This window comes from Manis javanica, chromosome 3, assembly GCF_040802235.1.
Source record: "Manis javanica isolate MJ-LG chromosome 3, MJ_LKY, whole genome shotgun sequence".
NCBI classification, from domain to species: domain Eukaryota; kingdom Metazoa; phylum Chordata; class Mammalia; order Pholidota; family Manidae; genus Manis; species Manis javanica.
Genome location: NC_133158.1, coordinates 177,787,157 through 177,931,335, shown reverse-complemented (window position 1 = coordinate 177,931,335; position 144,179 = coordinate 177,787,157). Strand labels below are relative to the sequence as shown.

Genomic DNA, 144,179 nt, shown 5'->3' with positions numbered 1-144,179 from the left:
CTCAAAGGGGCAGCCTTGGCAAAATTATTTGGTATAGGCAAGATGATGAATTCCTTCAGAACAGAGCTTTTCTCTTACTCAAACAGGTTTGTGCAAATAGATCTATTGTAGTCTTAATCCATTGAGTTATAAATGTGAAAAACATGTTTTATTTTTTCCAATCATGCATTGACCATTCTATACAGAATCTTCCTTAACTGACCCTTAATATTGGGGGCAGGTGCAATTTTGTCCCAATCCCTTTCAGTGATCCTGTTTAGTTCAAAACTTAATGTCGTATCTGATTCAAAGCACTTTTTACCTCCAACAGCACAGCCTAGAGATGGCTGCTGTAAAATTGCTTCATATTTCTCTTCTGATTCTATTCCTTGAATTGGAAAGGAGCCAGGAGTGATAAGGAACCAGACATCCTTTTTAAAGAAGGTTTGAATTAATGGAAAGACATTCTATGTTCTTGGGTCAGAAGATGTAATATTTTTAAGAAGGCAATATTCCCAAATTGATCTATACATTAAATGTAACCTCTGTCAGATTCCCAACTGACTTCTTTTCAAGAAACTGTTAAACTTATTCTAAAATTAAAATGAAAATGCAAGGGATCCATAATAGTCCCTATCCTGAAGAACAAAAGTCGGAGGGCTGACACGTCCTTATTTCTAAACTTCCTGCAAACATACAATAATCAGTAGGGCATGGTACTGACATAAATATAGACATACAGGTTAATGGAATAGAACTGCAAGTCCAGAAATAAACTATTCTATTTATAGCTAATTGATTTTCAACAAGAATACCAAGACAATTCAATGGGGAAAGAATAGTCTTTTCATTAAATGGTTCTCAGACAACTGTATATTCACAAGTAAAAGAATGAACTTGGGCACCTACCTAATACCATATATAAAAACTAACCCAAAATGAATCATAGATTTAAATATAATAAAGTTTTGGGAGTGATGAAAATGCTCTAAAAGTAGATAGTGGTTATTGATGGTTGTACAACTTCATGAATATACTAAAAACCAATGGATACTACACTTTAAGTGGGTGGATTTTATGGTTTCTAAATTATCTCTCAATAAAAATACTTTAAACATATTTAAATGAGTAACTAGAAGAAAGTATAGTTGTATATTTATATAACCTAGAGTCAAAGAAGGCCTTTGTAAGCATATTGCCAAGGTAAAAAAATAACAAAAAATGATTTGATTGTTGAATATAAATTCTTTTTATAATTTCTCTATCAAAAATACCATTAACAGGGAGGACGGGTCAAGTTGACGGCATGAGTAGGGCGGTGGAAATCTCCTCTGAAAACCATATATATTTAGGAAAATACAACAAATACAACTATTCCTAAAAGAGAGACCAGAAGATACAGTACAAAAGCCAGGCTACATCTACATCTGTGAGAACTCAGCATCTCACAAAAAGGCTAAGATACAAAGCCATGACTTGGTGGGACCTGAGCACTCCCCCTACCCTAGCTCAATGGCAGGAGGAAAAGAATAAGAGTGGGGAGGGGGTGGAAGCACAGGACTGCTAAATAACCAGCCCTAGTAATCTGCACTGGGAGCACAGACACACATTGCATGGTGGACTGGATTTTAGAGAAACAGAAAAGTAAAATCCGAGATGGAGACTGCAAGCAGGTCCCCACAGCTTACTCCCCTGGGACAAAAGAAAAGTGGGCTCTTCTAAGAGTCTTAAAGAGACAAGGGCTTAACAGGTGGACAAAATCTTCCTGGCACACTCAGCCCAGCAGGCTGGGAGTCTTAAGGAACTTCAGGCACCCTAACCCCCTGGGAGGCAATACAGCTCTGAAGCCCCACATGGAGGTAAGCATCCTGCTGTTCCTTCCCCTCTCTGCCAGTGCTGCAAGCAAACCAGCCAACCTGCCACTGCTGCGGAGCAGCCAGGGAGCAGCCCCATCCACAGCAACCACATAGAGTCTCCTCCCAGCACAGAGCTAATTGGGCCAGACCCAGAGGCTGCCGCCAGCATGCAGATGCCCAGAACAGACAGAGGAAGCCAGAGTTAAGGACTGGAAGGCAAGAAGGGGTGCCATTCTCACAGGAGAAATCACCCGGGGCATCTGCAGCCCCCACAGTGCCCTAGGCTATCCTGAGGGCTGCCCTGCCCAAGGCAGCACAGGAGATTAACCCAGAGACTGCACCCAGTGTGCAGGTAACCAGCACAGGCAGTGGAGAAGGGCAAGGTGACCAGCAAGCAGGAAGGGACTTTGTTCTCCCAGCTGATATATCTGGTTCAGTCAAAAATCACTCAGACTGCCCCGGCCGGCGGGGAGTTCAACAAGGGCTTGAGGGGAAGTTAACCTGGATGTGAGACAAACCAGACACAAAGAAGGAGACCAAATCGAAAGTCCGATCAAGGTCTCAAGGTTTATTCTTACAAGGTAGATTATATAGGAGCTAGGAGGAGGAAACAGCCCCAGCTGAAGTGGCAAGGGTTATCTAGGTTGCTAGGATACCTAACTGAAGAATGTTCTCTGGAAAAGATCATGGGTGGGGGATTACTGAGAAAAGACAGAATGTTTTACTAAGGAGGAGATGTTATCACGGCAGCTGCTTAATCTCTATCCCAGCAGTCTAATCGCAAACTGGGTCAATTGATCTTTCATAAATGGGGCAGGCTTGAGAAACTAGAGACCTAGGCAAAAAGGGCGAGACCATTGTTTCTATGGCCTAAGGCTCCTGACATCTCCTCCCTTCTTTTAAACAAAAGAGGGAGAGGCCCGCTATTTAGCGGTGGGCATTAACCAATTGGAGGAGTAGTGACCTGGCTCCTCCGAGACTCCCCATTGATGGGGGTCAACGTTGGCCCTTGGTATGTTTTGTGGAGGGGAGGAAGGGCATATTTATTTTAGATACCAACCTCCATGCAAGCCAGGTTTTTCTCTCAGGGAATTCAGAGGTGGTTCATGGACCTTCCCTTGCGATGCTTAGCTTTGCACCCACATTGGTGCCCATATCCCACTCACTTTATTGTGAGCCGATATGCGTAGGTCTGAATCCTATGCAGCTTCTAAAGGAGGGGAGTCATCTGGCACATCATAGCCTTGGTCCACTAGGTCAAGCCGGTGATAGTGGACTTGTATCTGTCTGCTGAGGGCAGTATTGATCTGTTCTCTAATGAAGGTGGTATTCTCCAGAATGCCCAAGGGCCAAGGGAGAGCACAAGCATGAGACCAAGGAAGGGTCCTAGTATAGGGAGAAGATAAGGAAGAAACCCACTCATCCCAGTCCATAGGGGATTTTTAAACAGTTTTTTCTTTCTTTGCACGAGATCTTCTTGGAGTCTTTATTTTGTCATGAACTACTCCAGACTTGTTTGTGTAGAAGCAGCATTTCTCTTCTAAGGCTAAGCAGATGCCACCTTGTTCTGCGGTGAGAAGGTCTAGGCCATGCCTGTTCTGTAAGACTACTTCTGCAAGGGAATCTATTTGGTCTTGAAGATCTTGTAAGGTTTCTGGAACAGCCTCAATATCATTAATTAATTGATGGGATAGTTGATTATATTTGTGTATGGCAACGCCCATTCTTGCGGTACTGGTTGCCAGACTGCCTGTGACTCCAAGAGCGATTAACAGAGGAAGGACAGTAACTGCTCTTTTAAGCCTTATGGGGTAATAATCAAAGGTTGGCAAAGGGACTGGTTCTTTTCCATCAACTAAGGACATATCAGGTAAAGGGCTAGCAGTGGTGCACTGCCCTGTCCAGTTGGTGGGTAGAGAGGTGTATGCCATGTTAGTCCCACAAACAAAGATTTGGTCTTTGGGTGGGCATAGGACACTGTTTGTAACATTAATGACAAGAATTTCTGAGCAGTGGCCAAAAGAAATGTTCCCTAGGTCAATATCATAGGAATTATTTTGAAATCTTTGGTACAAGCAGGTTATGTTGTCTAATGATACTGGTTGCACTTTAAAAGGAGAGGAAAGTCAGCAATTGTTATTATTTTGGAGATTTTGTGTGATATTTGGTGTGGGAATAGCTAGAGGCATGGGTGTTCCTCAAGGCAGACAAAGCCAACAATCGGACGCAAGGTCAGGGTTGGTAAGATTAAGGAGTTTGTGAGTTTCTTTAAGCAGGCTGCTCATGGGTGAATTAAGATCAATTCCTCTGGGTTTTGGGAGAGCCAGGAGGTGATATTTTAAGGAAGGATACATATACTCTATGAGTTGCTCTATACGCTGTTGCACGAGTTGTTCACGAGCCTTATCCGATGGACCTCCTCCATCGGACACATGAATAGGTGACAAGACCTTCCAACAAACAGGTTTTCCTGGCGTCCCTGCACAACTAGCTGAAAGTGGTGAGTTATGGGAATGGGTCTATACAGCGCCTCGGCGGGTTGTCTTTAGAATGGCTGTCAGATAAGTCTGGTTTTTATGATGACAGCTCTGGACAGAGTCATAGCAACTACTATGCATTTGATCTTGGACTGTAAAGGTGCCGGTGGCATTGCAATTACAGGGTATTGATTTCTTGTTAGCAGTTGGTGTTATGGAAGGCTTTTTAATGCATTTCCAAGAGAGTTGTTTCCATACTCTGCTAGAGGAATATCCTCCTGCAGAGATATCTGCTGTGAGATATGCTGTCTTATCCTGACAATCTATGGGTCCTCGGGTGGTCAATTGGGGTCCAGCTAAGTATTTTGTCCCTCGAGATGTTACTTGTTTATGTCCCTCTATATTGGGTTCCAAATCCTGTATTCCTCCTTTACAATCACATCGTTGTCCAAATAACTGCATATAGATCTGTTCTTTGTTAGGGGGTGATTGAAACCCCCCCACTGACAATAGAGAGGGAATAGTATACTTACCGCGAAGGTGAAAACGCGAGAGTTGATGGGCTTCATCTTTTTATAAGGTGCAGTTAAGAAGTGCGAAGACACCAACAAGGATCCAGTAAGTGGTAACAAGAATAGTCTGCTGTACAAGGGTCCACTGGGGAGGGGTGGAGGCGGCGAGTCCTATGCCTAACATAAAGGCAAGGACTAAACTGGTGGCCAGAATCTATGGAGAGAAGAAGAAAAAGGATGTCTCAGGGGGTGTCACCACCCTGAACAATTGGATAAGATTTTTAAAAATCTTCTGGTAAATCTATTGGTTTAATCAAATGCTCTGACAGCCAGCAAGCAACTCCTTCTTTGGTGTCAAAAACACAGGCAGATCCCTGGCCCCATATGAGTATGAGTCAGGGCCATTCCAATGGGAAGTGAGGGGGTCTCTCCACATGACAGTGGCATAATTTTTATCAGTTTGTGGGTGCCAAAGGCGATCAGCTGCAGATTTGCCATGAGCGTCCAAAGTTAGAAAATTAAAAACAAACAAGGCATGATGAAGAATATTTCTTGGAGAGCCTTTCATGGGATATAAATCCCCCATTTTTAATTTGTGGAAGGTATGTTTAATAGTTAGATGGGCTCGTTCGACAATCCCTTGACCCTGGGGATTGTATGGTATGCCTGTAACATGCTTAATTTGTAATTGGCGACAAAATTCTTGGAATTTTTTTCCAGTATATCCAGGACCATTGTCAGTCTTGATAATCTCGGGTTTTCCCATGACACTAAGACAATTGAGTACATGAGCAATAACATTTTTTGAAGCTTCTCCAACATGGAGGCTGGCAAAAATAAATCCACTAAAGGTATCTACAGTAACATGAAGATATTTAAGATTTCCGAATGAGGGGACGTGTGTTACATCCATTTGCCAGATCTCATTGGGAACTAGGCCCCTAGGGTTCACACCCAAGGAGAGTGACACAATTTGCACATTGTTTAACAATCTGACCGGCTTGTTCTCTAGTAATTTTAAAAAGAAGACATAAGATTTGAGCGTTAAGGTGGTGTAAAGAGTGAGCTTCTTGGCTTGAGCCACAGGATCGAGCTCGGTGAGAAGGGCAAGTTGGGTAGCTTTATCAGTCACAGCGTTGCCTGTGGCTAGAGGTCCAGGAAGACCAGAATGGGCATGAATATGGCTTATATAAAGGGGATGTTGCCTGGAATGTTTGCACTGCTGGATGGAAAAAAAAACAGAGGGGTGGCGTTTGTAGTGGGTTTTATATAGGGCATGGTCTCTAAAAGGGGAATGGATTGAGCAATATAAGCACTGTCAGTGTATAGGTTAAATGGAGTATTTGGGAGTTGTTGAAAAACTTGTAAAACAGCAAAGAGTTTAACCAATTGAGCGGAGTGGAATGGGAATTGTAGGGAAGTGGTTTGATTTTCTATGGTGAAGGCTGCCACTGCATTGGAGGAGCCATCGGTGAAAACTAGGGGGGCATGAGGAAGGGGTTGGGAGGAGGTCAATGTAGGGAAAACAAATGGTTGGGTCCTTAGAAAATGGAGAAGCTTGTTAGCAGGGTAATGATTGTCAAGGGCTCCCTGGAAAGAGGTGCAGGATGTTGTCCATTCATCGTCATTCTCTATCAACCACTGGATTTGTGTAGGGGATAGGGTAGGACAATTTTGTCGGAGTCTTTACCGAATATTTTCCTGCTGTGGTCGCATCGATTTTTATCAGCTCAGCCACCCAGGAGGTGTAGGGGATAAGGACTTTGGGTGGCAAGGCAGGTAAATGGACCCAAAAAAGGGGCCCCTCTTGCCAGAACACTCCGGTGGGTGTAAAATCAGTAGTACAAATGACTAGGAGAAGAGGCTTCTCATAAGAGAGAAAGGCGACCCTTTGGTTTAGAATTGTGGCTTCCACTGCCTTTAGGGCTTCTAGGGCGGGGGCTGTTAATGAGTGACTCGAAGTAGGATCTGGGTCCCCTTTAAGAATATCAAACAAGGGTTTAAGCTTGGGATAAGGCCTGACCCAATTGATATCTCCTAGAAGTTTTTGAAAATCATTTAAAGTTTTTAAGCAATCAGTTCTAAGTTGAACCTTTTGTGAAAGAATCTTATTATGAAAGAGTTCAAAGCCTAAAAACAAGTAAGGGGGTTTTAATTGAATTTTATCAGGGGCTATCTGAAGACCTGCTCTGGTAAGGGCCCTAGAAAGCTCTTGGGAATAAGCAAGGAGTTCAGTGGGGTTAGGACCAGCCATGAGGATGTCGTCCATGTAATGAATTAAATATGTAGAAGGCCGTCTTTGCCTAAATGGATCTATAATTTGAGCTACAAATTTTTGGCACAGCGTAGGGCTGTTTGCCATTCCTTGGGGCAGAACTTTCCATTGGAATCTTGGCATAGGGCCTTTAAAATTAATCACCGGCAAACTAAATGCAAAATGCTTGCGGTCTTTAGGATGTAGGGGGATTGTGAAAAAGCAATCTTTTAGGTCAATAATGATTTTACAATATCCCGCAGGAATCGCCACAGGAGTGGGGAGGCCTGATTGAAGGGCCCCCATAGGTATCATAGCTTTATTAATTTCTCTAAGATCTTGAAGTGACCTCCATTTTCCTGATTTTTTCTTTATGACAAAAATAGGAGTATTCCAGGGGGAGGTGGTGGGCTCGATATGGCCTGCAGCAAGTTGTTCCTGTACTAACATTGTAGCTGCAGCCAGTTTTTCAGAAGGTAAGGGCCATTGATCAACCCATACAGGCTCTGTTGTTTTCCAGGATATTTTATCTGCATGGGGTACAGGTATGTCAATGGCCGTTAGGGTAAATTTTCATAGCCAATTCCAGCACAATCAGTTTTTATGGTGACCGGACCGGCTCTTTTGAGCCCTGAGAGTGTTTGCCCAACCCTTGCCCAGGGCGAAAGCCTTGATTGAGCATCTGGTGAGTGACTAGTTCATTAGGGCTGCACATAATGAGCTTCACTTGAGAGAGAATATCTCTTCCCCAGAGGTTGATAGGTAGGCCTGCAACCACGTAGGGCTGGACAGTACTGTGATTGCCTTCTTCATCTTCCCATTGAATAACTTCAGAGCTTTGTAGGGGGTTGGAGGTCTGTCCAATACCTCTAAGGTGAGTCATGGAAGCGGTGAGAGGCCAAGATGAAGGCGAATCCTTACTGGAAATAATTGTGGCATCCGCGCCAGTATCTATAAGGCCTTCAAAGGTTTTTCCTTTTAATTTTAACTTAAGAAGGGGTCTTTTTTGAGTGATCTCTTGTGCCCAATAAACATCTGATGATCCAAACTCATGGGGGCCTCTCCTTTGCTTATAGCAAGGATTTTTATCATCGAGGGGGAGTAATATTAATTGAGCTATCCGTTGGCCAGGGGAAATGGTAATTGGGCCCTGAAAGGCTGTAGCCATAAGTTTAATTTCTCCAGTATAATCATTGTCAATTACTCCTGGAGAAATAGTGAGGCCCTGAATAGTAGAGCTGGCATGACCCAGAATAAGACCAAAGGTGCCCTGCAGCAAAGGGCCAAAAATCCCCGTAGAAAGAATTTGAGTTCCCATTTCTGGGGTCAATATTGACTGGGAGGTGGAACAGAGGTCCAGTCCTGCGCTACCTGCAGTTGCTCGGGAGAGGATAGTGATGCCGAATTTTGGACTGACTGGGGGACAAACCTGACGACCCCAGGGTTCTGTCCTGGGAAGGTTTTGGGGCCCTGGGGTGGGCCCCGTATCGTTTCCCTGCTTCAGAGACAGAGGATTACCCTGTATGTCAGCCTTGGAGCGGCATTCGGAGGCCTAATGCTTACCCCGTTTGCACTGTGGGCACAGGGATGATGGGAGCGATCGTTCAGTCCTAGGGGCTGTGTACTCTCTTGAAAAATGACCTGGTTGCTTGCAATTAAAGCAAGTCTTGGGCCTGGCTCCCTGAGTAAAATCTTTAAGAGCTGCTCCTATGGCTATTCCGATATTGCAAGAGGTTGGGTCGACATCGGCACAAAGTTTTATAAAATCAGAGACATTTTTGCCGCGGCGATGGGGACGCATAGCTGCTTGACAAGCTGAGTTAGCATTTTCAAAAGCAAGATGTTTAATGAATTCATTATCTGTTTCCTCCCTTCCCATGAGGTGTTCAGCGGCTTCTGTAAGGAGGCCTATGAATCCACTGTAAGGTTCTTGTGGCCCCTGTCTAACCTTGGCAAGAGAGGTGATGGCCGACCCTTTAGAAGGGAGGCTCTTCCAGGCCTTAAGAGCTGCATGTTGGATTTGTGTGAGTAAGCCTGGAGAAAACTTAGCCTGTTTTTCATTTGTGTCATAGGGGCGATTGCCCAGAAGTTTGTCTAATGTCCAGGATTTGGAAGAACCGCTGGCAGCCATATTGTGGCAGGCAGTATCCTGGCATCTTTCAGTGTAATCAGCTTTCCATAAGAGAAAGTCACCCCTTGTTAAGATGGCTTAAGTTAACATGCCCCAATAATTAACTGTAAGCCAGTCTTCGCTTAGAGACTCTAACAATGAAATAGTAAAGGGGACAACAGGGCCATATGAGGACACAGCATTCTTTAAGTCTTTTATATTTTTAAATTTAAGGTGGCCGTACCGCTGAGTCCTAATGGTTGAAGTTGCATTCTTGTCCTCTCCCTCAGTGTTTTCTGACTCAAGCTGGGCTATAGGCTCTTCTGGGTCCATATCTCCCCCTTCTGATTCTCATGGTTCAGCCTCATTTGACTCTCCCTCGGTCGGCTCTCCCTCGGTCGGTCTAGTTTGGGATCGGGTCACCGGGAAGACATGAAGGGTTTTATTTTTGGTTTTAACTTTCTAAATGGGGGGAGCAGAGGAGGAACTTATTTTTATTTTCTGAACAGGAGGGACGGGGGGAGCTTATTTCTAAGTCAAGGTCACGTAATTGCCTAAGCAATTGGGATCTCTCCCTTTTGATCTGAAGCAGTGCCTTAAGGGACTGCGCCTCCCAAGAGAGTTTAACAGTGGCTTGTCTAGTTATTTCTTCTAGATTGGGTTGAGTACAGAAAGGGGGTGGTATGTTATAGGGCGGTGGACATGCACCTAAAGGTGCTTGAGGGGGCCAATCAAGATTATGGTGCTTAGTGGCGGCATCTTTTAGTTTGGCCTCCTCTTCAGGGGAGAGGGGATCATCATCAGGGCTGTTGTACTGGAGACCAGACAGGACTGGGTAAATAGATTTTGGAGGGGGCCGCTAGACGGTGGATCATTATTAACCTCGGGCATGGGAATGGAGACAGAGGGACAATTAGAGGATGGGGAGTAGGGACGAAGTTCCTTGGGGACCTCCTTTTTGTGGAGAGAAGTCTGACTGGTTTTAAACTTTCCCTTCAGATAATTTTCGCTATCATCAACAATCTTTGAAACATCTGGGTGACAGTGGCGGACCTGCAACACATGGTTTATGAGATTCCAATAAGAAAATGCCTGTTCTGGGACCTTCTCAGGGCCAATGGAACAATAATAATCATTCAGGCAGTCGCCAACTTGGTGCCACCGTTTTTCATCTATAGTTCCTTCCTGGGGGAACCATGGGCAGACATCCTCTAGCAAGATAAAGAATTTAACTAAATCTTTTTTCTTAACCCATATTCCTCATGTCTTGAGAGAAGCCTTAAGTCCCTTAACAAATAACTCATGCTTATTTAGTGTTTGCCCCATGATTGCGTCGCTTTCCTTACCTTTACAGATCTGTGTCACAGGCGGGTACTCCTCTGGTGATCTTTGTGTGGATCTTCACTCACCGGTGGGGTGGCAATCCAAAGAAAGAAGGACAGCCATCCATATGAGCGATATCCAGATCAGGCTTCATACCTCGAGCACCATGTTGGGCGCCACTTGCCCCGGCCGGCAGGGAGTTCAACAAGGGCTTGAGGGGAAGTTAACCTGGATGAGAGACAAACTAGGCACAAAGAAGGAGACCAAGTCGAAAGTCTGATCAAGGTCTCAAGGTTTATTCTTACAAGGTAGATTATATAGGAGCTAGGAGGGGGAAACAGCCCCAGCTGAAGTGGCAAGGGTTATCTAGGTTGCTAGGATACCTAACTGAAGAATGTTCCCTGGAAAAGATCACGGGTGAGAAAAGACAGAATGTTTTACTAAGGAGGAGATGTTATCACAGCAGCTGCTTAATCTCTATCCCAGTGGTCTAATCGCAAGCTGGGTCAATTGATCTTTCATAAACGGGGCAGGCTTGAGAAACTAGAGACTAGGCGAAAAGGGCGAGACCATTGTTTCTATGGCCTATGGCTCCTGACATCAGACAACCCCAGTAAGAGGGCCTGGTGAGATATATATAACCAGTCTTCCTGAAAAAGAATTCAAAATAAAAGTCATAACCACGCTGATGGACCTGCAGAGCTACATGCAAGAGCTAAGGGATGAAGTCCTGAAGGAGATAACAGAAATGAAACAATCAATAGAGGACTGAAGAGCAGACTGGATGAGGTCTGTGAATGGAAAGAGACTGTGAATGGAAAGGAAATCAGAGAACAGGAATACAGAGAAGCTGAGGCAGAGAGAGATATAAGGATCTCTAGTAATGAAAGAATATTAAGAGAACTGTATGACCAATCCAAATGGAACAATATTTGCATTATAGGGGTACCAGAAGAAGAAGAGGGAGAAAAAGGGATAGAAAGTGTCTTTGAAGAAATACTTGCTGAACACTTCCCCAAGTTGGGGAAGGAAATAGTCTCTCAGATCATGGAAGCTCACAGATCTCTCAACACAAGGGACCCAAGGAAGACATCACCAAGACATACAATAATTAAAATGGCAAAGATCAAAGACAAGGACAGGGTATTAAAAGCAGCCAGAGACAGAAAAAGGATCACTTATAAAGGAAAACACATTAGGCTATCATCAAACTTCTTAACAGAAACCTTACAGGCCAGAAGAGAATGGCATGATATATTTAATGCAATGAAACAGAAGGGCCTTGAACCAAGAATACTGTATCCAGCACAATTATCATTTAAATTTGAAGGAGGGATTAAACAGTTTCTAGATAAGCAAAAGTTGAGGGAATTTGCCTCCCACAAATCACCTCTACAGGATATTTTAAAGGAACTGCTCTAGATGGAAGTACTCCTAAAGCAAAATAGTCACCAGAGAAAATAAAATCACAGCAAAGAAAGCAGATCACTTCAATACTAACTAAAGGCAAAAAATAAAATCAACTATCCACAAAAGCAGTCAAAGGAAACACAAAAGAGTACAGAATAAAACACTTAACATATAAAGAATGGAGGAGGAAGAATAAGAAGGGAGAGAAATAAAGAGTCATCAGACTATGTTTATAATAGCTTAATAAGAGAGGTAAGTTAGACAGTTAGATAGTAAAGAAGCTACCACTGAACTTTTGGTAACCACAAATCCATAGCCTGTAATGGCAATAACTACATAACTATTGATGATCATCCTAACTGTAAATGGACTGAATGCATCAGTCAAAAAACACACAGTAATGGAATGGATAAAAAGCAAGACCCATCTATATGCTGCTTACAAGAGACTCACCTCAAACCCAAAGACATGCACAGACTAAAACTGAAGATATGGAAAAAGATATTTCATGCAAACAGTAGGGAGAAAGAAGCAGGTGTTGCAGTACTTGTATCAGACAAAATAGACTTCAAAACAAAGAAAGTAACAAGAGATAAAGAAGCACACTACATAATGATAAAGGGGGCAGTCCAAAAAGATGATATAAATATTATAAATATCTATGCACCCAACACAGGAACACCAACATATGTGAAACAAATACTAACAGAATTAAAGGAGGAAATAGAATGATGCATTCATTTTAGGAGACTTCAACACACCACTCACTCCCAAGGATAGATCGACCAGACAGCAAATAAGTAAGGACACAGAGGCACTGAATAACACACTAGAACAGATGGACCTAACAGACATCTCCAGAACTCTATACCCAAAAGCAGCATGATACACATTCTTCCAAGGTGTACATGGAACATTTTCCAGAATAGACCACATACTAGGCCACAAAAAGAGCCTCAGTAAATTCCAAGATTGAAATTCTACCAACCAACTTCTCAGGTTACAAAGATACAAAACTAAACATAAATTGTGCAAAGAAAATAAGGCTCAGAAACACATGGAGGCTTAACAACATACTCCTAAATAAACAATGGATCAATGACCAAATTAAAACAGAGATCAAGCAATATACGGAAACAGATGACAACAACGCACAAGGCCCCCACTTCTGAGGGACACAATGAAGGCAGTTCTAAGAGGAATGTATATAGCAATCCAGGCCTACTTAAAGATGGAAGAACAATTCCAAATGAATAGTCTAAAGTCACAATTATTGAAACTGGAAAAAGAAGAACAAATGAGGCCCAAAGTAAGCAGAAGGAAGGATATAATAAAGATCAGAGAAGAAATAAATAAAACTGAGAAGAATAAAACAATAGAAAAAGTCGATGAAACCAACAGCTGGTTCTTTGAGAAAATAAACAAAATAGATAAACCTGTAGCCAGACTTATTAAGAGAAAAAGAGAATCTACACACATTAACAGAATCAGAAATGAGAAAGGAAAAATCATGATGGACCCCACAGAAATACAAAGAATTATTAGAGAATACTATGAAAATCTATATGCTAACAAGCTGGATAACCTAGAAGAAATGAACACCTTTCGAGAAAAATACAACCTTCCAAGACTGACCAAGGAAGAAACAGAAAATCTAAACAGACCAATTACCAGCAGTGAAATTGAATCAGTAATCAAAAAACTACCCAAGAACAAAAATCCTGGGGCCAGATGGATTCACCACTGAATTTTATCCTACATATAGAGAAGACATAATACCCATCCTTGTTAAAGTTTTCCAAAAAATAGAAGAGGAGGGAATACTCCCAAACTCATTCTATGAAGCCAGCATCACTCTAATACCCAAACCAGGCAAAGACCCCACCTAAAAAGAAAATTACAGACCAATATCCCTGATGAACATAGATTCAAAAATACTCAACAAAATATTAGCAAACTGAATTCAAAAATACATCAAGAGGATCATACACCATGACCAAGTGGGATTCATCTCAGGAATGCAAGGATGGTACAACATTAGAAAATCTGTCAACATCATACACCACATCTACAAAATGAAGGACAAAAACCACATGATCATCTCCATAGATGCTGAAAAAGCATTTGACAAAATTCAACATCCATTCATGATAAAAACTCTCAAAAAAATGGGTATAGAGGGCAGATACCTCAACATAATAAAGGCCATATATGACAAACATATATGTTGGCTATGGAGCCAACATAATACTTAACAGTGAGGAGCTGAAAGTTTTTAACCTAAGATTGGGAACAAGACAGGGATGTTCACTCTCCTCACTTTTATTTAACATAGAACTGGAGGTCTTATCCACAGCAATCAGAAAAAACAAAGAAATACAAGGCATCCAGAGAGGTAAGGAAGAATTCAAACTGTCCCTGTTTGCAGATGACATGATATTGTACATAAAAAACCCTAAAGACTCCACTCCAAAACTACTAGAACTAATATCTGAATTCAACAGAGTTGCAGGATACAAAATTAATACACAGAAATCTGTTGCTTTTCTATACCCTAACAATGAACTAGCAGAGAGAGAAATCAGGAAAACAATTCCATTCACAATGGCATCAAAAAGAATAAAATACCTAGGAATAAACCTAACCAAGGAAGTGAAAGACCTATATATTCCCTGAAAACTGAAAGACACTCTTAAGAGAAATTAAAGAGAACACTAACAAATGGATACTCATCCCATGCTCTTGGCTAAGAATAATTAATATTGTCAAAATGGCCATCCTGCCCAAAGCAATCTAAAGATTCAATGCATTCCCTATAAAAATACCAACAGCATTCTTCAACAATCTGGAACAAATAGTTCTAAAATTCATATGGAACCCCAAAGACCCCAAATAGCCAAAGCAATCCTGAGAAGGAAGAATAAAGCAGGAAGGATCTCGCTTCCCACCTTCAAGCTCTACTACAAAGCCACAGTAATCAAGACAATTTGGTACTGGCACAAGAACAGACCCACAGACCAGTGGAACAGAATAGAGAGTCCAGATATTAACCCAAACATATATGTTCAATTAATATATGATAAAGGAGCCATGGATATTCAATGGGGGAAATGACAGCCTCTTCAACAGCTGGTGTTGGCAAAACTGGACACCTACATGGAAGAGAATAAAACTGGATCATTGTATGACCCCATACACAAAAGTAAACTGAAAATGTATCAAAGCCCTGAATGTAAGTCATGAAACCATAAAACTCTTAGAAAAAAATGTATGCAGAAATCTCTTGGACATAAACACAGCAACTTCTTCATGAACATATATCCCCAGGCAAGGGAAACAAAAGAAAAAATGAACAAGTGGGACTATATCAAGTTGAAAAGCTTCTGTACAGCAAAGGACACCAACAGCAGAACAAAAAGGCATCCTACAGCATGGGAGAATATATTCATAAATGATATATCCGATAAAGGGTTGACATCCATAATATGTAAAGAGCTCATGCACTTCAGCAAGCAAAAAGCAAATAAGCCAATTTAAAAAATGGGCAGAGGACCTAAACAGACACTTCTCCAAAGAAGAAATTCAGATGGACAACAGGCACAGGAAAAGATGCTCCACATCACTCATCGTCAGAGAAATGCAAATTAAAACCACAATGAGATAGCACCTCACACCAGTCAGGATGGCCACCATCCAAAAGACAAACAACAACAAATGTTGGCAGCATGTGGAGAAAAGGGAATCCTCCTACACTGCTTGTGGGAATGTAAATCAGTTCAACCACTGTGGAAAGCAATATGGAGGTTCCTCAAAAAATTCAAAATAGAAATACCATCTGAGCCAGGAATTCCATTTCTAGGAATTTACCCTATGGATGCAGCACTCCAGTTTGAAAAAGACAGATGCACCCCTGTGTTTATTGCAGCACTATTTACAATAGCCAAGAAATGGAAGCAACCTAAGTGTCCATCAGTAGATGAATGGATAAAGAAGATGTGGTACATATACACAAAGGAATATTATTCAGCCATAAGAAGAAAACAAATCCTACCATTTGCAGCAACATGGATGGAGCTAGAGGGTATTATGCTCAGTGAAATAAGCCAGGTGGAGAAAGACAAGCACCAAATGATTTCACTCATCTGTGGAGTATAAGAACAAAGAAAAAAATTTTAGGAGCAAAACAGCAGCAGACTCACAGAACCCAAGAATGGACTAACAGCTACCAAAGGGAAAGGGACTGAGGAGGATAGTGGGAAGGGAGGGATAGCGGTGGGGAAAGAAAGGGGGCCTTACAATTAGCATATATAATGTGTGGCGGGGCACGGGGAGAGCTGTACAACACAGAGAAGACAAGTAGCGATTTTACAGCATCTTACTACACTGATAGACAGTGACTGTAATGGGGTTTGTGAGGTGGCAGTTGGTGATCGGGGGAGTCTAGTAACCATAATGTTGCTCATGTGATTGTAGATTAAATATACCAAAAGAATAAAGAAAAAAATACCATTAACAAAATTTTGTAACATACAAAAAGCACTGTTAATCTGTAAAGAGTAGTTAATTGCATTGAGAAAATTATCAACACCCTGATGAAGAAATAAAGGACATGAAAAGACAGCTCAGAAAATTACCTAACTGACCAATACATAAAATATTTATATTCTTTGATAGAGAAAACTAATTAAAGCACAAAGAAAGGCCTTTCCTACCCATTAGATTGGGTAAGATTTAAAATAAGTATAATGCCCATGGTTAGTTGAATGCATGGGAAAATAGGGCTCTCATACACTTCTGGTAGGTGTATAACTATATAAATCAAGTGCTTAAAAATACCTAAATACTGTGAGCAATTCCCTTTATAGAATATTCCAAGAAGCAATGCAAGAGGTATTCAAAAGACTATGTACAAGGTTACATAATCCTATGAAAAATTAGAAACAACCTAAATGCCTAAGTAGGAAATTAGATTTAGGTTTTAAAATTGTTTGGAGCATCTTTAAGTTGACATTGCTGGTTGCCTACCCAACATCTATCCTCTTTTCATTCCTGGAATCTCAGGCAATCCCAGGACTCAGAATAAACTGATCCAACATCCCCTCAGATGAAAGTTGGCTGAACCTGTAAGTAGTTCATGTGTTAGCACCACACCTAATATAGTCAATTAAATACAAAGACACTTTGCTTTGGGGTTTTGTGCATATTCTAGATTATCACCTCTTTTCTCTGGCCTTTGTCATGCCTGGACAGGAGGCCCAGACCTCCCCATCCATCTCCAATGTGACAGAAGATGAAGTCCACACAGAGAAGAACAGAGAAGAGAGAATTACGGGAAATGGAGCCACAGCTACCAGATTTAAGCAGCTCTGAAGCTGCTCCTTTTCTGGACTGAAGGCTATGAGCCTTATTAATTTCTTTATCACTTAATCTGATGAGAGGGGTTGGATGGAATTTGCCACCGTAGGCCGCATGTATGTTTACTCCATCTGCCCCTCCTCCCCACCAGAAAAGGAAAGTACAAATAGGAAATGGCTTTAGTTTTGTTCCTCTGTCTTTAAAATGCTCTGTTGGGTCTCCCTTCCCCACTCCTGGACAACATCTTAGGCAGACACTGTAGTTTTATGGATGGGGATAGAATTCAGAAGTGTGTGAGCTTGAATGGGAAAAGTCGCATTTTTATTTTAACTGACCTCTAACTGAAAGTCAGCATTGCCTATATCAGGAATATTGAAGCCCACTGGGTCTTGTGGGTTGATGCCTCCAATAAACTGCAAACGCTTCTCATGAAAGAGCCAGCATCAGATGCTTGCCCGGATGGAAAGCATGATAGCTAGCCAGTATCAGTCGTGTGAGAAGTAGTGAGACAAATGGTACCAGCTAGGTGAAAAGCTCCTCGTTCTCTTCCTTATACTCTTACCTTCCCCTACTGTTTGGAAGAGCCAGAAGAAGGGCTGGGGAGGAGAGAGGTTCATGCTCACTGGATTCCCACTGCTAGGCCACGCTAGTCCGACTGGGTGGAGGCATGACTAGTGCACTGGGCTGGTGGAAGAACTGGCCTTACCTCTGACTTCATTTCATGGGCCACAGCCCCTGGATCTTCTTCCTTATGTTTACATGTTCACAAATACCAATTTTCTCTAAGCAAATGAAGTGAGTTACAGCCTAAAGCACCAGAGATGAAGGATGTTACTTTGGTCACTGACTTTTGTATCTTTTTCAGGGAGGAAAATACAGGCTTGATTAATTCCATGAGGCATAGTGATCACAGACTCTGTAATGCTCTATTCAAATTAGAAAATTTTCTAACAATCATTTTCCATTGAACTGTACATATAGTGAGATCAGAGAGAGGTGTTTTTTTAATGTTATACAATGATTCCAGTAAAAGGAAGGGGCTTTCACTCTTTACAGGTAACAGTTAAAACCTAAAATGCAAAGAATTCCTTTCCATTTTTTTACCTGTATTTCTGGAAACAAAACCTTAGAAGAGAATATACTCTTCATCCAAAAATAATGAATCTTTCTACTTGAAGGATGATTGGATGCAACTCACAGAAGTGTGACTGTAACCATTATGGGTTAAGCTGCTCTTCTCCAAAGATCTCCACTGGTGTTTTGCAACTTTTGGTTTTATTTCTTTCTTGCTGTTGCTGCTGTTGTTTGTATCAGAATAGTCTGGGAATAGCAATAATCCCAGAATAGTAGTGGGATAGTATGCAGGCCTGAGGAAGGCAGGGGCAATAATGACATAAATTGGGTATATCCCAAACTCCACCCATAAAGTAGGGACTTTGGTTTCCATTGACCCATGTGAGATCCCACATGGAAGTGTGTTGTGGGAGGATGTGGTAGATACTTTTGGTTTGGGGCTTCCTTGCATTCACTTCCCTTTCCTCTCTTCCCCTCAGTTTCCTTTAGTAGGACTACCTTTAATCAGTGCACGACGCCTTGTGGGACTGCTACTGACATTCTCCCCTTCCCACCACCCCCTCTGCTCAGCTAAAGGTAAGGTATTTGACCCAAGGCAAAGCAATTTTTTTGCTTTCTCTTTGGAATATGGATCCTTTGCTGAGGCATAAAGAGACTGAAAACTAGTTTAATTCCACCTGACTGGTAGCACTTGCCCATATTCTTGCTATGAGATGGCTACACAGGATCTGTCTTTCTAGGATCCAGGATAGCCTTTATTCTCAGGTCATCATCCAGCCTCTTACACATTGTATCACCCCTGGTATCCTTCACATACCTTTCTTCTTGCTTAAGGTGGCCCAAGGGGGTCACTATAATTCAAAGAACCAAACTGATACAGTAGGTGTCAGTGCTTCTCACTCTCAAATTGTATCTGAGAGAGCAGCTGCTTTATTTTTTTGTGTGGGAAAATTCGAAGTTCTCAAAAAATTACACAGCCCTTAGTTCTTTCCTGTCAGATGTATATTCAATCTTGATAGCTTGATGTTTCTTCTTGGGTTTATAAATACTATTTAGTATTTCTATTTTGGGTTTCGTCTTTCTCTTTTGCCTATTAATCCCTCTTCTACCCAGGTAAAACACACTATAAGAACACACAACTGCTGTCATTTAAACAGTGCTTAGAAATAATATGCAATAATTATAATAGTACAGGTTATATTGGAAGTATTAGCTTTAAAAATGGCCTTTTTATAGAAATTGAACAATCAAAATTAACATATCTTAAATACAGGCATATTTTTAAGAACGGAATGGATAGGTCATTGAAACACAAGAATGGTAATAAACTAATATAAAAAACCATTCAAAGAGATCTAAGGTCACAAAACAAATCATTGAAGAAAGAGCATTAGCATGGATCAATACATTATGGTGTCTTTGGACAAAGGACACAGATGTCTACAGGAAATTGCAATCACGTGGATGATTGTGTGTAAGATACCAGGCACCAGAGCTCACATTCTTTATGATTCTGTTTATGCAACGTTCAAGATGAGGCAAAACTAAACTATGGTATTAGAAATTAAGAGAGGAGTTACCTTTAGAGAGGACAAGTGGAGATTGAGTGGCATTAAGGAGAAAGTTTCTGGAATGTTGGAATGTGCCATTTCTTGACCAGAGTGGTGGTTACATGAATGTTCACTTTATAATAAAGCATTGGGGTGGATATTTCTTTTGTGTACTTTTCTGTATATGTACTTAAATGGGAAAAATAGTTTTAAAATGAAAAGCAATTTTTAAATTTGTTTTAAAGAAAAATCTTGGCCTTCTAGCATGGTGATGCTTAAGGCAACTTATTACAGAAAAGTCAGTTAAATTTCCTTTTATTTAATGTTCTATCTCCCTTTCATTTACCTACCCCTCTATCAATAACTCTTCTAAACATGTACATGCTCAAGGATAGAGTGTGAATAACTAGTGAAATCCTCAAGATTTACTATTTGGCCATAGCTCCAACTCTGAGAATTAAACTAGTTTAAAGGTGAATAATTAAATCATTATGATAAAGTTGGTTAATGTGCTATTAGCAACATAGGTAGGGAACTGATTGCTAAATGAAGAATTACCCTTCTTGTGCTTTGACAACCTATCCATTCCATTTTATATTTCCCAACTTGGGGATCATTAATTATAAAATTATAAAGAGTTTCTAGCATGTAATTTTAGTGTTAGATTTTTACTTTTTTTTGTTTCAATACATTTTTTATTCTAATAACACCAAGAAAGAGCAACAAAGGTGACAAAAAATTATATTAATGTAATTTTAAGTAATTTACATGTTGAAAATATTTTAATTCAAAACAATATTGTCATAAAAACTTCAGGGTTTCTAATTCAAATACTGATTTGTATGCTATTCGAAATGAAAACATTGGTTTTGGAATTAAACTTATATTCCAAGTGATAAAGAATAATTCAAAAGGAAGTATTTAATGTCTCTGTCTTCTTTCTCTCAAGAGAAAACAACATCTTCCACTTGAGTAAAGGATAAATTACTGTGAAAGAAACAACTGGAAAAGAAAAGATTAAGAATTGCAGTTAAATGGAGAATGAAACATCTCTTCCTGGATTGGGGGATTGAATTGTTAACTAAACTTCACAATAACTTCTCTGTAAATTGTTAAAATGGTTAAAAATTCATAGGAAGGACCTCCATTCTCTCTTGCTTTGGAATTCAACCAGGATTCTATATATTTTACCTAGAATGATCATTGCTTTCTTTTCATTTTTTTCAACCAAATGAAGATAATTTCTCATTTCCTAGTTATACTGACAAGATACTTAAGAGGAGAAAAAAAGAAAAGCTATAACTATATATCTCTTTATCTGTCATATTAACATATCATCTAGCATAATCAAGGCAAATTTTTAGTTCATTTTTAAATGAAATTCTGGGGCCTAAATCTGGAGATCATTCCTAATCTCCCAATAGATTGGGAGATTTATGGTTAAGAGCCTAACTTTTTTTTTTCTTTCTCTTTAATTTTTTTTTTTGAGAGGGCACCTCTCATATTTATTGATCAAATGGTTGTTAACAACAATAAAATTCAGTATAGGGGGGTCAATGCTCAATGTACAATCATTAATCCATCTCAAGTCTAATTCTCGTCAGTCTCCAATCTTCTGAAGCATAACGAACAAGTTCTTACATGGTGAACGAATTCTTACATGGTGAATAAATTCTTACATGGTGAACACTACAAGGGCATTCATCACAGAAACTTTCTGTTTTGATCACGCATTATGACCTATAAACAATCAGGTCAAATATGAATATTCGTTTGATTTTTGTACTTGATTTATATGTTGATCCCACATTTCTCCCTTTATTATTATTATTATTTTTATTTTTAATAAAATGTTGAAGTGGTAGGTAGATGCAAGATAAAGGTAGAAAACACAGTTTAGTGCTGTAAGAGGGCAAATGTAGATGATCAGATGATCAGGTGTGTGCCTATGGACTAAGTATTAATCCAGGCTAGACAAGGGCAGCAAAACATCCACGGATGCAGAAGATTTCTCTCAAAGCAGGGGGGGTGAGGTTCTGAGCCTCACCTCTGTTGATCCCCAAATTCTCACCTGATGGCCCCCCTGCGACTGTGCCTGTCTTAGGTTGTTCCTCCCTTGAGGAATCTTACCCGTCTCTGGCTAACCAGTCCTCTTCCGGGGCCATACAGGGAAATGTAAAGTTGGTAAGTGAGAGAGAAGCCATATTGTTTGAAAAGGTTAGCTTTTTACTTCTTTGCAGATTTATGCCCTGTGGCTTCTATGCCCAGCACTTGTCTCGAGGTACCTTTACCACCTGGAGGAATTATGATACTCAGTAAATTCGATATGAGGCACGAATTCTATTTAAGGGTTGTAATTAGGAAGAAAGAAGAAAAGCTACAGATGTAGCATATGGAAGGAAACATGGGAGGATTGATTATTTCTTTGACATATCTTCTTGTAGAGTACCTTAAGTATGTATAGGTTTTAAACTACTAACTAATTTGCACACACATATTAACATAATAGGAATACGGTGACATAAACAAAGCAAATCTATAATTATCATCCATCTCCAGTGAAGCCAAGAAAACCATTTAGGCAGCCTAGGCATTTGTGAAAATTTGTCTATGATATGATGGATATTGTCCAACTGTACTTGAACCGTCTGAGAGAAATCAGACAAATTAAAGCAGCCCATTTCTGGGATCTGTTCACATCCCATATGTTCTTTTAACCGTATATAGTCTATAGTCATAAGATTTTGGAGTGCTACACCTTCCACCCCTCCCAACTCCTGGTTGAGTTCCAACAGTATAGATCCGGTCAAATTCGTTGTCTCACTGTATGCACATGTCAGCCTTGACATCTCCCTCCTCATTCCTATGGCAAGTCCAGGAGACGGTGGGCTGGATGCAGCCACAACCGCAGCATCGTCTGGATCCATGTGGAGGCTTTTTGATGATCATCCCCCTGGCACAAGTCCTCCAGAGAGTGCTGATGCCGGAAGCTCCTCCTCATATCGTATCTTAGTTCATTTTCTGGGTATCCAAGCTAGGCCTTGATCTTCTGCATAGAAACAAACAGACCCTTTGCCCACACTTTGACATGCCCTCTATACCACTGTGCAGAACTCATTCGAGGTCAGCACACAGTAACTGCTTTTTTTTTTTTTTTAAGAGAAAGGAATATTATCAGAAAAGAGTACCTCCATAGCTGATCATCTGACACCCTTTAAGTGATCAACATTAAGGATATTTAAAGCATGTGTTGATCTTTGATTTACTATAGTTTTATCCTATCAAGGAGTAATCCCCCTTTTCTTTCTTTCTTCTTTCTTTTTTAAAAAAAAATTTTTAATCTATACTTACATGAAGAATACTATGTTTACTATGCTCTCCCCTATATCAGGTCCCCCCTAACAACCACATTACGATTACTGTCCATCAGCTTAGCAAAATGTTCTAGAGTCACTACTCGTCCTCTCTGTGTTGTGTAGCCCACCCTCCCCTTTCTCCCTCCCCCCCATGCATGCTAATCTTAATACCCCCCTTCTTTTTCTCCCCCCCTTATCCCTCCCTGCCCACCCATCCTCCCCAGTTCCTTTCCCTTTGCTACCTGTTACTCCATTTTTGGGTTCTGTAATTCCGCTGCTGTTTTGTTCCTTCAGTTTTTCCTTTGTTCCTATACTCCTCAGATGAGTGAAATCATTTGGTATTTCTCTTTCTCTGCTTGGCTTATTTCACTGAGGATAATACTCTCCAGCTCCATCCATGTTGCTGCAAATGGTTGGATTTTTCCACTTCTTATGGCTGAGTAGTATTCCATTGTGTATATGTACCACATCTTCTTTATCCATTCATCTACCGATGGACATTTAGGTTGCTTCCAATTCTTGGCTATTGTAAATAGTGCTGCGATAAACATAGGGGTGCATCTGTCTTTCTCAAACTTGATTGCTGCGTTCTTAGGGTAAATTCCTAGGAGTGGAATTCCTGGGTCAAATGGTAGGTCTGTTTTGTGCATTTTGATGAACCTCCAAACTGCTTTCCACAATGGTTGAACTGATTTACATTCCCACCAGCAGTGTAGGAGGGTTCCCCTTTCTCCACAGCCTCGCCAACATTTGTTGTTGTTTGACTTTTGGATGGCAGCTATCCTTACTGGTGTGAGGTGATACCTCATTGTAGTTTTAATTTGCATTTCTCTGATAATTAGCGATGTGGAGCATCTTTTCATGTGTCTCTTGGCCATCTGTATTTCTTTTTTGGAGAACTGTCTGTTCAGTTCCTCTGCCCATTTTTTAATTGGGTTATTTGTTTTTTGTTTGTTGAGGCGTGTGAGCTCTTTATATATTCTGGACGTCAAGCCTTTATCGGATCTGTCATTTTCAAATATATTCTCCCATACTGTAGCGTTCCTTTTTGTTCTATTGATGGTGTCTTTCGCTGTACAGAACCTTTACAGCTTAATGTAGTCCCACTTGTTCATTTTTGCTGTTGTTTTCTTTGCCGGGGGAGAAATGTTCAAGAAGAGGTCACTCATATTTATGTCTAAGAGGTTTTTGCCTATGTTCTTTTCCAAGAGTTTAATGGTTTCATGACTTACATTTAGGTCTTTGATCCATTTTGAGTTTACCTTTGTATATGGGGTTAGACAATGTTCCAGTTTCATTCTCCTACATGTAGCTGTCCAGTTTTGCCAGCACCATCTGTTGAAGAGACTGTCATTTCCCCATTGTATGTCCATGGCTCCTTTATCAAATATTAATTGACCATATATGTTTGGGTTAATGTCTGGAGTCTCTAATCTGTTCCACTGGTCTGTGGCTCTGTTCTTGTGCCAGTACCAAATTGTCTTGATTACTATGGCTTTGTAGTAGAGCTTGAAGTTGGGGAGTGAGATCCCCCCTACTTTATTCTTCTTTCTCAGGATTGCTTTGGCTATTCGGGGTCTTTGGTGTTTCCATATGAATTTTTGAATTATTTGTTCCAATTCATTGAAGAATGTTGCTGGTAATTTGATAGGGATTGCATCAAATCTGTATATTGCTTTGGGCAGGATGGCCATTTTGACGATATTAATTCTTCCTAGCCATGAGCATGGGATGAGTTTCCATTTATTAGTGTCCCCTTTAATTTCTCTTAAGAGTGACTTGTAGTTTTCAGAGTATAAGTCTTTCACTTCTTTGGTTAGGTTTATTCCTAGGTATTTTATTCTTTTTGATGCAATGGTGAATGGAATTGTTTTCCTGATTTCTCTTTCTATTGATTCATTGTTAGTGTATAGGAAAGCTACAGATTTCTGTGTGTTAATTTTGTATCCTGCAACTTTGCTGTATTCTGATATCAGTTCTAGTAGTTTTGGAGTGGAGTCTTTAGGGTTTTTTATGTACAGTATCATATCATCTGCAAATAGTGACAGTTTAACTTCTTCTTTACCAATCTGGATTCCTTGTATTTCTTTGTTTTGTCTGATTGCCATGGCTAGGACCTCCAGTACTATGTTAAATAACAGTGGGGAGAGTGGGCATCCCTGTCTGGTTCCCGATCTCAGAGGAAATGCTTTCAGCTTCTCGCTGTTCAGTATAATGATGGCTGTGGGTTTATCATCTATGGCCTTTATTATGTTGAGGTACTTGCCCTCTATTCCCATTTTGCTGAGAGTTTTTATCATGAATGGATGTTGAATTTTGTCAAATGCTTTTTCAGCATCTATGGAGATGATCATGTGGTTTTTGTCTTTCTTTTTGTTGATGTGGTGGATGATGTTGATGGATTTTCGAATGTTGTACCATCCTTGCATCCCTGGGATGAACCCCACTTGGTCATGGTGTATGATCCTTTTGATATACTGTTGAATTCTGTTTGGTAATATTTTATTGAGTATTTTTGCATCTACATTCATCAGGGATATTGGTCTGTAATTTTCTTTTTTGGTGGGGTCTTTGCCTGGTTTTGGTATTAGGGTGATGTTGGCTTCATAGAATGAGTTTGGGAGTATTCCCTCTTCTTCTATTTTGTGGAACACTTTAAGGAGAATGGGTATTATGTCTTCTCTGTGTGTCTGATAAAATTCTGAGGTAAATCTGTCCGGGCCGGGGGTTTTGTTCTTGGGTAGTTTTTTTATTACCATTTCAATTTCTTTGCTCATAATTGGTTTGTTTAACTTTTGTGTTTCTTCCTTGGTCAGTCTTTGGAGGTTGTATTTTTCTAGGAAGTTGTCCATTTCTTCTAGGTTTTCCAGCTTGTTGGCATATAGGTTTTCATAGTACTCTTTAATAATTCTTTGTATTTCTGTGGAGTCTGTCGTGATTTTTCCATTCTCATTTCTGATTATGTTGATTTGTGTTGATTCTCTTTTTCTCTTAATAAGTTGGGATAGAGGCTTATCTATTTTGTTTATTTTCTCAAAGAACCATCTCTTGGTTTCGTTGATTTTTGCTATTGTTTTATTCTTCTCAATTTTGTTTATTTCTTCTCTGATCTTTATTATGTCCCTCCTTCTGCTGACTTTAGGCCTCATTTGTTCTTCTTTTTCCAGTTTCGATAATTGTGATGTTAGACTATTCATTTGGGATTGTTCTTCCTTCTTCAAGTGTGCCTGGATTGCTATATACTTTCCTCTTAAGACTGCTTTGCTGCGTCCCACAGAAGTTGGGGCTTTCTGTTGTTGTTGTCATTTGTTTCTATATATTCCTTGATCTCTATTTTGATTTGTTCATTGATCCATTGATTATTTAGTAGCATGTTGTTAAGCCTCCATGTGTTTGTGAGCCTTTTTGTTTTCTTTGTAGAATTTATTTCTAGTTTTATACCTTTGTGGTCTGAAAAATTGGTTGGTAGAATTTCAATATTTTGGAATTTACTGAGGCTCTTTTTGTGAGCTAGCATGTGGTCTATTCTGGAGAATGTTCCATGTGCACTTGAGAAGAATGTATATCCTGTTGCTTTTGGATGTAGAGTTCTATAGATGTCTATTCGGTCCATCTGTTCTAGTGTGTTCTTCAGTGCCTGTGTGTCCTTACTTATTTTCTGCCTGGTGGATCTATCCTTTGGGGTGAGTGGTGTGTTGACGTCTCCTAGAATGAATGCATTGCAGTCTATTTCCCTCTTTAGTTCTGTTAGTATTTGCTTCAAATATGCTGGTGCTCCTGTATGGGGTGCATATATATTTAGAATGGTTATATCCTCTTGTTGGACTGAGCCCTTTATCATTATGTGGTATCCTTCTTTATCTCTTGTTACTTTGTTTGTTTTGAAGTCTATTTTGTCTGATATTAGTACTGCAACCCCTGCTTTCTTCTCATTGTTGTTTGCCTGAAATATGTTTTTCCATCCCTTGGCTTTTAGTCTATGCTTGTCTTTGGGTTTCAGGTGAGTTTCTTGTAAGCAGCATATAGATGGGTCTTGCTTTTTTATCCATTCTATTACTGTGTGTGCTTTTGATTGGTGCATTAAGTCCATTTACATTTAGGGTGACTATTGAGAGATATGTACTTATTGCCATTGCAGGCTTTAGATTCGTGGTTACCAAAGGTTCAAGGTTAGCTTCTTTAGTATCTTACTGCCTAACTTAGCTCGCTTATTGAGCTGTTATATACACTGTCTGGAGATTCTTTTCTTCTCTCCCTTCTTATTCCTCCTCCTCCATTCTTCATATGTTGTGTGTTATGTTCTGTGCTCTTTTTAAGGGTGCTCCCATTTAGAGCAGTCCCTGTAGGATGCCCTGTAGAGGTGGTTTGTGGGAAGCAAATTCCCTCAGCTTTTGCTTGTCTGGGAATTGTTTAATCCCGCCATCATATTTAAATGATAGTCGTGCTGGATACAGTATCCCTGGTTCAAGGCCCTTCTGTTTCATTGCGTTAAGTATATCATGCCATTCTTTTCTGGCCTGTAGGGTTTCTGTCGAGAAGTCTGATGTTAGCCTGATGGGTTTTCCTTTATAGGTGACCTTTGTCTCTCTAGCTGCCTTTAAAACTCTTTCCTTGTCCTTGATCCTTGCCATTTTAATTACTATGTGTCTTGGTGTAGTTCTCCTTCGATCCTTTCTGTTGGGGGTCCTGTGTAATTCCATGGTCTGTTCGATTATTTCCTCCCCCAGTTTTGGGAAGTTTTCAGCCATTATTTCTTCAAAGAGACTTTGTATCCCTTTTCCTCTTTCTTCTTCTTCTGGTATCCCTATAATACGAATATTATTCCTTCTGGCTTGGTCACATAGTTCTCTTAGTGTTGTTTCATTCCTGGAGATACTTTTATCTCTCTCTATGTCAGCTTCTATACGTTCCTGTTCTCTGGCTTCTATTCCTTCAATGGCCTCTTGCATTTTATCCATTCTGCTTATAAATCCTTCCAGGGATTGTTTCACTTCTGTGATCTCCTTCCTGATATCTGTGATCTCCCTCCGGGCTTCATCCCACTGCTCTTGCATTTTTCTCTGCATCTGTGTCAGCATGTTCATGATTTTTATTTTGAATTCTTTTTCAGGAGGACTGGTTAGGTCTGTCTCCTTCTCAGGTGTTGTCTCTGTGATCTTTGTCTGCCTGTAGTTTTGTCTTTTCATGGTGATAGAGATAGTGTGCAGAGCTGGTACAAGTTACTGCTGGAAGAGCTTCCCTTCTTGTTGGTTTGTGGCCTTCCTCACCTGGGATAATAGTGACCTCTAGTGGCTTGTGCTGGGCAGGTGTGTGCAGACACGGCTTCTGCTTCCTGTCTGGTTGCTATGGGGTTTATCTCCGCTGTTGCTGTGGGTGTGGCCTGGCTGGGGCTGCTCCTCCAAAATGGTGGAGCCCTGTTGGAGGGGGAGCTGCTGGGAGGCTATTTATCTCCGTAAGGGGCCTCTGTGCTTCCTGCTGCCCAGGGGGTTAGAGTGCCCAGAGATCCCCAGATTCCCTGCCTCTGGTCTAAGCGACCTGTCCTACCCCTTTAAGACTTCCAAAAAGCACTCTCCAAACCAGAACAACAACAGCAACAATTAGAGAGGGAACAGAGAAAAAAAAAAAAAGGAAAAAACACTTTTGTCCTCAGGCGCCGGTCCCAGGCACCCGCTCACTGTGGTCCTGCTGCCCTGCCTCCCTTGCACCAGGGTCCCTGTCCCTTCAAAGGCTTCCAAAAAGCACCCGCCCACTGGTCCCGCAGGGAAAAACGTGCGATATTCTTTGTCCTCAGGCGCCGGTCCCAGGCACCTGCTCACCAGTCCGCCGCCCTGCCTCCCTAGCACCAGGGTCCCTGTCCCTTTAAGGCTTCCAAAAAGCACTCACCAAAAAGAGGAAAAAAAAGGGGGGAAACGCGCGATTTCCTCTGTCCTCAGGTGCTGGTCTCAGGCACCTGTCTACCGGTCCCGCAGGGAAAAACACGGGATATTCTTTGTCCTCAGGCGCTGGTTCCAGGCACCCGCTCACTGTGGTCCTGCTGCCCTGCCTCCCTTGCACCAGGGTCCCTGTCCCTTCAAGGCTTCCAAAAAGCACCTGCCCACTGGTCCTGCAGGGAAAAACGCGCGATATTCTTTGTCCTCAGGCGCCGGTCCCAGGCACCCGCTCACCAGTCCACCGCCCTGCCTCCCTAGCACCAGGGTCCCTGTCCCTTTAAGGCTTCCAAAAAGCACTCACCAAAAAGAGGAAAAAAAAGGGGAAAAACACGCGATTTCCTCTGTCCTCAGGTGCCGGTCTCAGGCACCTGCCTACCGGTCCCATAGGGAAAAACACAGGATATTCTTTGTCCTCAGGCGCCGGTCCCAGGCACCCGCTCACCAGTCCCGCCACCCTGCCTCCCTAGCACCGGGGTCCCTGTCCCTTTAAGGCTTCCAAAAAGCACTCGCCAAAAAGAGGGGAAAAATGCGCGGTTTCCTCCGTCCTCAAGTGCCGGTCCCAGGCACCCGCTCACTGGTCCCGCCACCCTGCCTCCCTAGCAACGGGGTCCCTGTCCCTTTAAGGCTTCCAAAAAGCACTCACCAAAAAAAAAAAAAAACCGCTCCGGTTTCTTTCCACCCGCCTGGAGCTGGGGGGAGGGGCGCTTGGGTCCCACCGGGCCGGGGCTTGTATCTTACCCCCTTCACAAGGTGCTGGGTTCTTGCAGGTGTGGATGTGTTCTGGATGTTGTCCTGTGTCTTGTGGGCTCTATTTTAGGAATATTTTTCTTTGTTATATTTTCATAGCTCTATGTGTTTTTGGGAGGAGATTTCCACTGCTCTGTTCACGCCGCCATCTTGGCTCCGCCTCCGCTACTATGTAATTTTTGTTTGAAAGATTTTATTGTACTGAAAATACATTTTTATGTTAAAAAATGATATTCAATCCAGTATAACTACATTTATTAATTACCACATTTGTTTACATATAATGACATCCAAGAAAAGAATGCACATATGTACATAAATGATGGTTTAAGTGTCTAGTTTTGGGAGACTGGTAAATTACTAATACAGAAGTAGCATAGAGCAATATACATACTGCACCTGCTACTGAACTTGAATGATATTTAGTAACACTGCATTTCCTCCACTGCAGTTGAAGAAATTAACATGAAATCAGAGACTACTGTAAGAAAGAGGAGGATAGCTAAACCATACCTTAAAATCTCAAAAAAAAAAGTTACCAAAAAAAAGCCTAAGTTAAGCTATTAAGTGTATATTCATCAGCACAGCTAAAGTAGCCTTCATATTGACTTGCAGTATCTGTTTTTTTTAAATTGTGTAGCAGTGAAATTCTTGAGGCTCAACTCTCTGTTAAGGAGCTGCAAGTCATCTTTACTGTTGCATGCCTGCTCAAATTGCCTGCTGCATTACTTTCTCCCATGTCCCTTGTTCTCCTAACAAAATTTGCTTAATAATCTGGATTGCACTTATGAGGGTGTGTTCAATTTGTGGTGGTCATTATGGTTTGTGTGGTATAATTCCACTTAAAAGAAAACAAACCTTGATTAAGACTCACTTTCATGAATCATTACCACACTTGCTTGATCTAATAAACAGATTTCTTTTTTTTAAATGCTTAAATATGCTTATCTATACCTTTGTACCTTTATAGAAAGCTGTTATACCTTTGTCATCTGTTGCATTATGTATTTTTAGTACACTAGGGTTTATACACATTCCCTGTGAAACCTTAATCTCTTTGACTGCCATCCCCTTTGTAACTCCCCTAAATTGTGGTAGAGTAGGCAATGCTGTGTTGGTAAACCAGCTCTCAAAAAGAAAAAGGCTCTGATTTAAAGTGATTGCCAATTTCTGTGGTGTAAATACCCCCAATTTTAAATTTCTAAGGTGTGACATCCAGCTCACAAAATTTTTGATTATTTAACAATAGACTCTGGTGAACTGACAAACCATGTAGGTAAGTAATATGATCATTTTTAATTCCTTGAAGGTGCTAGTTTTGCAACTGATGTAGAACAGCATTTTTCACTAACTGCTCATTCACTCATACCACCACAAAGTTCCTCCAGCTGCAGGAATAGACAATCATAACATATTTCAGTGTGGAATCAATGATGGATGAAAATTGTACCCTCCGTGCATCCCTGCAGAGCTAAAGCTAAATAAACCAATTTGCTGAATTACTTAGAGCCACGAATTTACTGCATCACAAACAGATATTTCCCACTTGTCAGAAAATGTAATAGAGCCAAGACACCAACTGCTGTTTGTTTTAGCCACCAGTGCAGACTAAATGGAATGGACATTCAATAAGCTGTATTAAACTGAAGGGTGCATTTTCAAAATAGTGAAGGGATGATTAAGGAGGCAACATTAATGTCAGAGGGAATTATGGGTATGAACACTTTCTGTTACTGTATAAACCTAGCCCTGCTATAAATGTTCAGTGGCATAAATAATGACCACACAGATGTATTTTGCTCTTGGAAGTTCAAACACTGAAAGGCAACTGACATTTTCAATGTTAACACTTTGGAGGGCAACATTTTTCCTGATTTACAAGGATGTCTATTATTTCAACACAGACTGATGAGAAAAAAAAAAACAGAAGAAAAATAAAAGTTAAAAGACCTGAAACACAATGGTAAAAAAAACCTTTTTAAAAAACATTGATTATAGTGAAAATAAAAATCCAGGCCTCTTCATTGTACTCAAATGAAATGGAAGGTGGAGGAAAGGAACAGTTAAAATTCTCTCCCCAAATCATGACTTTAAATTTCCTGGGTCCCGGGGACATGACTGGAGGCTGAATGCTAGCTCCTCTGGTGTTTTTCTTTCTTTTCTCTTTCCTGCCCCCACCTTCAATGGCACTAGAGCTTGAAACTGGGCACTCACCACTACGACTTCCTTCTCTATCTACCTCTGGGTTTCCTAAGGAGTCATGAAAAGTACTACAAGGACATCAGAAGGGAAGCTGGTACAGTCTGGGGATGATTTCAAGGTTCATGACTGCTGATTTTTGATCAAATGTTGACGGGGAGATTTGGCATCACCCACACATCTCCCTTCCTAGGATCTGAGCCACCACGGACCATGGTGAGGAGGAGCAGGCAGCACCATGCAACTCTCACTCTGTCTCACTTGTGATTCTTCTCTTTCTGTTACCTGCATGCCTGTGCTGATCCTACTGCTCACATCTATCCTTTCCCTACCTTTCAGCTTTCTTCCCCCTTTTGCAGTGCTGTGTTGTGAGAGCAGATGTACTGAAGAAAGTTTTCCTGTGATGACTGATTCCAATGATAGTATAAGACCCATCAAGTTATTATGTTTGCACAGTTCTCAGTATCTAAGTCAAAAGTCATGTTTATCATTAAATAAAAATGAAAACAAGGGTCACAGTTTGGATCCTGCAGAAGGCAGTCTCTGGGTCAGAGATCAATGCTCAGGGAGTGCCCTTGAGAACACAGCAGGATGTGACAGGAGTTGAGCTGAGGCAAGCTGGAAGGCTTCAGCTGCAGGGAGTTCCAGAGCTGGAATGGCTCACCAGAATCGTCCCAGTTTGGGTGGAAATTGTTGGTCCTTTATATCTCTACCTCCATCCGTCATTATATGGGAGCCTTCCTCAGAAGGACATGACTTTGTTAGGTGGCTCCTTATAGCTGAGATGTTCCCTGCAGGGACTGAAAGCTGGAAGCTGTTCCACTGAAACATCCACAGCAACTGGGGTAGTTAAGTCCTTTCCTGGAAGAGGGACTGAGCACCACATCTCCATGTCCACCTGCACCAGTCTCCTTACCCTGGAAAACATCTGTCATTCACAATTCATACATTCTTTATAACAGCAAAGAGGCTATCTAGTATTATGTTAAAAACTATTTGTGAATTCAACAGATGGTGCTGCTACAATTAGATATCCATAGGCAATAAACACCCTTGACCAAAATCTCTCACTTTATACAAATATTAACTCACAATGGATCATAGACTTAAATGTAACATGTAAAACCATGTAACTTTTAGAAAAAGACAAAGGAGGAAATGTTTGGGACCTCAGGTCAGGCAAAGAGTTCTTAGACAACATCAAAATAATAAGCCATTAAAAAAATCAATACACTGGACTTTATTAAATTAAAAACTTTGTTCTGCAAAAACTCATGTGAAGAGGATAAGACAAGCTGCAGATGGAGAAAATATTTGCAAACCACATATCTGACAAAGGACTAATATTTAGGTAACATAAAAAGTTCTCAAAATCAAAAGTTAGAAAATGGTCAAAAGATATGAAAAGACATTTCACTGAAAAGGATATACAGAGAGCAAATAAGCACATGAAGGGATGCTCAACATCATTAGTCATCAGAGAAATGCAAATCAAACCACAATAGTACATCACTATACACCTATCCAAATAACTAAAACAAAAAAATAGAAACATCACCAAATGCTGGCGAAGATGTGGAGAAACCAGATCAATTACACTTTGCTGGTGAGAAGAAAAACTGGTACAGCCATTCTGGAAAACTGCCTGGCAATTTCTTTAAAAACTAAATATGCAACTACCATGTGACTCAGCAATTGCACTGCTTGTCATTTATTTCAGAAAACTTAAAACTTAGATTCACACAAAAACCTGTACATGAATGTTTATGGCAGCTTTATTTGTAACATCCCTAACCTGACAGCAACCTAGGTGTCATTCGACAGTTGAATGGTTACACAAACTGTGGTACATCCAACCATGGGTATTACTCAGCTGTAAAAAGAAATGAACTATTGATAAATACCATAAGAACTCTCCAGGGAATTATGCTCAGAGAAAAAAGCCATTTTGTATGATTCCATTTATATAATTTCCTTAAAATGACAAAATTTGGAGCAGATTAGTGCTTGCCAGATGTTATGGATGGAGGAGTTATATGTCCCAGAGAAAAGTGGCTGTGGCTGTAAAAGGGCAACACCAGGGACTCTTTTGGTGACAGAAATATTCTGTATCTTTATTACATCAATGTTAGTATTCTGGTTGTGACCCTGCACTGTAATTTTGCATAGTGTTACTGCATGTTACTAACTGGTAAAGGATACCTGGGATTGCTCCTGATTATTCTTAGAACTGCATGTGGATCTGCAATTAACTCAAAATAAAAAGTTAAAATTTTGTGAAAAGATTTCAAACTCAGTAAACCAACTACATAATTTACTGTATGAAATAGCAACCTTACACATTGGTGGGTTTACTATTTGAGTTACCACTATTTGATGTGATGGTGATTCAATTATCTATTGCTACATAACAATCTACCTCAGAATATAGTGGCTTAACCAATAACCACTTTATTTTTTTCACAATTCTGTGGGTCAGGAATTTTAGCTCATCTGGGCAGGTAATTTAATTCATGTGGTGTCAGTTGGTGTCATTCACTCAGCTGCATTCAGGTGTAGGGTGGGCTAGAAATTCTAAGGCTTCACTCCCAAGCCTGGTGCCTTGGTGCTCTCCACAGGACTGGCTGAGCTTCCTCACATCATGGTGGTCTCAGGAAAGTCGGACTTTGGTTATAATGACTGACTTCCAAGAGGAAGTATATGAATTGGTAAACACTGAAGCTCTAGATCTTTTAATTTCTAACCTTGGAAATTACATAGCTTCGCTTCTGTCACATTCTATTGGTCAAAGCAAATCACAGCTCAAACTGAAGAGGAGGGGGAAAAGACTCCAATTCTTAATATTAGAAGAGGCAAAGGGTTTGTGGCCACCTTAACATAGGGGGAAATTAATTAACTATTTGGAAAAATTCTCTCCTTTGAGGGTTTAAAAAAATTACATATTCAATTATAAAGATATTGAGCTGTTCAGGTTTTCTATTTTATCTAGTCAGTTTTGGCAAGTTATGGTCTCTAAACAGGTTGTCTATTTCATCTAAGTTGCCAAATTTATTGGCCTAAAGCCGTTTGTAATACTCATTATCATTACCATTGTAATGCTGGTATATCTATAGTGATACCCACTTTTCCAAACCTTATATTGTTCATTTGTGCTTCCTTTTCTTTTCCTTGATCAGTTAGCTTCGAGTTTATCAGTTTTATTCATCTCAACCAACTTTTGGCTTATTTCTCATGGATTTTGCTTTTTCTATGTATCAGTGTCTGGAGAGCTTTCCATATTAGTACATATAGACTTATTTTTATTAATTGATGCCATAGTATTTCATATTATGAAGGTACCAGAATTTATTTAGTTATGGACATTCTTACTAATTTTTCTTTTTTCCTATTAGAGTACTGAAGGAAATATCCTTTTATATGTCTTTAAGTACACAGGAGAAAGGCAAGACTCCCAGAAGTTAAGTTGCTGGACAAGATGGTATATTGCTTGTACATTTTTAAACACATCACTCCCTAACTTTTCCAAATGGCTGTATCAATTGGCAAATCCATCAACTGAGTGGAATCACTCTCTGTTGATCCAGGTTCTTGCCAATAGTTAGTATTATGAATATTTTTCATTTATGTTTGGTTTGAATTTGCATGCCTTTAATCACAGAAGAGTGTGAGCATCTTGTGGCTGTTTGTGGCTTGAGAGTTTTCTCTTCTGATTAGGATTCTTTTTATCTATTTTTTTGTTATTCAACTTTTTCTTAATATAGTGATGATATTAAACCTTGGTGTGTTCCATATTTTCACGTATTTTAAATTTTGATGTGGTTAAACTAGTCACTTTTTTCTTTTGTGGCTTAGCATTTCTATCTTGCCAAAGAAAGTCCTTTATCTGGTTCTGAAAGTTCAATTGACACTCATTGGCTAGTCATTCTCTTGACTCTGGATGGCAGCTTTTCCACTGAATTCTAGCTTCCAGCCCCTAGGGGACCATGCTCCTTTCCCCCCACCCCACCATTGTGAAACTCTCAATTCCTCACACTTTACTCCAGACTTTAACATCTGTCCCCTCATCAATCCTCCATCCCCACCCCCCATATACCTTGAAAACAACTTGGAACCACAGAACATCAGAAGGAATGTTGGGAGTCATCTGGTTTCAAACTCTAATTTTCATAGATGAGGAGTATAAGATACAGACTTTGCTGTCCAATATGGCAGCCATTAGCCACATGTGAGTTTTAAATTTAAGTTTTAAAATGAAAAACTTCTGTTATATTAGCTAAATTTCAAATGCTCTATAGTTATATATGGTTCCTATACTGCAAGTGGGGACTTAGAACATTTCCATTATTGCAAAAAGTTCTAGTGGACAAGCATGCTGTAGAGCTTCATTACCTAAAGGGTGGCAGCAGGAGCTCAGGCATCACTGGGAGAAGGTTAGAAACAGAATCTCAATGAATAGAGAATCAGGCCTCAAACTAGAACTACAGGGCTGGAATATGTGATTTAGCAAGATCCACAGGAAGTCTGCATGCAGATTACAGTTGGAGAAGCCCTAATCTAATCCAATTTTTCCCTCCAAGGTCATACAGCTGATTGGTGACCAGGCCCTTCTCTTTACCCAACTACCAATTTCCTGAAGTCCTTGCCACACTTGTCTTCTCACTTTGTTGAATTATAGCACTTTAAATGCATTTATAGAGCAGGCAGGCCATTGAAACCCTCAGAAAATCCTCCATGCTCTCACCTCATTCTGGTTTGAAGTATGTGCTTGAACAGACTGGTGATTAATTGACGGACTTATGATAAAATCTCAGCTCTGTGATGGCTGTGTTGTTGTTCAGCATTTCTCCTGTGGAATCACTATTGGGGAACTAGAAATTAAAGCCAACTTTGAAAGCAGTGAGGTGCTAGTCATCAGCCTGTCTAGTATGTAAGGCTGGAGGCACCAGAGGGAGGAGTGAGCACGTCGGACGGACGCCGGCCTGATGATGTGCCAAAATCCCCAGCTGTGCCCCCTCCCAACCTGGAAAAGTTGCCTTAGGCTAGCCAATCCTCGCGCCGCTATAAATCTATGCTCTATCCCCACCCCTACCTTCTTTAAAAACTCGCTCTCTGCCCTGCTGGGTGAGACTTCTCCAGCCTGTGACTAACCAGACCGGCGAACATCACCTACGATTGCGCCCTATTAAACTTTTGGCTTCTTTGTAGCCTCCTTGCCTGGTTATTTCGGCTCGATTTTACCTTACATAGTACCCCTGGTATGGTGATATAATCTCAGCCTTCAGTTCTCTGGACTCCACAGCCCTTGGGTAGAGCTTGCAGAGCAGTCATATTTGTCTTGCAAAATGTCACCACTGACATTTGGTCACTCAAAGTAATAGGTTAGCAGGTCCAAAAGGAAGTGCATTTGGAAATAGGGCACCAGATTGTCCTGGAACCCTGGGAAATCTGCTTTCAAGGCACCACTAAAATCCAAAAAGGGCAATGATGGAACAAAAGTCTGGCTCAAGCAGTAGTTGAGGCTGGTGTAGGTGGTGCCCTTGAGGAACAGTTGCAGTAACAGAGCATGGCCTCACTGTCCCCCAGTGAGATGCAATGTCCAAGGGCTCTAGGGTGTGCAGCATTTAGGATGGAGCTGCAGGGTTTCTTCAATGCTGGCAGCATCCTGGGGCTGGCTGGCTGGCTGGCTGATTCCAGCTTTGACTTCTTGCCATAATCAAGAATAGCTCCTCTGCCAGCAGCAGGGTGATGCATGGGCCAGAGCAACCTCCAGCTGTGGGGATGATCATTAAGTCATATAGGCCTAATCACTGCTCTGTCAGCTTCTGGAAAAACTGCAGCCTTGAATCAATGATCCGTCTCTCTTTCTCTCTCTCTTTTTTTTAAAACTGTGCAGCAGCCTTAGGCATCTATGAGAGCAGGTTCCAGGTCCACAAAGACCTGTGAGGGTACATGCATGCCAGTCCAACTTTCCAAAGGTCCCACAGGAGTTGTTGCCACATACTTGGGCTTTGTGACTGGACTCAGTACCACTGGGCTGGGACCGTACTCCAGACAGTACAGTCCCTCACAACCAGCCTGGCCCATGAAGAAACAGGTGCCCAATACAGATACGGTCTGAGAGGTGATTGTGCCTTCATAGTGACGAAGAAGTAGTCAGAAACTTCTCAAGTCCCTCCCCCTCTCCAGGATTGGTAGGAAGCCAAGGAAGCTAAGGAGACAAAGTTTCTGTTAAGGCTTCAAGAATATAAAGGAATCACAAGGTGATTGGGTGCTTGAGATTAAAACAATATAACAATGTATTCTCTGCCCCCACCCGGACTCAGTGGTATCAAACAGCTTGTTAATCATAGTCATGGAAGCTTTATAATAAGGTATCCGGGTAACCTTTACAGAAATAGATTAAAATATAACTAGCATCCTGAATACACCTATAGTGACCTAATAGCTCCTACTGCAACAGTTTCCAGGTGCCAACTCCCCCCTTAGCTTTGTAGTAAATGTATAAAAGGCATGGACCTGCTGTACTCAGGGCTCACTCAGCCTTTGGAAATCACTCTCCTCTGAGCCCGCTGGCGTAAAATAAATCTCTGTCTTCCAAGTGCCGCTTGGTTCTTCTATCAATGATGCAGTCCAGGTTTCCGGTTTTCTGTAACAAGAGAGGGTCAGTTTTTGCAGACATAGTATGAGTATCTGGAAACACCATGAATTCCTCAAAGCGTTTTTATATGTCCGAGTCTTCCTAAAGATATTTCTGATCTGGATCAAATACAACAAAAATATTTATTATTACTATGCTCAAAGGAGTATGAATGGCTTTTTCCCCCTACATCATAGAAGACACCATTTCTACCCTCAAGGAACTTCCAGTGTAGTTGGAAGGATATTTAATTATGTCCATTAAAAAGCTGTCACAATTATACAAGGCTGAGAATCTGAGTGCCAGATGGGTTATGGAGGCTCATGAACTGCAAGGAGCTACGAAATGCGTTTAAAATAAAGGGTAGTGTATTTAGCATAGCCTCCCTAAAGGTACTAGCTCTCTTTCAATCTATTGTTTCTCAGCTTTTAGGACAGAGTAGGCACATCATAGGCACACAGTAAATACGAATGAATGAATGGTAATTGTATAATTACACAATAACGGAAGTGTTACAATTACAAAAACAGGCAGTATCTGAGGGCTAGCAAAACTTGCAAAACAGGTCGAGATGTTAATTATTTGAATTAGTTCTTCCCTATCAAGAACTAATACTTCCACAGTGACACTTTACCCGTCTCCCGTGCATACTAAACGCAGGGTGAATGGGAGTTGCTGGTTTGGGCCACTACCGTAACCGCAGCGCATACAGCAGTGAATACTGATCGGCTGAAGGGTCCTGTGAGTCGCCGTCTCCCCTAGGATACCCACCTAAAGGGAAGGGCTGGCGGGAGGTCCTATATCACCTGCATCACAACATTTCCTTCGTCATTGCAGCACCTATCGGACATTCTCTTGTCTCTGCCAGGGCAAGGTTCCCAGCGTTCTACCAAGGTACCAGCTCAGTGCCCGGCACCTGACAGTCAACACCAGCGATGATGCATTAACACAGACATTGAAATTAGATATCACCTGACTCTACTGGTGAGTCTCAACAACCTCTCCAGGTTGGCTGCCCCGCCCAGCGCCCAACCCCGAGCGATTCCGGTTGGATGACGCATGCGTGGGTGGGTGGGGCAATGACCCGGCACGCGCAGGCGCGCATTCGCACCGCCCGGTCGTGCGACTGGGCGGGCAACGCATGCGCGGGCGGTGGCAGCCTTAAGGGCGGCGGCGGCTGGGGTGGTGCAGTCGGCCTGTTAGCCGGCTTAGAAGCAGGGCCGGTATCTCCCGCGGCGGCGTCGGTCATGGCCGCGGAGGAGGAGGAGGTGGACTCGGCGGACACCTGCGAGAGGTGAGTCCGGCTCGGTCTGCGTGGGGATCCGGCGCGCGCTCCCCACGAAGGCCAGAGCCGGCCCGGCGGGCAGGAGGGCGGCGCCGAGGACCCGTAACCAGCCCAGCCGGTCCCTCGCCCAGCCCCGGCCGGAGTCCGCGCGGCGCCCAGGGAAGGAGCCCCGGGCCCGCTCTGCCACGGGCGGGCACCGGCGGTGGAGGGAGCCTGAGTCTGACTTCCGCGCGGAGGGGCGGCCGCATTGCTGTGTAAGCTGGTCCGCGGGGCTGGTGGAGAGGGTGGCCGGGCCCCCAGACGGGCCTCGTCGCCAGCCAAGGGTGTCCTTCGGGACGTCGGCGGCCTCGGACCCTCGCCCTGCCCCCGCGCCCCGGGCGTTGACCGCCGTACCAGCACCAGCCTCCAGGCAGGGGAAACGGCCAAGTCGCCGACCCCTTCCGACCGCTTCTGCTTTCAGGTCCGCGCTGTGCACTGTGCAGCCTGGGACCAGAACGAAAGTGCCGCCTGGGCCAAGCCTCTCCACAGCCCGGAGGAAGGGGCGGCGCTGCCTCGAGGCCGTCTGAGACCGAGAGTCCAAATTCACCCCCAGAAGACGTGGGAGAGAGGGGGTGTCGGGGGCAGGAGGAGCCCAGCGTGAGGGAGACGGGGTTGGCGGAGCGGATGTAAGGCTTTGGGTCCCAGAAAAAGTGTAATTTCAGATACTTATGGCAAGTTAACACTATATGGATAGCAAGTTCAGAATTAATGATCTTTCAAAAGGAGAGCTTCCTTTGCTTTCAAGTGTTCTGGTGTTACTGGAGAAGTGTATGTATGTTTATGCTTCAGAAACTATGGAAGTTGAGACTTCTTGATATACAAATATACACCAAGTTTAAATTATTTTCTATCTGTAACTACATGAACTTGTCAGTAGACAGATAGTAGAAAAATGAAATTGCCATAAACATTATTGCCTTATTTTTCAAGGCTAGTCATTTATATTGGAAAGTAAATAAGTTCTCTGCTTCCTTATGTATATTTAGTATTTGATAACTGTCCTACTTAAGATGTCTGGAGAAATTTGCATATGAAACAGCCTAAAGGAAAGAAGATAATAGGGAGTACCATGAAGAACAGCGTATTTGGAAAGATGTCGGGGTAAAAGTTGCAAAATATTAGAAACCAGGTTCTTCTACTGAATTTTGTTTGTGACAATAATGGGTCCATTGTTTTGCTGATGAACTTCCTTGTTGAGGTGAGATGCTCAGTGTCACGTGGACACAAATAGGAATCTGACTGGTAGCTTTTACCCATTTAGTTTGTGGCAACATGTTTGGCTCTTTCTGACACTGTTTTTAGGTGAACTCTTTGGTCTACATGTTGTTTTGGGGCTTGGGAGTCCAGGGCACAGTGGCAAAAGGAATTTGTGGCTTTAGATGATAGCTGGAGGTCACTGGGGGCAGACTAAAAAATCCTTAGCAGCTGACCAGCCATAGTCCCATGACAGAGGTAGGCCTCCTTGGTACTCTTGGCAGTACACTTGAGCAATGTCCAGTGTCTACATTAGTGTGGCCTTCAGAACTGTACCAAGCAGGTGAACAAGCATGTGTTTCTGTTGGGTGTTGCCTAAATGTGCTCATAGTAAACCTGAGGTCAACCCTGTGGTTTGGTATTACTGTTCCCATGTTTCAGTTGAAACTGCAACTGGAAGGGCTTCGAACACCCCCCTAACAAGTAGCAGGGTTGGATTGGAGCCCCCTCAAATGTCTGGGATTAATCTAAGGCTCTTTCCCTATCTCAGCTACCTCTCACTGGGATTGAGATGATGCATGTGGGATGTTTCATTCTTGTTTCTTTTGCTTACTCTACTGACACTTTATTTTACCATTGCCTTTACACAGAGCTCACTTTTTAAAAAAATATGGTAAAACAGTGTAACTATTCTAAGATCCAAGTGGATTGTGAGAAAACTGAAGTCTTGACACAAGTTCCCTATCCTTAAAACATTTCAGGTTTGGATGGGGAGATGACATTAACAAAGGAAACAATTATAAACTGGTCCTAGGAGGGCTTTTGGAGGCCTAGTGATTCTTGTGTTTTCTTTTGTGACTCTTTTAGTGAAGATAGGCATGCCTGGAGGCAATTTGGCTTTCAACCCTTTTCAGTTGCAATACAGTTGAGAAAGCTAAATGTGACAAGAGTGGGTTACTGTGTGAATTGCTACAAGGTTGTTGCAGAGAATAATTAAGTATCAGTTCCAAGAAAAGTTCCAAGGAGTACTGTGTGAATTGCTGCAAGGTTGTCTCAGAGAATGATTAAGTATCAGTTCCAAGGAAAGCTGTCATAGAATTGTTCAGTTGCAGAGTAGACGGTAAAATAATAGGTGGTTTGCAGTGTTGTACTGGAGTTAGCTTGTACTGGCAGCCATTACTAAATTTTTCAGGAATTTTGCCAACCATTGGCAACATGGTAGTATTTACACTATGGAAATCAAGCTATAAAGAAGGGGCTTATTTTTTTTTCTCCCTTTCCTGTTCCAGTCCCCTACTGGATTTACATTAGAATTTGTCTGTAGTTCTTTGCTTTGGAGAGAGGAGAGGTGGATATTTCTCTTTCAAAAAACTGCTAAGATCAATGACTCCTCCCTATCACCATCTTCCCTTTCCAACCCCCTGCCACTTGAAAAACCACAAAACTCTTCAGTGTTACATCCCCGTAGGCTTTTATTTCTCTCAGTACATATCTTTCTCGGCTCCACTTCAGTGTTTGATACTGTAAAGTTAGCTGCACCTTTTTTAAAACTCTTATCAGACATTCTAGATCTTAGGATATTTTGCTTGTCTTCCCTCAGACCATTCCCTAAATGTGGTTATTCTCCAAGATTCTATCTTCATCTTTGTTTTCATTTTTTTCCTTGTTTACTCACACTCCTTCAACTGTCTTGTCTGTGGAGAGGACTGAAATCTCATCCTCATTTTGGAGCTTCTTGAGGACTAGTGATGTTTGTAATTGTGTGCCAAACGTTTGCACCAGATTCTTCAGATGTAACATCCAAGCCAGGGTCTTATGTGCACCTTCCTTCCCCTGAACTCAATACAAAAAGCTCAGTTCTTCCTCTGGACTTCCCTATTTTTATTAGAGCACTTTATATTCTTCTGGTCATCCAGATTCAGAACAGTGGCTTGATCTTTCAGTTCTCTTCTCCCCTCTTCATTGCCCTGAATACCAAATCTGTTACCAACTCCAGTAGATTTTAGGAACATCTACTTTCCCACTGTCACCTGGTTCAGACCCTCCTTATGCCCTTTTCCGGATTATTATAGGCTTTAGTAACACATTCCGTTTCTATGCTCTCATCATGGCTTATTTCATTAATTATGTTTATATCTCCAAAAGGTGTGGCTTTTTGTTTGTAGCACAGCCACACACAGTGGCCTTATTATATGTCCTTAGCCTGACTTCAAAGCCCTTTGCAAGGCAGTGTGGCTCCTATCTATCTTTGGAGTCTTATTTCCACCCCTGTGCACTGGGTTCTGGCCAAGCTATATCTCTCATTGTTTTCTAAACACCTTACTTGCTCATCATCTCCATTTCCTATAGCTTGGTTCACATTGTTTACTCTGACCCAAAACAGATTGTGATCTCCCTTTTCTAAAGGTCTACAGTATTTTCCTAAACTTTCTTTTGGCACTTACACCATGTTTTGTATAGTTCTTTGTGTATTTGTTTTATCAGTTCCTTGAGGACAAAGCTTTTATCTTACTCAAATGCCTGGTAGAGACTAAAGGGGCCTTATAAATAGTAACTTCAATATATGTTTATTGAATTAAACACTTTAATATTGTATATTTATCCTGACACAAACATTAAGATCAAAACCTCATAGTTGATTATTTTGCAGCTGTGTGACCTAAGTATTTTCATGTTAAGATAAGGAACATCAAAAGATGTTTCTTTAATCCTTTGAAAAATGAAAGTTTGAATTAGACTAGGACAACAGTTTGAATCTTGAACTTAAATTACATTGGGTAGGGAGTTACGTTTCTATTTCTTGACCTTGGATGAATCAACCATGCTTCGCTGTTTTGCCTGTTCTCCAAAATGCCAATCATAAATAGATCAGCAAATGCAGATTTCAGTCCTGTGATAAAGAACTTAACAAAAGATTGTAAAGTCCTGGGGATCCCAGAAACAACACTGGATAATACGTTAAAGAATTACAGTCTCTGAGCTATTCCCTGAAGATTTTATTTATATTATTTGTAATAGAAGCAGTATATTGTTAGGTTTTTAATCTAACCTCATGCATGGTTCTGTAATTCCCCACTGTTGATTATGAATCATAAAATATTATGTGTAAAGATGATTTTATTAAAAATTACTAAGTTTGAGACCTGGGATTTTCTTCTTTTTCTTTTATCTAGTGGATGAACTTACTTTAGAACTAACATGAAGTGTCACTTGGATATGTTAAGAAATGTAAATGTAGAAGTACACATGTAGCTTTCTTTAAGTATGTTTGATGCTGTGTCTGATTTCGGAGTAGTTTGTTTACTGTGTGAAAGAAAGTAGGAAACAAATGGGGCAACAATATTACTAGGACATGGCTATGTCTAGAACACTGATTCTCCATCTCTGGGTGTTTAAAACTTACAGGTTAAAAATGAAATGAAAAAAAAAAAAAACAGAGAGAAGGCAAACAAGCCTATTTCTTAGAAGCAAGTTAAAATATATTAGAGACCTGTGTTGTCATTGATCTAATGGTTAGTGATAATCTAAATCATTTAAATTGTTTATTTAAAATAAAGTGGTGTGTTAGTACTTAAATTATAGTTTTATGAGTCATATTCTTTTTTTTTTCTCTCTCTCTTTTCCAACGATAGGATTTAGGAAGTCACTTCCCGGGAAAGCAGGCTTTATTTGCCCAAGTGTTATAATTTCCAGTTTGGAAGTTTTCATTCACTCATTGGTTAAGGAATTATTTCAGATGAATGTATATATTCATACCTCTAATTAATTATTTAATGTAAAAATCAAAACCTCATAGTTTTGCTAAGTGGGACAGAGTATTGTGCTTAAAGTAGCTTATTGAGAGCAGTAATAACTTTTCTTTCTTAACAGTAGCAGTATAGGGATGGAGGCCATTTTAAACAAAATTGTAGAATAATGAAATCCTCTTTACTTATAACCTAATTAGAAATATTATTCAAGTGGCCAAGAGTATGTGGAAATTGTCCAAACGTCTGTATATTTCCTTCAGAGTACTTTGAAACCTCTTTCACTGTTTCACAATATTATAGATTGTGCAATTCAGGTTTAGCAATACTATATATAGTCAAATGTCTTAGAGAACAAAACAGAGATTACAGGAAACTTAAATGTTGATGGCATAAGGCATGATGGCATACAATGTTAATGATATTTTCAAAAAACTAGGTGGAAAGGTAAGGGAAAAATTTCAGTGTTTTCTCTCTCAAACTCAGGATATTTAAAATCAGGTTATTAAGTTAGTAAGCTCTATTAATATGTTAAGCATGTCTTATTTGGCTTTCTTAGAATTGCCACCTCTAGTGTAGTCTTTTAAAGCTTTCTTACTCAGAAGTCTGCTCACTGAAAAGATTCTTTCTATTAATTACAGAAATTATAAAGCAGAATTCCTTTTGTTGTTGTTAGATGCTTTAGAATTTGGATTATCAGCCTTGCTAATAATGTCAGTGCTCAGCTGATGGGGTGGTTTAGAAAACCTTTAGGTGCATATTGGTAAGCCTTCTGTGTGGCACATAGGTATAGTCCCTGTGGTGAATGGCTTCTCTTTATTATTGCTGTTGATACTTGGGTCACTTCTGAAGTTACTCACTGGATGATGTTTATTGATTATCTGCTTAAAACAACTTAAATTTTGCTTTTCTATTTATTTTCCAAAACTTTGAGGAGACAGCTGTGCATCTTTTTTACTGTTTTATATCAGGGCCACATGAATTTAATTTTTACTTTAGATTTTGTGAACTTGGAAGAATGGCTGGATATCTGACAAGCTTCAGTCTTGTGTCCTTAGTTCCCATCTCATGTCCTTAGTTCCAGTTCCAGTCTTCCACATACTAAGCTTAGAAACGCACAGCAACACTCTTGACATAGGAGATTTTGTGGAAAATGTAGAAGATCTCTTTGAAAAAGAGGTTAATTTACCCTACCGATAGGAGGTGAGGTTGGATGAATGTTTTAGAGCATTGAAGCATTAGATGGGGAAGGGTAAGACATGGTAATTTGTGAACAAAGGGTGATTAACTAAAGGATGGAGAAGATAGACCCCTGCTTTTGACTCTTCTTTTTTTTTGGTATCACTAATGTAGAATTACATGAGCAATATTATGGTTACTAGACTCCCCCTATTATCAAGTCCCCACCACATACCCCATTACAGTCACTGTCCATCAGCGTAGTAAGGTGCTGTAGAATCACTACTTGTCTTCTCCGTGTTATACTGCCTTCCCCATGTCCCCCCTCCCCCACATTATGTGTGCTAATCGTAATGCCCCTTTCCCCCCCTTATCCCTTCCTTTCCACGCATCCTCCCCAGTCCCTTTTCCCTTTGGTAACTGTTAGTCCATTCATGGCTTCTGTGCGTCTGCTGCTGTTTTGTTCCTTCAGTTTTTTTCTTTGTTATACTTCACAGATGAGTGAAATCATTTGATGCTTGTCTTTTTCCGCCTGGCTTGTTTCACTGAGCATAATACCCTCTAGCTCCATCCATGTTGCTGCAAATGGTAGGATTTGTTTTCTTCTTATGGCTGAATAATATTCCATTGTGTATATGTACCACATCTTCTTTATCCATTCATCCACTGATGGACACTTAGGTTGCTTCCATTTCTTGGCTACTGTAAATAGTGCTGTGATAAACATAGGGGTGCATATGTCTTTTTCAAACTGGGCTCCTGCATTCTTAGGGTTAATTCCTAGGAGTGGAATTCCTGAGTCAAATGGTATTTCTATATTTTGTTTTTTGAGGAACCTCCATACTGCTTTCCACAATGGTGGAACTAATTTACATTCCCACCAGGAGTGTAGGAGGTTCCCCTTTCTCCACATGCTTGCCAACATTTGTTGTTGTTTGTCTTTTGGATGTTGGCCATCCCAACTAGTGTGAGGTGATATCTTATTGTGGTTTTAATTTGCATTTCTCTCATGCTTAGGGATGTGGAGCATCTTTTCATGTGCCTGCTGGTCATCTGAATTTCTTCTTTGAGAAGTGTCTGTTCAGCTCCTCTGCCCATTTTTTAATCGGTTTGTTTTTTGTTGAGGTGCGTGAGCTCTTTACATATTTTGGATGTCAACCTCTTATCAGATATGTCATTTATAAATATATTCTCCCATACTGTAGGATGTCTTTTTGTTCTACTGATGGTGTCCTTTGCTGTACAGAAGCTTTTTAGTTTGATATAGTCCCACTTGTCCATTTTTGCTTTTGTTTCCCTTGAACGGGGAGATATGTTCATGAAGAAGTTGCTCATGTTTATGTCCACGAGATTTTTGCCTATGTTTTTTTCCAAGAGTTTTATGGTTTCATGATTTACATTCAGGTCTTTGATCCATTTTGCGTTTACTTTTGTGTATGAGTTAGACAATAATCCAGTTTCATTCTCTTACATGTAGCTGTCCAGTTTCCTGCTTTTGACTCTTTAGGATTGTTCCTTTGAGCCTATTATGTGCGTAGCACTCAATCCTGTAGCATATCTCTAAGAAAGAAGTAGAAAAGTTTCTAAAGAATAGTTTATCATCTGTCTAAAGCAAAACTGATTGGACAAAAACATTATTAGGGTTAGGGAAAAAGAGCTGTTCTTCACAGTTGCATTAAAAATGAAAAAATCTTTTACTATTTTAAATACAGATTTTCCAGTTAAATATATTTTAGAAAAACTCCACTTAAAAGAAATCATTTGCTTTGATGTAAAGGTTGCTGTGAAAACCTGAAGTTGTTAGCAACTCTTGGGGTTGAAGAGCCCTAATTTGTAATGTAATGCACTAGACTTGGAAATATAAAAACATTATTTTGCCTCCTCTTGGAGTTAAGTCCATTAGGAGGCAAACTGCATGGACAAGACATCTTGTCCTTTGCAAGTTGGTTTTGTGATGAGAAGTAGGCATAATTTTTATATTACAGGCTGGTGTATAACATTTTAAATTCTAGTGCTTTGCATGGTGTGGGGGGTCACGGAGAGAACAATGTAGCACAGAGAAGGCACATAGTGAATCTGGCATCTTGCTGCACTGATGGACAGTGACTGCATTGGGGCATGGGTGGGGACTTGATAATATGGGTAAATGTAGTAACCACATGGTTTTTTCATGTGAAACCTTCATAAGAGTGTATATCAATCATACCTTAATAAAAAAAATTCTAGTGCTTTGTACATAGTAGGTATTCAGAGAATGTAATTCTTTAGAGACTGGAACACAAAGATTGCATTTGTGTTTTCCTTCCTTCAACATGTCTATGATGTCAGTTGGAGTAAGAGTAGATTATAGTTCATTTCACTTTAATTTTATTTTTTATTTTGTACTGACCTCTGATTCTCTCTGGCAAAGAACTGCTATGATTTGAGGGATTTTAAGAAATTGATGATTGAGTTATAAGGAACTTCCTATTGGTACTAGCTCCCATTTTTATTGCCAGAAATAGACTTTGATGACCATTCCTGGTCAAGGACAAAAGAGCATCAGCTTAATAATGTTTTACTTTTTAAATTTTAACCTCTAGAGATCATAAGATTCTTTTAATTAGCAACTGAAAAATTGTTGAATGAATTGAAAAATTAATTGCAGAATCTCTGAATTGTTTTTCTTTAATAATTTGTAAATAGGTTTATATAGTCACAAATAGATTCATATTAATAATGTTTTCTGTTATGTTACACCTTGATAACAAGTTAAATGTAACATTTGGGATGCCTAGAAGTCTTATCATCCTATCTTGTTAAAGTAGAAGGCTTGAAACTGGCAGAAGAGTACATAAGAGTAGAACCTCATTATAATGCAGGCCATTATATATCTTCTCTTCTTCTGTAACTTTATCCTGCAGGTAATAACAACTCATACATTTTAAGGAAAGTAGTCACCTGAGAAAAAAGGGCTTTGGAGTTGCTAGGTATTGAACTTAAGTCTCTGAATCCATTTTCTCATTCATCAGAAAGTCCTCATTTTAGATAGTACTGGTCATGTGCTGAGCCCTTGCTCACTGTCCGATGACTGCCGAAGCTCTGCCTTACCTCAGATTGTTACAATAAGGGTCTGCTGCTGCCAGGCCAGAAGGTGAAGGCTCACTCTTTCCTTGATCAGCTAATAGCAAGGATGTCAGTGCCAGCCACCCCTTGCCTTTCCTTACCTGTTAGTGCAGGCCTGCTTCCTTGTTCTCTTTGTTCCGCTGTCTTCTGCCAGATGCCTGGGTCATTCTTTTGTCTAGTTTGTTGGAACCTGAAGCTTTTCCATTAACGGTTAACCAGTTCACCCTAGGCAGATTGTACGCAGACCAGCCCCCTGCTTTTGTATTAGGGGTGTGTTACGACTCTTAACCATGAGAGTTGAAGTCTTTTTCAAATAACAATCTCATATTTTAAAAATATTTTTTTCGACCCTCATAGCAGGTGCACTTTGTACTTGTTGTGAACCTGTCATTCAGCTGAACCTACTCATGGGTCTTCAACTTATTTCATGTCCACCTTCCTAAGAGGCTGTCTTGCTATGGGGTTGAGGGAACGCCTTTTTTGTCTTTTCTTGTTCTGCACATTTTTAATCTCTGCTTGATTATTTGGAATCTGACTACCCATGAAGATAGGATAGATTTTGATATCTGCTTGTAAACTCACAGGCTGAAGTTGAATATCTGTATCCCAGTACCTTACCACAATGCTTTGTATTCTTAGGTGAATTTTGTCATACATAGATAGCTCCACCGTCACAGAGACATTAAGTTTCCTATTCTGCTTTTCTTCTCTGTGTATAACAGTAGTTGAGAAGAGTGCTAACTCACATATTTGTATTTTGTTTTGATGTTCTAGGTCAGGATGGCTAACTAGTTGGCTTCCCACATGGTGTCCTACATCTACATCACACCTTAAAGAAGCTGAAGAGAAAATATTAAAATGTAAGATATTCTTCTTATAAGTTAACTGAACTATTCGCTAAAGTAGGTCCAATATATTGCATTGCTCTGAAACTGGAGATAGGATTCTGTGGTGTGTTAATTGTTAGCAAAGAATTTTTTTCCTTTTCCGCATCATCAGCAAGTACATAAATGTGGGAACACAGGGTTCTCAAACTTCTTGGGTCTCTGTTGTACTCTTAAATTATTAAGGACCCAAAGGAACTTTGTTTATAGGTTATAGCTATCAATATTTACCATATTAGAAACTAAAACTGCATACTTTAAAATACATTAATTTATTTAAAATAATAGTAATAAACCCATTACAGGTTAAAGTAAATAACATGCTTTCTAAAAATAACTACTTTTCAAACAGAAATGTAGTGAGAAGAGTAGCATTTTTTTACATTTGCATATCTCTTTAATATCTGGCCTAATATAAGGCAGTTGGATTCTCTTGATTCTGTATCAGACTGTTGCTAGTCACATATGTGATATCCAGAAAAAACTGCTGTATACTCATCAAATAATCAGATTAAAAAGGCAAATAAAGACTTAGTGTTATTAAGAAAATAGTATTGGCCTCATAGATCTCCTAAAAATGTCTCAGGGACTCCCCAGGGGTCCTCAGGCTACACTTTGAGAACAGGCTCTAGGTGTTCCAGAATAGGTAGTCTTATATGGTGGAATAAGTATTGTACTAGAGCAGGGTGGCCTGATCTAGGCCCAGATCTGCAATTAGGTGGTTACAGGATCTTGGGCAAGGCACTTTTCTTAGCTTCCCATTTCTTTCCTGTAAAATAAGGGGTGGGCTGATCTTGAGAATTCCTAGTTCTGTATTTATAGTGGTGTGGAAACCTTTTCCTGTTTCCTATGAGCACTGAAATTTACCCAAACTTGTTCTGTAAGGGTATTCCCAGATGTCTGTGGGTACACTTTTAAGCAATAGTGTTTATTATGCAATTTTGTTCTGCTGATAACATTTAGAGGAGTGAATTATGGGATGCACTTCCCATACATGGTTACTGTGCATATGTGTGAACATGTTCTGCCTATGCCTGTTTTTAATCTCTTTACCACCAATGAATTTTCTTGCCTGTGCATTTCAGTGATTCAGGAGTAAGTGACCATAACTGGATATATCCATAGAAAGGGACAGTTAGCTATCTAAAGTGGATTTTTAGCAGAAAAATAAATTTCTACTCACTCTATACTTGGGTCATTTTCTTCTCTAAAATTCTGGGAAAGTTACTGTAATTTGCTAAAATTAAAAAAAAATTTGTTAGGAGATAAAAATGGGTGCTAGATACTCAATTTATGAATTTAACAAACATAATGAATCCTTACTTCTAGGTTCTAGAGATTCAAATAGGAGTGAGAATTGGCCTCTGGTCCAATATCAGATATGAAAGCAAGTGACTGATTCAGTAGGGTGACCTCTAATAGAGGTTACAGATAGTTTTTATGGGAATACGCAAACATGTATTCAAAATGCTGATGTGGGGATTAAAGATGGTGGCACTGAGAGGTGAGACACAGGCTTCTTCCTAAAAAGGCATATAATACGAAAATATAATTAATACAACTAACTCTGAGAGAGCAACAGGAAAGAGGACTGCGTCAGACTGCATACACCTGGAGATAAGAGCAGACCTCACGGAACAGGGTAACATACCAAAGTGGTGGCCCTGCGGGACCCAAGCCCCTCCCCCACCCCAGCTCACCGGCGGGAGGAAGAGAAACTGAGCAGGGAGGGAGTGGAAGCCTGGGACTGCTGAATACCTAGCTCCAGAGATCTGTTCCAGGAGCACAAATCTACATTTCATCATGCTTTCATCATACTCGTGATTACAGAGCTTGGAAGCTGGGACAGGTGGAGTTCCTGGGGAGACTGGGATTCTGGCTGCTTGTGGAAAGCAGGGATCCATATCTGGCTGCTCTGGGACAGAAGCTTATACTTGTCTGCTTGGCCCACTGGTTCAGGCAGTGGAGGCAGGCATAGCAGCGGGAAGCAGGACTCTTTCCTTCCCCCAGGCACCAATACCGCTCCCCTGCAACCTCTGACATTGCTTCAGGGGCTGAGCAGCTCCAGAGAGTAGAGTTTCTGGACACTAGAGGGTGCCGTATACAAATATGAAATGCCAAAGAAACCTGGTCCAGAGTAAAATTATTAATACAACTCCTAAGAAAGATTTAAATGACACGGACCTTGTCACTCTTCCTGAAAGGGAGTTCAAAATAAAAATCATTAACATGCTAATGGAGGTACGGAAAGATATGCAAGAACTCAGGAATGAATTCCGGTCAGAGATCCAATTGTTGAAGAGCACAGTGGAGGGTATTAAAAGCAGGTTGGATGTGGTGGAGGAGACGATAAATGAAATAGAAACCAGAGAAGAGGAATACAAAGAAGCTGAGGCACAGAGAGAAAAAAGGATCTCTAAGAATGAAAGAATACTGAGAGAACTGTGTGACCAATCCAAACGGAACAATATTTGCATTATAGGGATGCCAGAAGAAGAAGAGAGAGAGAAAGGGATAGCAAGTGTCTTTGAGGAGGCAATTGCTGAAAAATTCCCCAGTCTCAAGAAGGAGATAGTCTCAGACCATGGAGGTGCACAGATCTCCCAACACAAGGGACCCAAGGAGGACAACACCAAGACATATAGTAACTAAAATGGCAAAGATCAAGGATAAAGACAGACTATTAAAAGCAGCCAGAGAGAGAAATAAGATCACATACAAAGGAAAGCCCATCAGGCTAACATCAGACTTCTCAGCAGAAACCTTACATGCCAGAAGGGAGTGGCATGATGTATTTAATGCCATGAAGCAGAAGGGCCTGGAACCAAGATTACTTTATCCGGCAAGATTATCATTTAAATTTGAAGGAGGGATTAAACATTTCCAGATAAGCAAAAGCTGAGAGAATTTACCTCCCACAAACCATCTCTGCAGTCTATTTTGGAGGGACTGCTATAGATGGAAGTGTTCCTAAGGATTAATAGCTGTCACCAGAGGTAATAAAACCATAGTAAAGAAAGTAGAAAAAGGAGGAGAAAAAGAAAAGAACCTTTACATCAAAATGCTGATGTGGTTTGGTTTGGCACTAATGTGGAGTTATCTCCCTTCCTAAACTGGTGGCATTTCCCTGGACCTGGAAGCACAGGCTCTTTGCTGTTACTATCTGTAAGTACAAAATCTGAGATACTTATTCAGTTAAAGGGCAGAAACCTCTGGTACTCTGGTGTTTGCCCACTGCAGATGAATATGTGCAAATAATTAAGGAGTATATCTAAAATGTAACCATTCAGTTGATAATTTAATGTAAGTGGATTTCAAATCAGCTTCATCGTTAGTCAATTTTTGGGGTTTAAAGTACTTAGTTCCACATAACTGAAGGCAAGTAAGAGTTTTTATCTACAAAATTGTGATTATTTGCATTTTTTAGGGAGATTATTGGACTTTAATTCACATTATCTGATGCCTCTTGCTGAGGAGTTCCTCCTATAACCTGTCACCTTTTTTCTAACTGATTTGAAATTTCAGTTATATGTTTAATATATACTGTAACTCCTTCCCTAAATTCATAATTACTTTTAAGGGAAAATGTTTCTTTTGAGTCTTCAATCTTCAATGCTTAATCTTCAAGTATTAGACAAATTCAAGGTATTCTTTTATTATTGTCTGCAAAGTTGAAGACCTCCAATGAACTCCGTGAATAAGCTCCTCTGCAGCTCTAGGAGTGTAAGCCCTCATTTAATAGATATAGAAAGAAGTCCAAAGAGCTAACAGGACTTGCCACAAAACCATGGTCACAGATACTTAAGGCTTGTCTGGGATAGATCTTCCTCTTAGATGTAAAAGATGGTAATTAAGAATTAATTGCTTCAATAAAATATATACTTTTTTTAGGGATGACATAATAAAGGCTAAAATCATATGAATGGATATCAGATGGTTTTTGGATTATTAATTTCTAATTGCTCTGAGAATATTCCCCTTTTCGGAAGCAGTGAAGCCAAGTGGATTTTCTCTTTTATGTTTTCATTAGGTGTCCCCTGCACATACAAAAAAGAACCTGTTCGTATATCTAATGGAAATAAAATATGGACACTGAAGTTCTCTCATAATATTGCAAATAAGACTCCTCTTGTTCTCCTCCATGGCTTTGGAGGAGGTCTTGGACTTTGGGCACTGAATTTTGGAGATCTTTGCACCAATAGACCTGTCTATGCTTTTGACCTGTTGGGCTTTGGGCGAAGTAGTAGACCGAGATTTGACAGTGATGCAGAGGAAGTGGAGAATCAGTTTGTGGAATCCATTGAAGAGTGGAGATATGCCCTAGGATTGGACAAAATGATCTTCCTTGGCCACAACCTAGGTGGGTTTTTGGCTGCTGCATACTCACTGAAATACCCATCAAGGTAAGTGAGGTGACAGAGAGAGGTACTCAAGTGCTAATCTCTAGTCCCATTGTTGGTGGTGGTTGGTGTCTGAACCTTACAAGATAGATTCCCTTAAAGGACCCTATAGATCAAAAAACCACAACTGGTGGCCAATTTAGTAGCTGAAGTAATGATGTCAGATTATCCTATTACACATGATAAACATTGGTAGAAGGCTTGAGGAAAGACTTTGTATTTGTTAAAATTAGAATGTATACAATTTAAGTCACAAGTAAAGAGTGTTGTGGTAGTGTTTATTGTTGTTAGTATTGTAAGACCTGTGGCTCTGGCAGGCTTTTCCTAGTCTTTTCCAGGCTGTAATGAGAAACCAGAAGGTTAGAAAGTAGAAGACCTAGGTGCTAGTACTGTCTTTATCTTTGACTTAGAGCAAATCAACTGAACCTCTAAGCTTTAGTTTCCTTATTTCAGACTACAGAAAATATATCTGCATAGTGCAGTTTACAGGGTTTTTGATTATACTGTGTGCTAACCTTTATGTTGTAGAATTATTTTTCAGTCGTTGATTAATGAGTGTTTACTTCAGAATCTTTGTAGTATCTCCTCCTTACTTTATTTTCTTGTGTTGTTTCCTATTATTTATGTTTCTACTCTGAGGGGGATCACATTTGAGTGCTAAGAAAACAGAAGGCTCATACCTGTTTTGTTTATCTTTTGGAGAGAAAAAACATCAGCGTGTTTGTGTCACCAGTGTATTTTTCCACTGGACTAATTTTTAAATTAAAAATTGCATCCAGCTTTGACCTTGTGGTCTGTGAATGAGATCTAGGATGATGTTCGTTTTCAGAGTGCATGCATGCACCTGTGAAGCTGCCCATTGCATAACTCCAGGTGTGCTATCGGCACTGGATGTGCAGAACCCAGCCCTGGGTACCTGAGGTTTTCTTCCTCTGGAGCAGCCAACTTTTTCTCTATAGATTCTTTAAACTTTGCCATTTATACTTGTTTCTTCTGGTGCCTTCATAGTTGTATGTGTGCTAGTTGTATTTGTGGGGAAAGTAAGAGAAAGAAGTGGATACTTTTTAGCATGAGACAGCAGGGCTATTAATGGGGTTGGGCTTCCTTTGTTTCTTATCAGGTGTTATTAGGTCTGTCTGTGGTGTTTATCCCTTGGAGATGTGACATGGAACTCTGTGGGTTAGACTCTGGTCATGAAACCCCTGAATCTTAGAACCTGGACCCTTCATGGCCATCTGCTCCAACAGTTGAGTTGTTGAGATTTTCCTTTGCAGGTGTGAAGTACTCTCAAGAATAAGGGCTTCAGTAATTTAGAAGGGAATGGCCACTTTAAAACCATCTACAAAAGAGAATAGCAACATATTTTGAATGACATGGTAGGCAGAACAACTATCTAAAACAAAGCCAGTGATCCCTGCATTGGACTGAATAAATTTTAGAAAATGATTTTTGAATGTTTGTGCCTAATGTTAGAAATAAAACTAAAGTACTATGTCAGGACCAAGAACCACTAAGTAGCAGATGAGTATAAGAACACGTGAAATAATTATCATGTTTAAATTGGCTGATCACTACCAGATATTGAGTAGAACTCTACAGAATGTATTAGATTATTCAAGCCTATGTTCTTCTGTGTAACTTAAGTTACTGAGCTCAAGTTAATTTACAAATGATGAAGTTCTTTGGATATTCAGATATCTCAAATCATGAATGAAATTCAGTTGAAACACTGTGCTTGGCACATATTAGGTGCCCAGTGTTAAATGAATGAAACAAGCAGGCCAGTAGACTGATACGGCAGCCTACATAAGCAAACCAGAATCTAAGCCTGTAAATGCCTCATAGTTATGAAATCAAAACCTATGGACAACCGGTCACAAATGGCCAGCTAGGCTTTAAGCTATAGCCAGTGTAATAATTTTCTTTCTTTGTTCCCACACCTCCTCTGTATGTCTTCCCCTGACTCCTGTTGGTGGAGTGCTCCTAGCCACTTGCCATTCATTGGATGGTGCCAGTTTCAAATCAGTTTCTGCTCAACTAAACGTTTTAAATGTTTAAAATATGTTTTAGTTCATCTTTCAACAGTATCAACTGTGCAAGTATGGAACTGCCTACTCTAAATGTCTCTTACCCAACTTGCACTTAATCTGATGACCTGTTTTTTATGGCTATTTTTTAGAACAGTTTTAGGTTTACAACAAAATTGAGAGGAAACTACATTTGCCGTATAATCTCTGCCCCTTCACTTTCATAGCCTCCCCCACAAATACCATTTTTATTTTACTGTCATGAAATTAAACCTTTGCATTTGATTTTGCAGGGAGAGGGGTGAGAGGAGGGAAAATGGGCCAGTAGAGACCAGGTGGGATTCAGTTCATCTCCTTCCCTCACTCTGTATCTGTTCTTCTCTCATTTTTTCTCCTGATGGACTTTGAGGATGTTACTTTTTTCTTTACCTCCTCAGGCATAACAAATACAGTCTTTCTTTTTTTCTCTCTTAAGTAAAATAATAGTTCCTTAATTTCTGTTGTTTCTATGCATGGAGGGAAAAAACAAAATGGCATTTTTTTACTTGTTGGGGGACTTAGCGTCCCAGTCCATAGCCATGTCTGTCCTTACCCTTAGTGGGCAGCCCCATTCCTTCTATTCTTTGTTTATTCTTATAGGACACTTTGAATCTAGTTTAGGAAGGATTCTTATAATAGAGAAAAAAGAAAAACTGATCGATTTTTTTCATATTTTAGATATGTTAAGTCAGCCTGGGTTCTTCATCTCTATGTGCAGCAGAATGCCCCTGTCCGTACAAGTCGCTTTATGACCTAACTGGTGGCAATAATCCCATGTTTTCCCCAGATTCTTGATACTGATTAAAAACTGAGCATTCAGCAATTGTGTTACATTATATGAAAGTACCTGGATGATTCCTCCATTGAAATATTGGTGATAAATGGAATACTCTAACATGTTCCAGCAGGTTGTGTAAATAATGTTGAGTGACTTTGTGTGACTGTAAGGTTTACAGTGTATTCAGAGAAGAGACACAAATTAAATTACTATACAAGTAGCATGACAGCTGTGATGAGGGCTGTGAAGGGGAGATGGACAGTTCTGTGCCAATGCTTGATGAGAACCGGACTCAGTCTTGGGGCCCAATATAGTACCCTAAAGTAGTACAATTTGACCTGAGATTGAGGTCTCAAAGGGAAGTAGCGGAAGAGGATTCTAGGCAGTGGGGACAGAAATTGCTATGTGGAAACCTGAGCCATTCTGGAAAGGCCATGTGGTTGGTGTGCAGAGAAGTTGTAATCGTACATTTCATCAAGTGGGAACACAACCCCTTTATTCCTTCCTCCAAAATGACCTTAGTTCATCTCACTTCTCATACTACAATGTATAATAATAGAGATGCTATCTGTAATTTCACTTGTTGATTAATGTGCTGTGTCACAAACAGTAAGGCCACCCACTCTGTGAGGTGTCTAGGGCTGCCATTCTGTGAAACCTTCATTGGGCAGTATCTGATCTCCTTAAGGTGGGAATGCAGGGCAAGTAGAGTAAACCAGCACTGACCGCCAAAGATGCCATCCCTCTTCTGTCATCTCTGTGTATGTTTTGCTTTCTCTCTTAATTTTTCTTTCCTTCTGGCCCTTGCTGCTCAGGACCCTATGCTAAGACTATCTGTGTTTTATAGGTTTTTGCTGTCAAGTAAGGAAAAAGACACTATGGAAACTTTTATTAACTCAGAAAGTTTTTTAGCAGAGATCCTTTCCAAGTTACAATAGAATAGGTCACTAAAAGATTTTCAGATCATCTGACCTTTCGGCCTTGCCTGGCTCTGGTTCCTGACCATACACAGCTGGGCTGAGTGTTTTTATCAGTCCCTCTTGAAAGGAAAGACTGTTGTACTTGCCATGAAGTTAGAGGTATTTATTTTGTTGTTTCTTGGACCTGCCCTATTTTCCCACAGTGGCTTGGAGCCAGGGAGAAATACCTGGGGCTAACTTTATCTAGAGAATGCCTTATTTGTGCACTGACTAGAGTTCTTCCTGTTCCTTTTCCTTGCTCCTCCTTTGTTCCATAAGCAGGTCTTGTAGATTCCTTTGTGCATTTTTGTTCTGGGTCTAATCATTTTCTATTATTTCTGGCACGTAGCTGACTTTAAAACTTGTGAAAGTCAGGTTTATATACCCTTGTTAGCACTGAGACTCAGCTATTCCAATGTGTTGGAGCAGGTGTCACCCACTGCTTTGCTCTTTACTCTGTACCCTCCTCAACATCTTCAAACTCAGGACCTACTCAGGTGACTATCATGGAGAAGAATGCTTCATCATGTTTCATTCTTCATGGGGGTGGGTGTTCCTGCTCTACTGGTTCTTTGTTTTTCCTTTAGTTTGAGTCAGTTTCTGATTCATGACAAAAGAAGTCTGATAGGATGGCTCACATGTGCTGTCTGGCTACACCCACTCCTTAATCCTAGATGTGAGTTAACAGTCCTATCATGCCAGCCGCTGTAGAATGTTAGAGATGGGGTCTGGATTGCTGTAATAGTTTAGATAGGCATTAAAACCAAATAACTGCTATCAAATGAGGAAATAATGTTTTCTCTAAAAAGGGAGGTGAGAAGATAGCCTGGGAACTTAGTCTGGTGCAAGGTTATAATCTGTGATCAGGCTTTCCTGAAGAATAGAAGTTAAATTACTGCTCACGTGATTCTAGCCACTGTCTTCCCATGCTCCCTGTAGTAAATTCTTCTCTAGTAGTCGTCTTATTTTTGCTACTATAATTAGCTAATATTTGCTGGATGTTTATTATTTGATAGCCACTAGCCTAAGTGCTTTGCTCCATCCATTTCATTTACAATTTTGACATCCAAAAATAGCAACAGTTATCTTATAAGGTCTTTTACATCTAGTGGAAGCAGATGATATATAACTCCAGTTTAGACATTGTTGCATAGCTTTTAAAAAATTGTTTTCAAACATTTTTGACTATAACCCTCAGTAAGAATTATATATGTGTGTGTTCAAAACAAAAGTTGTGTGGAATGATAATGTGTCATATAGTTTTCTATTCCAAATTAACAATTTTATTAAAAATAAGGATGGCTGACCCTCTAAATGGATTTTACTACCCACTAATGAGTAATGACTTACAAGATTCAAATGTCATATAGGAGACCAGAAATAGTCCAGACTGGACTAACACTTGTGCTTATTCTATTATCATACTTTGTAAGATTTGTATATCCTTATAAAGAAGTACCAAAAGGAAATGTGGGGCAACATAACACTCCAAACATTTACTGAGCATCTACCACATGCTAAGTACCATGGTAGGCTGAAGACATGATTGAACAACTGTTGGGGCACTTCACTCCCTTAAGAAAAGTCATCTGCTCTAGTGTGTATATTTGCCATAATTTGTTAAACTGACACTTTTACCTGGGTGTGATATTTTAAAGACAGATGTTGAACAAGGCAAGCCAAAACTAAGGCAAAACCTAGAGTCTCTTGGCTAGAGATAGATAAGAATCTCTCCCTCAAGCTTTCCCTTGTCCTGCCCCTTTTGGGTTGGTTGGTCAGCAAGAGCCTCTAGCAACCTGGGCAAGATCCTGTAACAAATTTGTACCAAAAATTTAATAATCTTTTAGGGTAGAGTATGTTTTAATAAAGACTTCATTTTTTTCTCTTTAGGAGGTAAGTCAGTAGTGAATCCTACTAGCTATTTCCAAACGTGAATCTTTGCTGTTTTCAACTAGGTGACTGTTCCGTTACTCGTACCCTGGCACTCTTCTGGCACTCCCCACCTCCCTCCAATCTCACGGCTGGGATAGGAGGAATTCAGGAGGAAGTCAGAATGTCAGCGATAGTCTCTGCCATTAAAAAACAAAACAACATGAACTCATTTCTACCTCTCTTCTCATACATTTCTTAGAAAATATCTCAAAACTTTTAAGCAGTGAAGGCACTCTAGTATATGGAAACCTCACATATTATATCCTTATACAAAGTTACAGTCTACATATCTTTTCAGTGCTATGAAATTTAGCATATAGAGTTGACAGGCCTAGTATTGATAAAAGGTAAGCTTAACCTTTTCTAACATGTTTATCTTATGTTGCTTGGCCTGTTCTTAGAGAGACTGCCAAATGGCCTGTTGGCATCTGTTAGTGTACTGGAGTCAGGAAATAGGGGTTTAGCCCTAGTTCTACATTCTCTAGCTTTATTTCCTGGAGCAGGTCACATACTGCATCTCAGCTTCCTTCTCATCTGTGAGTATTCTCTAAGGACCCTTGGTGCTCTGTGCTCTGAAGCTTTCTGTTTGAGAAAATGCAGTCAAAGCAAAGGATTCATTACTAACTCATCCTTATTTGTGCTGGCAAAAATAATAAAACTTTTTATACCAGGAATAATAGCTTTCTGTGCCTATGTTTCTTTACCTTTCTCTTTCACTAGTGACTTAGAAAAGGGACTTCAGAATCATTGTCAGTTCATCTTTGGGAGATTTTTGCTGGCACTTGTTTGCTCTTCTGGTTACAGATGAGTATTTTCTAGTCTCAGGAGGCTCTTTATGCTTTGTTTAGGAACTTTATGATATATAATGCTGCAGCGCAGCCTCGTGGGACCACTGCTGAGAGTTGTGTTTTTCTTCAGCAGGAAGAGGTTTCATGAGATGGAAAAATTACAACTGTTAGTGATAGGAAATAATTTTATATGAGGTTGTACTGAAGATTTCCTGTCTCCTTTGCAAGGAAGAAAACTAGGAAAAGAACTAGAAGCAGAATCTAATGCCTGTATATCATGTTATGGGTAGGGTAGATGTGTTCCTGTTCACCAGACTAGAATCCCAAACTAGCAGGTATATTTTCAGCCCATATTATTACGTTATCCTTATGTGTGTGAAAAGTTCATTTAAAGTCCTTTTGAACCCACCTAATGTCCTAATGATAACTTTTAGAATGAATGGATTGTAGGAGATAAGTGTCGTCGGTGCCTGAGTGCATTTTATGAATGTAATATTAATCTTCAGTCATTTGTCAGCCTCGAGATACAGGGAACTATTGGACTTTTCTGTGTGGTCAGTGATCTGTGTCATCTGCCAGAGTGTAGCTTTACCACCAACAACAAATGCTATTTCTTAAGAACAGTCACACAAAGAGGGCAGGGGAGTGTGTGTGGGGAAACCCCATAGGTGGAGGTTGGTCAGTGGGGTCCCTGTGTGAGTACTGTGTGGCCAAGAGGATCCCAGCACATCAGCTCTCCACCCAGGAGGCCAAGGCGCAGCTGTTATGTAGCTGGAGGTTGGTGAAGAGCTGTGTCTTCAAAGCAGCTCCATCCAGGAACTTCTAGCAGGTAATTGAAATAAGAGCAAAACTTCCACGGAGCACCTGTCATGAGGCTGGACAGTGGTTCCTGCCCCATAAGTCACTTCCAAGCTGCAGGGTCTAGTTAGAGTAATAAGGTGATTTTTTCTTTGTAAAAGGAGACTTAAGGAGTATGAAACTTGACTGTGAAAATCAATCTCAAGTGAACCTTGACTGTAGAGTGGTCACATGAATCTGCACAGATGATTTAAATTACAAAGAGCTAAATACACACACACACACACACACACACACACACAAGTGCATGTAAAGTGGGGAAATCTGAACTTGGTGGATTACATAGAAAAAGTAGTCACGCAGTTATAAACACTTTCACACATCTTTATTTTTCTAATTATTTAAAATTTTAAATTATTTATTTAACAATTTCCTTTTTTATTAAGGTATCATTGATATATACTCTTACAAAGGTTTCACAAGAAAAACAATGTGGTTACTACACTTACCCATATTATCGAGTCCCCACCATACCCCATTACAGTCACTGTCCATCAGTGTAGTTAGATGCCACAGATTCACTACTTGTCTTCTCTGTGCAACACCCCATAACCCCCCCCAACACCATGTGAACTAATCATAATGCCCCTCAATCCCCTCTCCCTCCCTCCCCATCCACCCTCTCCCACCCCTCCCCTTTGGTAATAACCACTTGTCCCTTCTTGGGTTCTGTGAGTCCGCTGCTATTTTGTTCCTTCACTTTTGCTTCATTGTTATACTCCACAAATGAGGAAAATCATTTGGTATTTGTCTTTCTCTGCCTGACTTATTTCACTGAGCATAATACCCTCTAGCTCCATCCATGTTGCTGCAAATGATAGGATTTGTTTCTTTCTTATGGCTGAATAGTATTCCATTGTGTGTATGTACCACATCTTCTTTATCCATTCATTTACTGATGGACACCTAGGTTGTTTCTGTATCTTTGCTATTGTAAATGGTGCTGCAATAAACATAGGGGTACATATTTCTTTTTGAATCTGAGATCTTGCTTTCTTTGGGTAAATTCCTAGGAGTGGAATTCCTGGGTCAAATGGTATTTCTATTTTTAGTTTTTGGAGGAACCTCCATATTGCTTTCCACAATAGTTGAACTAGTTTACATTCCCTCCAGCAGTGTAGGGATTCCCCTTTCTTCACATCCTCACCACCATTTGTTGTTGCTTGTCTTTTGGATGTTGGCCATCCTAACTGGTGTGAGGTGATATCTCATTGTGGTTTTAATTTGCATTTCCCTGATAATTAACGATGTGGAGCATCTTTTCATATGCCTGTTGGCCCTCTGAATTTCTTCTTTGGAGAATTGTCTCTTCATATCCTCCACCCATTTTTTAATCAGGTTGTTTGCTTTTTGGATGTTGAGGCATGTGAGTTCTTTATATATTTGGATGTTAACACCTTGTCGGATATGTCATTTACAAATATATTCTCTCATACTGTAGGATGCCTTTTTGTTCTACTGATGGTGTCCTTTGCCGTACAGAAGCTTTTTAGCTTGATGTAGTCCCATGTGTTCATTTTTGCTGTTGTTTTCCTTGCCCGAGGAGATGCTTTCAGGAAAGAGTTGCTCATGTTTATATTCAAGAGATTTTTGCCTGTGTTTTCTTCTGAGTTTTATGGTTTCATGACTTACATTCAGGTCTTTGATCCATTTTGAGTTTACTTTTGTGTATATGGGGTTAGACAATAATTCAGTTTCATTCTCCTGCATGTAGATGTCCAGTTTTGCCAACACCAGCTGTTGAAGAGGCTGTCATTTCCCCATTATATGTCCATGGCTCCTTTATCATAGTAATTGAACATATATGCTTGGGTTTATATCTGGGCTCTCTAGTCTGTTCCATTGGTCTGTGGGTCTGTTCTTGTGCCAGTACCAAATTGTCTTGATTACTGTGGCTTTGTAGTAGAGCTTGAAGTCAGGGATCATAATCCCCCCAGATTTATTCTTCCTTCTCAGGATTGCTTTGGCTATTTGGGGTCTTTTGTGGTTCCATATGAATTTTAGAACTATTTGTTCTAGTTCTTTAAGAATGCTGTTAGTAGTTTGGTAGGGATTGCATTGAATCTGTTGATTGCTTTAGGCAGGATGGCCGTTTTGACAATATTAATTCTTCCTATCCATGAGCATGGGATGTGTTTCCATTTATTGGTATCTTCTTTAATTTCTCTCTTGGGCATCTTGTAGTTTTCAGGGTATAGGTCTTTCACTTCCTTGGTTAGGTTTATTCCTAGTTATTTTATTCTTTTTGATGCAGTTGTTTCACACATCTTTATTATCCACATTTAGATATAAAATGAAGCCCTCTTTTTATGATAAACCTCTCAAACCCTACTAAATCTCAGAAGTTTACACATAGTAAAAGCCTGGTATAAGCTGTTCAGCCATTAGTCTTTTAGTATTCTCTTTAATGGGAAGGTTTTTGAAGGTGGTTTATTCTACCTTTGTTTTGTAAGTTGTGTTAATTATTTAGAGTTCTTGGTTGAATTCGCCAAAAGAGCTTAAATATGTTCTTTCCTCAACAGGGTTAATCATCTTATTTTAGTGGAGCCTTGGGGTTTTCCTGAGCGACCAGACCTTGCTGATCAAGAAAGACCGATTCCAGTCTGGATCAGAGTCTTGGGAGCAGCACTGACTCCCTTTAACCCTCTAGCTGGCCTCAGGATTGCAGGGCCCTTTGGTGAGTGCTTGTGTCTGTATTCTAGGAGAGCACAGTGCTTATAGATTTGCAGTAGAGAAGTATTTACTGATCACCATTGTTAATCAAAATCTTAAAAACAACAACAAAAAACTAAATCTTGCCTTTTCTCCTCTTTCTCTGTAAAGTACCAGTCTGTACATAAGGAAGAATGAGAGCAGTCTCTTCTCAAAGAAGGGTTTTTATATTGTAAACATTACCTGTATTAGCAGAGCCAAGAAGGCACAAGTTCTGAGGATGAGGTTAGTCAGCCCACAACGTGGGCAGAAGTGTAGCATGTTGCCTTGTCGGTGAGCACTAGAGGTATTTGGCTGGTTGATGATAACCAGTTTGCAGATCACAAAGCTGATATGATCGGCCATGGGGATAACAGGTACCATCACACTTTCAGATAACTTTCTTGCCCCATAATGTCACAAAGGTCTGGGGATGCCTGTTTTCTCTTTCCAGTCATATTTTGGAAAACCAGAATATTAGTCTCTGATTTAAGTTCATTCGACTCTTATTAGCTCTGTTGTAGCACCAAATCCAGAGCACTTCCTTCCCTCATTGTCCCTAATAGTGATGGATCTGGACCTCTTTCTTTCCTTCTTGTAACTTGTATCATTTAGGAATGCTTTTAGCTGCTAGTAACTGAATACCTAAGTGGTTTAAACAGTAAGGCTTTTATTACTGCCTTAACAAGAAGTCTGGAAGAAGGTGCTTCTGGCATTTGTTCTGATAGCTAGCTCATTGGTGAAAGGGTTTGGGCCTGTGACTGTGACTCTCTGGACCCTTTTCTTCCTGGTTGTTTAAAGGCTGCTATGATATGAAGCAGCATCTCACAAAGCAGCACTCTAAGCAAGAATAGCACGGAAAGTGGTCTTCTTTCCACAATGCTCTTTGTTGGAGAAGAAAGCCTTCCTTGGAAGAGCCCAATAGTCCTTCCTTATGTCTCTGCCTACCCTAGTTCTTTTACCAAAAAAAGAGTAAGTTTCTGTGACTGATCAATCCTGATTTGTTCCCAGGAGCTGGCATAAGGGGCTTGTTTTCCTGCACACATTACTGCTTAGTGGATGTACCAAAGTCAGGTTCTGTTAGGAAGAAATGAAGAAACATGGGAGTGGGAGTAACTGCTGTGTAGGTGACATATTCTGCATCCCTCCATGCAGGCCTGGCCCCTCCTACCCCAGTGCCATTCCTTTGGGGTAAGGAGAGCAGAGGTACTGCAAGAGTCAGAAGAGGGCACAGGAATGGAATCGGTGACCACACACTACTCCATAGTGCTTTGTTAGATAGCCCTTCTCCCTGTTCCCAGTCTTTTCACCCCTCCCTTGTGGAGTCACTCCTTAGGTGCCTGGTCCCCTTTTGATGAACTCTTTAAGAGCATTTTTTTAGTCTGTATAGCCCTAAAATATAAATGGATTTTGCTCGATCAGTTATGCAAGTGGCCATTATGGGAAAAGTGAAGTATGCAAAGAAATTAGGAGACAATGATGGAGGAAGAAGGAAGCCTAGCAGGGAACCTGTCAAGCCATGCTCTCTGCCTCCATAATTGCCTGCATGTGGTGATGGTGGTCGTGGTGGTGATGGTGGTGGTAGAGGGGGATGGAGAGTATCAACTGCATCACAGAAATTCTTAACAGAGCTGTATAATTCCTTCTGGAGTAGGAAGGAGGGCAGGTGAAGAACTAAGACCATGTTAGGATAAAGGACAGTGATATCAGAAAGGAAAATTGGCTGGTCCCTGGGGCCGCAGAAGGGAAAACAGTGACCAGACAAAGGTTCCTGCTCCTCCTCCTCCTCCTCCTGTGGCCCTGCTCTGCCTCAGGGAGGGGCTGTGGGAGCCACCCTGGGTGGTGGTAACAGGGAGTAGTGCTAGTATCCCAAGCAGAAACTCTGGATTTATTTCCCACACAAATATAGTTCATTTGTATATATCCCAATATACTTCATTTGAATGCCAGTGTATTGTAATTGTGGGAGAAATACAAGTTAGTAAGTTAATTTTATGTATGAGTTGCTCTGTGTACCTGCCATGTTTATTAGAATTATTTTCCCACAAAAACAAGTCTTAGAGGTTTTTGAACTCTTAGGGGTCAGTATATGACATTCTTTAATTCTTACTTTGATCTTCCTTTAGGGATCTTGAGGAGAGCACTTCCAGAATTTGCTTTTTTTCATCTAAAATATATATTTGAATAATGTATATATGTATGCACATAACACTCATTGTAGAAGCAAACACTAAAACTTTCTAATAGTGGTCTATAAGTTAATTATAATTAAAACATATGTATAATTTAAAACATTCTTTTCCTATTAAATAGGTTTAAGTCTAGTGCAGCGTTTAAGGCCAGACTTCAAACGGAAGTATTCTTCAATGTTTGAGGATGATACTGTGACAGAATACATCTACCACTGTAATGTACAGACTCCGAGGTAAGGATTATTACTCTAAATCTACAGTGTTTATGTTGTAGACTTTTTTGAAAATATGTGAATAGTCTAGTAAATTTTTATCAATAAGTAAATGACTCAAAAGGACAAGTAGTCAAATGACCAACATTTCTTAATTTACTCATCTTTTCATGGAGTAAGTACCATGTAAAACATTGTACTGGATTCTGAGGAGAGATTAAAAACAAGACATTCTTCCTTCCCCTAAAATGCTTGTGGATAAGTTAAGGAAGTCTTAATCTTACATATCTCTAGGAGGTAGCTGGAGTTGAGAGATAAAGAAGAATTTCAAATAAAGCACCATTCCCAAACTGAGTGTGCATGGTTTTATAAAAGAAAAAGGGGTTCTGGATTAAGCAAAAGTAAATGGTTTTCTGTACCATGGATCTTAGAATCTTTTACTATGCCAAAGGGTATTAAATCTCCCCAGTCCATGGGAGATACTGCATAGCATTTTTTAGTTCCATTAATGATTGCTCCCCCCTTTTACGGAGCAATTTAATGTCTGTGGACCAGCCTGAGAAACACTGCACAGTGAGAAAGGAATAAGTGAGGGTCGGGAGGAGGGGAGAGAGGTTCTGCATGTATTCTGACAGTGATTAGGAGAGAGAGAGAGAGAGAGAGAGAGAGAGAGAGAGAGAGAGCACTCGCATGAGCGAGTAGCCAGGGGTTGCAAGAGGCCAAAACATGGGTGTCTTTATTTTTAAAAAATATAATTTATGGATGTTGGGTGCAGGGTGCTAATGGAGAAAACAACCTGAAGATAATGGGGAGCTGAGGGGGCCTGACAGTAAGAGCATGGAGTTGCCAGGGAGAGCGTCAGGAGCGGAGTAGGAGTGCGAGCTCTGGGTCTCATGCCTCTTCGTGTACCAGTCCTTGGGGGGGCTCGTGGAAACTTGATTCCTGAATATGTCTCTTAGACTCTGATGCAGCAGTTCTGGGCTGCATCTTGAACAGATGCCTCTGACCGTTCCAGTACAGGTGGGCCATGGACCACTTTAAAACCTAGAAGTGGTACCTTATCCTTTTTAAGATTGAGACTTGGGCAAAAGGCTGAGAGGCCAGTTGTAGAAACAACTCACTCACTTTGTTTTTTATCCTTCACTTTTGGCAGAAAATTTGTACACTTACTGAGGCCTGAAAGCTGGTGAGGTATAGCTGTAGCTTCAGTCTTTTTAAAGCAGGTTAAAGGAGAGGGAGGCAGGAGAGGTTTGACACCCTCCAGAGATTGATATTTTGTGTCTCACTAGGCAATGGACCTAGTGAGATTAGGTCTGCAGATCAGGTCTGGCATATTAGGTCAGCAAACTTTATTGATGTGTTCCAACATCGTTTAGTGGCTGATCCCAGGTACACATCTGTTTTCCTGCATAGTCTTAGTGTTTTATTTGTCACATATTCAGTTGCATGATTACATTTGTCCTAGTTTGTTGTCTTTCTTGTGGTGGAACTTGACTTTCTTACAAAAGGCATTTGGAATTACACTGCAAGGAAAGGAGAAATGACAGCAAAATGGGCCTATCTGGGAGTTTTCATAGTTCTTTGTTCTTTTATTTGAGGCATTGAGGCAGTCAGGTGTGGCCCCAAGAGAAGACACAAAAGAGGCTCAAGGAAACAGTTTATTCTACTCACAGGACCTAAAGAGAGGGTCAGTAAATGCCACAAAGGGTCACAGGGGTAGCTACAGACAACGGAAGACAGGCGTCTAGGCCAGAACCTTTGTTGGGTTCTTCGGGAAAAGCAGGGCAGGCAGGGCGAGCCGTTCAGGATCCACGAGGTGCCTGATTTCAGTGGGCTCTGAACAGCGGAGTGGTGTCTGGTTTCCCCGTGCCTGGCCATGGGTGATGAAGGCAGAGAACTGCAACCTGCTGAGTTTTGTGGACCAGACAGAAGTGGCTTGGCTCCTGATTGGTTAGTTTGCGTATCAAAGGCCTGTTCCTGGTTCAGTCCTTTGTTACCTCTATGAATTTAACTCTGTGCCTCCTGGAGCACAGTCTCTCCCCAGCCGAAAGGTTTTTTAAGATGTCAAACATCATAATACACAGAAAATAAAAAGTATAAATAACACATAAAATATACATAATCTTTATTTCTTCCTCTCTTGGTATCACTTTTGCCATTGCAAGTTAAAAGCTGGCACCATGAACATGCTGAAAAGCTGCCTTCTGCATTTGAAATAAGAGTGAAAAAACATTTCAGCTATCCCCACAGGAAATTTAATAATTTAATAATAGGGAGTGAAGGTTACATATTTTGATTTAGAAGAGGATATCTTTTTAAATATGAACTAGAGTTTAGAGCATCCTTGTTTAACAAGAGTATGTACCTTTGTAGGATATATAAAGAAGTATGTCTTCTGTGGGGTTTGTTCTTTATACTTGCTAGTAAACTATTTCAGTTTCAGCTGAGTTTTTTTTCTGAAATGAAGGAGAAAACTAAATATGAATGTGTTTTGATAGCAGTGGGAGGGCGAGGTACATATTCATCCCCGGAAGTTATACGTGTGACTCTCTCCTCTTTCTTTAAGTGGTGAGACAGCATTCAAAAATATGACTATTCCTTATGGATGGGCAAAAAGGCCAATGCTGCAGCGAATTGGTAAAATGCAGCCTGACATTCCAGTTTCAGTGATCTATGGTGCCCGATCCTGCATAGATGGCAGTTCTGGCACCAGCATCCAGTCATTGCGACCACATTCATATGTGAAGACGATAGTAAGTGTGTGGTTTATTTTTGGTTTTCAGTTGTAGGTGAAGCCTGTCCTATTATCTTTGCCTTTGATGAGATGTCAGGTCATCTTTGTGCTTTCCTGTCTGAGCTATAAGGTATACTGCAGACTCCATTAGAGACCTGATACCACTTGTGCCGGGAACAGAGTTTGACCCATACAAATCTTCATGTCCAGACAGAGAATTGCTTCTCTGAGGGAACTTGTTGTCCCTAAAGCCACAGTATCTCTGAGGTGGAAGAGGCTGAAAGAGAGGGTCCGGTATAGTACCAACTCCCATTGCAAAAGGCAGCACATTCTTATTTTGTACAGTTTATCTCCTGGCCCCATCATTAGTGGTGCATTGAAAATGTTTTTTTCATATACAATTTTAGTAAAGGTCAATAGATATTTCTCTTTATTCTCAGATCCTTTGATAGAAAGATATAATTATTACTACAGATCAGTGTTGCATATTCCTTATGTTTTGTTTATATATAGCTGTTTTCCTTTTCATTGCTAAGTGCCTCTGCTTATGTCATTGTGTTTTATTTTTACTCCCCTACCATCTCACTGCTTTCCCTTTCCCAGGCCATTCTTGGGGCAGGGCATTATGTATATGCAGATCAACCAGACGACTTCAACCAGAAAGTAAAGGAGATCTGTGACAGTGTGGACTGAGCACACGGAAGGTGATAACATGCTAACTGATAAATGTCCTCAGTAGTGGTGCTCAGCCTATGGTGAAGAATGAGGAATGGTCTTCTTGCCTGTATGTTGCACATGTTTTTTTATGAAGCACATTCAAACCAGTTAGTGCCTTCTAGAAGAAAGGCTTTCCTTTCTTCTATACAAAATAGAAACACACAAGAGGCTCCGAATCTGACAGCTCTAATAAAATGTTGATTGTCCTGCTACTGTACTGAAATATTTTAATTTTTCAACTGAAAGTATCTTCATTTCTATCTAATTCTGTTACGTCAAGCACTTTTTATATTACAGTGTATATTGCCAATTTTAAAAGGTGATTTCTGGGTCTATTATTTTATGTACTATAAAATTGCACTTTATTTTCTTTGCTTAAATATTTGCCATGTCTAATAACTGATATAGTTAATCAAACTTCAATGTGTTTTTGTGTAAAAAATTTGTCATTTGTTTAGAATACTTCATTTTTTAAATGGAGCAATGCAACAACATTTTGGTTGAAAAGATGGGAGTCAATCACTAAAATAATTTTCCTCAGTTCTCTATTGAATGCTGCAGAGCCACATTCAGTATCTGAAATGTGATTCATCCTGATGTATCTTCAGCAACATCATGCCTTGGAATCCTCTCTGTGTGATGTGACTCTGCACTTCCCCTCCACCCCCCCACCAATTAATACTGTTATTCTCTATGAGCCGGCAAAAGGAACAGATTTCCTCACTGAGAGGATATTATGACTGTTACCTTCTAGTAAGCCAAATCATGTGTCTTCATTAACATCTAACTCTTGTAGCTGGGTGCTAAAACTAGATTACATTTTTGTCACTAAAATATAAAAATAGGCAGTGCTACTATGTCTCAGGGCACCAGAAATGAGCTAGCACTAGGGTTTGTTGTTTTTTTTTCTGAAGGGTTCGTGTTCATTAAATAACTTACATACTTGAAGATATATTATAAAAATTTTGTAAGGTTGATTGAACTATTTGATAGTAACTACCATCAAGTGTAGCACTTGCTGTTTTAAAACTAGGAAGCCTTTTTTGAAACTGAAAAAGCTCCATATGGTAACTGGCTGCTGAGAAGACCCTCTGAAAAGAAAATTGAATAGAATCGTCACTATCAAGGCATCCTTGCCTGTTTTGCTAACATTGCTTGTCTAGGAGAAAGGTGGTTATATAAATAAAAAGTGAACTTAGAACAGATAATGGTTTAATGGTTTTGACTGTTACATTTTTTTAGATGGTTTATTAGGACATTTGTAGTTGTTAGGAAATGTAAGGTTCTATCACTATTGATTAACTGCCAGAAAGACTGAATGCTCTATTTTTAACTTTTTTTTCCCTACAAAGGAATAGGCAAATTATGCTAAAGCACAACAAATAGCTTCCCAAGAATTTGTCTCAATTGTCAGATCAACTAGGTCAGCGCAAAAGGCGACATGAAAGTCAAGACCTGTCATCAGGTTTCTCTGCCTCAGGGACAGAAGCGGCCTTTACTTCTGAGTTAGTGTCTTGGGTGTCCGCATTCAAACTTATGCATCACAGATGATTTGTTAATATTTTTGTACTTCTGTTTGACACAGCCTCGTCTTTCTTAATTATTCTTTGCTGGATGAATGACCGTTTGCATTGTGCAGGAGGGTTTCTGTGCAGGAAACTTGGTCTCATCCTTGGAGAGAAGTAGCTAGGTTCACTTAGGAAATGGGGTTTCTGGCCATAGATATGCCAAGTGATTTAGGAAAAAGATGTATCCCAATGTCAAGTGGAGCTTATTTTCCTACCACTGACTTTGCTTCATTTGAAAAATACCATCATATTTCTTTTTAAAAGATAAATTTTACCTTGGCCTGTAGTATATGTAATTCTGTGAAAATGGAATTACCTAGCAGAAAAGGTCACAATCCTCAAATTTCTGAAAATACAGTGGGTGTTCAGTGTTTTCTTTAAAAAAATTATCTTACAGTATTTGATCTTTGCTAAATTATACACTATGTGATTTAACTTTATTTTACAGAATAAATTTTACTGTAATAGTCACCACAAGGCAGCTGCTGTATACTTCCTTTTAGCATGGCCTAGCCTGCCTCTACTGGTTACCGTAGGACCATGGGCCCAGTGAGTGTTCAGGAGCACTTGGCATTCTGAGGGACGGCTGCTCTGCAGTGCTGTGGCCTCCAGATGTGTCTTTACCTGTGTCCACCCATCCCTGAGTACGATTTCTGTTTTCTTCTAAAACAAGTTTAAAAAAAAAAGTTTGCCTGGAGTTATTTTCAGAATATTATTTAGAAAAACTTTTGAAATGTCTTTATTTATATATGTATTTTTTTATATCTGAAGGGCATATACTAGATCCCAATAAAATAAGAAGCATTTTCCTATATAATGGTATTGGAAAGAAGAAACAATAATAGCTAGAAGAACCCTAGAAAAGAGTGGTGGGCAAGGAGGGATAATCCTATTAGATATTATAACATACTACAAACAGTATGAGAGATAGTCCAGGAATTTAGTATACAGTGAAGGAATCATCTTATTAATGGAGGAAAAGACCTTAAAAACTGTGTTGAGAAAATATGGTTAACTATATGGAAGAAAATGAAATTGAATCAATTTTTCACACTGTACACAGACATAGATAAAATCCAAATGGATCAGAGACCCAATTGTAAAAGTGAAACCTTTTAAATAACTGAAAGAAAAGATAGGTGAATTCCTTTAAAATCTGAGAATAGGAAGAACTTTTCTTATGAGTGAAAATCCAGAAGTAATAAAAGGATAAGTTTATGTCTTAAACTGAAAATAAGAATTTTGGATGGCCATAACAAATAAAAAAATAAAAATAAACTGGCAAAAATATTTGCAACATTTATCACAAAAGGCAACTATAGCCCCAAAATATGAAGAATTTCTAAATTTTGAGAAGAACCTGAAAGAATGGGCCGCAGGATATGAACAGCCAGTTCATAGAAAACAAAATGCAAATGGCTCTGAGTCACACAATGCACTCTTGTTGGTGAGACTGAAGAAACAGGCACTCTGAAAAGTGAAAAATTTTAAGGTTGGACAATTTGTTAATAACTAGCAAAATTAAGAGTTTATCCTTCAACCAGACAGTCTCACTTCTAAGGTTCTATCTGAGATGCACTGGCAAAATATGAAATGATATATGCACAAAGATCTTCAGTGTAGCACTATTTGTAACAGCTAAAGATTAGAAGCCACCCAAATCTCCATTGAGAAGGGATTGACAGAAGTTATGGTATGTCCATATGATGGAATACAGCACAGCTGTGAAAAGACAGGAGGACTATTTATACAATTCTGGAGTTATCTCCAGGGTAGAGGAAGTGAAAAACAGACTGTATGGTGTGCTACCTATTGTGTAAGAAAGGAGACAAAAGGAAAAAACAAAGATGCGTTTGCTTTTTTTTTAAATGCAATGGAAGGATTAGTTACACTAATAACTAAAATCAATTCCCTTGGCAGTGGCGGTGGGGAGCTGGACAGGGATGGCAACAAGATCTGTATATTCCTTTATAATTTTTTACTCTGGGACCCTGTCAGTGTTTTCTATAATTAAAAAACTCTTAAAACTAAAACAAACTTACCTGTCTACCAGGTTGGAGGTATAACCACACATAGAAGAATTACTTAAGGTGACATTGGAGCCCAGCATTTGTCTGCACTTTCCTAATGGCATCCATCCTACAGATGGAAGAATCACAAAGAAACCTTAAACTGCATTCAGTATTTTTATTTTTAGTAATGATACTGGTTTCATTTTGCAATTGTATGTATTTTTACATGATGGAGCAAATATTTATTATGTCAATATGACAATAATGTCAAGATTTTCAGCATGAGAGAAAAGAGATACAAGAATAAAATCAAGTTTAAAGCCCTGTAATTGTATATTTCAGTTGGCAATACAAACAAAATACTGTGGTTTATTTTTCTCTTAAAAACACATATTGTATAGCTTTGTTCACTGAAAAAACCTAGAGCTAATCACAGCCCAGTAGTGAGGCCCACCCTTGCACCCAGACTGTCCCACTGACAGTGACAGGGAAAGGACAAGATGAAGCTGGGCTGTCTTATATCTGAAGCAAGGATGCAGGGTATGTCAAAAAGACCCAGGACCCAACTTGAAGAGGCACTCGTTTGCCAAAAATGGAACAATTTGAGCATCAAAAATAACAGTGCATTGAAACATATTATAAAAATCCATGAGGTCATAATGACAGTTAAAAGAATATGATGTGTGTGTGTGTGTAATGTTGCCTTTGGAAATTAGTGGGGCACTAACACCTTATTTGAAGATTGCTAATTGAAAAAAATGAAGTTCTTACCCTGACTTCCTTATATGCCAGGTTGACCTGATAAGAAAGCTGTTCACTTAAGAACCATAAGTAAATGCCAAAAAATGGAAAGATTAAGAAATCACTATTTGTCATTTCTAGAGAAATAATGGTTCTAGGCTGCTTGAAAGTATTAGGTAAAAGGTTGAATGTTATTAGGGAAATGTCTTACTGGAGGGCTCAGGCTGTTAACATCAGTCTTAGTGTTACTTAAAAAGGAGAATCAAACGTACATGCCCTCCAGTGTGTTGCAGTAGCAAGAATGCAACACCAAGCCATGATGACTTACTGCCCCAAATTGAAACTGAATCAAATCAAGCCTGTACATCTACTGATCAATTTGTAAAAAATGTGGTATATTGAGGAACCTATTAACAAACTAAATCCATAATGTGAGAAATTCCACTGGACAAATAATTCAGTTTCTTCAATAAATTGAAGGTGTAAAATAAAGGAGGTGATGGTGGAACTTAAAAGATCGATGAAACTTAAAGGACTTGTTTGGAATCCTGATTTGAACAAAACCAACTTAGACATTTTTTGAGACAATTAGAAAAAAATTTAAGACAGGTTGGATATCAGATGTTACTTACAAATTATTTTGGGGGTGCAATAATGGTATAGTGACTACAATTTGTTGTTTTTTTAAAGCCCTTATCTGTTCAAGACACACGAATATGCTTATGGTTGAAATTATGACTAGGATTTACCTGGAAATATTACAAGGAAAAAAATAGGCAGGGGGCAGGAAATGGATAAAAGGAGCAGAATGTTACTGTGTTGAAGGTGAGTGACAGATACATAGGGGCTTACGTAGGGACTTACTATTCTGTTTCCTCTACTTTTATGTGTGCTTAAAAATTTCCATAACAGGAATTTCCAGATGAAAGAGAATGAAAAGAGATTAGAGACTGCTGGTATAGACAACTTTTTTAGTAACAAGCAGACCAGTGGGTAATAGCTGGAAGGGGACCTGCCTCGGCAGAGGAGGGAAAAATAGTGATGCAGGAGAGAATGGCTGGGGTGATGTATTAGCAGGGCTGAGGGCAGATAGGAACTTGGTGGGACTGTAAATAGGTATTTACTCTTGATAAGTATTTACAATACATGGTAAAATCACAGGTGCTCCACAGCTGTGTTACCTGTTTTCAGTCCCACAAACATACCAGCCCCAGTGTGCAGACACATCTACAAGATGCTGTTGCGATGCTGTGACATTAGAAGTCTGGAACCCAGTATGTGACTGTGTTCCAGTACATCCATACAGTGGTATATTATGCAGCCCTAAAAATAGGACAGTCTCTCTATATATCAAATCACATTGGACACCTTAAACTTACTTATATGTCAATATCTCAATAAAGCTGGGAAAAAATGAGGTGAATCTATAAGTGACAATATGAAAGATTTCTGAAGTATCTTTAATGGAAAAATGGATTAAAAAACCCAGAATTTAGAGTAAGAAGTATACATACATACAGAACAGTGTATCTCTGAAGTTACATGAAGACACACACATGTTCATATAAATAGACATTTTGGCTTTAATTGGTGCCACAGTTCTAACAATATTCTATTGGGCTGCCCACTGAGTTTTTCTTTCACTACCCTGGCCTTTATCAAGTGAACCCACATCTGGGTCCTCGAGACCTTCATTGGGCCCTTTGCACCTCTCCTTTCAATCGTAGCCTGTACTTCCTTCCATGCTCTTACTGTTTCAACCTCCCCTATCCGCTAAAGTACGAGTAGCCTCCCTTATGGGTTGTCCTAGGTGGGGGGCAAGAGTATTTACTAGGGACCCAAAGAGAGATGTGGGAGCTGTGTGCAGCACCAGGTTTCTCATTCCTACAGTGAACATCTCATCAGGGCCCTGGGGTTCCATAGTATAGGTGATATTTTTCATGCCCAGCTCCCATAACACCTGCTGGAGCTCTGCATATGTTTTCCAGCTGGTAAGTATAGTAAATCACCCTGATTAGGCCAAACTTCCCAGCCAATCCAGAAGTGTCAGATTCCTTGAGGTGTGATGGGCACTTTGCAACCACTGCTGGAGGGAATGGTGAGTTGTCAGGGAAGCCAGTCTACCCATTTCAGAACCCAACAACGTTTTCCACCCCCATATCCCAGAGATGCAAAAGCCGTGTAGGCAGAGGTTCTCATGGCCTCTTCGTATACCAGATGCTCATGTCCACGAGCTCATCCTGGGTATAGGGGCGGAGCATGGAGTGCTCCTGAACCTGGTGGGGGGCGGGGGAGCTCCTTCACCTGAGGAGCCCGAGGTGGTTGTTTTTGTTTTCTTAATTACAGATGGGTGGGCCTTTAATACAGGAGAGGCTGTTGCCTCAGGTGGAGGCCTTGGCAACAGATTGGCCCTCTGACCAGACCCCCATCCTCTCCTGACACCTCCTCTACCATCTTCTGTGCTGAAGACACCACTCTTTCTTCCTGCAAGGTGACTTCTCCTGCTGCCTCCTCCCTCATTGCTAACATATCTTCCAGGAGGGGGACCTGCCTTCTCAGTAATGGTCTCTCTTTCTTAAGGGCATCCATAGGTCATCTCCCAGCTCCTCCAAGCCATGCCAAAGTGTGTCTCCTGCTGAAGTCTCTCTCTCTCTCCTTGATAGCCCTTTCCACTATCTTGAGGAAAAGACACCCCACAATCCCAGCTGCTACACGGCCACTCAGGGCCTCTAAACAGTCTGCTATCTCTTGAAGGGCTAATTTCACAGCTTCTAGTGTCTCCACTCTTCCCCAGTTCTGGGGAAGGCCCCACCCCTCTAGGAGGTGTTTTACCCTAGACCAATTCCCAACTAGGGGTTCCCCAATTAGAAGCCCCACAGATAAGGGGCTCCTGGGTGAAGCTGCACCCTCCACCACTGCAGCCACTAGGGCCTCCCCACAATCCACAGTGGGGGTTCTGGGCACCTCCCCACCATCTCTAGGGGCAGCCTGCCCAAGGGCCACACCCATGTAGACAGATTTTGGGTTCAGAGGTCCTGCCACCTACTGCCAGATATAACTCAAGAGGAAAACCCAGGGGCAAAATACCTTTGAAACTGAAATCAGTCAAAGGGAGAAATAAAGTGGGAGAAACCCATTTACTGCTTAACAAGTAGTCGTCCACTTCTGCTCGTGTCTCTCACGACCTGGCTGCAGGAAAAAGGGACCCCATCCAACCTCTCTCACCCAGATATGCCCTTGTTTGCCCTTGTAACTACCTATTGATATCGAGATGGCTACTTATATCCACCCCTTGGAAACACCTATTGATATGGAGATGCACTAAGGCCAGGGGAGAGATTCTTGAAATATAGACCCGCAGCCACTCTAGCAAATTGGTGAAACCTAATGGGAAGGTCATGGGAACCTCCAATCTGTGGCCAGTAAGTCAGAAGCACAGGTAACTGCCTGCAGCTTGCGACCAGTGTCTGGAGTAGCGGATGAAGGGCAGTCTTGTTGGACGGAGTCCTCAACCTGGGAATTTAGTGCTGTCTTCAGGCAGATAGCATCAGAATTGGGTTGAGTTTCCCAACACCCTGCTGGTGTTTAAGAATTGCTTGGTGTAAGTCTGTGGAAAGACCCCCTCCACACACTGGAATCAGGTCCGGGTACCCAAATGAAATTATATTACTATTACTGCTATGCATAATATTGGTACTGTTATGCATATATGTAGGGAAGAAATACACCATTGCATTTGTCCTTGGACAAGCAGGAATCACAATGGGTATTTCACTTTACTATAGAATGTAAACAAGAATTAGCCAATGCAGGAAAAATGGTGTGGTATTTGCACTGCTCTTACAGAACGAGGCCCCACACTTAGCTGTGATAAAAACCAAATTTAGTGTTCAGTCAATATCCTGTCTGGAAACCACCATTTCTGTTTCTTCTCTTTAAAGCTGCTTCCTTTTAAGCCCTTCTGTCTGTAGCTTTTGCTGGCCTCACAGGCCTTGCTTATCCTGCCCACCAGCGGCTCCAGAGCTTGCAACATTTCTTTGGTGCATTGTTCCTGGGGTCTCTGCCCTCTCTGGAATTGTCTTCCTCATACTTACAGTTGGAGCTATGCTGGCTCATAGTAATCAAATAGTGCTGTAAATTTTTACTAAGCCAGCAAAAGCAAAATGGTTAAATTCTTAAGAAATGCCAAATTCTTGTAAGTCAGGATGGTTCCAAAACCTTTAAATATTAAAGTACCCAAGTATTCTGGATTACTCAGAACCCCATGACACCAACTACAGGATGAGCAAAAGCAAAATGGTTAAATTCTTAAGAAATGCCAAATTCTTATAAGTCAGGATGGTTCCAAAAACTTTAAATATTAAAGTACCCAAGTATTCTGGATTACTCAGAACCCCATGGCACCAACTACAGGATAAGATGAGTGAAATCTTATTAGTCTGGAAGTCAGCAGGTATCTTGAGGGATGAATGCTTTTATACTTCTATGTTGCTGTTGGAAACTTCATGATTCCCTGAAACAAACCCATAAAAATCCAAAACATGATGCTCCTGATACATTCCCTCTATATCGCCACTCTCCAATGCTGATAATGAAGGAATTAGAAAATGATGAGCTGATACTACTAAGGGGTTTATTTACTACGCAGATGGAGGAAGTGGGGTCTGGGATTCTGAGAATCCCGTCCTGTGATCAGTGAGCTGGTGCTCTGGCGTCTGCCTCATCATTCATTAGTCTTTGGCATGTGGGGACAAGAGCCAGCCATTAAGCCAGATGCCCTATGCATACCTGTCCTCCACTATCAGAGTCACAGCTGAGAGCCGAGGAAGAGGATAAGGCCCAAGCACTCGAAATGGACCCCACCGTGCCTTACACATGAGCCCTGAATGTCAGAGACACAGGATTCAAACTGCAGGGCATTTGTAAGAATAGAAATAGGTTAGCATAAGCATAGCCATCTTAAAGGCCTAGAAGCCATTTTCTGAGTATGTGACTTAAAAAAAAAAAAAACCTGGGCCTGGGTAAGGCCTTGAAAAACAAGTTAATCATGAGCACCGGGTGGTGGGCAGCTGTGACCCTTGGTCAGCTAACCTTGGTCAGTTAATCTTACATACCAAGCTTATCATGCAGAACCTCCCTAACCATTGAGGAGTAGTCTTATCCTGCCCTTGCTTAACCCCAGGATGTATGTCTTGCAAGAATAATGTATAGTTGTGGAAAATTACTATGAGTTAAGTGCTTTGAAAATGCTATATAAACTCTTGGCTCTGAGTGCTCGGGGTCCTTGTTGAGACCCGCTGCGTCGGGCTGACGCTTGGACCCCAGCTAGCTGGCTGAATAAAGACTTTGCTTGAATTTACATCTCTATGCCTGTGTAGTTTGTTCTCTGGAGAAGCCTCGGAAGCCCGGACCCTAACACATTCTCACTGCACTATGCTGCCAAGTTACTCTATAATCTGTTGAGTGGTTTAGATTATCTGGATAGGCCCAGTATAATCAGAAAAGCTTAAACATGGAAGAGGGAGGCAGAAGAGTCAGAGTCATTGTGATTCAACAAGGGAAAGACTTGACCTGCCATTGATGGCTCTGACGATAGAAGAACTCAGCAAGTCGGGGAGTGTGGCGGCTTCTAGAGCTACAAAGGCAAGGAAATGGATTCTGTCCTAGGGCAGCCAGAGGAACACAGCCCTTGCCGGCTCCCTGAATTTATCACAGTGAGAGCCATTTTGGACTGTGGGCCTCCAGAAGTATAAGATAATAAATTTGTGTTGTTTTAAGCCACCGACTTTGTGGTAATTTGTTAGAACAGCAAAAGGAAATTATTATACCCTCAGTAAAAAAGACAGACTCTCAAATAATAAAAAATCAAAACAGATGAAATGAATACCCTCAAATAATGGGGTTTAAATTCAGCTACCTACAATTTATAAGTGAAAAATAAAGCCAAACAAATTGTGAAGCTTTATTCAGTCATTCATTCATTTAAAAGTATACGTTAAACATTAATGTGTGCTGGGCAGTGAGCAAACAAAAATTGAACATACTCCTTGTCCTCATGTCACTTAAAATTAGGGTGGTAAGCAATTTAAAATGTATTTATTTGGATGAATAAATAAACAAGTAAAATTAACTACAATTCCCAGTAAATGCCATGAAGGTATAAGCAGGGTGCTAGCATTGAGACGACGTGGTCGTAGAAACCTGGAGGAGTGAGAGCAAAGCAGAGATGAGAGGCTGGAGGAAGAAAGGCTTCATTTCTCAGGAAAGGACAAGGTGACCCCAGAAGGCCCTGCTTGGACCTTCTACACTAGGCATGCAGTGAGTGACACAGCCCCAGAACCACCCAGGCCATGCTTATTCCTGACAGCACCCAGCAGTGACTGAGCATGGTGGGATGCTAGAGCCGGGCCATTCCTGCCTGACACAGGGCCCCTCAAAGTGGGCTGCTTTAGCACAGGTCCTCCCCACTGTCCTGGCAGAAACCGTTTGGCAGTGCACTGCTGCCTGGGAGCCCTCTTGCCCAATCTCTTACCTCCTCCCCCTCTTTTCTCAAGTGTCAGCTCATTCTTCCTGCTCCAACTCTTTCCCTTTATGGGCATTTTCCCTGACAAATGCCTTGGACATCTATCGCTGTGCAACAAATTACTACCAAATTAGTGGCTTAAAGCCACATATATTTATTATTTCACAGCTTTGGGGGAATCAAGAATCCAGGCATGGCATCACTGGGTCCTCTGCTACAGAATCTTTCACAAGGCTGAAATCAGAGGGGTGGCCTGGGTGAAACCGGGGCTGGGGTCTCATTCAAAAGTTTGGGTGGGGAAGAATCACTTTCCAATTTTATGTGGTTTTGGGATTCAGTTCCATAGAGCCTGATAGATTAAGAACCTCAGTTCCTAGCTGGTTGTCAGGTAAGGCTTCACCTCCATGCCATGTGAACTTTCCCAATGTGGTCACTTCTTTGATCAAAAGCTTGTAGTCTGAGAAGGCAATAGATGCTACTAACAAGACAGAAGTTATGATCTTATGTAATCATAGAGGTGATGTCTCATCATCTTGGCCAGATTCAATGGTTAGAAGAAGTCATAGGTCTCATCCGTACTCAAGGGGAGGCAGCCACATAAAAGCATGTACACCAGGCAGCAGAGACCACTGGGACCATTTTAGAGCCTGTTTGCCTCCACAGCATTCACAAGAGGGTCTCTCAGATCTGGGATGCATGGTGCACTCAGTTTGCATAAAGCCTTGCCATTCTCCTGGAAGTTGACAGAGTAAATGTCTCACCTATAAATATCAGTACATGGTTTCAAGTGCAATCCTAGAGTCACTGTTGAATGAATATATCAATTTGCTGTAAATGAAAAGTTTTAAAAAACAGAGGCTGGCACCATTAATAGGTTGTTTTAAATTTGCATTATAAAACTGATTCTGCAGTTTTGCATATTAAAAGGTCAAAATTTCAAGCCACACAAGATAAAAAGGAACTTAAACGTTCAAAACAGATTTTCTGCCGCATACCCTGGTGCTTGCCTTTCACATCTGGGCCATTGCTATAGTCTGCCGTACAACAGCCATTTATATTTGAATCATGTTTCTCTCCTGAAAAGACTCAGGCAAACACAACACTTCCTTTTCAATGTCCTTTTCTCAAGGAGAAAAACATATTTTGGGGTAGATAATTTTCCACAATAATACTGGCACAAATTTTTAAATACTGTGTGCAAGTGGGCAGTTATTGCATTATGTCAAGTTAATGCCTTTAAGATGATATTATTGAGAATTCATTCATTACTATTGTGGGTTTTTTTCTTGGCATAAGAGTCAAGCCAATGCTCATCTTGTGGAGCCATGTCTGAGAGGAAGTCTGGATTCTTGTCCCAGCTCTACCACAGATGAGCTGAGAGGCATTGGCGTATCACCCTTGTCTGCACCTCAGTTTGTCTGTAGAATGAGGGGTTCAGATGAATAAAATCTCTGACCTATCTAGGGATCTGTCACTCAGCAGTGACTCTCAGGGGTGATCATGATTAGGTGCTGTGCTCTGCCCAGCTTCTCTTTCCTGGGTGGGTGCAACCACTGCCAACTGCTGGCTCATAGCTGGTGCCTCCCCTGGAGAATTACCTTGAGCCAAACGGGAGCTTCCTTGCATGGGAAGTTAAACCCCTGCACCCAGTGACTGACATGGGGGCACAGAAAGCCTGCCTCTTGCCTCCATGTGGCACTGAGTCGGTTGTGTGTTAGGGTCTAGGAACTCAGGGTTTTCCCGAGAGAACAAAGCACACAGGCATGGAGATGTAAGTACAGGCAAAGTCTTTATTCAGCCAGCAAGCTGGGGTCGGTCGGCAGCACCTCTTCTGACACGCAGGCCGAGTCCGAGCTGCCGACCCCCAGGCAACTCTAGGTATTGCTTATATAGGATTTTCACAGCAGTTACACCGAAGACCGCGCGTTTGCACAACCAATAATTTTAAAACACACTCTATGTTGTGACCAATGGGAAGCATTGTAACCTTCTAGGGACCATGTTAGTTGCCTCACAGCTCCCGTTGTTATCTCTTGCATTCCAGCATATCTATGTGACTCACCACGGGGTACGCCCCCAGGCTGTTGCCCACTTCTAGTTATCTAGCTTAAAGCAGGCACATTTCTAAGCTTAGCCTCGGGTTGTTTATTCAAAACTGGGTGGCCCATGCTCTAAGCAGTTAGGTTAAATGTTATTAGTCCTTTTTCCTGACTCTTGATGCCCTCTGCCCTCCTTTACATTTCCCCCCTTTTCTTGATCAGACTAAGGAATCTTCCGCAGCGGTATCTAGGGCCTGATATTTTTGGCGAAGGACCAGGAGTTGGATGGTGTCAAACTTCTCTTGCACAAACTTAAGCAGCCTGTTTATTATACACGGGCCAATGGTAAGCAAAAGCAGCAGGATGACCAGTGGCCCTGCAACGGCCAAGAGGAGGGTAGCAAACTATGGCTTGTGCTTGAACTAAGACTCAAACTAGCCTTCGTTGCTGCTGCTTTCATATTCTTTACGCCGCCTGTCAAGATCTTTTTTTAGTTTGGCTAAGGAATCTCTAACTGCACTTGTCTTATCCATATAGAAATAGCATTCTTCTTTTAGGGCTGCGCATAGCCCACCTTCTTTTAAGAACAAGAGGTCCAGGCCTCTTCGGTTCTGTAGGACCAACTCTGCCAAGGAGGTGAGGGATTGCTCTAGGTTTGATACTGACTGTTGGAGCTGTTCTAGGTCCCTGTTGACTGCCAGCCTCAGGGATGTGAGCCCTTTTTCCCGTGTCACGAGGGCTGCGACCCCAGTGCCTGCCCCTGCTATCTCTAGGGAGATGAGGATTCTAATGGTCAGAGCGGTAACAGCTTCCCTCTTGCTCCGGTGGGGACACGGCCTTTCTTTCCAATAAGAAAGGAGAGATTCATGAGAACGATATATTAGGCGAGGTAGAATGGCCACCAGCACACAAAACTCATTATTAGTATTGAACACAGATGTGGATAGGGCCGGGGTGAGGCCTGTCTTTGAACAGAGCCACTAACTTGAGGAGGGTATAATCCACTTTCCTTGCTCCCACGGGGTGCTATTATAGGAGGAGCATAACTGGCTCTGGGCCGTCAGGACTGTGCTTACACATGTACTAGCGATAGAGACTTGAGCTATTGTAGTCTCCACGGTCTCCCGTCCCAGTAAGTGGGATGGGAGTTGTTGATAGTGTAGGAGCTATTTATCTTGATTGCTTCATAGAAGGGGGGTGAACCTGGGTAGCATAGCCAACAAGGATCAGTGAGGGAGGAAGTGGTGTGGTTAAGAGTCTCTACTACTGCCTGCACCATTTCCCACATGGGATTATCTAACCCGGAGGGAGTGTGCTGGGCCCATAACTCAGAGGTCGATGGACCCAGTCTTCTCGTGGGTTCTGGAGCAAGCGTCCTGGTTGGCATTTTCTCATCTTTTTTGCTCAGGCCCTTGTCTTGGATTGAAGGTTTCTGGGGATTTATAACCGGGTTGGGACCTACGGCGGCGGTGGGAGCTAACACGGTTAATTTAATGGTAAGGGTTGAGCTTTCTTCCTCATGTCCCTAAGATTTATAGTACTTTATCTCTCATGTTAGCTCATTTATATAACGTGATACCTCAGTCTTTTTGCTCATCTCAGTGAATTGAATTTGTACCCAATCCCGGTCCCGGTCAGAAGCCCTGTCCCTTTGCACGTGACGTGGGAGGCCCTGGTTGACATAAGAAAATTTGACAGCATCTCCTTTTGTAACCGGCCATTTCTGACCCTCATCTTTCGAGGTTACACAGGTCAATTTGGCACACTAGAAGGGCCCCCACCCACATGACTCTCCTTTACCTGCTTTTGGGCAGGCATAAAATCTCTGGGCCTGGGTGCCAGCTGAAGGGGCGATCTCTCAAAGGGTCCGGAAACCTTGGTTGATCCGTCGAAGGCAGAAAAACAGGTCAGGCCACCAGGTTCTGAGTGGCGCACTGTGTTCTGTGGTACTGATGACCTCCCCAGTTGTGCCGTTGACCAGCACCCAGGTCAAGCCCCATGGCAGGCGGGGGGCTGGTCACAGATGTGGTTCCCTTTAAGGCCAATACTAAGGCACTTATCAGCAGGATCCCCTTCATCTTCGGCTTAGGTGTAGTTTCAGGGGATTTGCAGGATGCTGCTGCACCTTCTACTCTTCTTTGCGGGCCCCTGGATCCTGATGAGGCAGGATCTTCCAAACGTGGGTGTGGTGCACCCAAGGAGCGATACCGTCAACTTTGAGAGCAGTGGGGGTGGTAAACAATACAACATAAGGTCCTTTCTACTTGGGCTCGAGTCTTCACTTGGCTTTCTTGACTCACACTATATCTCCTGGGACTATGCCATGTTCTGGGCTCGGAATTTTCCCGCCCTCATAATACGCTCTGATCAGGGGCCAGATTTCCTGCTGCACTTTAGCAAGAGCTTGCAACATTTTCAGATAGTAAGGGATGGGTCCTCTACACTGGGAAGCTGCACTCGCCGGATTATGGGTGGAGGAGCTCCGTACATTATCTCAAATGGAGTTAAACTATGTACATAGGGGGAGTTCCGAGCGCGGAAGATGGCTTAGGGAAGGAGGGTCACCCAGTCCCTGCCAGTCTCCAATACCAATTTAGAAAGGGTCTCCTTTAGGGTCCGATTCATTCTTTCTACCTGCCCAGAGCTTTGTGAGTTATAAGCACAATGTAATTTCCAATCTACTCCCAAAGCTAGGGCTAGTCCTTGCAGGACTTTGCTAACGAAAGCCGGGCCGTTATCGGAACTTATTGCTTCAGGGACCCTATATCTGGGGATGATTTCTTCAATTAATCTTTTTGCTACTACCTGGCTAGTTTCATGCTTGGTTGGAAAGGCCTCTACCCACCCAGAGAAAGTATCTACCATAACCAGCAAATACTTGTATCTATACTTCCCTGGTTTTATTTCAGTGAAGTCTATTTCTCAATTCCTCTCTGGAGCTCTCCCCTTTTCCCGGGTACCTGCCGGGTGCAGTCCTCTTGGGGCTGGTCTTAGCATTGCACAGCTACTGCATTCATTCATTATCTGACGAGCTGCCTCATTCTGGTGGGGAAAGACTAACTGCACAGAGTGGAAAAGGCTGAGCAGCTTTTTCCAGCCTAGATGGGTGGACTTGTGCAGATTAGCAAGCATGTACTGCCCCAATGCTTCTGGCAGGATCAACTTACCTTCTTGGTCCCTACTCCAATTTCCCTCTCCAAACACTTTCCCCGAGACTTGTTTCTTAATCTACTCAAGATCCTGGGGGGAATACTCAGGTTTGGGTGGCAAGGCGGGCAGTTCAGGTATGGGTATTTCGAGGGCTGCAAGTACAAGGGAGTCCGAGAGGGCTGCCCTTTTAGCTTCTGCATCAGCATGGCTGTTGCTGATGGCCTCAGGTGTCTTCTTTGATTGGTGGCCCGGTACATGTATAACTGCTACTGCTTTGGGTTTTTCGATAGCAGCTAGTAGTCTTTGGACTTCTTGCAGATTCCTCAGTCTCTTCCCTTCTGCGGAACAGAATCTTCTTTCTCGGTAGATGGCACCATGCACATGGACAGTGCCAAGGCATATGTGCTGTCTGTGTATATGTTGGCCCACTTGCCTTCTACTCTTTCCAGGGTCTCAGCAAGAGCAATAAGTTCCACCTTCTGTGCTGAGGTGCCAGGTGGCATAGCTGTGCTCCAGACAAATTCTCCTTCGTGGGTTACTATAGCTGCCCCTGCTCTCTTGACCCCCTCCTGCAAAAAACTGCTCTCATCTGTATACCAATTCAGCTCACAGCTGGGTAATGGTGTGTCTTTCAGGTCTGCTCGCACCTGGATAATTTCGGAAAGGATGTCTCCACAGTCATGGATGGGGGTCATTGAATCTGGGTCCGGCAGAAGGGTGGCAGGACTTAGGGTTAACAGGTCAGAGAAGGCGATTCGTGGAGAGTCTAGTAGGAGCCCTTGGTAGTGGGTGAGTCTTGCGTTCATCACCTATTTTCTTGGAGGATGCCTGAGGATCCCCTCTACAGTATGTGGGGCTGTTATTCTCAGGTTCTGGCCAAAAGTCAGCTGGTCTGCCTCCTTTACCAGTAGAGCGATGGCTGCTAGGATACGCAGACAAGGTGGCCACTCGGAGGCCACTGGGTCTAGCCGCTTGGACAAATAGGCCACAGGTCTCTTCCATGGGCCCAGCTGCTGAGCCAGGACTCCTTTGGCCACTCCCTTCTTTTCATCTATAAACAAGATAAAGGGTTTTTCTGGGTCTGGCAGAGATAGGGTGGGGGCCCAGAGGAGAGCTTCTTTTAGTCTGTCAAAAGACTCTTGTTGTTCTTGAGTCTATTGCCAGCCCGGCTCTTCTTTGGTCACTTCATATAGCGGTTGGGCTATTTCTGCGTACCCTGGAATCTAAAGCCTGCAAAACCCCGCTGAGCCAAGAAATTCTCTCACTCTCCAGGGTGAGGAGGGGACGGGGATATTCAGGATAGTTTGTTTCATAGCCTGCGTTAGCTACCTGGCCCCATTAGATATTTCGTACCTCAGGTAGACCACTGACCTCTGACAGATGTGGGCTTTCTTGGCGCTGGCTCGATATCCCAGTTTGCCTAGTTTAGCCAGCAAGTTCCCTGTGGCTTCTTCGCACTCCTCACAGGTTTCTGTGGCCAGCAACAGGTCATCCACATACTGCAGCAGTGTCACGTGGGGGTGGCTCCTGCGAAAGGGCTCCAGGTCCTGGCTTAGGGCTTCATTGAATAAGGTGGGAGAGTTCTTGAAGCCCTGTGGCAGTCTAGTCCAGGTAAGCTGCCCTTTTCTTCTTCCCACTGGTTCTTCCTACTCAAAGGCAAACAAAGGCTGACTAACTTCAGAGAGTGGGATACTGAAGAAGGCATCTTTCAGGTCTAGAGTAGTATACCACACATGTGCAGGGGGCAGGTAGCTAAGTAGGGTGTAAGGGTTGGGCACTGTAGGATGGATGTCTTCTACTCTCTCATTGACCTTTTGCAAGTCCTGCACCGGTCTGTAATCTCCACTGCCAGGCTTCCTTACTGGAAGCAGGGGCGTATTCCATGCAGATTGGCAGGTTTTAAGGATTCTTGTCTCCAATAGTCTATGGATATGGGGTGCTATCTCTTTCTTAGCCTCTTCCGGCATTGGATATTGCCGGACCCGGATGGGTAGAGCCGCGGCTTTGAGTTGAACAACGACCGGGGATAGGTGTTTAGCGAGACCAATTCCTCCGGTCTCGGCCCATGCGGAAGGGAACCTCTGTAACCAAGAGTCCATTTCTCTCCAGCCCTCCTTTTCTTGATCCTCCGGAAACACACGATGTTCGTTGGCCAGGGACAGAGTTAACACATGCGCCGGTTGTAGGGGCTGCCCTTCTTTGTCCATGATTTTTATCTCTTCAGGTTCAAAATGAATGCGCATCTCAACCTTGGTAAGTAAGTCTCTACTTAACAGTGGTGCGGGGCTCTCAGGTATGACCAGAAATGAGTGAGAGACCTGATGCCTTCCTAGGTCCACTTTTCTGCTAGTGGTCCAGGCACATTTCTTGGACCCTGTCGCTCCCTGGACTATACTTGTGCGTCCTGGGTTCAGGGGACCATGGGCCTGGTTGAGAACTGAATATTGTGCCCCAGTGTCTACCATGAACCCAATGGGAGTCCCCTCCACGCACAGGGTTACCCAGGACTCGGGGAGGGGGGCCAAGCCCCGTCCCCGTCAATCCTCTTCTCCTAGGTGCAGGGTTTTAACAGGGTCCCCTCCTCCTTGTTCCCTCCTTTGGGGGCACTCCCTCTTCCAATGTCCATATCTCTTGCACAGGGCGCACTGATGTTGTCCTAGTTGGGATTGGCGGGGTCCTGTTCCTCGAGGTGGCCTAGGGCCCTCCTTCACCCCAGCCAGGAATATCCTGGCCATCTCCTCCCTCTGCTTCTTATTTTCCTCTTCTGAAATTCTCTGTCTTCCTTCCTATTTTTCTCCTGTATTACCCATTTCTCTTTCCTCAGCCTTTCTTCTCTATCTTCCGGAGTTTCCCTAGCATTGAAGACCTTCTCTGCCTGCTGCAGCAGCTCTCTAATAGATATCTCCCCCACGTCCTCCCGCTTGTGGAGTTTTCTCCGGATATCGTGGGCTGCCTGGTTGATGAATGAGAGGACTACAGCTGATCTGTGTTCCTCTGCTTCTGGGTTTATGGGGGTGTACTGCCTGTAAGCATCAAACAGCCTTTCCAGATATGCAGCTGGGCTTTCCATTTCCCACTGAACAATAGTTTTTACCTTAGCCAGGTTAGTGGGCCGTCTGGCGGCCACCCGGAGACCGGTCATCAGAGTCTGGCAGTAGACCTGGAGACGCTCCCTATCTTCTGCAGTCCCAAAGTCCCAATCCGGGTGCATAAGTGGGAACCCCTTGTCAATGATGGGCTGGAGGATAGTGGGTCTTCCATTCTCTCCAAGGACATTTTTCCTGGCCTCATTGAGGATACGCTCTCGCTCTTCCGTCGTGAAGAGAGTGCGGAGCAATTGCTGGCAGTCGTCCCATGTGGGACGATGGGTAAACATAATGGACTCCACTAAACCTATAAGACACTTGGGGTCCTCTGAGAAGGGAGGGTTCTGAGTCCTCCAATTGTAGAGGTCACTAGATGAAAAGGGCCAGTATTGATATTGTTGAGTGATGCCTGTACCGATGGCACGCACAGGCAGAACCGGCACTGCTCCTTCTGAGGTGGAGGAAGGAGCCTCCCCTTCTTGTTCCCTGGCCCCCCGAGGCCTTAATTGCATTCCTCCTGTTCTACCTGGCACCCAGCGTGGGGCCAGGGCAGGGGAGTGTGGGGAAGCTCTTTCCAGCCTCCTGCCTCTCTCTGCTGAAGAGTCTGGGGAAGCTGCGGTCACCTGGTTCCTACTGGGTTCCCCAGCCTCGTTTTCTATCCTCCTGGCAGCTTCACTCCCCTCCTCCACATACGGGGGTGGCTGCTCAATCGGCAGAAGGGGGTAGAGAGGAGAACTGTCGGGGAGGACAGGCGGCGCACTCGGGTGCACAGGATTTCAGGCCCTGTGATCAGAGGGCTCTAATTTTTCCTGAGCAACTAGGACGGAGGTCTTTAGGGGGTCAGTATGAGGTTTCCCCACCAAAAAGGGCCTCAGCCAGGATGGAGGATTCTCGGCTAGATTTTCCCATACCAAGATATAGGGGAGTTGGTCAGGGTGGCCCTCAGGGCCTGGTCGGGAGATAATGGTTTTGACTTTGCCGATAAGGTCCAGGGAAAGAGATCCCTGGGTCGGCCAGCCTACTCCAAAGGAAGGCCACTCGACTAAGCAAAAGGTGTCAAGCTTACCCTTCTTGATGCCAAGGCTCATATTTAAGGCCTGTTTCTTGACCTCTGGGAAATGGGAAAGGATCAGACTCTTAGGAGTAGCCTGAGCCTGACCCATAGTGAAAAAGAAGAAGAAAAAGGATATGAGGGAGACAAAGGTGAAGGATGAAGATGCCACTTCAGACAAGATGACTGTTATATGTGCTTGTGAATGGATGCCTGTCGTTGCACAGTTTTTCTTCTGCAGGGGACGCGAATTTATCTGGGATTCGCGGCTGTGACCCCCTTATCCTGTCACGGGAGTCTTCTAGTGGCGGGCGCCCTAATGGCTCTTAATTGCCCGACCCGTGCCCGCGGGGAATGATGTAGTGGCAGAAACGAGGAACGGAGAGAGCAGGAGAGCCTGAGAACAAGGAAACTTAAAATAAGAAGCGCATAAAAAAATATAAACCGATTCCATAACACAGTAAAATAAACAGCAAGCACACACACCACATCTGATCACACTCGTTCAGACCCGTCCTTCTCTCACTCTGGTGTGCACCACACTCACCACTTTCAGGATCCTCAAAAACTCTCTTTATTCTCCCAAAATGCGTCCACTCGGACCGCCGCATGGTGACGAGCTCAATCTTTTCCTCCTCCGGCGCCAGTTTTCTGCCAATTGGACTTGCCTTACTAAAGGCCGAGTCACTCGGACCTTAGGGCCAGGATTGATTACCTGGGCTTCACCCAGGGTCGCTAACCTGGGGGCCGGGACTACCAACCCGGACTCTCTCACTCGGGGTCACTAACCCGAGACCATACACGAGATGGCGACTCCCGCTTTATAATGGATTTATGCAGACACGAGGGGGCGGCCCTCGAATTGCACTGCCCCATCGGGACAGTTTGACCTTGGATCAGCTGTCCTTTGTTCTCAGGGAAGCCGCACGGATCCCGGACGAGCCCCCAAATGTTAGGGTCTAGGAACTCAGGGTTTTCCCGAGAGAACAAAGCACACAGGCATGGAGATGTAAGTACAGGCAAAGTCTTTATTCAGCCAGCAAGCTGGGGTCAACAGCACCTCCCCTGACACGCAGGCTAAGTCCGAGCTGCCGACCCCTAGGCAACTTTAGGTATTGCTTATATAGGATTTTCACAGCCGTTACACCGAAGCCCGCGCATTTCTACAACCAATAATTTTAAAACACATTCTATATTGTAACCTTTTAGGGAACACTCCACTTGCCTGACCGCTTCAATTGTTATCTCATGCTTACCCAAGCACGTCTATGTGACTTATCACGGATTACGCCCCCAGGCTGTTGCCCACTTCTAGTTATCTAACTTAAAGCAGGCACATTTCTAAGCTTAGCCTTGGGTTGTTTATTCAAAACTGGGTGGCCCATGCTTTAGGCAGTTAGGTTAAATGTTATTAGTACTTTTTCCTGACTCTTGATGCCCTCTGCCCTCCTTTACACCTTGCTTTGAATTTTTTGTCTGAAATTAATACACAACTACTCTGCTCTCTTTTGATTCATGTTAGCATGCTGTATTTTCTTCTGTCCATTTACTTTTGATCTGTATCTTCATATTTAAAATGGGCTTCTTGTACATGATATATAGTTGTCTTTTGAGCCATTCTGATAATTTGTCTTTTAATTAATTGGTGCATTTGGACCTTTGATGTTCAAAGTGATTTTTGGTCTAGTTGAATTAAAATCCACCATGTCTGTTACTGTTTTCTATTTGCTGCCCTTGTTCTTTATTCTGATTTTTGTCTTCCTCTCTTTTTTGCCTTTGTCATTTTAATCGAGCATTTTATGTGATTCGATTTTCTTTTTTGTAAGCATATAAGTTACACTTATTTTTTTATTTGTTGTCCTAGAGATTGCAATATACATTCACAGCTAATCTTAGACCACTTTTTAAGAACTTTTATTGGAATATAACTGATATGCAATATTATATTGGTTTCATATATACAATATAGTAATTCAATAATTATACACATTACTAAATGCTCATTGTGGTAAGTGTAGTTACCCTGTTCTCATACCAAGATATTACAGTATTATGTGTTATATTCTCTATGCTGTACCTTCATTCCTGTGACTAATTTATTCCATGATTTGAAATTTATACCTCTTTATCACCTTCACCTATTTCACCCATCCCTTCACCCTCCTCCCCTATGGTACCAACAGTCTGTCGGCAGTATCTCAGGGTCTGTTTCATTTTCACTGTTGTTTTTCAGACTCCACATGTAAGTGAAATCATATGGTATTTGTCTTTCTCTGTCTGACACATTTTACTTAGCATGATACCCTCTAAGTCCATCCACTCTGTTGCAAATGGCAAGATTTCCTTCTTTTTTATGACTAATAGTCCATTGTGTATATACCACACCTTCTTTATCCATTCATCTATTGATGGATATTTTAGTTGCTTTCATATCCTGGCTATTGTAAATAATGCTGCAATAAACATAGGGGTGCATATATCTTTTCAAATTAGTGATTTTGTTTTCTTCAGGTAAATTCCCAGAAGTGAAATTGCTGGGTCTTATAGTAATTCTGTTTTTAGTTTTTTGAGGAACCTCCAAATTGCTTTACATCGTGGCTGCGCCAATTTACATTTCCACTGACAGCATACAAAGGGTCTCTTTTCTCCATATTCTCGCCAACACTCACCATTCCTTGTCTTTTGGACAGTTGCCATTCTGACTGGCGTGAGGTGATGTCTCATAGTGGTTTTGATGTGCATTTCCCTGATGATTAGCAATGGGGAGCATCTTTTCATGTACCTGTTGGCCATCTGTACGTCTTCCTTTGAAAAACATCTCTTTGGATCCTCTGCTCATTTTTTAATCAGGTTATTTGTTTTTCTATTGTTCGGTTGTACAAATTATTTTGTATTTTTGGAGTTTAACCCCTTATCAGGTATGTCATTTGCAACTATCCTCCCCCACACAGCAGGCTGCCTTTTCATTTTGCTGTTGGTTCCCTTTGCTGTGCAAAATCAAGTCTACTTTAAGTAACACTGTATGTACTGCCTCATGGGTGATGTGCACAGCTTAGACCGTCAGTCATCTTACTTCCTCCCTCCCACCCCATCTATCACTGCTATCACTCGCTTCACTTAAACATAGGCATACACAAGCATATACAAGTATATAAGTTTAGCATACATCATCAAATACACTGCTGGTATTATTTTGAGCAATTTATCTGTTAGATCAATTAAAAATAAGAAAACTAGAAGTTTTTATTTGATCTTTACTTATTCCTTCTTTGATACTCATCCTTGCTTTATGGAGATCTGAGTTTCTGACCTATATCATCTTTCTTCTCTCGAAAAAACTTTTTACATTTATTGAAAAACAGGTTGTTGTCTACTGTTGTCTACTGGCAATAAATTCCCTCTGTTTTGTTTTTTTTGGTTTTTGTTTTTTTTTTTAATCTGAGAAAGTCTGTATTTCTTCTTCACTTTTGAAAGACTGTTTCACAAGGTATGGAATTCTAGGTTAGTGGGTTTTTTGCCTCTCAACACTTTGAATATTTCACCCCACTCTTCTCACTTGCATGGCTCTGAGATGTTGGATGTAGTTCTTACCTTTGTTTTTCCATAGTTAAGGTTTTTTCTCTGGCTTCTTTCAAGATTTTTTCTCTTTGCTTTTCCGTATTTTGAAAATGACATGTCTGGGTGTGGCTTTTTCATATCTATGCTGCTTGGTGTTCTCTGAGCTTCCTGGATCTGTGGTTTGTTGTCTGAGGTTAATTTTGGAAAATTCTCAGCCATTATTTCTTCAAATATTTCTTCTGTTCCTTTCTCTCTCTTCTCCTTCTGGTAGTCCCTTTGCACGTGTTATACCTTTAGTAATTACCACATGGTCCTTGTATAGTCTGCTATTGTTTTTGTTTGTTTTTCAGTACTGTTCTCTGCTTTCAGTTTTCAAGGAATCTGTTGGGATATCCTCCAGCTCAGCAATTCTTTCCTCAACAATGTTCATCTCCCAAGAAGACCATCAGAGCATTCTTTATTTGTTAGAATTTTTTGAGCTCTAGCATTTCTTTTTGGTTCTTTCTTAGAATTTTCATCTCTCTGCTTACACTGCCCATCTGTTTTCACATGTTGTCAGCTTTATCCATTAGAACCCTTAGCATATTAATCATAGTTGTTTTGAACTCCCTATCTGATAATTCCAACAGCTGTCATGTCTGGTTCTAACATTTGCTCTGTCTCTTCAGATTGTGGTTTTTGCCTTAGGTATGCCTGTGCTTTCCCTTCACAGTCTGGTGGATGTATGGGTAGAAGGGTGTGCTGTTAGTCAGCCTTTAGCCCCTTGCTGGTGAGGGGTGGGTGTGGGCCAAGTTCTGTAGTCCCATAATGGGGTCTCTTACTGAGACTGTGCCCTGGGACTGTGAGTTTCACAAGAGTGTCTCAGGTTTTCTTTCCTCCCCTGATTAGGTGAGACAGGATGGCCAAAGTGGGCTGAGTCTGGGTGGTTCCCTTCTCCCGGGGGCAGTGAGACTCTGGTGAGCAAGGGCTGTCCTCAGGAGAAGCTAGCTAGCAACAAAGTACTCTGGGATACTGCAAAACAGTTTATTTCCCTCCCCCTACCAGAGGCCTGAATAGGTTCTTCTGAGACACTAATTGTGGATATTTGGTAGAGCTCCTGGACGTAGGTCACACAGTGTCCTGGGGACAACCCCCTTTTGGATGGTCCCAGGAGCTGACTTTTGAAGTTGTCCACACTGAGCTCCAGCAATGCATCTATAAAGCCAATACTTTCCCACCCAGGCCCTGTTCCCATGATGGCTCCCACTTAGGAGTCTCTGCCCAGGAAGCCAGGACTCGTGTATGCTGCATCTGTCTCTCCAATCCCAGGGGCTGTGGTTCACCTGTGTCCTCTCCTCGTACATGGATCCAAGAAGAGCTGTTGATTTTCCAGCCTATTCAGCTTTTTTCTTGTTAGGGCAGCATGGCGACTTCCAATCTCCTTACTTGTGGAGTAGAAACCCTACATCCCTACATATTTAGAGGTTGAATTTCTGAAAGACAGTGTTCAGGACTGATGTAGAAAAGTGATTTGGGCTGGTATCCATGTCCCTCTTGCTATGCAGTTCTTGTCGCTTCTGAGTCCCCATGCATGGCTGCCTGAACCCCCTCCCATCGTCAGCACAGGCTGCTCTGTGAATGGAGTGCTGCTCTTCCCCCAGAAGGGAAAGGCAGGAACCAGGAGTGAGGTGTGAAGGGTGCCCACCGTGGATGCCTCCCTCTGCCCTTTGAAGGGATCGTGTCAGTTTCCCTCTTAGAGAATCAGATGTTAATGAATCCAGCAGGGGACAGGGGGCACCACACTATGTGGCCAGCAGGCAGCGGGGACTGGAGGGTCAGGAAAAGATGTACAGCCAGGCAGAAGCTGAAAGTGAACTTGAGCTTGACCCGGCCAGTAGGAGGATGCTGGTTCCCCAAGAACTCCACTTCTCCCTTAAGATACACATGTGCAAGGACCAATGCCTCACCTTCAAGGGAGAAAACAAAACCCAAAAGAAGCATTTGGTGGGGGGAAGTCCCTGCCTCATTTTTCCATTCTAAAAACTGAAGTAGCATGGAGAAAATGTGACCTAGACTGCCAAGTTGAACTCTCATAGCCTGCAGTCCCTGCTGCCTCCTTTCCAAGGGCTGTCCTCACTGTCTGAAGACTCGCTCTGACCTGCAAGGGCTCTGAAGGCCAGGCCCCCAGCAGCCTCCACATTTGGCCCAGATGGCCAGGCTTTTATACCCTGCTGGCTCTGGAGCTGAATGCTGGGCAGACGCCGGGAGCACACAGCTGCAGGCTGCTGGCCACACGCCCCACAGCTGGCCATCCAGACCTCCCCCCGAGGAGCATCTGGGCAGCTCATCTCCACGTCAGACACACAGGCCAGGAATGCCCTGATGCCATGTGTGAAGCTAAAGGTCTTTTTTGTTTTTTGAAATACAGTTGATACATGACACTATATTGGTTTCTGGAGCTAAAGCTCATGATAGGGCTTTATCTGCCCCTGTGGACCCTGCCTCCTGCCTCGGTCTTACTGTGGGCCGCTCTCCCCTCATCTGACCCATGCTGACGGCCCGCAGGAGACAGTCCCCCTTCCTCACTGGCTCCGTCCAGCCCCTGGCTTTCATGGGGACTGTCTCCTCTGTGCCAACCGCCCAGCTCTTCCTCCCCATCTGTTGAGTCTTCCCCAGCCTCCAGGTCTCGGCCCAAGGGTCACTTCCTCAGGGAAGGCCCCAGCCTAGCTGCGGAGGCTGTCCACCACTTCTCCCTGGCATTCGCCATGATTTGCTTAGCAACTAATCACAGGGGAAAACTGTCTTGGAGACAGTGTGGCAGACAAAACGATGCCGTGCACCTGACCCCAAAGACACCCACATCCAAACCACAGAACCTGCGAATATGTGCCCATCATGGTAAAGGGGCTTTGCAAGTGTGATCGAGCTCAGGATCTGGCGAGGGGTGTCAGCCCAGATGGCCCACTGGGCCCGCCGCCGTCACACGGAACCTTGTGAGAGGGAGGCGGGGGAGTCAGAGATCAGAAAAAGGGGGTGCAAGGACAGAAGCCAGGGTCGGGGGAGGAAAGACGGAGGCGGGGCCCTGAGGCAAGGGCGCCAGGCAGCCTCTGAAGAAGGCTGGAGATGGCTTCTCCCTGGAGACCTCCGGAGGGAACCAGCCCTGCCCACACCTTGATTCTTAGAGTTCTGACCTCCAGAGCCATCACACAGTAAGTTCGTGCTGTTTTAAGCCACAAGTCTGCTGTACTCCGTCACGGCAGGGCAGACAGGAGCTGAGTCTACACGGCATGGCCCAAGCGCCAGATAGTGCTTCCCACACGTAGAGGCTGGATACAACTGTGATGCACGAACGGCAGCGCTAGTAAACTAAACGCCCAGCGCTCAGACCGCAGCCACCCCCGGCCCCTCCCTGCCCTTCATGCGCGCGCTCCCTTCCTCCAAGCCTCTAATGCCCAAAGGAAGAAATGTGGTCAGTGTGTCAAACACAGAAAGAAGACCAGGGAGACGGGTGGCAGGGTTGGTTAGGGATCGGAGATGCCACCTATCCTAGTGCTCTCAGCCTAAGGGGACCACAGCTCAAGTCCCGCCTGTATTTTCCCAGAGGCTGTCCATGGGGTGACCTTTCCAGGTCGCACAGGCATAGAGCAGAGCAGGGAGAGCCCCAACTGACCGAACGGGGGTGCCCTTTGAGGTGCATGGTCACAGGAGGGCACCTGGCCCGGCCGAGGCTGCAGGGACAGGCTCACGGCCGTGGGCCGCCGTTCACCCTTCTGCTGTACCGGCTCCCGAAGCACGTGGAGCTCACAGCCAGTACTTCTGACAGCTTATTTTTCTCTCATGTTTAGAAAAAATAGAGAACAAAGGAGGTGTGAGTGTGGCAAGAGGACATGGGTGGAGAGAATAAACTAGAGGGGTGGAGGCTTAGGAAAGGAATTCAAATGTATCCACAATGTTTATTTCCTTAAAAATAAAAGAATCTGAATATGGGAAAATGCTAACATTTGTTGAATCTAGGAGTAGGCTCTATTATTCTGTCACTTTTTCTGTGTTTAAAATATTTTTAAAAGGATAGAAAAGTGGAGAAAGTGCTGGTCTTTGATATGCATATACTTATTCTCTCTCACACACACTGGTGTCTGTAGAGGCTACCTGCCCATCTCTTTTTCCTTCTTTCCCCATCATTAAATCATTTTCTCTGGATATAGAAATTATATAATTACAGTAAGTAGTCTTAGAGCTTATAAAAAATTCAATGAGTTTTCTTAATTTAATTACTTGAAAACTTTGAGTTAGTTAACTTTCATTGAGTTGATTTACTTTTACAGTCATAAAGAAAGGTTTTTAAGCTCAACCAGAGATTTTTAGAAGTCAACAACATAAAAATTCATGTTGATTATTGAAATTCTAGTTTTAAAAATATTTATGTGTTTTCCATTCATCTTATACCACCCAGACATAAACTCTTTTAATATTTTGTATATTTCCTTTTGATTGCTTTTAAATACAGGTGAGCACATGTGATTTATACAGATTTGTATTTTTCCCCTTACCATTGCACTATAAGCATTTTATTATATCGTTAAAAACTCTTTCTAAGCATAACTTTAATGGATCCTCTACATTCATTTGATTATATGTGCCATAAATGCTGACACACCCACTCCTGGCTGGCATTTAGTGTATCTGGTTGTTTCCCTATCACTATAATGCTGAGGCAAACATCTGTGTGAGTGACTCTTTGACCCCAAGTATGTTTATTTTCTCAGGGCAGTTTCCTAGAACTGGAGTTACCAAGTGAAAGGGCATACAAAGTTTAAGTTTCTTGACACCAACTTCCAAATTGCCTTCTAGAAAAAATGTAACAGGACCTGCCTCTGGTCAGCTTGGCAAGAATTTAGGAAACCTACATCATTGGTTAATTTGCTTTTCTTTTATCATTTGTGAGCTTGAATATTTTTCACTAACTGTCTTGAGCATTTTAATGTCTACTTTTGCCTCTTCATAGTCTTTAAAAAACATTTTTTATTGAAGTATAGTTGACATACAATATTATATTGGTTTCAGGTGTACAACAGTGATCTGCATTACAGAACACATAAGTGTAGTCACCATCTGTCACCATACAAAGTTATTACAAAGTTATAGTCTATATTCCCTATGCGGTACTTTCATCCCATGATTAATTAATTTATAATGTGAAGTTTCTACCTCCTTATCCTCTTCATCTATTTCACCCCTCCCTCCCCTCCCTCATGGCAGCCACCAGTCTGTTACAGGTCTGTTTCTGTTTTCCTGTGTTATGTCTGGAATCTGAGTTGTTCTTATCCACAAGCGTAAGCCCTTTGTCTACTAGGGACAACATCTCTTTTTTTAATCTTTGAAAACGATTTTGCCCCAGTTTCCCATTTGCTTCTGCTCCAGGTAAACAGGTCTCAGCTGTGGTTCTTTGGATTTACCTGTCTCCCTAGATTTTTGGAATGGCAGTTTGACCTATAACCTCATTTCTGTGATGGGTCCAAGAGAAGTCATTAGTCATACCCTTAAAGGCTGGGAGTTATGACTTCCAAGTTCTTTACGTGTCTGAGCTGAAACCAGAAATGATTTATTTGTCAGGTGCTTTTAAATTCTGAATTTAATTTCTCTAATGGTTATAGGAGTATGTAACCATTAAAGAAGTTGAATTTGTAATTAAAAGTCTCCCCAAAAGAAATCTCCAGACCCAGATGGCTTCACCGGAGAAGTCCACCAAATGTTGAATAGTTCTGTAACTTTCTTTTTGAAATGCTCTGCCTGAGTGGTTTTCTAGATCTAATCCTCTTTTGCCATTACTATAAAATTTCATTTTAACCTAAAGTGTATTGCTAGTTTGTATATCTACATATATATATTTCTTTATGTCTTCAGCATTGAACACGAGAATAGTTATCCCAGCCTTGTACACTTCTTAATTAACCACAATTTTCACTTCATATATCAACATATTTTCTTATTCTTTCAGCTGAAGCTTGAATTTCCTTTCCTTTCTCCTTCTCTCTGATTTTGCTGATAGAATTTTAAACATGTGCAGATAGAAATGAGTAACCCCCGTGGCAGCTGCTTTGAGAGCAGCAAATGTCATGCTCCCTTTGGATTTTTACCTGTGTCGATTTAAAAGGAAAAACGGTCAGCAGGACAACTCTTAATCACTTTCCTGTTTTGCTGTATTTACTCCCTTCAAGGGTCGGTTTCCCTACCTTTCTGTTTGTGGCTGTGGAAGGACATGTAACTAACTGGTGCTGTGATTTAAATATTGCCCTGGGGGCTCTTGCAGGCAGAAACCATGTCCTGGCCCCGAGCTCTTTGCCTCCCTCTTCTGGTCTGTAGCTTAGGCACGAAGACCAGGAGCGGTGAGGCAGCACGGGGACACTTGGGGACAGTCCCTTCAGCTCTGTCCCAAGGCCCACACATACAGGTCTCCCAGGACAGGACTCCCGTGCAAAGCCCCCAGATCCTGGCCACCATACTGAGAGAGTCAGATTCATAGGTCGGGCTTTAGAAGCTTAAAAAAGACCCCCAGGTCATCCTGCTACATTACCAGTTTCAGAAACCTTTAACCCAGCGCGTTCTTCTGCCTTCTACGCAGGTCTCAGAACCACTGTGGAGGCCCTGGGAAGGAAGGTGACAGGGTCACATACCTGCCCGAGGCAACGCACTCCCAAGAAAGTCATGCTCTCGGCGGATCGTCCTAGTTCCCAGAAGGCGAGGAAGGCAGGCACCATGGGTGCCCTGACACCGTGGAATTTGCTCGCTCCGCTCCGTGGCATCTGTCTGTCCCCACTCCGCCGTTTTTAGAAAACTGTTTTTGGTTACCCCTTCCTGACATTGCTCAATCCGTAAACATTTCTGAGCAACTCATTCAATACCTGAGTAGGCAGCCAGCTCCTGAGCAGTACATCCACGGAGCTTTAGGTCAAAGCAAGAAAGAAGCAGCTTGTCTGGGCAAACCTGGCGAACACTGTTCTGCTTGCTGGGTCCGCAGCTCCCCAGTCAAGACCGGGCTGTGAGCGGCAGCCGGCAGAGACACCGCTGTTCCCCCTGGAACCAGGCCGCACGTCCCTTGCGGTAGGTGAGCTAGTGGCCCTGCCGTGAGGCCGGACCTTCACGGGCAGGGCCTTCCACACCCCCCGCGAGGACCTCCCTTGCTCTTGCGGCCATCTCCAGCCTTGTCTCATCTAGCCCCCCACTCCTGGGCACGGCCCCCGGGCCCCAGCCTTTGCCTGCCAGACTCCTGTCCAAAGCAGGACTCCTCTCGGCGGCCTCTGTAGACAGCTGGAGCTCGGCGGATGGGCGGGCTTTCCAGCGTCCTTCCTCAGACCCGGTGAGGTGTGCTTCGAGCGGCACCTGCTTCGGTCCCTCCTGCACCTTGTCCTCCTCGCGATGTGCCAGCGCAGCGACTGCCAGGAATGGCCAAAGGTAAGTCGGGCGGTCCTGCACAACTGTGCCCAGCCAGCCTGGGCTCCCAGGAATGGAGCTCCGGGAGAGTGAGAACTGTGTCTCCCCTCGTGCTTCCCTTAGATGTGTGGTTCTACCTCACGAGGGTTTTCCTTCTGTGAGGCCGACCCAGCCATACCCTCCCGCTTCCACGGCCGAGTGGAGACACACAAACACCATGAAGCAGAGCGAGCAAATTCCGTGGTGTCAGGGCACTCGCGGTGCCTGCCTTCCTCACCTTCCGGGAACTAGGACGATCCTGACAGCCGCCGAGAGCCTGACTTTCTTGGGATGCGTTGCCTTGGGCAGGTATGTGGCCCTGTCACCTTCCTTCCCAAGGCCTCCACAGTCCCCCACCCCATCCCACCAGGGAGTAGGACGCTGTCCGGGCTCCAGCACTGAGCCACTCCCAGGGCAGGACATGCTAGATTGTAGGGCCCGCTCTTTTGTTATCTTACTCTTGGGACTCCACAGGGTGCCCCTTACACTGACCGAGATGAATGGGGCAGTGCCCTGCTAACCCCAAACCTTCACACTTCTCATCTAAACCTGACCCGTCTTTGTCAGGTGACTCTAAATCAGGGTTGGCAGACTGGCCCACAGACCAGCGCCTGGCTTTGTAGAGTTGTATGGGCACACAGCACACCCATTCCTTTACATATTATCCATGGCTACTTTTGCACTTAAAGGGCAGGGCTGAGCAGCTCCTGCAGAGACTGTGTGGCCCATAAAGTAAAAAGAAATTTGCTATCTGGCCTATTCCAGAAAGCGTGTGCCTACTCCTCTGAATGGAAGGTACTTAGTGTCTGGAATCGTTCACCCAGTTGTCCAAAGCCTCTACTGCAGCACCTGGCTGAGGGGCTCCCCCTGCTGGGCCTCCCCAAAACTCCAAAATCTCCATGGTGACCAGACACACCTGAATTCGTACACTGGCTCTGATCTCCTCATTTTGCAAATCATTTAACCTCTGCGGTCTCTCTCCTCGTGGGGATGGTGATGGCACCTCCCTCATAGTGCCAGGATCAGTGAAGGGACCTATGAGACTGTCAGCCAGTTATTAAGCACATTCTGCATTGGAAGAAACTCAGGTTTGAAAGATTTCTCACCAGGGTGAAGAGGATAGATGACATGGGTCACCAAAATGCACGTGGCATGCACCTGTCACCCATTCCATGCTAGTCTTCTTACTTTCTTTGTTTTCCTCTCTCCTTTCCTACCCTGCAGCTTACCACCAACCCCTCCCCACAAAATACCTCACACCCTGCATGAGGATGCGGCCAAGGACCCCTGATGGACTTAGGAGGGGAGTGGGGCATTTCTAACAGACATTTGGTGTCATGAAGGCCTCCCCAGGGTCCTGGGTTAGGGTCTGGAGGCCGTGGTTAGGACCTTCAAATCCCACACTGGAAAATCCTCACATCTCTGAAGGGGTGACCCACTGAGAGGCCCTGTCCCCCAGCTCTAGATCCTGCCTCGCTCAGCCCATGGCACCATTACTCAGAAGATAAGCCCTGCCCGTGAAGCTCTCATGGAACATTCACTGGAGAGGCCCCCAGCTCAGGGGGTGGGCATGCTGTCTGCACTGGCCACAGCTGGTGGCCGGGAATGAAACTCTAGTCCCGGGATGGTCCGGGGCTGGGTGGGGATGTGGGACTTCAGTTCTCCAGTGTAGCATCTCTACTTCCATTTGTGGCTTCCACCCTCAAAAAATCCAGGGCAAATCCCTCCAAGCATCCCCTGACTGCTCAGTGGCAAGGGGATAAGGGGACACAAAAGTCAGGGGGATGCCAAGCACAGAGGGATGGTGTGGGCAAAGCAGCAGGGGATGGACCACTGTGTTTCATTATTAAACTACAAGTCCGAGCACACAGAGCCCCAAGTAAGAGAAGCCCTGCCCATTCCCTGTGGGGCCAAGGGGATGTCAGGAGCTTTCATCCCCCACATACCCAGACAGGTGGAGCAGCTGAACCCAGGAGAGCTGCTGGAGGCAGGGGGTTGCCTCCTGCACGCAGTTTACCAATATGGCAGGAGGGGTCTGGCAGTGAGAAAAAGGCCAGAACCTACCAGGGATGCTGCCAGGAGCTGGCACCTGTGATGGAGACATACCTGCTAAGATGAACCTTCAGATCTGCACCCCCCCTGGCCCTGATCTCCATTGTGCTTCCCAGAGGAGCTGTGTCAGAGCGAGCCCTCAGCCCAGGGCTTCTCCTTGTACTCACTCCTCTCTCCTTTGTGAGCCCCAAAATCTTCCTTCCTACGATCAAGCCTCTTACAGGAATTCAAGCCCCCTTTTGAAAGGTCCCTTTAACTTAGTTCAATATTTATTATTTGAGTACCCACTTTGAATAAATGTTTCTAGGTAGAGGTCCCATCCTTACCACAAACATAAACTAAATTGTTTATGAACCAAAATTACATATTTATTCAAATATACCTAGTGCTATAGTTAAAGGCTTCCTGTCTGCTTTTATTCCCTGCCAGTCCCCCATTTTCATGATGACCTTAGACCCACAGGCAAATTCAGAAAATCCCTCATCCATGATCCCGCCCCCAAAGGTAACTTTCTTGGATCAGGGGCGTGAGGAGCAGAGGCCAAGCATTCTTGTGTTCTTGGATTTGGGGTATGCTCAGGAGAAAGAGAGAGAGGAAAGCAGGGTGGGGGCAGGGAAGGAGCTCAGCAAGGATGTCGTTTCAGCTGGAGGCAAACTTCAGCTCAGAAGCATGAATTGCACATGTAAAGGAGGGCAGAGGGCATCAAGAGTCAGGAAAAAGGACTAATAACATATAACTTAACTGCCTAGAGCACGGGCCACCCAGTTTTGAATAAACAACCCGAGGCTAAGCTTAGAAATGCACCTGCTTTAAGCTAGATAACTAGAAGTGGGCAACAGCCTGGGGGCGTACCCCGTGGTGAGTCACATAGACATGCTGGAATGCAAGAGATAACAACGGGAGCTGTGAGGCAACTAACATGGTCCCTAGAAGGTTACAATGCTTCCCATTGGTCACAACATAGAGTGTGTTTTAAAATTATTGGTTGTGCAAATGCGTGGGCTTCGGTGTAACGCCTGTGAAAATCCTATATAAGCAATACCTAGAGTTGCCTGGGGGTCGGCAGCTCGGACTCGGCCTGCGTGTCAGGAGAGGTGCTGCCGACCCCAGCTTGCTGGCTGAATAAAGACTTTGCCTGTACTTACATCTCCATGCCTGTGTGCTTTGTTCTCTCGGGAAAACCCTGAGTTCCTAGACCCTAACATTTGGGGGCTCGTCCGGGATCCATGCGGCTTCCCTGAGAACAAAGGACGGCTGAGGCAAGGTCTAATTGTCCGGACGGGGCAGTGCAATTCGAGGGTCACCCCCTCGTGTCTGCATAAATCCATTATAAAGCGGAAGTCGCCATCCTGTGTATGGTCTGGGGTTAGTGACCCCGAGTGAGAGAGTCCGGGTTGGTAGTCCCGGCCCCTAGGTTAGTGACCTTGGGTGAAGCCCAGGTAACCAATCCTGGCCCTAAGGTCTGAGTGACTCGGCCTTAGGAAGGCAAGTCCAATTGGCAGAAAACTGGCGCCCGAGGAGGAAAAGATCGAGTTCGTCACCCTGCAGCGGTCCGAGTGGATGCCTTTGAGGAGAATTATGAGAGTTTTTGAGGATCCTGAAAGTGGCAAGTGTGGTGCGCACCAGACTGAGAGAAGGACCAGTCCAAACAAGTGTGATCAGATGTGGTGTGTGTTCTTGGTGTTTATTTTGCTGTGTTTTGGTTCGGTTTATATTTTTTTATGCGCTTCTTATTTTAAGTTTCCTTGTTCTAAGGTTCTCCTGCTCTCTCCTTTCCTCCTTTCTGCCATTACATCATTCCCCGCGGGCACGGGTCGGGCAATTAAGAGCCATTAGGGCACCCACCGCTAGAAGACTCCTGTGACAGGATAAGGGGGTCACAGCCACGAATCCCAGACAAATTCACGTCCCCTGCAGAAGAAAAACTGTGCAACGACAGGCACCCATTCACAAGCACATATAACAGTCATCTTGTTTGAAGTGGCATCTTCATCCTTCACCCTTGTCTCCCTCATATCCTTTTTCTTCTTCTTTTTCACTATACTCCTCCTTTCTGCCACTAAATCATTCCCCGCGGGCACGGGTCGGGCAATTAAGAGCCATTAGGGCGCCCGCCACTAGAAGACTCCCGTGACAGGATAAGGGGGTCACAGACGCGAATCCCAGATAAATTCGCGTCCCCTGCAGAAGAAAAACTGTGCAACGACAGGCATCCATTCACAAGCACATATAACAGTCATCTTGTCTGAAGTGGCATCTTCATCCTTCGCCTTTGTCTCCCTCATATCCTTTTTCTTCTTCTTTTTCACTATGGGTCAGGCTCAGGCTACTCCTAAGAGTCTGATCCTTTCCCATTTCCCAGAGGTCAAGAAACAGGCCTTAAATATGAGCCTTGGCATCAAGAAGGGTAAGCTTGACACCTTTTGCTTAGTCGAGTGGCCTTCCTTTGGAGTAGGCTGGCCGACCCAGGGATCTCTTTCCCTGGACCTTATCGGCAAAGTCAAAACCATTATCTCCCGACCAGGCCCTGAGGGCCACCCTGACCAACTCCCCTATATCTTGGTATGGGAAAATCTAGCCGAGAATCCTCCATCCTGGCTGAGGCCCTTTTTGGTGGGGAAACCTCATACTGACCCCCTAAAGACCTCCGTCCTAGTTGCTCAGGAAAAATTAGAGCCCTCTGATCACAGGGCCTGAAATCCTGTGCACCCGAGTGCGCCGCCTGTCCTCCCCGACAGTTCTCCTCTCTACCCCCTTCTGCCGATTGAGCAGCCACCCCCGTATGTGGAGGAGGGGAGTGAAGCTGCCAGGAGGATAGAAAACGAGGCTGGGGAACCCAGTAGGAACCAGGTGACCGCAGCTTCCCCAGACTCTTCAGCAGAGAGAGGCAGGAGGCTGGAAAGAGCTTCCCCACACTCCCCTGCCCTGGCCCCACGCTGGGCGCCAGGTAGAACAGGAGGAATGCAATTAAGGCCTCGGGGGGCCAGGGAACAAGAAGGGGAGGCTCCTTCCTCCACCTCAGAAGGAGCAGTGCCGGTTCTGCCTGTGCGTGCCATCGGTACAGGCATCACTCAACAATATCAATACTGGCCCTTTTCATCTAGTGACCTCTACAATTGGAGGACTCAGAACCCTCCCTTCTCAGAGGACCCCAAGTGTCTTATAGGTTTAGTGGAGTCCATTATGTTTACCCATCGTCCCACATGGGACGACTGCCAGCAATTGCTCCGCACTCTCTTCACGACGGAAGAGCGAGAGCATATCCTCAATGAGGCCAGGAAAAATGTCCTTGGAGAGAATGGAAGACCCACTATCCTCCAGCCCATCATTGACAAGGGGTTCCCACTTATGCACCCAGATTGGGACTTTGGGACTGCAGAAGATAGGGAGCGTCTCCGGGTCTACTGCCAGACTCTGATGACCGGTCTCCGGGTGGCCGCCAGACGGCCCACTAACCTGGCTAAGGTAAAAACTATTGTTCAGTGGGAAATGGAAAGCCCAGCTGCATATCTGGAAAGGCTGTTTGATGCTTACAGGCAGTACACCCCCATAAACCCAGAAGCAGAGGAACACAGATCAGCTGTAGTCCTCTCATTCATCAACCAGGCAGCCCACGATATCCGGAGAAAACTCCACAAGCGGGAGGACGTGGGGGAGATATCTATTAGAGAGCTGCTGCAGCAGGCAGAGAAGGTCTTCAATGCTAGGGAAACTCCGGAAGATAGAGAAGAAAGGCTGAGGAAAGAGAAATGGGTAATACAGGAGAAAAATAGGAAGGAAGACAGAGAATTTCAGAAGAGGAAAATAAGAAGCAGAGGGAGGAGATGGCCAGGATATTCCTGGCTGGGGTGAAGGAGGGCCCTAGGCCACCTCGAGGAACAGGACCCCGCCAATCCCAACTAGGACAACATCAGTGCGCCCTGTGCAAGAGATATGGACATTGGAAGAGGGAGTGCCCCCAAAGGAGGGAACAAGGAGGAGGGGACCCTGTTAAAACCCTGCACCTAGGAGAAGAGGATTGACGGGGACGGGGCTTGGCCCCCCTCCCCGAGTCCTGGGTAACCCTGTGCGTGGAGGGGACTCCCATTGGGTTCATGGTAGACACTGGGGCACAATATTCAGTTCTCAACCAGGCCCATGGTCCCCTGAACCCAGGACGCACAAGTATAGTCCAGGGAGCGACAGGGTCCAAGAAATGTGCCTGGACCACTAGCAGAAAAGTGGACCTAGGAAGGCATCAGGTCTCTCACTCATTTCTGGTCATACCTGAGAGCCCCGCACCACTGTTAAGTAGAGACTTACTTACCAAGGTTGAGATGCGCATTCATTTTGAACCTGAAGAGATAAAAATCATGGACAAAGAAGGGCAGCCCCTACAACCGGCGCATGTGTTAACTCTGTCCCTGGCCAACGAACATCGTGTGTTTCCGGAGGATCAAGAAAAGGAGGGCTGGAGAGAAATGGACTCTTGGTTACAGAGGTTCCCTTCCGCATGGGCCGAGACCGGAGGAATTGGTCTCGCTAAACACCTATCCCCGGTCGTTGTTCAACTCAAAGCCGCGGCTCTACCCATCCGGGTCCGGCAATATCCAATGCCGGAAGAGGCTAAGAAAGAGATAGCACCCCATATCCATAGACTATTGGAGACAAGAATCCTTAAAACCTGCCAATCTGCATGGAATACGCCCCTGCTTCCAGTAAGGAAGCCTGGCAGTGGAGATTACAGACCGGTGCAGGACTTGCAAAAGGTCAATGAGAGAGTAGAAGACATCCATCCTACAGTGCCCAACCCTTACACCCTACTTAGCTACCTGCCCCCTGCACATGTGTGGTATACTACTCTAGACCTGAAAGATGCCTTCTTCAGTATCCCACTCTCTGAAGTTAGTCAGCCTTTGTTTGCCTTTGAGTAGGAAGAACCAGTGGGAAGAAGAAAAGGGCAGCTTACCTGGACTAGACTGCCACAGGGCTTCAAGAACTCTCCCACCTTATTCAATGAAGCCCTAAGCCAGGACCTGGAGCCCTTTCGCAGGAGCCACCCCCACGTGACACTGCTGCAGTATGTGGATGACCTGTTGCTGGCTATAGAAACCCGTGAGGAGTGTGAAGAAGCCACAGGGAACTTTCTGGCTGAACTAGGCGAACTGGGATATTGAGCCAGCGCCAAGAAAGCCCACATCTGTCAGAGGTCAGTAGTCTACCTGGGGTACGAAATATCTAATGGTGCCAGGTGGCTAACGCAGGCTATGAAACAAACTATCCTGACTATCCCCGTCACCTCCTTACCCCGGCGAGTGAGAGAATTTCTTGGTTCAGCTGGGTTTTGCAGGCTTTGGATTCCAGGGTACGCAGAAATAGCCCAACCGCTATATGAAGCGTCCAAAAAAGGGCTGGGCTGGCAATGGACTCAGGAACGACAAGAGTCTTTTGACAGACTAAAAGAAGCTCTCCTCTGGGCCCCCACCCTATCTCTGCCAGACACAGAAAAACCCTTTATCCTGTTTATAGATGAAAAGAAGGGAGTGGCCAAAGGAGTCCTGGCTCAGCAGCTGGGCCCATGGAAGAGACCTGTGGCCTATTTGTCCAAGCGGCTTGACCCAGTGGCCTCCGGGTGGCCACCTTGTCTGTGTATCCTAGCAGCCATCGCTCTACTGGTAAAGGAGGCAGACAAGCTGACTTTTGGCCAGAACCTAAGAATAACAGCGCCACATACCGTAGAGGGGATCCTCAGGCATCCTCCAGGAAAATGGATGACGAACGCAAGACTCACCCACTACCAAGGGCTCCTACTAGACTCTCCACGAATCGCCTTCTCTGACCTGGTAACCTTAAATCCTGCCACCCTTCTGCCGGACCCAGATCCGACGACCCCCATCCATGACTGTGGAGACATCCTTTCTGAAATTATCCAAGTGCGAGCAGACCTGAAAGACACACCGTTACCAAGCTGTGAGCTGAATTGGTATACGGATGGGAGCAGTTTTGTGCAGGAGGGGGTCAGGAGAGCAGGGGCAGCTGTAGTAACCCACGAAGGGGAATTTGTCTGGAGTGCAGCTCTGCCCCCTGGCACCTCAGCACAGAAGGTGGAACTTGTTGCTCTTGCTGAGGCCCTGGAAAGAGCAGAAGGCAAGAGGGCCAACATATACACAGATAGCAGATATGCCTTTGGCAGTGTCCATGTCCACGGTGCCATCTACCGAGAAAGAGGATTCCGTTCCACGGAAGGGATGGGACTGAGGAATCTGCAAGAAATCCAAAGACTATTAGCTGCTGTCGAAAAACCCAAAGCAGTAGCAGTTATACATGTACCAGGCCACCAATCAAAGAAGACACCTGAGGCCGTTGGCAATAGCCATGCTGATGCAGAAGCTAAAAGGGAAGCCCTCTCGGACTCCCTTGTACTTGCAGTCCTCGAAATACCCATACCTGAACTGCCCACCTTGCCACACAAACCTGAGTATTCCCCCCAGGATCTTGAGTGGATTAAGAAACAAGTCTCGGGGAAAGTGTTTAGGGAGGGAAATTGGAGTAGGGACCAAGAAGGTAGGTTGATCCTGCCAGAAGCATTGGGGCAGTACATGCTTGCTAATCTGCACAAGTCCACCCATCTAGGCTGGAAAAAGCTGCTCAGCCTTTTCCAGTCTGCGCAGTTGGTGTGTCCCCACCAGAATGAGGCAGCTCGTCAGATCACGAATGAATGCAGTAGCTGTGCAAGGCTAAGACCAGCCCCAAGAGGGCTGCACCCAGCAAGTACCCGGGAAAGGGGGAGAGCTCCAGGGAGGAATTGAGAAATAGACTTTACCGAAATAAAGCCAGGGAAGTATGGATACAAGTATTTGCTGGTTATGGTAGATACTTTCTCTGGGTGGGTGGAGGCCTTTCCACCCAAGCATAGACTAGCCAGGTAGTAGCAAAAAGATTAATTGAGGAAATCATCCCCAGATATAGGGTCCCTGAAGCAATAAGTTCCGATAACGGCCCGGCTTTCGTTAGCAAAGTCCTGCAAGGACTAGCCCTAGCTTTGGGAGTAGATTGGAAATTACATTGTGCTTATAACTCACAAAGCTCTGGGCAGGTAGAAAGAATGAATCGGACCCTGAAGGAGACCCTTTCTAAATTGGTATTGGAGACTGGCAGGGACTGGGTGACCCTCCTTCCCTTAGCCATCTTCCGTGCTTGGAACTCCCCCTATGTACATAGTTTAACTCCATTTGAGATAATGTACGGGGGTCCTCCACCCATAATCTGGCAAGTGCAGCTTCCCGGTGTAGAGGACCCGTCCCCTGACCATCTGAAGGTGTTGCAAGCTCTTGCTAAAGTGCAGCAGGAAATCTGGCCCCTGATTAGAGCGTATTACGAGGGCGGGAATATTCCGAGCCCGGAACATGGCATAGTCCCAGGGGATATGGTGTGGGTCAAGAGACACCAAGTGAAGACTCTCGAGCCCAGGTGGAAAGGACCTTATGTTGTATTGTTTACCATCCCCCCTGCTCTCAAGGTTGACGGTATTGCTCCTTGGGTGCACCACACCCACGTTTGGAAGATCCTGCCTCATCAGGATCCAGGGGCCCGCAAGGAGGAGTGGAAGGTGCAGCAGCATCCTGCGAATCCCCTGAAACTACACCTAAGCCGAAGATGTAGGGGATCCTGCTGATAAGTGCCTTAGTATAGACCTTAAAGGGAACCACATCTGTGACCAGCCCCCCCCAGCCATGGGGCCTGACCTGGGTGCTGGTCAACGGCACAACTGGGGAAGTCGTCAGTATAACAGAACACAGTGCGCCACTCGGAACCTGGTGGCCTGACCTGTTTTTCTGCCTTCGACGAATCAACCAAGGTTACCAGACCCTTTGTGGATCGCCCCTTTGGCTGGCACCCAGGCCCAGAGATTTTATGCCTGCCCAAAAGCAGTTAAAGGAGAGTCATGTGGGTGGGGGCCCTTCTAGTGTGCCAAATTGACCTGTGTAACCTCGAATGATGGGGGTCAGAAATGGCCGGTTACAAAAGGGGATGCTGTCAAATTTTCTTATGTCAACCAGGGCCTCCCACGTCGCGTGCAAAGGGACAGGGATTGTGACCGGGACCGGGATTGGGTACAAATTCAATTCACTGAGATGGGCAAAAAGACTGAGGTATCACGTTGGATAAGAGGGCTAATATGGGGGATAAAGTAGTATAAATCTTGGGGACATGAGGAAGAAGGCTCAATCCTCACCATTAAATTAACCGTGTTAGCTCCCACAGCCGCCGTAGGTCCCAACCCGGTTATAAATCCCCAGAAACCTTCAATCTAAGATAAGGGCCTGAGCAAAAAGGATGAGAAAATGCCGACCAGGACACTTGCTACAGAACCCATGAGAGGACGGGTCCATCGACCTCTGGGTTATGGGCCCAGCACACTCCCTCCAGGTTAGATAATCCCATGTGGGAAATGGTGCAGGCAGTAGTAGAGACTCTTAACCACACCACTTCCTCCCTCACTGATCCCTGTTGGCTATGCTACCCAGGTTCACCCCCCTTCTATGAGGCAATTGGGATAAATGGCTCCTACACTATCAACAACTCCCATCCCACTTACTGGGACGGGAGACTGTGGAGACTTACAATCGCTCAAGTCTCTATCGCTGGTACATGTGTAGGCACAGTCCCGACGGCCCAGAGCCAGTTATGCTCCTCCTATAATAGCACCCCATGGGAGCAAGGAAAGTGGATTATACCCTCCTCGGGTTGGTGGCTCTGTTCAAAGACAGGCCTCACCCCGGCCCTATCCACATCTGTGTTCAATACTAATAATGAGTTTTGTGTGCTGTTGGCCATTCTACCTTGCCTAATATATCGTTCTCATGACTCTCTCCTTTCTTATTGGGAAGAAAGGCCGTGTCCCCACCGGAGCAAGAGGGAGGCTGTTACTGCCCTGACCATTGGGATCCTCATCTCCCTAGGGATAGCAGGGGCAGGCACTGGGGTCACAGCCCTCGTGACACGGGAAAAAGGGCTCACAACCCTGAGGCTGGCAGTCGACAGGGACCTAGAACAGCTCCGACAGTCAGTATAATACCTGGAGCAATCCCTCACCTCCTTGGCAGAGGTGGTCCTACAGAACCGAAGAGGCCTGGACCTCTTGTTCTTAAAAGAAGGTGGGCTATGCGCAGCTCTAAAAGAAGAATGCTGTTTCTATGTAGATAAGACAGGTGCAGTTAGAGATTCCTTAGCCAAACTAAAAAAAGATCTTGACAGGCGGTGTAAAGAGTATGAAAGCAGCAGCAATGAAGGCTGGTTTGAATCTTGGTTTAAGCACAAGCCATGGTTTGCTACCCTCCTCTCGGCCATTGCGGGGCCACTGGTCATCCTGCTGCTTCTGCTTACCATCGGCCCGTGTATAATAAATAGGCTGCTTAAGTTTGTGCAAGAGAAGTTTGACACCATCCAACTCCTGGTCCTTCGCCAAAAATATCAGGCCCTAGATACCGCTGCGGAAGATTCCTTAGTCTGATCAAGAAAAGGGGGGAAATGTAAAGGAGGGCAGAGGGTATCAAGAGTCAGGAAAAAGGACTAATAACATTTAACCTAACTGGGTAGAGCATGGGCCACCCAGTTTTGAATAAACAACCCAAGGCTAAGCTTAGAAATGCGCCTGCTTTAAGTTAGATAACTAGAAGTGGGCAACAGCCTGGGGGCGTGATCCGTGATAAGTCACATAGACGTGCTTGTGTAAGCAAGAGATAACAATTGAAGCGGTCAGGCAAGTGAAGTGTTCCCTAAAAGGTTACAATATAGAATGTGTTTTAAAATTATTGGTTGTAGAAATGCGCGGGCTTAGGTGTAACGGCTGTGAAAATCCTATATAAGCAATACCTAAAGTTGCCTGGGGGTCGGCAGCTCGGACTCAGCCTGCGTGTCAGGGGAGGTGCTGTCGACCCCAGCTTGCTGGCTGAATAAAGACTTTGACTGTACTTACATCTCCATGCCTGTGTGCTTTGTTCTCTCGGGAAAACCCTGAGTTCCCGGACCCTAACACAAGGAAAGTTACCAGGGATAAAGAAGGGCATTGCATAATGACACAGGAGCTAATTATTCAAGAAGACACAATCCTTACTGTGCATGTGCCTAATAACAGAGCATCAAACTGTGTGAGACAATAACTAATAGAACTGCAAGTGAACCTAAAACTGCTGTTAAAAAAAAAAAATGCAGTCTGGAAACTTTCTTCTGCGTGTCTGTAATACAGGAGGTCATAATGAAGAAGGTGGGTGAAGCAGAGAAAGCAGTGTGTGCTTTCCCTAAGCCAACCCAACAGGCTGTTTTCTTATGCCTCAGTAATATTACCTCTGCACACATACAGGCAGCGGTGTGTTGATAAGTGGTTAAACCTCTGATTTGTAGCCTTTGCTGATTTCCCTGTTGTAAATATTCTCCCCAGGGCTGATCTCAAGCTACCCATGTGGTGTTACTGAACACAGAGATGGCAGAAGGGCAGCAGCTCGCCATTAAAGAGTAATTCCACCCTACGGATACAATAAATAACTTTGAGGGCAGAGAGGATAGTGAAATAATTAGGAAGTCATGAATTTTAGTATTACCTTTGTTTTTAATGTAATTTAATTGTACATTTACATAATTTAATTTTTCAATGGTTGTGTTTAACAACTGGCTCACAAAATTTCTGAAAACTTAGTTAACAGTTCTCATGGGCCAGGGAAGAGCTGGCTACAGCACATTGCTACTTATATGGCCATTTGGCAACCCCAGGTCACTGCATAACCATCATCTCAAATGCCACTAGGGCTGAGTCTGTGGGCTCAGATACAGTAATAGATAAAGAGCATAGACTCCAAGTCAGAAAGGGCAGGGTTTGTGCAGCAACCTTTGTTAAGTTAGTGAGCCACTCTGAGCCTCAGTCTCTTCTTTAAAATGGGGTAATAGTGGTTACTTTATAGGATTATTATGGTTTTTGACAGGGATTACTATCTGTACCCCAATATTCATTCTCCCCCTTTTACTGAGTAGTAGAATTTTAGCTGGACACACACATGTCTGGTTGAAAGACTGCATTTCTCAGTTTCTGTTACAGCTAGATAAATACAATCTGATTGCTGAGATGAAATGGAAGCGACGGTTGTGCAATGTTCAGGCCCTACTCCTGAAGGCAAGGAAATGCCTCCCTCTCCCAGGTTCTCCCTTCTTCCCTCCTGGCTGGAATGCTGATGTGATGGTAGGAGTGGAGGTAGCCATGCAGACCCTGAGGGGGAACCTCATGCTGAGGGTGCCCAGGTAGAAGAAACCCTGGCCCCGGGCCACCCATTCAGCCTTTTATGAGTGACGGCAATGGTATTTAAGCCTCTATTATTTTGAAACATCTTTAAAACTTTTTTTATTGTGATAAAATATACATAACTTGAAATTTACCATTTTAAGCATTTTTAAATGTATGATTCAGTGGCATTAAGTACCTTCACAGTGCTGTGCAACCATCGCCACTCTCCATTTCCAGAACATTTTTTCATCATCCTAAACAGAAACTCTGTATCCATTAAACTATAACTCCCCATTTGCTCCCATCCCCCGACACCCCTAGCCCCAGGTGACCTCTAATCTACTCTGTCTCTATGAATTTGACTCTCCTAGGTGCCTCATATATGTGGAATCACACAACATTTGTCCTTTTCTGTCTGGCTATTTCACTTAACATAAAGTTTCAAGATTCATTTATGTTGGTGCATGTATCAGAATTTCTTTCCTTTTTAAGGCTAAATGGTATTCCATTGTAGATGTGTACTACATTTTATTTGTTCATTCATCTGTTGGTAGGCATTTGGGTTGTTGTCACCTTTTAGCTGTTGTGAAGAATACTGCTATGATAGGAGCATTGGTGTACAAGTTATTTGGGGTGTTTTTGTTAAAGCAGTGGAACCAATATACAAGTCTTAAATAATGCAGACAATATGTCGTCACAGTGACTGGAAACATTTCCTCTTTCTAATGAATTGTGTAATGAAGGAGTTTGGAGTTACACCAGGGCTGGTGTGCCAGAGCTGGTTCCCACCAGCTCAGGAGGGCCAATGATTGGATATTCCTAAGTTTGGGAGATGGCTGTGAGAATCTCGGTGGCCGGAAATCACCCATGGTGAGGGTATTTACACCTTGGAGATCAGCAACAGCACCAATCAGGCCTTTTGGTTGCTAAATATTTACTAGTGCCCCACTGGGGAAAACCCTCACCTGGTGGAGGCCCAATTCTTTACTGTCCGTAGGACTTTGTCACAACTCCATCTTAGGTGTGGAAGGTTGTGAAAGCTTGAACACCATGGGTTGTGAGAATGAGTTGTGTGTGGAGATGATGAAGTAGACACCTGTTTTTGCATGAATGTGTGTATGTCCTTTCTAAAAACTGCTTATGGTAATAGCATTGAGGGCATCTATTAGACACACCAGATGTGAGGGCTAAGAGAGTGCAGGCTTGTTCCGGCTCCATCTGCCAGGCAGCCCTGAGGCCCTATGCTAACTGGCTGTTCACAGGAGGGCGGAGCCTCCAGCAGGCCAGGGTCCTGAAGGTAAGAGTAAGTGCGTGCCTGGGCTGACCTGTGGTGGACAGGCAGCACAAGCAGGGAATCTGCCTTTGCTGTTTTAAGCCCCTGAGATGCTGGACTTGTCTGTTCTGCATCATCATCCTGCTTCTGACCAAGCTCCAAGTGGAGAGTATGGTAGGTGGCTGAGTAAGTAAGGACACAGTGACTGGGCTACATACTGATGGAGCTTACACCTATGGGATTCCATGAGATCAAGCAGAGGTTGGTCTAAATAGAAAAGAAATGCAAAGACTGGGCCCTGCAGATCACGAATGCCCAGCTGTTAGAGGAGGAGCTGGTTATGTAAGGGCGGACTGGAGGCCCAGGGAGCAGGGGCACCCGGAAATGGGGAGAGGCAGACCCGGCGGGCAAGACTGAGCACAGGGAAGTAAGGCCTGAGATGTGTTGTGCTCCCAGCAGGGTGCGGGTCCTTGTGACTTAGAAAGGCTGACTGGCCCAGGCTTGCAGAGGGACAGCGGGAGGAGACCTGGAGAGAGGGAATCCACACGCTGTGCCAAGGTTCTGCTGCAACGGGAATCAGAGAAATGGGCAACACCTGGAGAGGGAAGTGGGGGCAAAAGGGGGCTTTTTAAAGATAGAAGAAGTAAGGAGGTGCGGTGCGCTAGTGAAAAGTTTGCGCCGCAGAGGGGAGGTTGAGGGAGCTGTAGTGGCGAGATAGGGAATGGGGTCTTGGACAGAAGTGTAACCTTAGCTGCCAAGGCCCTTCCAGGAACAGGAGGGGAAACTGAGGCACAGAGCTCAGAGGATGGGGTCTAGGGAATTCTCCCCACGGCTCCTGCCTTCCCCATGCGGTGGAAAGCTGGGAGGCAGGGAAGGGAGGGGAGCTGGAGGTTGAGGAACGTTAGAACCAGCAAAGGCAGAAAGCCCTGAGCGAGGTCGAGACTGAGTGCGCTGTGAGGTGGGGGCCGGGGTGCTGTGCTCTGGACAGGACAGAAACTGCAGCAGGGCTCATGCGGTCTTTCTTCCAGCCGCTCACTGCGTGCAACATGCTCAGAGGGAGGAAAATGCAGATGTCTTGGCTGCTTTCTGCCCAGTCTAGCCACAGGGGAATAAGGTCTCAGAAGGAGAAATGTCAAGAGCAGAGGGTAAAGCTAGAAACAGTGTTTTCTCCATCTATCCGCTTTCAGGTGGGAGTAGCCAACCATCCACCAGTCAGCAAGCATTCATTTTATTGAATGTTTTACTAAATACTTTATTACTAAACATATACTAAGCTCCAGGCACTGAGCCATTGCTGGGATATTAAAATACTGTCTTTCCTACTAGATTAACTGCTGTTTAATGTAACAGGAGCTAAGTCAACAATGAAACTCTGAAGAGGGAGCAAGTCTTTCTGCTCAAAAGGATTGGGCAGAGCATTGTAGGAATGGGCCGTGACAAGTGGGAAGGGCGTTCCTGCAGAGGGAACAGCATCAACCAGGGCTCCAAGGTGTGCAGTACTCGTAGAGGAGGATCCCATCAAGAGCTGCACCCTGTGCTGCTGGTCTCAGCCTCTCTGTTCCTTGGACACACCCAGCCTTTCCTCATGCTCTTCCCTCTGCCCAGAGCTCCCCGCACTGGCTCCCTGCATGGCTGACACCTTGTCCTCTCTTAGGGTTTATTCAGTGCCCTCTGGGCTCTACACCATGCACCTGGTTCCCTCTGCCTGGAAGGGTCTTCCCCTCTCACTGGGGGTTCCTTCCCCCTCTGCCCATTCCTCTGTCACCCCGCTGAGGCTTCCCTGGCCGCTCCTGGCACATCCTCTTCTCTCGCCTCTTCAGTCTTTCCCCACCACACTTTCCCCATCTGACAGATTTTCTGTTTTACTCATTTTCTCTCTCCCCTGCTAGAATGTAAGCTCCTCAAGGGCAGGCACTCTGGCCTCTTTTGGTCACTCTGTACTCACAGGGCCAATGTCTGGCCTGTAGTAGGTGCTCAGTAAAACCTTGTTGCATCAGGAGTGCAGGAGGGAAGTCACCTTGAGAGGGTCAGAGTCTGTCTTCTGCCTCCCCAACAGCTCCTCCTGCTGGTTCGTTTCCTTCGTAGCCCTCCTCACTCCTGGAGTCATACATCTGTTTTTCTTTCCACCCATGGAATAGAGGCTTCCTGGGCTGATTTTTCTGTGGGCCTTATTCACAGTGGTTTCCTCCAACATCTTTAAAATAGCAAGTGCAGAGTGAGAGCTTCATGAATGTGCAGTGAATGAAGGAATGCATGAAAGCACGTGGTGGCCCAGCACACATGGAGGCAGCAGGAGGCCACGCTGGGCGTCAGGGTTGGTGTGCGTGGGGGAGAGGGGGCTGGCCCTTCTTGTTCTGAGAAGTTATGAGAAGTGTCAAGAAGTATTGAGTTATCTATGAGAAAATGTATGTAAATATTAACACACATTAACACACATTTAACACAATGGTGCTTAACATATTAATTATTAATATTATTTATTTATTTACCATATAGTTGGGGTTTTCATAAAGAAAATCTGTAATCCCTGGCGGCAGCAAGAGGTATTACAGAGGGTCTCCACAGGGACCTTGGATATTTGTTGTTCAAATCATTGGATTTCTTAGGGTTCATGACTAGTCAGTAAGTGACCTCAGTCCCTTACCAGTGCTTCCGCTGAGGACTATAAATTGCTCTGCTCTCCGCAGGACTGAAGCCCCAGGGCAGGAAGTCTGTGCCTGCAGCTCCTGTGCATGCATGAGGAGTCACAGCTGCTAACTGTCCCACCCCTTGGAGGGAGAAGTGGAAATGTGGTCAGGATGGAGGATGCTCTACCTCCGGAGGGCATGTGCCCGCGCTCTGTGTGTCAGAGCCGAGGTGGGGGGCAGGCGGGGGCTTCATCTTGGGGACTGTGCTGGATGCTGTGAGGACACACTGTGTTGCAATGTGCCAGTGGCTGTTGAAGAGATGGGGACAAGGGGCAGAGTCCCTCTGAATGCCCCTCCTGATGCAGTGACGGTGTCCCCTGCCGGCCACTGTGTATCTGTACCTTCTCTCCCACCTCAGGCTGATTCCTACCCAAGCCTCACTAGGTTAGGGGAGGAAGGCAGAGGGAGGGATGCATCCCTTTTGGGGCTCAGAATTCCTGAGGGATGGGAAAGCACTGTCTGGACCCCGGACTAGCCAAAGCCAATAGATCCCAGGAGAACATGATGGACAAGCAACACAGACAAGGTGGAAGAGGGACCAGAAAATGGGCCCTTCGGTCGCATTAGGCCTGTAGTCACTGGAGTGATTTTTTTGGAATCCAATTCTGATGTCTTTAGGGAAGGCTCTGTAAGTCAGAAGTCAGAGTCACCAAATGGGAGCTGTCCCCTCTGGAAGGGACATTCGTTGTATGGAACCCTAAGCAATCATGTCGCTGAGTTATTCAATCACAGAATGGTGCTATCTCAAACCACAGAGAAGGGGGAAGGACTGGTACTAATCGAGGGACTGCTGTGTGATTTATTTATTAGCAGATAACCTGCGAGGTGCTTCCACATCTGTTTCACCACACACTGCCCCCCTCCTGGAGGTGTTACTATATATGTTAGGAAACAGAAGCTCAGCAGAGGAATTCAAACCAAAATGGCCAGACAGCCTGTGTTCTTTCCTAAATGAGGGCTCATAGACTCCTGTGGCTGCAGGGCCATGCAAGGAGCAGAGGCACACAAAGCTAGGTTCGGGAGGACTTGAGGAGTACCTGAGAACACCAGCTCAAACGTGGTGATAAATGGCCAGGGCCGCTCTTCTCTATCCCCGGGAGTAACAGGAGCAGGGAGCACAGCACAGACATATAGGAATTGAAGCCAAATTTTTCCATACCCTTTAGCTCTTTAAAGGAAGCCAGAAATCTGGATTTGGAATGAAGTTCTTCATTTAAAAACTATTCTTAAAACACTATGCTTGTCTACCTACCACTTCAGCGTTTTATTAAAAAAAAAATAATAATAATAATAATAATAATAATAATAATAATAATGGAGAAATGTGCGATTCACATATAAATCAAGTATAAAAATCAAACGAATAATTGTAATTGACCTGATTGTTTATAGTTCATGATGCATGATCAAAACTGAAAGGTTCTGTGATGACTGCCCTTGCACTGTTCACCATGTAAGAACTTATTCACTATGTAAGAACTTGTTCACCATGTAAAAACTTGTTCGTTATGCTTCAGAAGATTGGAGACTGTTGAGAATTAGGCTTGGGGTTGATTAATGATTGTGCATTGAGTCCCCTATACAGAATTTTATTGTTGTTAACAACCATATGAGAGATGCCCTCTCAAAAAAAAAAACACTATGCTTGGTCAAAGAAGACTTATCTGTGGGTCAGTCTCTAGCTGTGAGTTGCAGTTTTCCAGGTGTACTGGTTGGGAGTACATTCAGTATGTAATAGAAACCTGCTTAGGGTGCCATAGCAAGCAGGAATTTGCCTTCTCACATAGTGAGAGGTCTCAGCAGGTAGTCCAGAGCTGATGCGGCAGGTCCACAAAGCTGCTGTCAGAGAACCAGGCTCGGTTTGTCTTTCTGCTCTGCTCTTTTGGCTCTGTGGCTTTTGCCCTTATGTTCACAGAATGGCTGCAGCACTTCCAGACATCACTTCCTTGTTCCAGCTAGGAGGAAGGGCAAAATGGGAAAGGCACAAGCTATCTGGGCTTATCCCTTGAGGGAAACAATAGCTTTCTTGGAAGCTCTACTAGTACATTTTAGCTTATATACCAGTGGCTAGAATTGGTCTCCTGACCATCCCTAGCAGCAAGGGAATCTGGAAAACAGTATTTTTAACTAAACACATAGCTAACCAGGACAAAACTAAGATTTTGTTAGCAACTAACTGGGGAAAATAGAAGTTACTATGGCTAGGATTCTTACCTGACCCTAAACTACTTGCAAGCTATTATTGACTGAGTCACTATATGAAGAGCTCTGCCCAGTGCTCTGGACAGAGGCAGAGATGAAGGAGGGTTACAGACCTGCAGACTGTTGGATGCAGATGTGATTCTAGTGCTCGACCTACCACAGTGAGAATAAAGCTGGTAGAAACCCTTTTACCCCAAGAACATTCTGTTGTCATTTCTTGGTCTCACTGAATCCACAGTGACCTTGCCTGGGGCTGAGGTGAGACATAATTGCTCTCAAAGGAAGCTATTGTCCCTCTGTAAGGTGTTTTCTTCTGAGTTGGCATGAGCAAAGAGGAACCTGGAACCTGGCTTTAGTTCTGCAAAGTAGAATTTCCCTAAAGTGAAATAAAGAATGTTTTAAACTCTTATCTTACTTCAGCCAATCTCTGATATCCTCTCTTCTCACACAATCCCTGGATCAACTCTTTCATGAGTCACCTTCAAATCCTTTCTACCAATGTTCCCTGAATATGTGTGAGAGATGTGTTGGGGAAGGCATGCACTGGGAGAGAGTTGGAGGGCTGGGGAAGAGTTAAGTGAGGTCATTTCTGAGATGTATGGACTTCAGCATTTTCAGGGGAGACTAGGTAAGTGGGGTTTCATTGTGATAGTTACAGGACACATTCCTTTCTTTCTGAGTGAGACTATATTAATAATATGGAGGATGGTTCATTTTCCCTACTATAGGATAACTTCCCCCACATGGTAAAACAGGGAAAAAGTCCTCTTCCCTACCTGGTCTCCATCCCCAGCTCGAGGCATTTTTCTTTGGTGCCATGTTGGCATGAGAATGCGCAAACCGCATGTGCCACAGCGTGCCGCATGGGAGGAGCAGCGGAAGATGTTGATCCACACACATCGAAGATGCACTCCATTCTGCTGCAGGAAAGAACAATGGAGCTCACAGAGCTTTAGCTGATCAGTTAACTTATGTTCTTCAGAGAGAACAAATTACCAGGCTAAGGAAAGCCTTCCTATCTTCCAAATGACTTTCTCACCATGATGATGATTATTAGGCATGTTGTTATTATTATTATTACTTTTTTATTGTTATTGTTACTATTGTTATTATTATTGTTAGGCATGTTGTCAGAGGAGGATATTTGCCAGGTTCTGCGGGATTCCCTGGCAGAAGAGGGGAGGGTGTTAAAGCTCTGAGTGGCCTGCAGAGGAGTCTTTTCTGGCTGCCACGGTGAGAGTTCTGTCTAGTTCAGGTCTTTCCTCTTTCCATTTGGGGGTTTGCCATCTCATCATTGTTTCTGGGGGAGTGATGTTCTTTTTGAGACAGTTTACACAGTGACTAGTTGAACCTGAATTTGAACACGAGGTGCACTTACAGGCCAGTGCTGTCCCGAGCCTGGGAGGAGAACAGAGCTTCATTGCCTCTGCCTTGCTTGGTCCCTGGGAGTGCAAAAGAGTCCCAGGGGGGCACCAGCTCCTCAACCCACACTAGCCTCCTTCCTTGACAGCTAATTTGTTCAGGCATCTGTCTGCTGCCCAATAGCAACCAGCTTCCACCTCAGCCATTCTCCTTCCTCTTCTCTCCATCCTGAGCACCGGCATGGAGAGCCTCCACTTTCTCAACCTTTTGTCAAAGGTATTTTCACAAGGCCAAGTGGACAAGGACCGTGCCTTGGTGAGCACTGCGAGGAATATGAAGATGACTCGGACGTGGTCCCTGCCCACCTGGGAGCCAGGTCTGCTGCCCAGGGAATCCCCTGGCCCTACTCATCCCTGGCCATTCACAAGAACCCTGCCTCCCGGTGGCGCCTGGGCAAGAAGGCCCCACGCTGATGTGTGACTGTGTGGAGTCATGGGACTCGCGGTGGACTATGTGCCCCGGGAGGGCCTCTCCTGGAGACCTGTCTGCCTCACCTTTCCAAAGAGGAAGTGTTTCATAACTTGCCCTGTTTGTATTTCATTATTATGTTTAGGATGTATCAGTGGTTAGATTTGTTGCTGTAGCCCTTCAGTTGCACAGTTGTGAGGAAGTCTCTCCAGGCTTGCCTCTGTCGCAGCCATAAGAGAAGCAGATATTCCTGGAGACTGTCGACAAAATCATCTCTGGCTGTAGGCACTTGGCCGTGAATGTAGGTGCCTCTCACCGGCAGGTGGTGAGCATGTAAGTGTTTGCACACTTGTGCTTTTAGATCTTGATGAAGGGAGGAACCTTGGGAAGTGAATGTGCACAGGGGTGTAGGAGTCCAGCAGGCAGAGGGGCAGAGTGCCTTGGGCAAGTTTCCTGGCCTGGACTGCCTCAGCCACTTCCAAAGAAGCCACCCTGCCCACTGGACAAAGTGAATCAGTCAGCTTTCACCTCTCAAGAATTTGAACCAAGAGACACAGACTCTGTCAGGCCCATGCCGCTCTGCCACGGCGGCCGGGGCACAGTGAGCCAGCCCGCAGGAGGGAGAGGGAAGGAGGAGGAGCTGAGGGCGCTGGGTGTCCCTCCTCTCCTGCAGACTTCCCATCCTGCCTTGAGAGAAAGCTTCGGATCCTGGCAACCCCCTTCTGGCCCCATGGCGAACACTGTGGCAGCCCAACCTTCCTGACTTTCTCCACCTTTCCACCAAAAGCGCTTCCAAAAACACTTAACATCTGCCCCCAGAGGGCCTCGGTCCTGGCCTTCTCTGGTGTGATCACCTGGGGCCTGGCTTACAGTGGGAGCTCCGGTGGCTGATGAGTGGACTGTGTGATGCTCAGGCCACACCATTCATCCCATGAGTCAGCTGCCGCCTGACCAAAGCCCAGAAGAGGCCCCAGCCACATCATCCTGAGCAATCTTGTATTAAAACAACAAACCACAGAGATTTAGAGGATTTAGCCCACTGTTTGGTATGTTGAACTCTGACCTCTGTTGAGTATGCGGAGACGAGAGCCAGCTTTTAAAGCTTGTAGAGCCCCCTACCTCCCCAAGTATGAACAGAGTGCTATGATTACCATCCATAACCAGATGACCCATCTGGGCGTGTGAAGTGAATGAGGGACCATCAGAACAAGAACTGCACAGCGAGTTCTGAGGGCCAGTAGCCTGGGGTCACCTGGAAGCTTGGTAGGAATGTACATTCTCGGGCCTTCCCCAGACCTACTGGATCAGAATATGCATTTTGACCTCTGCACCCCTCCCCCAACTTGCACAATTCAGAAGCACATTTAGCTTTAGAAACACAAGATTTCTATGGTTTCAGATACTTTTTTGGGATGAAAGTTGGACTTGGTAAGCCTACACATTTCAAAACAAGGGTGCCACGTGGTGGTTCAAAGTGTGAGTCCGACTTCAGAGCGCACTGCATGACCTACATAACCTCCTAACCTCCCCAAGACTCAACTTTCTCATCTGCAAAATGGGAATAATAATAGTACCTACTCAAGGACACTGCTACAGAGATTAAGTGAAACATGCACATATAAAAAGCTTGGGGCCAGGTCTTTGCTACATGTGAATTATTATTATTTTGCATCATAAAAATAACAACCATTTATTAGGTATTAACTATGTGTTAAATATTGGGCTAAGCACTTCAAAGCACACTTGGAGGTATTCATATCCTAACAAAGAGAAGACAGAAGATCAGAGTGGATCAATATTTTGGCTCTCCAAGGCTAGCAGGGCTCTTACTAAGTCATGTCACCTCCTGAGGGCTACAGCAGAATTATGAGATGCAAAGCAATAAGGGAACAAAACATCACACAAAGTAACCCACAAATCTTCTGTACCACGAATTGCCTTTGCCAATTTATATTTTTCTGTTGCTTTATGTTTAATGTGCCCACATGAAGTGCCTTGAAAAGTGCCTGGCTCTTTGTGAGAATTCACCAAATACTAGCTGTTATTTGGAGGAGTTAATATATTTTTTATACTAATTCATTTTCAGTCACATGCATTCTAAATATCTTCTTTCAGTCTGTAGTTTATCTTTTCATTTCTTTTATGGTGTTGATTGCACACAAGGTTTTAAATTCTAATATTGCCAGATTTTTCAGTCTTTTCCTTTCAGGTCTGTGCCTTGCACATCTTAGTTAAGAAATCTTTCCCTATTCCATGGTCATAATGTTACTTTCCTGAGTTATCAGCTTCTGGTATAAAATTTTGCTCTTCTCATTTAAGTCATTTTTTAATGTCTTGATGCTTACTCCAATCCCACCCCACCCTCAGCCAACCTTTCAAATGTGTTTGGTATATGGCCTTGCATATGTCCTTATATAGCCTTGTAAAATATGCAGAACTGTCTTGAGTTGGTTTTTAATTTACATAATGGAATTTTGCTATAAATCTCATCCTGGTTCCTACTTTTCTCAGTCTGCATGTTGCTCTATGATGTCTGTCTTGCTTCTGAGGCTGTGTATTATTCTGAAGTATGCGCTGTCACAGTTTACTACTGTCCTAGTGAAAGATGCCAGCCTGCCTCCAGCTCCCCTGCATAAAACACCGCGCCAAACCACCTGCTGCTCGGCGAGAATTTCCATGGGCACGTGAAGCACACGGGCGACGGGCCCTGTGGACTGTTCCTTTCCCTAACTGCTGCCAGGAACCTGTCCAGTGGGGTCTCCAGCTCCTCCCACCCAGCAGGATAGAGGCCCACCGCCCCACATTTCCAACTTCTGTCCTGGTGGGTGTAAAAGGAAATCCTGTTTGAATTTGAGTTTCTCTGATTGCTACTGATCTGAACCTTCTCTTCACAAGGTGTTGGCCATTTGGTCCCCCCTCCTGTGCATTGTCTGATTACCACTTTCTATTTGTTTCCTCTTGAAATTGTTGCTATTGATTTGTAGTTGACTTTGTATGTGTGAGAGTCTGGATAGTGATACTTGGATTTTCGACACTGCAAATACTTTCTTGTGGTTTGTTATTACACTTGTAATTTTCTCTTGCGTCCTTTAACTCACCAACATGCAGGATTTTAAATATAGTCAAAAACATTAGCTGAGCACATGCTATGTGCTGACCCTGTGTGAGGTGCTTGTCTTAGTGTCCCCCCACCCAGTGGGCCTCAGACAAGGAGTGGGGTATAAGTAGCTAATCTGGGCAGTGAAGGCAATGCCTGCAGGGGGCTGGGGGCCCAACAGAGGAAGGGAGCCAGCCAACAAGTGGTCATGTCATCCAGCAGAGGGTCGCTAGGTGATTGGACCTTAATACTGCTGTGGATTTCTGGGAGTAGTGTAGAACTTGCCGCTCAGCCACCTACGGGGAGGCAGAGGAGATGGAATGTTTATATACCGGGTCCTATCAGCCATTGGGGGTCTGGGAGGATGTTAAATCTCCAGCACTTCAGGCTTTCTGTGGAGGCAGCAAAAGAGCTCGGGCAGCGGTCTCCGGCAGAGCGCAGGCACTGCAGTCCCGGCCCCGCCCGGCAGGCACAGACTGGAATGGGGAGGCGGGTGGGCAGCGCCCAGAAAGGGCCTGTATTCTGCTGGATGTACACCATCTCTGACCCAGGGATCAAACAAGATCAAACACAAAACAAACAAAAACAAAAACTCTTATAAGCAGGCACGATTGTGCCCATTTTTAGGCGTGGGGTAAAGGGTAAGCGAGTAAATTGCCTGAAGTTAGTGGGAACAGTGGCCCAGATAGAGAAGGCTCATCAGAACTGCATGGGGGTTTATAAAAGGCAGATTCCAGGTCTGGGCTGAGGCTCTGCATTTTTGACAAGAGTCTCATATAGGTATTTGTATTAGTTATCTGTTTCTGTATGCAAATTACCTCAGTACTTAGCAGCTTAACACAAGAAAACATCTCACACAGTTTCTGAGGGTCAGGAATCCACAGTGGCTTAGCTAGGTGGTTCTGACTTCGGGTTCCTCACAAAACAACAATTGTCATGCCATTCACTTGAAGTTCGCTCATGTGTTCCTCACCGGCTGTTGGTGATAGCTGTTCAGTATCTTGACAGGTAATGAATACACCTACACTAGTGATAAAAATGTAGAGAACTCAACACACACACACACACACACACACACGATTACTATTGAACTGGGGAAATCTGAACTAAGACCCATGGTGGATTGTATCAATGCCAGCATCCTGATTGGGCTATTGTTTTGCAAGATGTTATAATTGAGGGAACCTGGGTAAAAGGTACACCTTCTGTATTATTTCTTATAACTGCATATGGATTAACATGGTCTCGAAATAAAATGTTTAAATTTCAAAAAGACTTAGGCAAGAATATTCATAACAGCTTTATTTAAAACCACCTCAAAGCCCATAAAACCAAAGGATGGATAAATAAGTCTGCGTATATTTACACAGAGGAGCAGTGTAAAACAATGAACATGAATGAAGTACAAGTGCGTGAACCGTGAATGACTTGCACAGAGTGGTAAGTGAAGGACAGGCACGAAAGAGGACACACACAGTATGAGTCCGCTTAATACAACAAAATACAAACCCAGTTTGTGCTGCTAGAAGTCAGGAGAGCAGTTGCCATTGTAGGGACATGAGAAAGAGCTTCTGTGATTTGGGGGTTGGTTGCATGGACGTGTCCTGTTTGGGGAAATTCATCAAGCTGTGCCATTATGATATGTGCACATTTCCGTGTGGGTACATCAATGAAAGTTTCAAAAATATTTAACATATAACACATTAACACCTAATATTAACTGAGTGCTACCTGCCAGGCCTTTCCCAGCCACTGGACATGTATTGTGTCCCTTTAGTGTTTGAGGAGGGTTCTATTATGATCCCCATTGTATGGATGAGAACACTGAGGCTAAGGGAGGTAGTTTTCTAGGGTGCCCAGCTGTCCTGTCCTCCATGCTCTTAATCACCTTAGTGTTTATAAACAAGGTCAAGCTGTTAGCAACATCACTGAAAATTGACCTGCTCCCTCAGCAGCAAATGATTGTCCTGGTAACACCAGACACGGCCCTTTGCCTGAGTGAGAGGGAGCCCTTACAAAGAACGTTTGTGAAACTCAAGCAGGGCAGACCCAGGGTAGGGGATGAGCTGTTATTTGAAAAACACTGTAATTGAGTAGAGAGGCCTCAATTTAAACCACCAAGATTGTAGTTGACCACGGAAGTGTGCAAATGGCCATGATTAATGAACTTGCTAATAGTATTTTCTGGTTAATGAGATTCTTTCATGTGTTAGTAGGAGCACATGTGGTGATTGCAGATCAGCCAGTGGGCAAACCAGTGTGACTTTTTCTTCAATTATTTCCCATTTCTGTCGTGGAGTCCCATTCTGCCTGGTGGTGAAAACTGAATTTCAGTCAACTCAGGGCTTTTTCTCTTTCCCATTGTCCCTGGGAAGAGGGCAGGGGCTGATGGTGTACCGTGCCCAGGCCTTGGTGGCGGTCAGGGGGCATCTGGTTCTGGAATGCCCTCTGTCCACATTGGCCTCCCTGGGAAAACACCCTCCTCAGGTGGCTGTGCATGGCGCCCTTCTGCCACAGCGGCTCTGCGTAATGTCCTTGACCCCGTGGCTGAGTCCATGGCTCTACCGCCCCATTCCCCCTGTCCTGGACACAAGTCCCCTGTGCCAGTTCCACTTGTCCCCTCCTTCAGTGCCTTCTCAGAGGGGTTAGCACTGTTTGGCTCTACTGACCATACTGGATGCCCCTGGTGCCCTGCGCAGAGCCCTGATGGGAGCACTCATTCCCCGGGGGCCTGAGCATCGGAAGCTAAGCGTTCACAGCGGCTTTCCTCAAGACCTGCCCTCCACTGCCAGAACACGCCTCTTCGGGGTCAGGTCTTCCCCGCAGGGCAGTCCACACTCGAGGCTGAGGGATGAGTATTACAGAAGGATGCGCCCTTGCTTCAAGGTGGTGCAGTGTTCCTTCCCCTGATACCACATGCACTGTGTCTTTTCCAACATCAGTCCTGCAATTCTCCATCCCCAACTGGGTGTCCAACAATCCAATTCATTCAATGCTATTAACCCAGAGTTAACATCAGACTCCACAAGATTCAGTTCCACAAAACTGCCCTTACTTCAGATGCCAACTGCAAATAGACTGTCCAGAGTACCCACATCTCAGCCTGGCCTACTACAAATTAAGGGTACCCCATGAACCTCCTGCAGGTTCAATAATTTGCTAGAATGACTCATAGAGCTCAGGAGAGTACTTTACTTACTGTCACTGGTCTATTATAAAGGATACAACTTGGAACAAGCACATGGAAGACATACTCAGGGCAAGGACTTGGAGTGCAGCTTAATGGAGGTGGCGCCCCCATGCCCTCCCTGGGCCACCACTCTTCCAGGGCCTCAGTGTGCCTGCCAGCCTGGAGGCTCACCCCCTCACCATTTAGTTTTTATGGGGGCTTCATTACACAGGCATGACTGATTAAATCATTGGCCTTTGGCCTATGGTGACTGGACTTAATCTCCAGCTTCCTCTCGTCCCTGGGGGCCGGGTCTGGGGCTGAGAGTTCCAGCGCTGTGGTCACGGCCTTGGTCCTCCTGGCCACCAGCCTCCATCTTGAAGCTAAATGGGGGCCCCAGCCACCAGTCATCTCGTCAGATACAATAGGCACTTTTGTGGCAATTCCAATGGGTTTAGGAACTCGAGGTCAGGAGCCAGGGACAGAGACCAGATATTCATTTTTTATTATACTACAGAGGGAACCAGCTCTGCGATACAGGCATACCTTGTTCTGGGGCACTTCACTTTATTGCTCACAGGTACTGCACTGTCTACAAACTGCAGCTTTGTGGCAACTCCGCATCAAGCAAGTCCATCGGCACCGTTTTTCCAACAGCATTTGCTCGTTTTGTATCGCTGTGTCACATTTTGATAACTCTTGCAATATTTCAAAATTTTCATTATTATTATATTTGTTATGGTGGTCTGTGATCAGTGATCTTTAATGATACTATTGTAATTGTTTTGGGGTGCCACAAACTAGGCCCATATAAGATGGTTAACTTAATAAATGTGTATATTCTGCCTGCTCTATGGACCAGCCACTCCCCCATCTCTCTCCTTTTCCTCAGGCTTCCCTATTCTCTGAGACCCAAAAATACTGAAATCAGACCAGTTAATAACCCTTCAACAGCCTCTAAGTGTTCAAGTTGAAAGGAAGTCACACACCCTCACTTTGAATCAAACGGTAGAAATGGTTAAGCTTGGTGAGGACGGCATGTCAAAAGCTGAGATAAGCCAAAAGCTAGGCCTCTTGAGCCGAAGTTAAGCAAGTTGTGAATCTGAAGGAAAAGTTTTTGAAGGAAATTAAAAGTGCTCCTCCAGATAAAGAAGCGAGACAGCCTTAGTGGAATGGATAGAAGATCAAACCTGCTACCACACTCCCTGTAGCCAAACTCTAATTCAGAGCAAGGCTCTAACTCCTGTCTTCTGTAAAGACTGAGAGAGGTGAGGAAACTGCTGAAGAAAAGTCTGAAGCTAGCAGAGGTTGGTTTGTAACATTTAAGGAAGGAAGCCATCTCCGTAACATGAAAGTGCCAGGTGAAGCAGCAAGTGCCAGTGGAAGCTGCAGCAAGTCATCTAGAAGATCTAGGTGAGATCATTCGTGAAGGTGGCTACACTGAACAGCAGATTTTCAGTATAGACAAACAGCCTTCTATTGGAAGAAAATGTCATCTAGGGCTTTCATAGCTAGAGAGAAGTCAAAGCCTAGCTTCAAAGCTTCGAAAGATAAGCTGCCTCTCTTGTTAGGGGTCAATGAACCCAATGTTCACTTGTCATTCAAAATTCCTAGGGTCCTTAAGAGTTATGCTAAATCTACTTTGCTCTATGAATGGCATAACAAAGCCTGAATGACAGCATATCGTTTACATGGTTTACTGAGCACTTTAAGCTCACTGTTGAGATCTACCACTCAGAAATAAAGATTTCTTTCAAAATTTTACTGCACATTGACAAAGCACCTGGTGACCCAAGGGCTCTGATGGAGATGGACAATGAGATTAATGTTGTTTTCATGTCTGCTAACACAGTATCTATTCTGCAGCCCATTGATCAAGGAATAATTTTGACTTTCAAGTTTTATTATTATTATTATTACTATTATTTTTTCTATTGAAGGGTAGTTGACACACAGTATTACATTAGTTTCAGGTGTACAACACAGTGATTCAACATTTATATACATGATAATTCTAGCTACCAGCTATCACCATACAAAGTTGTTACAATATTTTGACTATATTCCTTATGCTATATATTACATCCTGGTTACTTATTTATTTTACAATTGGAAGTCCGTACTTTTTTTTTGTTTGTTTGTTTTTTGAGAGGGCATCTCTCTTATTTATTGATCACATGGCTGTTAACAACAATAAAATTCTGTATAGGGGGGTCAATGCTCAATGCACAATCATTAATCCACCCCAAGCCTAAGTTTCATCAGTCTCCAATCTTCTGAAGCATAATGAACAAGTTCTTACATGGAAAACAAATTCTTACATAGTGAATAAGTTACATGGTGAACAGTACAAGGGCAGGCATCACAGAAACTTTTGGTTTTCATCATGCACTATGAACTATAAACAATCAGTTCAAATATGAATATTTGTTTGATTTTTATACTTGATTTATATGTGGATACCACATTTCTCCCTTTATTATTATCATTTTTAATAAAATGCTGAAGTGGTAGGTAGATGCAAGATAAAGGTAGAAAACATGGTTTAGTGTTGTAAGAGAGCAAATGTAGATGATCAGGTGTGTACCTGTAGACTAAGTGTTACTCCAAGTGAGTCAAGGGCAATAAAACATCCACGGATGCAGAAGATTTCTCTCAAAACAGGGGGGGAGGTGAGGTTCTAAGCCTCACCTCTGTTGATCCCCAATTTCTTACCTGATGGGCCCCCTGCGACTGTGCTGTCTTAGGTTGTTCCTCCCTTGAGGAATCTTACCCGTCTCTGGCTAACCAGTCATCTTCCGGAGCCATACAGGGAAGTGTAAAGTTGGTAAGTGAGAGAGAAGCCTTATTGTTTGAAAAGGTTAGCTTTTTACTTCTTTGCAGATTTATGCCCGGTGGCTTCTATGCCTAGCACTTGTCTTGAGGTATCTTTACCACTTGGAAGAGTTATGATACTTGGTAAATTCGATATGAGACACGAATTCTATTTAAGGGTTGTAATTAGGAAGGAAGAAGAAAAGCTATAGAAGTAGCAGGAGGAAGAAAACATGGGAAGATTGATTATTTCCTTGACATATCTTCTTGTAGAGTAACTTCAGCATGTATAGGTTTTAAACTACTAATTAAATTGCGCACGCACATTGACATAATAGGAGTACAGTTACATAACCAAAGCAGACCTATAATTACCAGCCATCTCCAGTGAAACCAAGAAAACCAGTTAGGCACCTTAGGCATTTGTGAAAACTTATCTATGATATGGTGGGTATTATCCAACAGTCTGAGAGAAATCAGACAAATTAAAACAACCCATTCCTGGGAAATGTTCACATCCCATATGTTCTTTTAACAGTAGGTAGTCTGTAGTTGTAAGATTTTGGAGCGCTACAATTTGCACTTCTCCTAATTCTTGGTTGAGTTCCAACAGTATAGATCCAGTCAAATTTGTTGTTTTACTGTATGCACAGGCCAGCTTAGATATCTCCTTCTTCATTCCCATGGCAAGTCCAGGAACCGATGGGATGAGTGCATCTACAGCTGTAGCAGTGCGTGGATCTTTGTTGGGATTTTTTGATGATCATCTTCTGTTATGAGTCTTTCAGAGAGTGCTGATGTTGGAAGTTCTTTTTCATATCATATCTTAGTTCATTTTCTGGGTAGCCAAATTAGGCTTTGATACTCTGTATAAACACAAACACACCCTTCGCCTACACTTTTATATGCCCTTTATACCATTGTGTAGAACACATTGGAGGTCACCACACAGGAACTGCTTTTTTTTTTTAAGAGAAAGGAATATTATCAGAAAAATGTACCTCCATAGCCGATCATCTGACACCCTTTAAGTAGTAAAAATTAAGGATATTTAAAGCATGCATTAATTGTTGATTTACAGTTAGTTTTATCCTATCAGGGAGTAATCCCCCTTTTCTTTCTTTCTTTCTTTTTTATCATTAATCCACACTTACATGAAGAATATTATGTTTACTAGGCTCTCCCCTATACCAGGTCCCCCCTATAAACCCCTTCACAGTCACTGTCCATCAGCATAGCAAAATGTTGTAGAATCACTAGTTGTCTTCTCTGTGTTGTACAGCCCTCCCCTTTCTCCCCCCCATGCATGCTAATCTTAATACCCACCTTCTTCATCCCCCCCCAATCCCTCCCTACCCACCCATCCTCCCCAGTCCCTTTCCCTTTGGTACATGTTCGTCCATTCTTGGGTTCTGTGATACTGCTGCTGTTTTGTTCCTTCAGTTTTTCCTTTGTTCTTATACTCCACAGATGAGTGAAATCATTTGGTATTTCTCTTTCTCCGCTTGGCTTATTTCACTGAGCATAATACCCTCCAGCTCCATCCATGTTGCTGTAAATGGTAGGATTTGCCCTCTTCTTATGGCTGAGTAGTATTCCATTGTGTATATGTACCACATCTTCTTTATCCATCCGTCTATTGATGGACATTTAGGTTGCTTCCAATTCTTGGCTATTGTAAATAGTGCTGCGATAAACATAGGGGTGCATCTGTCTTTCTCAAACTTGATTGCTGCGTTCTTAGGGTAAATTCCTAAGAGTGGAATTCCTGGGTCAAATGGTAGGTCTGTTTTGAGAATTTTGATGAACCTCCATACTGCTTTCCACAATGGTTGAACTAATTTACATTCCCACCAGCAGTGTACGAGGGTTCCCTTTCTCCACAGCCTCGCCAACATTTGTTGTTGTTTGTCTTTTGGATGGCAACTATCCTTACTGGTGTGAAGTGATACCTCATTGTAGTTTTAATTTGCATTTCTCTGATAATTAGTGATGTGGAGCATCTTTTCATGTGTCTGTTGGCCATCTGTAGTTCTTATTTGGAGAACTGTCTGTTCAGTTCCTCTGCCCACTTTGTTTTTTTTTTTGAGAGGGCATCTCTCATATTTATTGATCAAATGGTTGTTAACAACAATAAAATTCTGTTTAGGGGGGTCAATGCTCAATGTACAATCATTAATCCATCTCAAGCCTAATTCTTGTCAGTCTCCAATCTTCTGAAGCATAACGAACAAGTTCTTACGTGGTAAACAAATTCTTACATAGTGAATAAATTCTTACATAGTGAACAGTACAAGGGCATTCATCACAGAAACTTTTGGTTTTGATCATGCATTATGAACTATAAATAATCAGGTCAAATATGAATATTCATTTGATTTTTATACTTGATTTATATGTTGATCCCACATTTCTCCCTTTATTATTATTATTATTTTTTTTATTTTTAATAAAATGCTGAAGTGGTAGGTAGATGCAAGATAAAGGTAGAAAACATAGTTTACTGCAGTAAGAGGGCAAATGTAGATGATCAGGTGTGTGCCTATACACTAAGTATTAATCCAAGCTAGACAAGGGCAGCAAAACATCCATGGATGCAGAAGATTTCTCTCAAAACAGGGGGGGGGGGTGAGGTTCTGAGCCTCGCCTCTGTTGAACCCCAATTTCTCACCTGATGACCCCCCTGCGACTGTGCCTGTCTTAGATTGTTCCTCCCTTGAGGAATCTTACCCGTCTCTGGCTAACCAGTCATCTTCCGGGGCCATACAGGGAAATGTAAAGTTGGTAAGTGAGAGAGAAGCCATATTGTTTGAAAAGGTTAGCTTTTTACTTCTTTGCGGATTTATGCCCAGTGGCTTCTATGCCCAGCACTTGTCTTGAGGTATCTTTACCACCTGGAGGAATTATGATACTCGGTAACTTCGATATGAGGCCCGAATTCTATTTAAGGGTTGTAATTAGGAAGGAAGAAGAAAAGCTATAGAGGTAACATATGGAAGAAAACATGGGAGGATTGATTATTTCTTTGACATATCTTCTTGTAGAGTACCTTAAGCATGTATAGGTTTTAAACTACCAACTAATTTGTGCTCACATATTAACATAATAGGAATACGGTGACATAAACAAAGCAAATCTATAATTACCATCCATCTCCAGTGAAGCCAAGAAAACCATTTAGGCACCCTAGGCATTTGTGAAAATTTGTCTATGATATGATGGATATTGTCCAACTGTACTTGAATGGTCTGAGAGAAATCAGACAAATTAAAGCAGCCCATTTCTGGGATCTGTTCACATCCCATATGTTCTTTTAACCATATAGTCTATAGTCATAAGATTTTGGAATGCTACAACTTGCACCCCTCCCAACTCCTGATTGAGTTCCAACAGTACAGATCCAGTCAAATTCATTGTCTCACTGGATGCACATGCCGGCCTAGACATCTCCCTCCTCATTCCAATGGCAAGTCCAGGAAACGTTGGGGTGGATGCAGCCACAACCGCAGCATTGCCCAGATCCCTGTGGAGGCTTTTTGATGATCATCCCCCTGGCACAAGTCTTCCAGAGAGTGCTGATGATGGAAGCTCCTCCTCATATCGTATCTTAGTTCATTTTCTGGGTATCCAAGCTAGGCCTTGATCTTCTGCATAGAAACAAACAGACCCTTTGCCCACACTTTGACATGCCCTCTATACCACTGTGCAGAACTCACTGGAGGTCAGCACACAGGAACTGCTTTTTTTTTTTTTATTAAGAGAAAGGAATATTATCAGAAAAGAGTACCTCCATAGCTGATCATCTGACACCCTTTAAGTGATCAACATTAAGGATATTTAAAGCATGCGTTGATCTTTGATTAACCAATAGTTTTATCCTATCAAGGAGTAATCCCCCTTTTCTTTCTTTCTTTCTTTTTCTTTTTTTTTAAATCTTTAATCTACACTTACATGAAGAATACTATGTTTACTATGCTCTCCCCTATATCAGGTCCCCCCTAACAACCACATTACGGTTACTGTCCATCAGCCTAGCAAAATGTTGTAGAATCACTACTTGTCCTCTCTGTGTTGTACAGCTCACCCTCCCCTTTCTCCCTCCCCACCATGCATGCTAATCTTAATACCCCCCTCTTCTTCCCCCCCTTATCCCTCCCTGCCCACCCATCCTCCCCAGTTCCTTTCCCTTTGGTACCTGTTAGTCCATTTTTGGGTTCTGTAATTTCGCTGCTGTTTTGTTCCTTCAGTTTTTCCTCTGTTCTTATACTCCTCAGATGAGTGAAATCATTTGGTATTTCTCTTTCTCTGCTTGGCTTATTTCACTGAGCATAATACTCTCCAGCTCCATCCATGTTGCTGCAAATGGTTGGTTTTTTCCACTTCTTATGGCTGAGTAGTATTCCATTGTGTATATGTACCACATTTTCTTTATCCATTCATCTACCGATGGACATTTAGGTTGCTTCCAATTCTTGGCTATTGTAAATAGTGCTGCGATAAACATAGGGGTGCATCTGTCTTTCTCAAACTTGATTGCTGCGTTCTTAGGGTAAATTCCTAGGTGTGGAATTCCTGGGTCAAATGGTAGGTCTGTTTTGAGCATTTTGATGAACCTCCATACTGCTTTCCACAATGGTTGAACTAATTTACATTCCCACCAGCAGTGTACGAGGGTTCCCCTTACTCCACAGCCTCGCCAACATTTGTTGTTGTTTGTCTTTTGGATGGCAGCTATCCTTACTGGTGTGAGGTGATACCTCATTGTAGTTTTAATTTGCATTTCTCTGATAATTAGTGATGTGGAGCATCTTTCATGTGTCTGTTGGCCATCTGTATTTCTTTTTTTTTTTTTTTGAGAGGGCATCTCATATTTATTGATCAAATGGTTGTTAACAACAATAAAATTCAGTATAGGGGGTCAATGCTCAATGTACAATCATTAATCCATCTCAAGCCTAACTCTCATCAGTCTCCAATCTTCTGAAGCATAACGAACAAGTTCTTACATGGTGAACGAATTCTTACATAGTGAATAAATTCTTACATGGTGAACAGTACAAGGGCATTCATCACAGAAACTTTCGGTTTTGATCACGCATTATGAAGTATAAACAATCAGGTCAAATACGAATATTCATTTGATTTTTATACTTGATTTATATGTTGATCCCACATTTCACCCTTTATTATTATTATTATTTTTATTTTTAATAAAATGCTGAAGTGGTAGGTAGATGCAAGATAAAGGTAGAAAACATAGTTTAGTGTGTAGGAGAGCAATTGTAGATGATCAGGGGTGTGCCTGTAGACTATGTGTTAATCCAAGCTAGACAAGGGCAATAAACCATCCACGGATGCAGAAGATTTCTCTCAAAGCAGGGGTGATGAGGTTCAGAGCCTCACCTCTGTTGATCCCCAATTTCTCACCTAATGACCCCCTTGCAACTGAGCCTGTCTTAGGTTGTTCCTCCCTTGAGGAATCTTACCCTTCTCTGGCTAACCAGTCATCTTCTGGGGCCATACAGGGAAATGTAAAGTTGGTAAGTGAGAGAGAAGCCATATTGTTTGAAAAGGTTAGCTTTTTACTTCTTTGCGGATTTATGCCCAGTGGCTTCTATGCCCAGCACTTGTCTTGAGGTATCTTTACCACCTGGAGGAATTATGATACTCGGTAACTTCGATATGAGGCCCGAATTCTATTTAAGGGTTGTAATTAGGAAGGAAGAAGAAAAGCTATAGAGGTAGCATATGGAAGAAAACATGGGAGGATTGATTATTTCTTTGACATATCTTCTTGTAGAGTACCTTAAGTATGTATAGGTTTTAAACTACTAACTAATTTGTACACACATATTAACATAATAGGAATACGGTGACATAAACAAAGCAAATCTATAATTACCATCCATCTCCAGTGAAGCCAAGAAAACCATTTAGGCACCCTAGGCATTTGTGAAAATTTGTCTATGATATGATGGATATTGTCCAACTGTACTTGAACAGTCTGAGAGGAATCAGACAAATTAAAGCAGCCCATTTCTGGGTTCTGTTCACCTCCCATATGTCCTTTTAACCGTAGATAGTCTATAGTCATAAGATTTTGGAGTGCTACACCTTCCACCCCTCCCAACTCCTGGTTGAGTTCCAACAGTACAGATCCAGTCAAATTCGTTGTCTCACTGGATGCACATGCCAGACTAGACATCTCCCTCCTCATTCCAATGGCAAGTCCAGGAATCGGTGGGGTGGACGCAGCCACAACCGCAGCATTGCCCGGATCCCTGTGGAGGCTTTTTGATGATCATCCCCCTGGCACAATCCTCCAGAGAGTGCTGATGCCGGAAGCTCCTCCTCATATCGTATCTTAGTTCATTTTCTGGGTGTCCAAGCTAGGCCTTGATCTTCTGCATAGAAACAAACAGACCCTTTGCCCACACTTTGACATGCCCTCTATACCACTGTGCAGAACTCATTGGAGGTCAGCACACAGGAACTGCTTTTTTTTTTTTATTAAGATAAAGGAATATTATCAGAAAAGAGTACCTCCATAGCTGATCATCTGACACCCTTTAAGTGATCAACATTAAGGATATTTAAAGCATGCGTTGATCTTTGATTTACCAATAATTTTATCCTACCAAGGAGTAATCCCCCTTTCCTTCCTTCCTTTCTTTCTTTCTTTCTTTCTTTCTTTCTTTCTTTCTTTCTTTCTTTCTTTCTTTCTTTCTTTCTTTCTTTCTTTCTTTCTTTCTTTCTTTCTTTCTTTCTTTTTTTCTTTAATCTTTAATCTACACTTACATGAAGAGTACTATGTTTACTATGCTCTCCCCTATATCAGGTCCCCCCCTAACAACCACATTACGGTTACTGTCCATCAGCTTAGCAAAATGTTGTAGAATCCCTACTTGTCCTCTCTGTGTTGTACAGCTCACCCTCCCCTTTCTCCCTCCCCCCCATGCATGCTAATCTTAATACCCCCCTTTTTCTCCCCCCCTTATCCCTCCCTGCCCACCCATCCTCCCCAGTTCCTTTCCCTTTGGTACCTGTTAGTCCATTTTTGGGTTCTGTAATTCCGCTGCTGTTTTGTTCTTTCAGTTTTTCCTCTGTTCTTATACTCCTCAGACGAGTGAAATCATTTGGTATTTCTCTTTCTCCGCTTGGCTTATTTCACTGAGCATAATACTCTCCAGCTCTATCCATGTTGCTACAAATGGTTGGATTTTTCCACTTCTTATGGCTGAGTAGTATTCCATTGTGTATATGTACCACATCTTCTTTATCCATTCATCTACCGATGGACATTTAGGTTGCTTCCAATTCTTGGCTATTGTAAATAGTGCTGCGATAAACATAGGGGTGCATCTGTCTTTCTCAAACTTGATTGCTGCGTTCTTAGGGTAAATTCCTAGGAGTGGAATTCCTGGGTCAAATGGTAGGTCTGTTTTGAGCATTTTGATGAACCTCCATACTGCTTTCCACAATGGTTGAACTGATTTACATTCCCACCAGCAGTGTAGGAGGGTTCCCCTTTCTCCACAGCCTCGCCAACATTTGTTGTTGTTTGTCTTTTGGATGGCAGCTATCCTTACAGGTGTGAGGTGATACCTCATTGTAGTTTTAATTTGCATTTCTCTGATAATTAGCAATGTGGAGCATCTTTTAATGTGTCTCTTGGCCATCTGTATTTCTTTTTTAGAGAACTGTCTGTTCAGTTCCTCTGCCCATTTTTTAATTGGGTTATTTGTTTTTTTTTTGTTGAGGCGTGTGAGCTCTTTATATATTCTGGACGTCAAGCCTTCGGATCTGTCATTTTCAAATATACTCTCCCATACTGTACAGTTCCTTTTTGTTCTATTGATGGTGTCTTTCGCTGTACAGAAGCTTTTCAGCTTAATGTAGTCTCACTTGCTCATTTTTGCTGTTGTTTTCCTTGCCTGGGGAGATATGTTCAAGAAGAGGTCACTCATGTTTATGTCTAAGAGGTTTTTGCCTATGTTTTTTCTCCAAGACTTTAATGGTTTCATGACTTACATTCAGGACTTTGATCCATTTTGAGTTTACCTTTGTATATGGGGTTAGACAATGGTCCAGTTTCATTCTCCTACATGTAGCTGTCCAGTTTTGCCAGCACCATCTGTTGAAGAGACTGTCATTTCCCCATTGTATGTCCATGGCTCCTTTATCAAATATTAATTGACCATATATGTTTGGGTTAATGTCTGGAGTCTCTAATCTGTTCCACTGGTCTGTGGCTCTGTTCTTGTGCCAGTACCAAATTGTCTTGATTACTATGGCTTTGTAGTAGAGCTTGAAGTTGGGGAGTGAGATCCCCCCTACTTTATTCTTCTTTTTCAGGAGTGCTTTGGCTATTCGGGGTCTTTGGTGTTTCCATATGAATTATTGAATTGTTTGTTCCAATTCATTGAAGAATGTTGCTGGTAATTTGAGAGGGATTGCATCAAATCTGTATATTGCTTTGGGCAGGATGGCCATTTTGACGATATTAATTCTTCCTAGCCATGAGCATGGGATGAGTTTCCATTTATTAGTGTCCCCTTTAATTTCTCTTAAGAGTGACTTGTACTTTTCAGAGTATAAGTCTTTCACTTCTTTGGTTAGGTTTATTCCTAGGTATTTTATTCTTTTTGATGCAATGGTGAAAGGAATTGTTTTCCTGATTTCTCTTTCTATTGATTCATTGTTAGTGTATAGGAAAGCTACAGATTTCTGTGTGTTAATTTTGTATCCTGCAACTTTGCTGTATTCTGATATCAGTTCTAGTAGTTTTGGAGTGGAGTCTTTAGGGTTTTTTATGTGCACTATCATGTCATCTGCAAATAGTGACAGTTTAACTTCTTCTTTAACAATCTGGATTCCTAGTATTTCTTTGTTCTGTCTGATTGCCGTGGCTAGGACCTCCAGTACTATGTTAAATAACAGTGGGGAGAGTGGGCATCCCTATCTGGTTCCCGATCTCAGAGGAAATGCTTTCAGCTTCTCACTGTTCAGTATAATGCTAGCTGTGGGTTTATCATATATGGCCTTTATTATGTTGAGGTACTTGCCCTCTATTCCCATTTTGCTGAGAGTTTTTATCATGAATGGATGTTGAATTTTGTCAAATGCTTTTTCAACATCTATGGAGATGATCATGTGGTTTTTGTCTTTCTTTTTGTTGATGTGGTGGATGATGTTGATGGATTTTCGAATGTTGTACCATCCTTGCATCCCTGGGATGAATCCCACTTGGTCATGGTGTATGATCCTTTTGATATACTGTTGAATTCTGTTTGCTAATATTTTATTGAGTATTTTTGCATCTACATTCATCAGGGATATTGGTCTGTAATTTTCTTTTTTGGTGGGGTCTTTGTCTGGTTTTGGTATTAGGGTGATGTTGGCTTCATAGAATGAGTTTGGGAGTACTCCCTCTTCTTTTATTTTTTGGAACACTTTAAGGAGAATGGGTATTATGCCTTCTCTGTGTGTCTGATAAAATTCCGAGGTAAATCCGTCCCGCCCTGGGGTTTTGTTCTTGGGTAGTTTTTTGATTACTGTTTCAATTTCTTTGCTCGTAATTGGTTTGTTTAACTTTTGTGTTTCTTCCTTGGTCAGTCTTGGGAGGTTGTATTTTTCTAGGAAGTTGTCCATTTCTTCTAGGTTTTCCAGCTTGTTGGCATATAGGTTTTCATAGTAGTCTTTAATAATTGTTTGTATTTCTGTGGAGTCTGTCGTGATTTTTCCATTCTCATTTCTGATTATGTTGATTTGTGTTGATTCTCTTTTTCTCTTAATAAGTTGAGCTAGAGTCTTACCTATTTTGTTTATTTTCTCAAAGAACCAGCTCTTGGTTTCGTTGATTTTTGCTATTGTTTTATTCTTCTCAATTTTGTTTATTTCTTCTCTGATCTTTATTATGTCCCTCCTTCTGCTGACTTTAGGCCTCATTTGTTCTTCTTTTTCCAGTTTCGATAATTGTGATGTTAGACTATTCATTTGGGATTGTTCTTCCTTCTTCAAGTGTTCCTGGATTGCTATATACTTTCCTCTTAAGACTGCTTTCGCTGCGTCCCTCAGAAGTTGGGGCTTAGTGTTGTTGTTGTCATTTGTTTCTATATATTCCTTGATCTCTATTTTGATTTGTTCATTGATCCATTGATTATTTAGTAGCATGTTGTTAAGCCTCCATGTGTCTGTGAACCTTTTTGTTTTCTTTGTAGAATTTATTTCTACTTTTATACCTTTGTGGTCTGAAAAATTGGTTGGTAGAATTTCAATATTTTGGAGTTTACTGAGGCTCTTTTTGTGAGCTAGCATGTGGTCTATTCTGGAGAATGTTCCATGTGCACTTGAGAAGAATGTACATCCTGTTGCTTTTGGATGTAGAGTTGTATAAATGTCTATTAGGTCCATCTGTTCTAGTGTGTTCTTCAGTGCCTGTGTGTCCTTACTTATTTTCTGCCCGGTGGATCTGTACTTTGGGGTGAGTGGTGTGTTGAAGTCTCCTAGAATGAATGCATTGCAGTCTATTTCCCTCATTAGTTCTGTTAGTATTTGCTTCACATATGCTGGTGCTCCTGTATGGGGTGCATATATATTTAGAATGGTTATATCCTCTTGTTGGACTGAGCCCTTTATCATTATGTGGTATCCTTCTTTACCTCTTGTTACTTTCTTTGTTTTGAAGTCTATTTTGTCTGATATTAGTACTGCAACCCCTGCTTTCTTCTCATTGTTGTTTGCCTGAAATATGTTTTTCCATCCCTTGGCTTTTAGTCTATGCTTGTCTTTGGGTTTCAGGTGAGTTTCTTGTAAAGAGCATATAGATGGGTCATGCTTTTTTATCCATTCTATTTCTCTGTGTCTTTTGATTGGTGCATTAAGTCCATTTACATTTAGGATGACTATTGAGAGATATGTACTTATTGCCATTGCAGGCTTTAGATTCGTGGTTACCAAAGGTTCAAGGTTAGCTTCTTTAGTATCTTACTTCCTAACTTAGCTCACTTATTGAGCTGTTATATACACTGTCTGGAGATTCTTTTCTTCTCTCCCTTCTTATTCCTCCTCCTCCATTCTTCATATGTTGTGTGTTTTGTTCTGTGCTCTTTTTAGGAGTGCTCCCATCTAGAGCAGTCCTTGTAGGATGCCATGTAGAGGTAGTTTGTGGGAAGCAAATTTCCTCAGCTTTTGCTTGTCTGGGAATTGTTTAATCCCACCATCATATTTAAATGATAGTCGTGCTGGATACAGTATCCTTGGTTCAAGGCCCTTCTGTTTCATTTCATTAAGTATATCATGCCATTCTCTTATGGCCTGTAGGGTTTCTGTTGAGAAGTCTGATGTTAGCCTGATGGGTTTTCCTTTAAAGGTGACGTTTTTATCTCTAGCTGCCTTTAAAACTCTTTCCTTGTCCTTGATCCTTGCCATTTTAAGTACTTTGTGTCTTGGTGTTGTCCTTCTTGGATCCTTTCTGTTGGGGGTTCTGTGTAATTCCATGTCTGTTCGATTATTTCCTCCCCCAGTTTGGGAAAGTTTTCAGGAATTATTTATTCAAAGAGACTTTCTATCCCTTTTCCTCTTTCTTCTTCTTCTGGTACCGCTATAATACGAATATTATTCCTTCTGGATTGGTCACATAGTTCTCTTAGTGTTGTTTCATTCCTGGAGATCCTTTTATCTCTCTCTATGTCAGCTTCTATATGTTCCTGTTTTCTGGCTTCTGTTCCTTCAATGGCCTCTTGCATCTTATCCATTCTACTTATAATTCCTTCCAGGGATTGTTTCACTTCTGTGATCTCCTTCCTGACATCTGTGATCTCCCTCTGGACTTCATCCCATTGCTCTTGCATTTTTCTCTGCATCTCATCCCATTGCTCTTGCATTTTTCTCTGCATCTGTGTCAGCATGTCCATGATTTTTATTTTGAATTCTTTTTCAGGAGGACTGGTTAGGTCTGTCTCCTTCTCAGGTGTTGTCTCTGTGATCTTTGTCTGCCTGTAGTTTTGCCTTTTCATGGTGATAGAGATAGTTTGCAGAGCTGGTACGAGTGACCGCTGGAAGAGCTTCCGTTCTTGTTGGTTTGTGGCCTTCCTC

The 144,179-nt window shown here is 43.1% G+C and overlaps 1 protein-coding gene and 1 long non-coding RNA gene across 4 annotated transcripts; one reads left to right on the top strand and one right to left on the bottom strand.

The window, feature by feature from the left end:
* Positions 1-33,353: 33,353 nt before the first annotated feature.
* Positions 33,354-39,803, bottom strand: LOC108406457 (uncharacterized). Its single transcript, XR_001855466.3, has 3 exons — positions 39,541-39,803; positions 38,649-38,778; positions 33,354-38,340 (listed from the first exon to the last, which is right to left on the bottom strand). It is a non-coding gene; the product is annotated as an uncharacterized lncRNA (long non-coding RNA).
* Positions 39,804-39,876: 73 nt separating this feature from the next.
* Positions 39,877-74,432, top strand: ABHD5 (abhydrolase domain containing 5, lysophosphatidic acid acyltransferase). Of its 3 annotated transcripts, XM_017675153.3 has the most exons (7): positions 39,877-40,063; positions 50,092-50,177; positions 54,232-54,604; positions 64,505-64,659; positions 66,987-67,098; positions 69,644-69,830; positions 70,415-74,432. In XM_017675153.3, the coding sequence occupies exons 1-7, from the start codon at positions 40,017-40,019 to the stop codon at positions 70,502-70,504; spliced, it is 1,050 nt and encodes a 349-aa protein (XP_017530642.1). In that variant the 5' UTR covers positions 39,877-40,016; the 3' UTR covers positions 70,505-74,432. The 3 variants fall into 3 exon arrangements, with proteins under 3 accessions (XP_017530642.1, XP_036852133.1, XP_017530643.1); XM_036996238.2 differs by lacking the exon at positions 69,644-69,830; XM_017675154.3 differs by lacking the exons at positions 50,092-50,177; positions 54,232-54,604.
* The last annotated feature ends 69,747 nt before the right edge of the window (positions 74,433-144,179 follow it).

Excerpts from the sequence above, each read along its gene's own strand:
- ABHD5 (XM_017675153.3), top strand. The coding sequence starts at position 40,017 with ATGGCCGCGGAGGAGGAGGAGGTGGACTCGGCGGACACCTGCGAGAG. Across the intron at positions 54,605-64,504 it reads TCACTGAAATACCCATCAAG|GGTTAATCATCTTATTTTAG; the intron begins GTAAGTGAGGTG and ends TTTCCTCAACAG. Across the intron at positions 69,831-70,414 it reads ATTCATATGTGAAGACGATA|GCCATTCTTGGGGCAGGGCA; the intron begins GTAAGTGTGTGG and ends TCCCTTTCCCAG.